The 142,577-nt window shown below is 46.8% G+C and overlaps 3 protein-coding genes across 4 annotated transcripts in view; all 3 read right to left on the reverse strand.

Moving 5' to 3' along the window:
- Nucleotides 1–7,574: 7,574 nt before the first annotated feature.
- Nucleotides 7,575–33,676, reverse strand: EEF2 (eukaryotic translation elongation factor 2). The gene is made up of 15 exons (XM_081941310.1): nt 33,523–33,676; nt 27,504–27,718; nt 25,393–25,574; nt 24,458–24,669; nt 23,385–23,563; nt 22,590–22,695; nt 20,669–20,782; nt 17,412–17,550; nt 17,130–17,325; nt 14,634–14,892; nt 13,266–13,373; nt 10,886–11,239; nt 10,046–10,228; nt 9,821–9,953; nt 7,575–8,448 (listed from the first exon to the last, which is right to left on the reverse strand). The coding sequence occupies exons 1-15, from the start codon at nt 33,523–33,525 to the stop codon at nt 8,255–8,257; spliced, it is 2,577 nt and encodes an 858-aa protein (XP_081797436.1). The 5' UTR covers nt 33,526–33,676; the 3' UTR covers nt 7,575–8,254.
- A 3,733-nt stretch (nt 33,677–37,409) lies between these two features.
- Nucleotides 37,410–86,447, reverse strand: PIAS4 (protein inhibitor of activated STAT 4). Of its 2 annotated transcripts, none has more exons than XM_081941431.1 (11): nt 86,372–86,447; nt 69,971–70,445; nt 59,249–59,333; nt 57,583–57,624; nt 52,756–52,846; nt 50,845–50,973; nt 48,778–48,883; nt 46,313–46,386; nt 44,093–44,253; nt 41,123–41,265; nt 37,410–38,650 (listed from the first exon to the last, which is right to left on the reverse strand). In XM_081941431.1, the coding sequence occupies exons 1-11, from the start codon at nt 86,396–86,398 to the stop codon at nt 38,451–38,453; spliced, it is 1,533 nt and encodes a 510-aa protein (XP_081797557.1). In that variant the 5' UTR covers nt 86,399–86,447; the 3' UTR covers nt 37,410–38,450. The 2 variants fall into 2 exon arrangements, with proteins under 2 accessions (XP_081797557.1, XP_081797558.1); XM_081941432.1 differs by having other exon boundaries at nt 86,368–86,432.
- Nucleotides 86,448–130,937: 44,490 nt separating this feature from the next.
- Nucleotides 130,938–142,577, reverse strand: part of ZBTB7A (zinc finger and BTB domain containing 7A) — a 61,886-nt gene continuing 50,246 nt past the window's right edge. Inside the window, exons 2-3 of the mRNA XM_081941418.1 lie at nt 140,127–141,328; nt 130,938–131,392 (exon numbers count right to left, since the gene is read on the reverse strand). Coding sequence (XP_081797544.1) covers nt 130,960–131,392; nt 140,127–141,313 — 1,620 coding nt within the window. The 5' untranslated portion in view covers nt 141,314–141,328 and the 3' untranslated portion in view covers nt 130,938–130,959. The remainder of the gene's footprint in view (nt 131,393–140,126; nt 141,329–142,577) is intronic.

The following is a 142,577-nucleotide window of genomic DNA, read 5'->3' on the forward strand; positions in this document are numbered from 1 at the left end:
GGCATGCCGGTTCTCGGACCAGGAGTTGGAGACCTTTTGGATTACTGGTCTCCTGGAGAAAATCTACCTGTGCGGTTGCTAAGAGTCCTCACCAACTTGGGTTAAAGATGTCATTAACTGTGACTTCAGAGGTGTTTGAAAAATCCTAGTTTATAAATAAAAATACTTCCGGATCCCAGTTAGGATAACTATTTTTCTGTTTCAAACCAGGGAGACACAGACCTTGATCCAAATCTGAACTAAGATTCCACCAGAGTGTTTGGTTCATTTTTTTTCAGCAGCACTGCTTCGGGCTGTGGAGGTTTCACTAACCACCGGTGGAAAAAAGGAGATGGAATTGGTTCTTCTTTCATGGTTGATGACAGAATTCACTCCCTTCTCAATTCTCACCTTGCGACAACACCCTGTCACTCACTATAAGCCACCGTCGGACAACCTCAGCTTCCCATGACGGGAAATCGGAGTTGAGCTACCTTTGATCGGGATTCTATTTAATTAACGTCGCTTTAATTATTTCCCTGCAGCCATTTCATTAACAAGCTTGCTGGATTAAGCGAGGCCAATTATTGCTTCGCTTCTCACGGTAAAAAAAAATGTGGAAGAAGGAAGCACCGGAGTTAATTAACTTTGACCTTGTTGTGAAGCAAAAAACTTGATATTAGACATTCAAGTAGAAGGTCATGTCAATCTTGGCGAGGTGAAGATGGATGGACTTCAACTCCCAGAATTCTCTAGCCAGACATTTCTGGCTAAGGAATTCTGGGAGTTGAGGTCCACGTATGTTCCGGGGGGGGGGGCAAAGTTGAGAAACACGGACTCAGAAAATTCTAGTATGCGTATTGAGTTGTCCCAAAGGAGCTTTTTCGGGAGGCAACTGGACTTTCTTGTTATTTTCTTTTGAAGACGTTTCGCTTCTCATCCAAGAAGCTTCTTCAACTCTGGCAGGATAGTAGGGAATGGAAGGATTTACATTCCTTGCAGGAATATATTATATAATGTATAATAATATATTATTCTAATCGTCTCTGCAGTCTTTCTGGAGTCTCAACGTCTTTTTTTATATTGTAGTGACCGAAACTGGATAATATATATAATAATATATTATTCTGATCATTTTTGTTGCTCTTCTCTGCAGTCTTTCTAGAGTCTCCACATCTTTTCTACATCGTGGCGACCAGAACTGAATGCAGTATTCCAAGGGTGGCCTTACCAAGGCATTACAAAGCAGTAGTATTACTTCTCGTGATCTTGATTCTATCCCTCTGTTAAAGCATCCTAGGATTGTATTGGCTTTTTGGGCAGCTGCTGCACACGGCTGGCTCCTATTTAAATGGTTGTCCACTAGGGCTCCAAGATCCTTCTCCCAATGACTACTATAGAGTCAGGACTATTGAGGGCAGAAGGTGTGGGATGCCTCCCCATAGCTTGTTCAACAAATCCCTGCTTGAATAAACCATGGTTTAACCTGATGGCTGAAATCTCTCTCTCTGTGTTGGAGAAACAAGAGTTTCCAGTTGGAAACTGTTTCCAGTTGGAGGCGTATTATTTCATTCCAGTGGCGACCAAAACTGGATGCAACATACCAAGTGTGGTCTTACCAAGAAATTATATAAAGTGTGGACTTAATGCGATACATGATCTTGATTCTATACCTGTTAATCCCAAAGGTGCTTTTTTTCAAAAAGCAACTGAACTTCCTGGTTTTTCTCTGAAGACGTTTTGCTTCTCATCCCAGAAGCTTCTTCAGCTCTGACTGGATAGTGGGGAATGCTGTCGACTCTGAAGCGAACCTGGCTGGAGCCATCTTGTACGGCCTCATAGTTGCCACAAACTCTGAGAGGGAGGGGGGTGGAATAGGTAGGCTTGCTAATATTCAAAACAAAAAAGCTTTATTGTGGGAACCAAGGTCACCCCAACAAGTTGAAGGAGGAGTGAGCAGGCACCCTGTTAGCTATTCAAATTTGGCAATCTGGCCGGTGACATCTGGGGTGGGAAATATTTTGCCCTTTTAACTAGGGAATGTGTAGAGTTGATTTTCACTAGCTGTGCCGATATGATGCGTCCAATAAACAGGTTCTTTGAGGAAACTTTTTGCCTCAGGGTTCTGATTTTAGTGAATGTGTTACTCGGAACCCTGACAAGATTAATTAATGCAGTTTAGGATTGTATTGGAATTTTTGGCAGACACAGCACATTGCTGGCTTATATTTAAGTGATTATCTACTAGGGCTCCATGATCCCTCTCGTAATAACTCCAAGAATAATCTGAAGAAGGCCGGTGAGGTTATCTGACCCAATAATATTCGTGATGAAACAGGGACTCCAATTTGGGACTCTCCACTCTGTCATTTGCCAAAACTATCTGATGAGTCAGGCCAAGAGACTGGACGGCCCCGAGTTAATCAAACAGCTTCTCCATCTGAGGGCAGGCCGAACGGTCTCCTCAGTCTAATATCCACAACGCTGGGAAAGATGGAAAATCGGAAATGAGGAGGCGATAAGCCATCTGGGAAAGCCAAGGGAATAGAACAACAGAGTTGGAAGGGACCTTGGAGGTCTTCTAGCCTAACCCCTGCTCAGGCAGGATGGCCTACATCATTTCAGACAAATGGCTGTCCAATGGCTGTCCAAATGGCACCCACAACCTCTAGTGGCAAGTCGTTCCACTGGTTCATTGTTCCGACTGTAAGGAAATTTCTCCTTTATTTCTAGCTTGCTTCTCTCCTTGGTTAGTTTCCATCCTGGCTTCAGGTGCTTTGGAGAACTGGTTGACCTCTCCTCTTTGTGGCAGCCCCTCAAACATTGGAATGCTGCCATCATGTTGTCCCCTAGTCCTTTGTAAGACTAACAGAATAACTGAATTGGGAGGGACCTTGGAGGTCTTCTAGTCCAACCCCCTGCTCAGGCAGGGCGGCCTACACCATTTCAGACAAATGGTTGTCCAATCTCTTCTTAAAAACCTCCAGTGATGGAGCACCCATACTTTCTGGTGGCAAGCTGTTCCATTGGTTAATTATCCTCACTGTTAGAATGTTCCTCCTTAGTTCTAAGTTGCTTCTCTCCTTGATTAGTTTCCACCCCTTGCTACTTGTTTTACCCCGGGGGTCGACAACCCGCGGCTCTGGAGCCACATGCAGCTCTTTGGGCTCTCCGCTGCGGCTCCCTGTCCCATCACTGACTGACCCCGCCCTTTGCCCTCCCCTCCCTCGCCTGGCCTGAGAAGGTAATGGCAATGACGGGGATGGAGAAGCAGCAGGGCTGCTCCTTCTTGTTGGAGCTTGAAATCATCAAAACCATAAAAAAAGTGAGTTAGAATATTTTGGGCATGCAATACGACATCCAGAAAAATGACGGCATAACTTCACTTCCTCCTCCAAGGAAAGATTGAAGGCCAATGAAGTTCAGGCAGAAGAACATTGGGGCTTCAAAATCTATGGGACCAGTTTGGACGAAAGTCCACAACGTTTTTTCATACAGCAGTTGATAAACATGGAATTGCCAACATGATCGCCAATGTCCAATGATGGATATGACACAAGAAGAAGAAGGGAAAGGTGGAAGGAAGGCAACAGGACCAGTGTCAGGCCTGCAGCCATCTTTTCCGCTGGATCTTTTGGCCTGCCGCACTTTCTATTCTTCTACTATGCATTTTCTATTGTGGGAAAGGGGGAGGGGGGATTGTGCGGAGTTAGATGCTCTTTAGCCATAACAACATTCTTTCTAGAAAGCCAAGGTCATCCTTTGTCTCTGCACCTCTGCACCTGACCGGAACTGGATGGGTGGAAGCTGCCAGCATAGCAGTGGAAGATTGGACCGTGTGATGGAGTTGTGGGTGTGGGGGAAAGATCTTGAACTTTCAATTGAGTGGGGAAAACCGGGAAGATTTCAGATTTGGGTTTTTGGCTGCTAAATGGAACCCTGACAACCAGTGGATGGGCTTGAATGGCAATGGATGGATCTGTTGTAGCCTGCCAGTGGCAAGCAGAGCTGGCAGCAGATTCGGACAGTGAGGAGGTTGGGGAGGAAGATGGGCCAGTCCTGGAGTCTGGGGAAGGCTCAGATGAGGACTCCGTGTCGGAGGCAGAGAGGGGCCAGGGGCGTCTGACAGTTATGAGCTGCCTTCGGAGTCAGACATCAGTGGGGCAGAAGAACAGCTGGAGCCTGTTCCCAGTGTGCGCATGCACAGAGTCGCCAGACGAAGGGAACAGCTAAAGAAGAGGGGTCGACTTGGGAGTAAGGCCACAGGTGGACGGTGAATGGCCCCTCCCAGAGGGAATAAAAGAGGAGCGAAAGGGGAGTGGAGTTTGCAGGAGACAATTAATTCATTCCTGCATTCTTCCAGTATTGCAGCGTCTGAAAGATTTTAGCCTGGTCACTCTCCAAGCCTGATCGAGGTCGGGAATTGTGAACTATCTTGAAAGACTGTGGGAGAGGAAAGACTTTGCTGGAGAGGAACTCACTGTAAATTGAATAAAAGGGGTTTATCGTGATGAAGGCTCAGCTTCGTGCTGCTGAGGAAGCCTAGGTCAGAAAAGGATCTTGGGAAATCTTGAAGGTTAGTAGAATCAACACCAACTAGATGGCACTTCAACATCTGTCACATAACCGAAGGATCAAAATGCCTTGGCTTCGTTCATCTCATTGCAAAATTGAGTTGATGTGCAATCCTGATGTTTTCTTGTTATTGTTATTGCAAAAGACACCAGTGCCTTAATGAACCAAACAGCGTCACAAGTTGTTTGGTATTTTTCGTACTGGAAATCAACAAGATTTGCTTCCTGCATTAGGGCAAGGCTTACCTAAGAGGAGATCTGTACATTAACCACGATTGGCCGCATTCATGTAAATTGTGCTTTTTAATGTTATGACAAGCCAAGAACAATCAAATCACATGATGTCTACATGTGACATGTGAATCCATTGCTTTTTACTATGATTCCTTCGCACAGCCCAGATAGAATTCTTGATGGAGAATTTATTGAATAAAAGTGGGAGGTGAATGCAATTGGAATAAGCGAAGACACTGAGCTTGTTGGTCAGAAAAGTCGGCCGTTTGGCGGTTCTAATCCCTAGTGCCGCGTAACGGAGTGAGCTCCCGTGACTTGTCCCAGCTTCTGCCAACCTAGCAGTTCAAAAGCACATTAAAAAAGGCAAGTAGAAAAATAGGAACCACCTTTGGTGGGAAGTGAACAGCATTCCGTGCGTTTTGTCATGTCGGCTACATGACCACGGAGACGTCTTCTTCAAACTGTGCTGGCTCTTCGGCTTTGAAACCGAGATGATCACTGCCCCCTAGAGTCAGGATCGACTAGCACATATGTGCAAGGAGAATCCTTACCTTTATGTGGATATTAAACTGTCCTCTCATAACAGCGCGAACAGGAAACTTAGAAACATGTCAAGTTCTGATATACATTTTTCTAATGGGTGTATGTTGTTAAATCGGAACAAAACATGACTTCAGTATTTGTGGCTTTTTGAACTGGTTACTTATAGAGGCCACAATTTTGTGGTGTTAAAGCAGTGCTGGCGGGAACTCCAATTACACAAATGTATTTTTGTATTCCCTTCACTAGCCAGTAGTTTTTTAACTTGCGCCTATGATGGAGGCTGCCAGTTATTCATAAAAAGGTCAAGGTTCTCCTCGCACATATGTGCTAGTCGTTCCCATCTCTGGGGGGCGCTGCTCATCTTCGTTTCAAAGCCGAAGAGCCAGCGCAGTCCGAAGAAGACGTCTCCGTGGTCATGTGGCCGGCATGACTCAACGCCAAAGGCGCACGGAACACTGTTCCCTTCCCACCAAAGGTGGTTCCTATTTTTCTACTCGCATTTTTACATCCTTTCGAACTGCTAGGTTGGCAGAAGCTGGGACAAGTAACGGGAGCTCACTCCATTACGCGGTGCTAGGGATTTGAGGTGCCAAACCGCCATCCTTTCTGATCGACAAGCTCAGCGTCTTAGCCACTGAGCCACCGCGTCCCTCTGACATGATTTAGTCAATTTAGACAATTGTAAAGCAGCCCATCACAAACTGACCCGATTTTACAAATTTGGTGGCAGTTAAGTGAATACGGTGGTTAAACCATGAACCCTTGTTTGTTTTGGGCCCAACTTTTTTGCCAAAAAGTGGAACTGAACATCTATTTGGGCAAAAATAGCAACAGCAGTTAAATCTTATTTACCGCTTCACTGTGCTTTTACAGCCCTCTCTTAAGCTACTTAAGAGTCAGCCTATTGCCAACAATCTGGGTCCTCATTTTACCGACCTCGGAAGGATGAAATAGAAATAGAGTTGGAAGGGACCTTGGAGGTCTTCTAGTCCAGCCCCCTGCTCAAGCAGGAGCAGAAGGCTCAAGTGGAAAGCAGAGTCAGCCTTGAGCCGGTCAAGATCGAACTCCTGGCAGTGGGCAGTCAGCCTGCAATAATGACGTCAACTCTGAAGCTGACCTGACTAAAGACATTTTGGAGCTTCAGTGTTGCCACACTGGAGCTGAGGGTTAGGAAGAGGGGAATAGAGATAGCTGGGGTTTTGTAGCCAAAACAAAATACTTTCTCTTGGGAACCAAGGACATTCTCACATCTGGTCAGAGGAAGGAGTGATGTCACCAGGCAACCAGACAGCCCCTTGATTGGACCATGTGACTGATGGTTGGGGCTTGAGGGAAAACTTTTAATTGGGTGAAAACCCTGGGAAACTTCAGTTGGTTTTCACCAGCTTGTGCCAACACGAGTGATGGCAAATCTACGGCACTTACGCTGGAAGTGGCACGCAGAGCCATTTCTCCAGGTACGCCAGCCATTTCTCTTCCAGGTTCCGGCGCACCGGCCAGTTGATCTTCACCTGCCAGAAACCAAGAGCAGCTTGTTTCCGGCGCTCCCCCCATTTCGGCACTTGGTTGTGAATGCCCCAACACCGGAAGTCTTTCAAGATGTTGGATAGCCATTTGTTTGAAGTGTAGGTTTCCTGCGTAAGCAGGGGGTTGGACTAGAAGACCTCCCAGGTTCCTTCCAACTCTGTTATTGTATTGTAGATAAGACATAGATATATGGTAGATGAGTGAGCAACTTTATAGACTGTTTCAGTTTTTTTACAGCCCCTCTTCTAAGCCGTTTACAAAGTCAGCCTATAGCCCCCCCCCCCCCCCAACAATCTGAATCCTTGTTTTATCAACCTTGGAAGGATGGAAGGCTGAGTCAACCTTGAGCCGGTCAGGATTGAACTCCTGGCAGCGGGCAGTCAGCCTGCAACGCTGTATTCGAACCACGGCTCATCACACCATGTCAATGCCTCTTCGAAAAAAATGTGAAAAATTGTATCATGATTACGGCAGGATGCTGTAAAACGGCAAAAATGCAGGCCAGTTGTCAAGGGCCCAGAATGGCGTCATGTGCCTGTAAGGTGGTACCAGCATTTGGATCACGGTCCTAAGTAACTTTTGGTGGGATCGATCGTAACTTCAAACGAATGCTAAGTGATGGGTCATAAGTCAAGGACTATCTGTATTCCCCCCCCCGCCCAACTTTATTCCTCCTAACGAGATCTCGAGACGTTTCAACATAAACAGGAAGCCCGATCAGACATTCTTATATTTATTATTCCAGTGGTTCTAAATACATTGATTTGCACAACGATTAACCTATCAGCGAAGAGGCTATCCGGCTAGAAAGCCTCCTTCCCTCAAAAATCCCCCGATAAAATGACTTTTGTTGATCATCCTTCCGCGTCTCGTCCAACCTTTCAAGAGAGCAAAACAGATTTCCCGTGTTTCCGCCCCTCCCCCAAAGCCCCCCTCTTCCCTTTTCTTCCTCCTTTCCAAAATTTCTCCAAGGAAGAAAAACCTGGCCAATTTTCTCTCCTCCCCCTCTTGCCTCCGTGATGTTCAGATAAATATGGAGATGAGCCGTGTCTCGGGGTGCGTTAAATGGAAGCGTTATCTTCTCAAGTTAACAACGGGGCCGAATGGGTTTTTATGGCGTGTGGTGTGAAAAGAAAACCCATCAAGGCTGAAAAAGGAGGCGTGGGAGAGACCCGCTTTTCTCGTGATTGAAAAGGGAGAGGGGGGGGAAGGAAAGGGGGAAAAAAAAAGTAACAGCTGCTGATCTCAGCCACAAGCACATCTAACCACCACGGTTTGGTTCTGATTTTTTTTTTTTTTAAACACTAGTTAAAAGTTCATTTCGAGTCCCACAAGAGGCATTTTTAAAATTTATTCTTTTTTCAAGATCTGGTGCGGTATTATTTCATTCGATCGGTTTACAATTTATCCAGGAAGTTGTCGAGCGCGGGGATGCCCTCCTTCAGCCCTTTGCGTTTCCGTGTCTCGCTGACCACTTGACAAGGACGGCTGGCGCTGTCAAAGGGATCCCCGGGGAGAATCTGCCAGTGGTCAAAGACGCACTGCGGGAAAGCTTGGCCTCCGGTGTTGGATCTCAAGTCGGCGGTGAAACCTAAAGGCAGACAAAAGGCATCACAGGTGTGGCGTGAAAGCAAGAAAGAAAAAAAGAGTTCACATTTTAGAAAGGCGGAGGGGCTTCCTTCCCCCTCCCCGGACGAGAGCCGTATTTGGTGTTTCCAACTCAAGTCCTCGACTTACGACCAACGTTGAGCCCAACATTTCCGTTGCTAAGTAAAGCAGTTGTTGAGTTGTGCCACATGGGAAAAGGCAAGTCACAAATACGTGCCAGTGGCCAAGTGCCCAAATTTTGATTATGTGGATCATGGGAATGCTGCAAGTGTTGTTGGGAAAAACCAGTCCTCCCTTTTTCTCTCTGCTGTTGTCTTTGGAATGGTCATTAAACAAATATGTAAGTCGAGAACTATATATTTGCCTCTAGTACCTTAGCTAAAGAGGAAGAGGAATGTCTCTCCTGTCATGGCTGCCGTTCTGCTAAGCTACGCATCGCAAGCTGTGTGTGTGTGTGTGTGTGTGTGGTGTGTGTGTGTGTTAGTGGACAACCAGTTAAATATGAGCCAGCCGTGTGCAGCGGCAGCCAAAAAAGCCAATGCAATCCGAAGAACAGAGGGGTACAATCAAGATCAAGGGAGGTATTAATAACACTCTACAAAGCCTTAGCAAGACCACACCTAGAGTCCTGCATCCAGTTTTGGTCACCACACTATAAAAAAAGATGTTGAGAGTGAAGAAAAGAACCACCAGGATGTTTAGGGGGCTGGAGGCTAAAACCTATGATGAACGGTTGCAGGAACTGTTTAGCTAGTTTAGAGAAAAGAAGAGAAGGACCAGGGGAGACAGGATAACAGTCTTCCAATATTTGAGGAGCTGCCACAGAGAGGAGGGGGTCAAGCTATTTTCCAAAGCACCCAAAAGCCAGACAGGGAATAGTGGATGGAAACTGATCAAGGAGATTCAACCTGGAAATGAGGAGAAATTTCCTGACAGAACAATGCACCAGTGGAACAGAAGTTGCAGGAGCTTCATCGCTGGAGTATTTCAATAAGAGACAGGGCAGCCACCTGTCAGAAATGGTGTAGGATCTCCTGCCTGAATAGGGGGTTGGACTAGATGACCTACAAGGTACCTTCCACACCAAACGAATGTGGAGCCCACGAGGACCGTTTCCAAAACAACACCTGATTGGACACGAGATAACTGGGAGGGGGGACTGTCCGGGACCAAGGTAAAGTTAATTGGAACTTTTGCGCCTGCAAATTTCAGATCTAGCTTTGCCTCTTCTGCGACCCCCCTTTGCTTTAGCAAGATATACATTTGGCTAATCCCGGGCCAGGAGTCTTTCTTTTCTAACTGACCAAGTTGGGACGGTTGACGTTTTGAGTCCAGGGGAAAAGAGCTATACTTACCAAAAGATTCGTTCACAGGCAGGTAGGCCTTGACCACGAACATGGGGGTTCCAGCCACCTGGGACTCTTCAAAGACGTGGCCTCGCTTCCTGTTCAGCACGCCATAAATGCCGCCCACTACTTGTTCAGGGCACTGGGAGAAAACAAGCGGGTCTCCGGTGAGATTGGGGGGAAAAAACCTCTAGGCAGTTCCTAACTCATCCAGCCCCCTCCCTCTGCACCCACCTGGATCTCCACCAGATAGATTGGCTCCATGAGGCGGGGCTGAGCGGTCAGCATGCAGGCATAGAGGCACCGCCGGGCCGTGGGGATGATCTGGCCGCCGCCGCGGTGGATGGCATCGGCGTGCAGGGTGACGTCGTGCACATCAAAGCGGACTCCTCGCAGGTTCTCCTCGCAGAGGGCTCCCTGAAGGGGGCAGAAGAGAGGTGTCGAGACTCACAATCAAGACCGAAAGATTCTTACACGTTTTGCGGCGAAGAAAATGGGAGCGCGGTGGGTTAGGGCGCTGGGCTGACAATCGGCAGCCCGTGTTCGAGACCCAAGCGTTGCTGTGTGAAGGGGTGAGCTCTCGTCCTTCACTCCAGCTCTTACACACCTAGCAGTGTCAAGTGTGCCAAAATAGAGCCTATAATAGACTTTGCTCATTTCTTGGCAAAGGACAAAAAAAGCAAATAAATAGATCTGTAATCTAGACAAACGTTTATGAATATTTTAGACTTCATATTTTGTATTTTTAATCTCTTGTGTTTTTATCAAAATACGTGTGCGCGCCATACGACAAATAATAAATGTCGAAGGAGCAACCTGGCTCAATGTCAGACGTGACTCAGCTTGAACCTCTATGTCAGGGGTGTCCAAACTTGGGAACTTTAAGACTTGTGGACTTCAACTCCCAGAATTCCCCAGCCAGCATGGCTGGCTGGGGAATTCTGGGAGTTGAAGTCCACAAGTCTTAAAGTTCCCAAGTTTGGACACCCCTGCTCTAAGTAAAAAGGATCCTTAACTCTATTTGTTGAGAAAGGTATAATTTACTAACGACTCAGCCACAAGGGCCAGACTGACCTCCTTTGTGGCCCACTGGAAGCCGGCCACCACGCTGTCCTTGATCTCGTTGAGGTACTGCACCCCCTTGGTGATGTCGGTCAGGATGTTGGGACCAGTGCCGTCTGGGCCGAAGCACCAGATCTTACGGGCTTCAGCCACGTCCCACTCGTATTTCTCGGCCAGGTATCTGGCCCGCTGCTTCAGCTCCTGGCGGGACGAGACATCCCCCTTGTCGATGTCCTCAGCCAAGCCATCTGGGAAGGGGCGGGCTTTCATGTACAGGCGGTTGTGTTTGTTGGGCGATTTGGAAAGGCACAACGTTCCCGATTCCTCGCTAACAGTCTCCCGGTAAGATACGACTGGATCGGATTTCTGCAAAGAACAATCAAAGCGTGAAAGGACGGACATCTCGTTCGCAACACCCAGCAAGCAACTCGGGGCTCTTTCCCCAGCAGTTTCTATCTGTCTCTCGATGTCCAACAGGTGTCAACTCTGAACCAAGCCTGGCTTAAGTCATCTTTGCCGCTTCATAGTTATGTTCATTCACAGCCCGTAATGAGTCACAAATAGTTTGTAAAGAGTCCGACAGAAGTCTGCCAAAGTCTTTTGGGATAAGTACCCACCTTTCTCTCCCTTGAAACGCTGCCAAAGATCTAATTGCCAATTAGCTTTGCAAGGCCAACAAGGAGCACAGAGTCAAAATGGAGCTTCAGAATTTAAACCAACCAGAACTAACAAAGTTGCTTCCTGCAAAGGCTCATCTGCCTTTGCTCCTCCTTTATGTCTCATGGGAGGAGCCAATCATCTCCAAGCCTTACTCCCAAGTTGTCTCTTTTGTCTTAACTGTTCTTACCTTCAGGCAGCCCTGCACATGCGTACACTGGGAACAGGCTCCCCCTGTTCTTCTGCCTCAAGGATGTCCGACTCCAGAAGCAACACATAATCCCCAGATGGTCCTCCCCCCTCTCTGAACCCTCGTCCGAGCCTTCCCCAGATTCCACGACTGGCCCATGTTTCCCCCCAACTTCCTCACTGTCCAACATTGCTGCCAGCTCCACAGGCAGACCACAACAGAAAAGGAGTGACCAAGGAGCCTGCCAGCTGCTTTAATTGGACAATGTGACCCGTGACACCTGGGGAGATAAAACTTTTATTCTCTTAATTATACAGAAACCATGGGGACTTTTTAGAGTTGAGTTTTCACTGGCTGTGCTGATATGATGTATCCAATGAACATATTCTAAGGCAGCTTCCTGCCTTGGAGTTTTGATTTCTTCAGATGCGTTAGTCAGAACGCTGACAATAGGAGAGACATGCTCTAGGTCCCATCGATTAAAGAGTGTCATCTTGTGGGACCTGGGAAATGTGTCTTGGGTTCCAGCACCTGCCCTCTGAAACACCACAACCTTAAGATGAGGTTGCTTTCAACCCTGCTGGCCTTTGGTCAAGTGCTAAAGATCTGGATTAGCCATGGTGGTAAGACTGCAGTACTGCAGGCTACTTCTGCTGACTACCTGCAATTTGGCAGTTCAAATCTCACTAGGCTCAGGGCTGACTCAGCCTTCCATCTTTCCAAGGTGGGTAAAATGAGGGGCCAGATTGTTGGGGGCAACAAGCTGACTCTGTAAACTGCTTAGAGAGGGCTGCAAAGCGGTATATGCCTAAGTGTGATTGCTATATGAGATGAGCCACTGAGAGATTTGTTATTTTTATTTTTTATTGTTTCCTAATATTAACAAAACACTCAAGAGTCGCGTCCACAAGATGGGTAGCTGTATAAACGAACGGCGTAAGAGACGTAAACATGAACCTACATATCATTCAACAGACACTCGAAAAAGCAAACAAGAAAAGCCCCAAACCACTTCTTCCCCAGCAATCTAATCCAGATGAGCAGAGTTTAACACCAAGATTAAGATTAGACCAACAATCAAGGTGCAAATGCCCCAATCAAGGAACCGCAAAACAAACAGTAAACAAGACCCTAATCAAGGAACACCTCCCCTCCCCCCCCCGACAAATACTCCCACCCACACTAAGAGGGCAATCTATTTGAATATAAATAGCATAATGAACCCTACTCCCTTCTAGCGCTGATCATATTACCTAGTGGGGTCATGAAATGTTTGGAAGAAAAATCACCCAAGTTCAGAGAGCACCAAAGGAGGCCACAGTTCAACCCTGAGCTATAAATATTCTCATCCTCTATTGCAGTGTTTTTCAACCTTGGCAACTTGAAGATGTCTGGACTTCAACTCCCAGAATTCCCCAGCCAGCATTCGCTGGCTGGGGAATTCTGGGAGTTGAAGTCCAGACATCTTCAAGTTGCCAAGGTTGAAAAACACTGCTCTATTGGTTATCAATTTCCTAATTAAAGAGACCGGATGCAAAATGTTACCTTGATGGGAATGCAGGCATGATCCTCCTCCAGATCCTTCAGGCAGATCTCCAGATGCAGCTCTCCGGCTCCGGCTATGATGTGCTCTCCGGATTCCTCAATGATACACTAACAATCGGGAAAAGGGGGTACAACATTGAGATGCATAAATACCCTCCCTAACAAAAATCCCCCCCCCCAACTTCCTGGTCACTTTACTAGGCTAGGAAGAGGGAACCTAGCTGATCTTTTACAGAGGTGAGATTGAGAGCATTTTAACAAACTGCATCACTGTTTGGTTTGGTGGCAAAAGTGCCTCGGATAGAAAGTCCCTACAGAGAATGGTGAGGACAACCGAGAATATAGGAAGCTTGCTTCCCGTTATTCAGGGTGCTGATTATAAGCGGCATCATTAGAGACCCCACATACCCACTTCATGGTCCGTTTCTGTTGCTCCCCTCTGGAAGGTGGTTTCCAAGTATTTCTAGCAGGACTACCAGATTCTGTAACAGCTTCCCTATGCCATTTACAATACAATACAATAGCAGAGTTGGAAGGGACCTTGGAGGTCTTCTAGTCCAACCCCCTGCTTAGGCAGGAAACCCTATACTGTTTTGTCTAGTAAACTTGCAAGATTTGTTTCTCTCGCCATGTTTCTGCGTCATACAATGTATGTGGATATATAATTTTGTGTTAATTTATTTAGTCGTGTTTATGTAGTGTATATTGGAGGTGGTGGCCCTTTGAGAGCTGTAGGCAACAAAATTTCATTTTAATCAAGCCAATTAGTGTACATTTAAAGTAATAGTTATTCTATTCTGTTCTAAGGTATATTCTAGTCTCTCTTCTCTCCTTATTCTGTTCTATTCTATTCCATTCTATAGTATATTCTATTCTCTCTCTTATTCTATTCTATAGTATATTCTATAGTATATTCCATTCTCTCTCTTATTCTATTCTATAGTACATTCTATTCTCTCTCTTATTCTATTCTATGGTACATTCTATTCTCTCTCTTATTCTATTCTATAGTATATTCTATTCTCTCTCTCATTCCATTCTATAGTAAATTCTATTCTCTCTCTTATTCTATTCTATGGTACATTCTATTCTCTCTCTTATTCTATTCTGTAGTATATTCTATTCTCTCTCTCATTCCATTCTATAGTAAATTCTATTCTCTCTCTTATTCTATTCTATGGTACATTCTATTCTCTCTCTTATTCTATTCTGTAGTATATTCTATTCTCTCTTTTTCTGTTCTGTTCTATTCCGTATTCTATTCTAGGTGTTAAGTCGAGGACTAATCGAGCAAACTCGCTTGGTTCAAAGAAGCCCATGCTAAGATGTTGCAAATCATCTCCAGGTAGATCCACCTCCCCACCTCACCTGCACCATGGGGTCAGACTTGGCCAATCTCTTCAAGCCCTCGACCAGTTTGGGCAGGTCAGCCGGGTTCTTGGCCTCCACAGCCACACGCACGACGGGGCTGACGCTGAACTTCATGACGCGCATGTTGTGGGCGTGTTCAAAGGTGGTGATGGTGCCCGTCTTCACCAGGAACTGGTCGACGCCAACCAGGCCTACGATGTTACCGCAAGGCACGTCTTCAATGGGCTCCACGTAACGGCCCATCATGAGAATGGTTCTGGAAGGAGGGAAGGAAGGGCAGAAGAGACAGGGTGAGCCACTGCCCAGGTCCTGGAGGATAAGAGCCCCCATTGAATGGTAGTATCCTGGCGTCCTCGGCCACCGCTGGGGAAAGCTAAGGACCAGCCATTTCTGAGATTTCCTACCTCTAAATGCTGACCAATTCCCTATTTACCATGTAAAATTGGTTTCTTTCTTTTCCCCCTCACAACCCTGCAAGGTGGGACAAGCCAGGAGTGACTGGCTCCCAGCTAGGGAGGAACTAGAACTCGCCATCTCCTGGGGATTGGCCCAAGGTCAACCAGCTGATTTTGATACCTTAAAGGACTAGAACTCACTGTCTCCAAGTGATTGGCCCAAAGTCAACCAGCTGATTTTGGTACCTTAAAGGACTAGAACTCACTGTCTCCTGGTCATTGGCCCAAAGTCAATCAGCTGATTTTGATACCTTAAAGGACTAGAACTCACTGTCTCCTGGCAATTGGCCCAAAGTCAATCAGCTGATTTTGATACCTTAAAGGACTAGAACTCACTGTCTCCTGGGGATTGGCCCAAGGTCAACCAGCTGATTTTGATACCTTAAAGGACTAGAACTCACTGTCTCCTGGGGATTGGCCCAAAGTCAACCAGCTGACTTTGATACCTTAAAGGACTAGAACTCAGTCTCCTGGTGATTGGTCTAGTCACCTGGCCAGCTTTCTTGGCTAAGGCACAGCTTGAACCTGTCTCCAGGTGATTGGCCCAGTCATCCAGCCGGCTTTCATGCCTAAAGTGGGACTAGAACTCACTGTCTCCTGGCGATTGGCCCCAAGTCAACCAGCTGATTTTGATACCTTAAAAAACTAGAACTCACTGTCTCCTGGCCATTGGCCCAAAGTCAACCAGCTGATTTTGATACCTTAAAGGACTAGAACTCACTGTCTCCTGGTGATTGGCCCAAAGTCAACCAGCTGATTTTGATACCTTAAAGGACTAGAACTCACTGTCTCCTGGGGATTGGCCCAAGGTCAACCAGCTGATTTTGATACCTTAAAGGACTAGAACTCACTGTCACCTGGTGATTGGCCCAAAGTCAACCAGCTGACTTTGATACCTTAAAGGACTAGAACTCAGTCTCCTGGTGATTGGCCCAAAGTCAACCAGCTGATTTTGATACCTTAAAGGACTAGAACTCACTGTCTCCTGGGGATTGGCCCAAAGTCAACCAGCTGATTTTGATACCTTAAAGGACTAGAACTCACTGTCTCCTGGGGATTGGCCCAAAGTCAATCAGCTGATTTTGATACCTTAAAGGACTAGAACTCACTGTCTCCTGGCAATTGGCCCAAAGTCAACCAGCTGATTTTGATACCTTAAAGGACTAGAACTCACTGTCTCCTGGGGATTGGCCCAAAGTCAACCAGCTGATTTTGATACCTTAAAGGACTAGAACTCACTGTCACCTTGTGACTGGCCCAAAGTCAACCAGCTGATTTTGATACCTTAAAGGACTAGAACTCACTGTCTCCTGGTGATTGGCCCAAAGTCAACCAGCTGATTTTGATACCTTAAAGGACTAGAACTCACTGTCTCCTGGTGATTGGCCCAAAGTCAACCAGCTGATTTTGATACCTTAAAGGACTAGAACTCACTGTCTCCTGGGGATTGGCCCAAAGTCAACCAGCTGATTTTGATACCTTAAAGGACTAGAACTCACTGTCACCTTGTGACTGGCCCAAAGTCAACCAGCTGATTTTGATACCTTAAAGGACTAGAACTCACTGTCTCCTGGTGATTGGCCCAAAGTCAACCAGCTGATTTTGATACCTTAAAGGACTAGAACTCACTGTCTCCTGGCGATTGGCCCAGTTAACCAGCTGATTTTGATGCCTTAAAGGACTAGAACTCACTGTCTCCTGGCGATTGGCCCAGTCAACCAGCTGATTTTGATACCTTAAAGGACTAGAACTCACTGTCACCTGGTGACTGGCCCAAAGTCAACCAGCTGATTTTGATACCTTGAAGGACTAGAACTCACTGTCTCCTGGTGACTGACCGAAATCACCCAGCCAGCTTTCATGCCTAAAATGGGACTAGAACTCACCATCTCCTAGCTTCTGTCCTACTGCCTTAACGCTAGGCCAAAAGCCTAACTCCCATGTATGCAGATTTCAGAGAAGCAAGGTAAGGAAGAAGAATAAGTCGTCCCGCCACTGCTGCCCCCCCCCCAAAGCCCTTCCCCACTCCAAGGCTGACCTCTGGATTGGCTTCAGGTAGAGATCCTCTTTCTTTCCTGGGGTGTAGTTTGGTCCCATGATTCTGCATTTGAGGCCAGTGGACACAATTCCTGAGAACACCCGACCAAAGGCGTAGAAGCGGCCCTTGTCTGTGGTGGGTACCATCTTGGAGATGTACATCATCAGGGGTCCTTTGGGATCACAATTCTTAATGCCTAGAGAAGGGGAGGGAGAGAGAAGATGTGGTTGATGCTCCTGTGGAGAACTTATCTTGGAGGGAGGGGGGAGAAGGACCACCTACCCATGGCAGCCTCATCATCGGGGGGGCCTTCATAGAGCAGCTCACAGCGGTATTTCTGAGCGGTGACCGGAGAAGGAAGGTGGATGGTGATCATTTGCAGCAAAGCTTCCCCTGCCGGGAGCCAGCGTCTCATCACAGCCTACCAGGAGGAAACCATGGAACCAAAAGTCAGGGGGGGGGGGAAGATACCAGGCCCATCCGCTGCCTACATCGGGAAGATTCAAGCCCCTCCCTGCAAGGGATCCTCAAACAAATCCAGACGGCCCTTTTTTGTTTTGCTCAGTTGCTACGTTTAACACAGGGGTGTCCAAATTTGGGAACTTTAAGCAGCAGAGCTGGCTGGGGAATTCTGGGAGTTGAAGTCCACAAGTCTTAAAGTTCCCAAGTTTGGACACTCCTGGTTTAACAGAATAACAAGAGTTGGAAGGGACCTTGGAGGCCATCTAGTCCAACCCCGCGCCCAAGCAGGAGACCCTACACCATTTCTGACAGATGGCAGTCCAGTCTCTCTTTTTGAAAGCTTCCAGGGGTGAAGCTCCCACAACGTCCGAAGGCAACTTCTGCTCCACGGGTTGATTGTTCTGTCAGAAGTTCCTCCTGATTTCCAGGTTGCTTCTCTCCTTGGTCAGTTTCCATCCATTATTGCAACTTATACAATAGCAGAGTTGGAAGGGACCTTGGAGGCCTTCTAGTCCAACCCCCTGCCTAGGCAGGAAACCCTATACCGTTTCAGACAGATGGCTATCCAACATCTTCTTAAAGACTTCCAGTGTTGGGGCATTCACAACTTCTGGAGGCAACTTCTGTTCCACTGATTGATTGTTCTAACTGTCAGGTAATTTCCCCTCAGTTCTAAGTTGCTTCTCTCCTTGATTAGTTTCCACCCATTGCTTCTTGTTCTGCCCTCAGGTGCCTTGGAGAATAGCTTGACTCCCTCTTCTTTGGGGCAACCCCTGAGATATTGGAAGACTCCTATCACGTCTCCCCTAGTCCTTCTTTCTCTTAAGCTAGACATACCCAGTTCCTGCAACCGTTCTTCAAATGTTTGAACCTCCAGTCCCCTAATCATCTTTGTTGCTCTTCTCTGCACTCTTTCTAGAGTCTCCACATCTGTTTTACATCGTGGCGACCAAAACTGAATGCAGTATTCCAAGTGTGCCCTTACCAAGGCCTTATAAAGTGGTATTAACACTTCACGCGATCTTGATTCTATCCCTCTGTTGATGCAGCCTAGAACTGGGTTGGCTTTTTTGGCAGCTGCTGCAGACGGCTGGCTCCTATTTAAATGGTTGTCCACTAGGACTCCAAGATCCCTTTCACAGTTACTACTGTTGAGCAAGGTACCACCTATACTGTACCTGTGCATTTCATTTTTCTTGCCTAAATGTAGAACCTTACTCTTTTCACCATTGAATTTCATTTCATTTCATTAGATAGTGCCCAATATTCCTTCGATCAATCTGAACAGAGCTGGAAGGCACCTTGGAGGTCTTCTAGTCCAACCCCTATACAATTTCAGACAGATCTCTTCTTAAAAACCTCCGGCAGTGAAGCACCCACAATTTCTGGTGGCTAGCTATTCCACTGGTTAATTGTTCTCACAATTAGAGAGTTTCTCCTTAATTCCAGGTTGAATCTCTCCTTGATCAATTTCCAACCATTGTTTCTTGTCCTGCCTTCTGGTGCTTTGGATAATAGCTGGACCCCCTTCCTCCTCTCTGTGGCAGCCCCTCAAATATTGGAAGACTGCTATCCTGTCTCCCCTCGTCCTTCTCTTCACTAGACTAGCCATGCCCAGTTCCTGTAACTGTCCTTCGTATGTTTTAGCCTCCAGTCCCCTCATTGTCCTGGTTGCTCTTCTCTGCACACTTTCCAGAGTCTCCACATCTTTTTTATAGTGCGGTGACCACAACTGGATGCAGGATTCTAGGTGTGGCCTTACTATTAGTTGTGTCTGACTATTCACGATCCCATGGACCACAGCACACCAAGCCCCCCGTGTTCAATATAGCATGGATGGCACTATCTATTCCATTTCATCTTCTGCTCTCCCTTTCTCCTTTTGCCTTCAGTCTTTTCCCAACACCAGGGTCTTCTCCAAGGAGACTTCTCTTCTCATTGGGTGGCCAAAGTATTTGAGCTTCAGCTTCAGGACTTGCCCTTCCAAAGGACGGTCGGGATTGGTTTTCTTTAGCATCGACTGATTGGATCTCCTTGCAGTCCAAGGGGCTCTCAAGTCTTCTCCAACAAAGGCAGCACAACCAGGGTGTGCTGACCAGTGAGTTTCAATCGGAATAGAGCTGAAAGGGACCTTGGAGGTCTTCTAGTCCAACCCCCTGCTCTAGCAGGAGACCCCCGTACCATTTCAGACAGGCCACTGTCCAGTCTCTTCTTCAAAACCTCCGGTGATGGAAGCATCCGCAACTTCTGGTGGGAAGCTGTTCCACTGGTTAATTGTCCTCAATGTTAGGTGGTTTATCCTTAATTCTAGGTTGCTTCTCTCCTTCATTAGTTTCCATCGTTTCTTGCCCTGCCCTCAGGTGCTTTGGAGAATAAATTGACTCCCTCTTCTTTGAGGCAGCCCCTCAAATATTGGAATACTGCCATCACATCCCCCCCCATGTCCTTCTTTTCTCTAGAGTAGCCAAACCCTGCAATCTGTTTCAGCCTCCAGTCCTTTAACCATATTTGTTGCTCTTTGCACTCAACATCATTTTTTTAGCATAGTGACCAAAACTGCAGGCAGTTATTCCAGGTGTGGTCTTACTAAGGCTTTATAAAACGGTACTAATACTTCACGTGATTTTGATTTTATGCCTCTTTATACAACCAAGGATTGTTATTAAGATTTTTTCCACTGAAGCAGTTCCTTAAGGTATGTCTTTTTTTCAGGCAGGGGGTGAGCTGCAGGGAGCGTGGAGGAAGCTTTCTTTCTAGAAGGGGAGGAGGAACAAAGGCTGGCACCCCCCACCCCCAAATCTTTTTCTGTTCAGGTTCTCCTGCTTGAGCAGGGGGGGGTGGAGTAAAAGACCTCCAAGGTCCCTTACAGCTTTATGCTATCCCCCCCCCAAAAAAAATTCTAAATATTAAATCACCTTGGGGTCCCCCTTCCTTTAAAACGTGACCCATTCTGATCAGAACTGGCGGATTTGATTTCAGACTCTAAAAAAGCTTGCTTCCTTTCACACAACTCCCTTTCCTACCTCTCTTCTCCCTCCCCCACCTCCCAACTACAAAAACCACACATTTTGCCTCACCTTCAGCAGAGGCTTGCCTTCCTTTCCTTTGTCCTCGCTGTCCAGCTTAATGTCCAGCTTCTCAATCAATTTGGCCGTTTCGTCCTTCTTGAAGTTCATGATTGCATCAAATACCTTCGAGAACAAGGGCAGAAAGGTGAAATCTCCTGCAGGGATGCCGAGGAAATGAGCTGGCAGTCCTGCTTCTTCTGACTCGGTTCCCAACCCCACCCTCGATCCTTGGCCCGTTACTGGGCCGTCGCCTGTTGGGAAGCTGTTCTGATCCACCTCCCCAAGCACGACAAACCCTCTGAAGTGAACTGAAAAGATTCCTTTATTAGGAGGGTCGGCAGCCCCAGCAAAAAGTTTCTCTCTCATTGCAGGCTAACAAATCTGTCCAGCAGGGAGATGTATAGTTGTCTGCCACATCTATTCATCTCCCAACCCCTGCCTTTTATCCCCAGAGCTAGGGTGGAGCTTCACTAACAGCGGTGGCTCTTCCGTCCCAAGGACCAGCCCATAGATTTCCACTGTTCTCCTCTCCTTTCTATACATCCACTGGACCCAGCTGTTCCTCCTCTTCCTCATCACCCACCTCCAGACCTGGGGGCTGTTGACTCTCATCTGAGGGCTGACGGATGGCCCAGGCTGCACCTCTGTCTCTCTCCCTCCGCTAGCTCTATTCCCTCTTCCCCCTCGGAGCTCCAAGGTTGCCTTAATGCTGGCCCTGACTCCAACACCTCCTCTGATTTGGCTATTGGAAGGCCCGATGGCCAATAGGCCACAACAGTGGCAGGCAAGTCCATAAAGCAAGTATGTATATACACAAAGATATTCCCACTGCCGGTCCACAAAGATTGGGGACCACTCATCAAATAAGATGCCACCTTTCCACCTCTGCCAGCTAACTCAAGTGGAGGCTCCTCTGGGAGAAGTAATGGGAGTTGTAGTCCACCATACTCAGATGCCAGCAGACTGGAGAAGGCCCAGCTAGCTCTACCGGTAGTCCTCAACTTATGACGGTGAGCTCAGAATTAAGGGGCAGTAACGCAACGGGTCACCAGGTGGCCACGCCTAATTTTATGACTTCCGGGTTAAATCATTAAGCCAGCCTATTTTCTTTAATGGGTGTTTTGGGGGCTGGAAAATGAAATGCAAACACCCAAAATTGTGGTCGCACAACAGCAGGACAATGCAAATGGTCTTACAAGGCGAGCAGGTTGCCAAGCAGCCAAATGCGATCGCATGACTACGTGTGGGGTGTGTGTGTGTGTGTGTAGCTGCTGCAACTCTGGAAGTGGGTCATAAATAGCTCTGGAAAGGACTTGTGTAACTTCAGATGTTAAGAGAAGACTACCTACAAACAAACAAACACACACAAACGACAGACAAGTCCTCTGGGACGTAGGAGAAAATTTTGGGGTCGAAGGCACTAGAGCAGGGGTGTCCAAACTTGGGAACTTTAAGACTTGTGGACTTCAACTCCCAGAATTCTGGGAATTGAAGTCCACAAGTCTTAAAGTTCCCAAGTTTGGACACCCCTGCACTAGAGCAACCAGCAACTGTTTGCAGCCAAGCAGTGCCCGAGTTGAATGAAATAAATTAACATTTTGCAGAGAGGCAGTGCCTCAGTGGAGTTAAATCAATCAAAAGTTTTAAAGAGGTGAAGGAACACTACCACCCCCCCTTGAGAGTCCAAAGGGCTCAATTCAGCCCAGAGAGAAAAATTCCCCTCTCCCCCAACCTGGGTAACTTTCTAGACTCGTTCTATTTTGTGTCAGATATTGCAAAATTTCTTCAAGCGTCAAAAAACGTCAGGTCAAAGTGAAGAAATTTTTGTCGTCATCATGCACAGGTAGTAGAGAGCCAGGCACCAGGAGCATCGTAGTGCGTCTAGTTTGGGGATGGCCAAGGAAACTAGTGGAGGGAGAGGGGGCGCTACCTTGAAGATGGGGTCTAGGATCAGCTGGCAGAAAGTCCTTGGCAGTTTCTTTCCATCGGGGTTGGTTGCAGACTTGCTGAACTTGCCAGTCGCCGGGTCAAAATACCTGTTGGGAAAGAGATATTAAAAAAAAGCTTTATGTTTTGTCATGACTCCCCCATTTTAAGTCACATCCTCAAGGAGGAAGAGTGGCAGAAGCTGGGGGCGACGTTAAAGATTTATTTAATATTGTCACTGCACCTCGCAACGAAACGAAATGCCATCTTCACCGTAGATCAGGGGTCCCCAAACTTGGCAACTTTTGAGACTTGTGGACTTCTACTCCCAGAATTCCCAGCTGGCTGGAGAATTCTGGGAATTGAAGTCCACAAGTCTTAAAGCTGCCAAGTTTGAGGACCTCTGCTGTAGATTATACTGTACATATAAAACACACACATTCTTCACGTTCAATACAATTGATTTGAAAACCCGATACTGCGTTAGGTAAAGGTGACCCTCGCGCATATGTGCTAGTTGTTCCCGACTCTAGGGGGGGGCAGTGCTCCCTTCCGTTTCAAAGCCGAAGAGCCAGCCCTGTCCGAAGACATCTCTGTGGTCATGTGACCGGCATGACTAAATGCCGAAGGCGCAAGGAATGCTGTTACCTTCCCACCAAAGGTGGTACCTATTTTTCTACTAGCATTTTTTAATGTGCTTTCGAACTGCTCGGTTGGCAGAAGCTGGGACAAGTAACAGCTCACTCCGTTACGCGGCCATGTTACATGGAGATCATTTGCACAATCCTAAATTACGTACCTGTCACCCCAGAGTTTCTTCATCATGTCGTCCACCTTTTTGGCACGGTCAGTGGGGTTCAGCTGCCCTTCGCCTTTGGCTGCAAACTTGGCCACGTACATCTCAGCAAACTGCTTCAGCGTAAAAGCCCAGCCATGCAGGCCGGAGCCAAACCCAACCGTGCCAAGGACTGGATCGATCTAGGAAAGGAAGAACAGGCAAGAGAATGTAATCTACCCAAGGCTCTGTGGTGTGTCCCTCAAAACAGCACAATTTGAAAGGTCCTTGGTGAGCTTCATTCTTTTCTTGCAGACATTGCATTACCCAACTAGGTAACATCATCAGTGGCAGGCTGAAGCTCATAGAGCACCAAGGACCCCCCACAATCTCTATGTTACAAATATTCGCCTTGATTTCATGATTTCCTTGCTGTTCCCTAAGAGGAAAGACTGTGTGAGTGAGTGCCCAAAATGGAGTTATGTGATTATAAAGAACATCAACTGCCAACTACCATTTCAGGGGGTCAGCTTGATTCTGAACAAGTTGCTAAGCAACCAGTCATAAGTTGAGGATTACCTGTAGGAGTTCCTTGCTAAATAAGTGGAGTAACCTCTGAACATGTACACCCTGATACCCTCAAGACAAGACTGGGCTAAAAGTTGCAAATGGTGTGCACAAAGCCACACATCTCTTCCACCAGCTAGTACAAATTACGTAAGCACTCTAAGTTAATTGAATCCATCTAGGGTAGGGCTAGGAAACACGATTTGTGGACTTCAATTCCCAGAATTCCTGAGCCAGGAACCATGTTGGCTGAGGAATTCTGGGAGTTGAAGTCCACAAGCCACAAAGGGGCCATAGTCCCTTACCTCTGATCTAGAGAAAGAAGAAAACCTACAGGTAATCCTCAACTTATGACTGGTTGCTTAGCAACTTGTTCAGAATCAAGCTGACCCCCTGAAATGGTAGTTGGCAGCCCAGTTCTAAAGTTTTGATGTTCTTTATAGTCACATAACTCCATTTTGGGCACTCACTCACACAGTCCATTCAGATTTTCTTCGGAACATGCACGGCCGCACGTTTGTAACCCTTACCATGATGTTGCCCATGGGGCCAGTCTCGCCTTCCCCGTAGGTGGAGATGATGACATTGACGTTCTCCACAATGCGCTGGAAGGTCTGGTACAGCTCCTCGGGCTGCAGTTGCAGCTCCAGCAGGGCCCTGTCCATCTTGTTCATCATCAGGACGGGCTTGATCCTCTCAGCGATAGCCTGGCGCAGGACGGTCTCGGTCTGGACGCACACCCCTGGAGGGGAGGAAGAGGAAGCTCAGCTTGTCTTCCACAAGTGTTGTCACTTCCGACAGTCATATAGACAATAGGAACCTACTACATTAGGGGGTCCACTCTTGACAACTTTTAAGACCTGTGGACTTCAACTCCCAGAATTCTTGGTGTTAGAAGTCCAGAAGTCTTAAAAGTCTTGTCGATTTGAAGTCCACAGGCCTTAAAGTGGGAATTTAGAATTCTGGGAGTTGAAGTCCAGAAGTCTTAAAAGGTTTTGTGGATGTGAAGTTCACAGGTCTTTAAAATCTTGTGGCGCTGAAGTCCACAGGTCTTAAAAGTGGGAATTTAGAATTCTGGGAGTTGGAAGTCCTCAAGTCTTAAACTTACTAAGGTTGAATATTCTCGCTCTATATCCTTCACACTGTCCACTGGGCACACCCACCAGTTGGAAGTCCCTAAGCCTTAAACGTTTTGTGCATTTGAAGTTCACAGGTCTTTAAAATCTTGTGGCGCTGAAGTCCCTAAGTCTTAAAAGTGGGAATTTAGAATTCTGGGAATTGAAGTCCACAAGTTAAAAGTCTTGTGCGGTTGAAGTTCACAAGCCTTAAAGTCCACAACGTGGGGATTTAGAATTATGGAAGTCCTGAAGTCTTAAACTTGCCAAGGTTGGCTACCCGTGCCCAATGGCCACACCCACCAGCAAAGCTCAGGGTCCCAAGGGGGATTGGGAAGCCAGTTTCTTACCGGAAACACAATCCACAACAACCAAGGCACCATCGGTGACCCGTAGGGCAGCTGTAACTTCTGAAGAAAAATCCACGTGGCCAGGGGAATCGATCAGGTTGATCAGGAACCCACAGCCATCTTTGCTTTGCTTGATGAAGGCCAAGTCGTTCTCTGAGAGCTCGTAGAAGAGGGAAATGGCCCTAGGAGAAGACGCAGGGAAAACAGTTTCAAGACATTCCAGATACTTAACAGTGAATATGAAGATAAAACCCAAAACTTTTCTTTTTGGGTTCAATGGAAAGACTTGGGGGGGGGGGGGAGAATTGGAACTTTGACGTTAGATAGGATGGATAGATAGATAGATAGATGATAGATAGATTAAACAGATAGATAAATAGATAAATTAAATAGATGATAGATAGATAGATAGATAGATAGATAGATTAAATAGAGATTAGATAGATAGATTAAATATAGATAGATAGATGATAGGTAGATATAGATAGATGATAGATATAGATTAAATATAGATAGATGATAGATAAAATAGATAGATAGATAGATATAGAGATAGATAGATGATAGATAGATAGATAGATAGATGATAGATAAGATAGATAGATAGATAGATAGATAGATAGATAGATAGATAGATAGATAAGAGTATTTTTCAGACTATTTACAGGAACAAGAAAAAAAAAGCTTTTTGGCCTCTGTGCATCACATTTTTGCCCTCCCCGGCTCCCAGAAGTGCACTGCAGTACTCCGCATATCCCATTTTTCAAACAAATGGCTCAGTTTTCGCCAAAAATATGCCCGTTTTTGGCTTGCAGAGTGCTTCTGGGGGCCAGCGAGAGAAAAAACGGGATGCGTGAGGGTTCAGGAGCCCCAAAACGGGGCATTTTTGGCCCCAAAAAAATATGGGTCCATTTTTGGTGAAAACAGGATGTGTGGAGAACTGTAGTGTGATTCTGGGGGCCGGGAAGGGTGAAAACACGATGCGCGAAGGGCTCAGCAGCTCGAAAATGTGCCCATTTTCCCCCAAAATGGGACATGCAGGCACTGCAGAATGCTTCTGGGGGCCAGGGAGGGCAGAAATATGATGCAAGGAGGGTTCCGGAAGCCCCCCCAAAAAAGGGCCGTATTCAGTCTATAAGAGACAATGAAATTTTCATCCATTTTCACCCATTTGTAGGAGGGGGGGGAGTGGGTCTTATACTCAGAAAACTACGGTATATGGGAAGACTACTTTAAGCACAAAACAAGGAGGGGGGACACTTTGATCCCCATAAAGCACGAATGGCTGCAAAAGTTGAGTTGGCAGAGATGGCTAAATTGACTGCTTTGATCAAAGAAAGAGAAAACATAAGTACTTTTGTTTCTACTTGGAAACCGTTTCTGGACTTTGTGCTTGAGGTGGGGGGGAAAATGAAGCTTTTTGATTTTGGGTTTCAGCGATTAGATTTGTTGATATCGGAATGGCTAGTTTACACTCTGTAAAAGTAAAAAGTTGAGGTCTGATGTTACTATCTTTTACTGCACCAAAGGGAGTCGGGAGACAATGCCTTCTCTTTCTTTTTCCCTTCTTCTTTTCTGTCCTCTTCCCTTCCCCTCCTCTATTTTTCCTACTATTTGTTTTTGTATAATAAACATTTTTTTTAAAAAAAGAAAAACATTCCCTCCTTCATCTGCCCACAGCAAGAAGTAGAAAAGGGGTTCCAGTTTACAACCGTAATTGAGCCCAATTTTTTTTTTGTTAAGTGAGACACTTGTTAAGCGAGTTTTGCCCCATTTTACGACTTTTCTTGCTACCATTAAGTGAAACGCTGCAGTTGATAAGCTAGTAACCTGGTTGTTAAGGGAATCTGGCATCCCCCTTGACTTTGTCAGGTCGTAAAAAGGGATCACGTGACCTTGGGGCACAGTAACTGTCATAAATACGAACCAATTGTCAAGCCAATTTTGATCATGTGACCCTAGAGATGTTGCAAAGATTGTTCATCTGTGAAAAGCGAGCAGGTGGGCCCTTTTTTCTCAGTGTCCTTGTTAGCGTTGAGCAAGGCAACCAACTTGGCTCCTTCTCTCTCATCCCACCCACCTGCCCCAAAAGAGTCACCACAGGGACCTACGTCGACTTGATGGTGATGCATCTCTCTTGCTCGTCTTTTCTCGTGTCGGTGAAACGGGTCTCCCCAGCACGGGCCGAGGCGATGATCCCAGCTTTGCATACCAGCGAGTCGGTCAGGGTGGATTTCCCATGATCCACGTGGGCAATCACTGACATGTTCCGGATGTTGGCCTTTTTATCCATGATGGCCCGGATCTGGTCTACTGTGAAGTTCACCTGGAGAACGGGAGAAAGAAGATGAACGTGTTGGACCAACGAGCCGCCGGCTTCCTTCTCAAAGGAGATGGAAACTCCACCAGGACAGAATAACAAGAGTTGGGAGCTTGGAGGTCTTCTAGTCCAACCCCGTTAGGTAGGTCCTATACCAGGAATAGCTAACGTTTTTTGTCATGTGCCAAAAGCATGCGTGCGCACAACAGTGCACGTTCCCACACCCTTAACACAATGTGCGTGCCTGCGCCCTACCACATGCACTCCCCCCAAGCGCATGTATGCGCGACCCCTCCCCCCGTGCCCCGTTTTGGGCCTAGCTGGCCTCTTTGAAGCCTCCTGGGACCAAAGACGGGGCATTGCAGCCCCCACGCGTATGTCTACGCTGTTACAGGTGTTACGTCTGCCTGCCCGCCTTGTATGCCGCTTTATTCCTCTCTAGCATTCATCTCCACTGTTCAGTGATGCATTTCCTGCGTCTCTAGGATTTACCCTCTATCTCCTCCTGGGAGGCAGATAGAGTCCCTTTGGGGAGAGGGGGCGGTATAAAAGTCTAAATAAAAGTAAAGTAAAGTAAAGAGGCACTTCCTGTTCCTGTTGGGATGTATATAGTTCTATTCTCGATGGCTTGCATAGTGTTTTCACTGCATTTTGATTAAACAACACGCGCTGCAGAGACCCGGAAATCAGCTGGTGGCGCGCGTGCCTGCGCGGTGAAGCTCAGCTGGGGCGATGGCTCGCCTGCTGGCAGAGAGGCCTCGGCGTGCCACCAGTGGCACACTTGCCATACGTTCACCATCACGGTCCTATAGCGTTTCAGAACAATGTTTGTCCAGTCTCTTCTTAAAAACTTCCACCCACAACTTCTGGATGAAAGCCATATCCACTGATTAATTGTCCTGCCAGGAAATGAATCCTTAATTGTAGATTGGATCTCTATTTGATATGTTTTCAATTCTTACTCCTTTGTCCTGCCTTCAGGTGCCTTGGGAGAATAGCCTGACTCCCTCTTCTTTGGGGCAGCCCCTCAAATATTGGAAGACTGCTATCCTGTCACCCCCTGGTCCTTCTTTTCACTGCACCAGACATGATAACATTCCTGCAACCGTTATTCGTATGTTTTAGCCTCCAGCTCCCTCATCTTCTTGGTTGCTTTTTCTCTGCACTGTCTCTAGAATCCCATTTTCACTTCCAATTATTATATTTAAAATTAAATAATTTTAAATATAATACGCCTGCCTCCCAGGGACCCAGGCCCTTTCCACTGACTATTCACAGAGCCTAAAATGCTACGGTAAGAACGACATTCAGAAGGCAAGGAAGCAAAAAAGCACCGTCAGCAACAGCAGACTACAAAATCCCGAGCTGGCCAGTTAGTCCCCATCTTATGACGAGAACTGAGACCAAAGTTTCTTGTCAAGTGAAACATTTATTTCGGTTTGCCCCGTTTTATGCACTTTCCTGCCACAGTTAAGTGAATCACTGCAGTCGTTAAGTCAAACTGTTGTTAAGTGAATCCGACTTCCCCAATGACTTTGCTCATCGCAAAAGGGGACAATGCAACCGTCATAAATATGAGTCAACTGCCAAGTCTGAATTTTGATCATACGACCGTGGGGATGCTGCAACCATTGTGTGAAAACCAGTCCTAAGCCGTTGTAACTTGGAATGGTCACTAAACAGACTGTTGTTAAATCGAGGACTACCTATACAAGTTTATCGGGAAAGTCGATTTGTTAGGTGTTTTTTTTTAAAAACCAGGGATTTTATGTTATACTGAATTACAAATTATCAGATCGGTCAATTTATGGGATTTTTAAGCAGGGGGTCTGGGAGTTGAAAACCAGTCCTTTTCTCTCAGCCCTATCCCCCTCTCACAAGGTTGTTGTTGTTGTGGGAAAATCAGGAGGAAGGAAGGAACATTAGGTATGCTCACCCGCTTGAGTTAAACTTATGAACAATAAATAAAAGCATGGATTAAAAAGCAAAAAAATAAATAAGTTATAATAATTCCATGGCTTGGTACAATCTTATTTTAATTTTACAAGATAAAATAAAAGAATGTCCCACAGGTGCTTTTTTTTTTCCAGGAGGCAACTGGACTTTCTTGTTTTTCTTTGAAGACATTTCGCTTCTCCTCCAAGAAGCTTCTTCGGTTCTGACTGGAAGGTGGGGAACGGAAGGATTTATATTCCTTGCAGAGGGCTGGTTATTAGCAATAGGCGGCAATATAAATTCAATAAATGAATGAATAAATAAAATAAATAAATAAAAATCCTTCCTTTGCTCACCATCCAGTCAGAGCTTCTGGGATGAGAACGTCTTCAAAAGAAAATCCAGAAAGCCCAGTTTTGACTCTTAAAAATAAAACCACCTTGGGGACAATTGTGACCTGGGATGATGGAGAGTCTCCTTAAAGCCAACCATATGGTAGAATAATGTGGCCCTTGGACAGCCAAAACGCCCTCTGGAAGGGTTGGCTGGGCCTCTTGGCAAAGGTGGCAGGGAAAGCATTAGGCATCTCAAGGAGGATGCCATCCTAAGCAGCTGATGTTGTCCCCCCAAAATCAGGAAGGACCGTTTCCCCCCTCCCTTTTCCTTCCTCAGTCTTCCTCATCTGTGGATTTTGGGGGAAAGGGAGGAAGGATAGACGGATGGATGAGAAGGAAAGAAGTCGGGAGGGAGGGACAGATGGAGAAGGAAGGAAGGAATAGATGAGGAAGAAAGGAAGGGCAGGGAGGGAGGGAGGGACAGATGGAGAAGGAAGGAAGGAAGGAAGGGATAGATGAGGAAGAAAGGAAGGGCAGAGAGGGATAGATGGAGAAGAAAGGAAGGATGGGTGGTAGAAAGGAGGAAGGGAGGGCAGGAAGGAAATTGGGAGGAGGGAAGGGATAGATGGAGGGAGGGATAAATGGAGAAGGAAGGAAAAAAGGGAGGGATATATGGAGTAGAAGGAAGGAAGGAAGTTTGGAGAGGGATAGATGGAGAAGGAAGGAAGGAAGAAGGGAGGGATAGATGGAGTAGGAGGGAGGGAGGGAGGGAGGGAGGGGGAAGTTGGGAGAGAGGGATAGATGGAGACGGAAGGGATAGAGAAGGAAGGAAGGAAGAAGGGAGGGATAGATGGAGTAGAAGGAAGGAAGGGGAGGAAGGAAGTTTGGAGAGGGATAGATGGAGAAGGAAGGAAGGAGGGAGGGATAGATGGAGTAGGAGGGAGGGAAGGAGGAAGGAAATTGGGAGAGAGGGATAGATGGAGAAGGGATAGATAGAGAAGGAAGAAAGAAGGGAGGGATAGATGGCGTAGAAGGGGAGGGAGGGAGGAAGTTGGGAGAGAGGGATAGATGGAGCCGGAAGGGATAGATAGAAAAGGAAGGACGGAAGGAAGAAGGGAGGGATAGATGGAGTAGAAGGGAGGGAGGGAGGCAAAAGTTGGGAGAGAGGGATAGATGGAGACGGAAGGGATAGAGAAGGAAGGAAGGAAGGAAGAAGGGAGGGATAGATGGAGTAGAAGGAAGGGAGGGGAGGAAGGAAGTTTGGAGAGGGATAGATGGAGAAGGAAGGGAGAGCAGGAAGGAAGTTGGGAGGGAGGGCAGGGATAAATGAAGAAGGAAGGGCAGGGAGGAAGGAAGGAAAGAGGGATGGAGCGGGAAGGAAGGAAGGAAGGAAGGGCAAGCAGAAGTGAAATAAACCACAACAGCCGGTCAGATCCAGAAGATGCAGACAAGCAGGAAAACACATCCCAGGTTAACGTCAGCACTTTTTAACGGCACCAGCGCAGGTCCCGCAATACAGGTGACACCCTCCCTGCCATGTTACATCACCACCACCCAAGTCCCTTCTCGCCAAACACGGCACGTTTTAAGGGATTGGGGGGGGGAGCACAACCTTCCTCCCGGGAAGCCACCCCTCCCTTTGGCAAGCAGAGACCGGCTGGAGCTGGCCCAAATCCTTTCCTGGCCACCAGTGTTGTTGTTTTGCCACATCACGTCCCACTCCTCCCTCCCGCAGACATCTTGAATGGTTATTTCAGCCCTTTGGCAAGGAGGTGAGCAACTATCAAAAGCCCTCTCCCCTCCAAAAAGAGGGGAGGCTGGGAAACAAGGCTTCCTGCGGAAGATGCATTAAAGCTGAATAAATTTAATTTTTTAAAAAAAATCAAGAGGAATCGAATGGGCAAACCAGCTCAAAAGGGTTTTTATCCAAAGAAAAAAAAGTGGTTTATCAAGCAGACAAAATGCCCCCCACCTAATAATCTTCAGGAAGCTGGCAAGGAGTGTTACATCACCCACTTTATTTTCTCCTGCCTTGAATCGGCGGAGGAGGTGACCCAAAAATCTGAGTCATCCCACAATGAGGTCAGGATTCCCCCCCCCCCCATTATTATTATTATAACCAGGCCCTGCGCAGGAATAAAAGAACAGGAGGAGGCCCGAGTATTTAAGAGGTTCTAAGAAATTAATAAGATGGGTAGTCCCTGAGGTTGTGATGTCTGTCTCTTCATCTATCTATCTAATCAATCTCTCTCATATCTATCCACACACACACATATGGTTCGTTTAGTGGCCGTTCAAAGGGACAACGGCCCTGGGAACAGCGATTGATGACCGTTTTAGCATGTGGTGACGGGATCAGAATTCGGATGCTTGACTCGTATTTATGACGGTCGCAGTGCCCTGGGGGGGAGGGGAGTGTGGGTGTCACACGATCCCCTTTTGCGACCTTCTGACATGAATCCAGATTCATTTAACATGTTTCGCTTAGCAACATATATTTGGGGCTCAATTGGAGTTATAACTCAAGGGCTATCTATACTCAGGGAGAGGAATAAGCATTAAGCCATCTTTCCCCCCCCAAAAAAAAATTAAAGGGAAATAAAAATTTTATTCATTGCCCATTAAGGTTTCTTCCTGCTTCGAAAATAAAGGATTAAAAAAAATAGAGATCTCTATTAAGTCAATAAAGATATAGGTATTTCTGCTGGGAAGGAGAAGGAGAAAGCCTCACTTGTTAAATTTCTGCCTTTTATATTATACACACACACACACATATACCTATAAATATATACGTATATACATATATATATATATAGCAAACTATCCTAAAAATATTAATTCCAGGTGTAGCTTTAAAAGAAGCTCCTGAGGTTGTGATGTCTGTCTCTTCATCTATCTATCTAATCAATCTCTCTCATATCTATCCACACACACACATATATTTTATATATTTATATATTGTTTCTCAGGATACTTTAACAGCACCCACAGTAGGCATTTTTGATTGGCAGAGCTCCAGAGGCGCTGGACTACAACTCCCGTCCTTCTCAGCATGGCTGAAAGGGCGTTTTTTTAATCTATTCTATTAGGTCTCAAGGTGCTTTAATAGCATCCACTCTAGGCGTTTTTTTTTTAATTGGAGGCTTTCCAGAGGCATTGGACTACAACTCCCAGCATCCTCAGCCCGGCCTTGAGAAGCCCCCCCCTAAGGTGGGGAGCGGGGGGAAAGAGCCATCCAGACGACCCTCCATGGGATCTATAGCCTAACGCTGGGTCCACGTAACTCCAGTGTCGCCACGTTCACAAATTACCCCCGTTCCTTCTCGCATGTTGTCTTTCATTGCTCACCCCCTCCCCTCCGGTGCTCTTCCAGACGGCGGGCTGTTCCAGGCCGCGGCCTTTCTTAACTCCCCCCCGCCCCCGCAGGCCTCCGACCCGGGGCCTATCCCCTTCGTTGCGAACCAGGCCCTATCCAACGCCTCCGTAGGCCTCGGGTCCCCGAGGTTCCCCCCAAGTCTCTCCCGGTTTCGGATGGCTCACCATGTTGGCGGATGGCTTCGGATTCTCCGCAGGAGCGGGGGGAGGAAGAAGGGGGAAAAAAAAGACCGGCAACAATGGCGGTAGCTCAGGCAGCCCTGTCTCGTTGGCAGGGGCCGAGCGGGCGGAAGAGGACGCTGACGTCAATCAGCCGCCTTTTATATGAGAGAGGTCGGAGTGGGCGGGGAGAGCCAGAGGGAGGAGGCGGGGCCGAGCGAGGAAACCCGGAGCGCACGCGCCTCGTCCGAAAAGGCCCCTCTCTATGGTCCGAAGACGGGAAAGAAAGGAAGAAAGGGGAGGGGAAAGGCTCCTCACTTGACGCCTGCGCAGTTTCTTCTTTCCCCTTTTTTATTAAAACGTTCGATCAACCCGGAAGCGCCTGCTGGTGATTCAACCACGTGGCTGACGGCCGAATGGGCAGCAGTGAATTTGAAATGGAGTGGAAAAATAATCCTTGCGTGTAATACGCCTATTTGGTATCACTCCAAATATATTATTTAAAGACGGGTATTTTTTAAAACTTGCGAATCCATCCCATTGGAGCCTTCCCAGAAAATTCAATCTAAACTCAGTAAAATTCAATGTATTCGCTTCAAATCGGTATTTTTTCAGGCCTCTTAAAAGATAAATGGACCTCAACTCCCAGAATTGCCCAGCCAGCATAGCAACAGGATCTAATAGGGCTTGGATGCACCCTAAGAAATGTGTAGGATTTCACTGAATGTAGGAAGTTAGCACCCACCCCTCTCCTAGGAGAATGAAAATCCTGGGAAATATTGAAAAGGCAGAACACATTTCCCTGGATCCAAAATGGAGAAACATGTTTTAGGTAGGAAACAGGCTCACTCTTAATAGCCCCCACTTTCCTTAATGGGCCATTTCAGACATGTCCAGTCTCCTCTTACAAACCTTCAACGATGAAGCATCCACAACTTCTGGTGGCCAGCTGTTCCACTGGTTAATTGTCCTGGTTTCTCAATTCCAGGTTGCTTCTCTCCTTGATTAGTTTCCACCCATTGCTTCTCCCAGGTGCTTTGGAGAATAAGTTGACTCCCTCCTCTTTGGGGCAGCCACTCAAATACTGGAAGACTGCTATCATATCCACCCAGTCCTCCTTTTCTCTAAACTAGCCAAACCCAAATCCTCCAATCATTTTTCATATGTTTTGGTCTCCAGGCCTTTCATCATCTTAGTTGCTCTTCTTTGCATTTTTTCCCAAAGTCTCAACATCTTTTTTGTGAAGTGACGACCAAAACTGGATGTTGTATTTCAGGTGTGCCCTTACTAAGGCTTTACAAAGCGGGTACCATGACTTTCTGGGGACCACCCCCAGGATCTCCTGAGCCACTTGGCTGTCCCCTCCAGAAACCGGGACCCCCCAATGGTGCTCGAATCTCACCAAACCCCAAACCAGCTCTTGCATTTTGCACACCAGGGAAAACGAGAAGCTAAATTGAAATATTTCCTTTTATTTATTTAACAAACACTATCGTCTTGAGTTCTGAAGAATGTGTGAGAAAGAAAGAAAGAAGAAAGAGAAAATTTTTTGCTTTACAAATGGAAAAAAAAAACCAGGAGAGAGGGAAGAACGAGAAGAAGCTAAAGGAAGAAAAGAAGTTTTTTTTAAAATTAAAACAAACAACATATGTACAGACTGACGAAACTTTTGCTGAGCTAAGGAGGGAGAGAAAGAGAGAGAGAGAGAGAAATAAAACAGAAAAAGGAAGAAAAAATGTCTCAGCAGGGACGGGCTGGGAAGGAGAAATCAAACGGAAGAAGTTTTAATGCGCAATTAAATTAAAAATACAAACACCGAGAGAAGAAAAGTCCTATGTTCTACTTGGTGGCTGTAGAAGCAATCTATACAAGAAAAATTCAGTTCGGGCCCCTTTTCCCTGGGCCAGAAAGACAGTGTTGTGATGTGTTTTAAAACAGAGCAAACATATTGCTTAACTTTTGAGATGTTTTGACTGTAAAAATATTAGTTGGCGGGAGCCGGGGATGGGAGGACGACAATGGAGCAATGGAAAGGGACAGGAAAGTCCGAGGAAGGACTTTTTTCTTCTTCTTTCCTTTCCTTCGTCAGTCTTTCCTCATCTGGACTTTGGGAAGGAAGGAAGGAAGGAAGGAAGGAAGGAAGGAAGGAAGGAAGGAAGGAAGGAAGGAAAAAAGAAACAATGAAAAGGAAGAGGGAAGGAGAAGAATGGAAGGAGGGAAGAAAGGGAAGAAGAAAGAAGTGGGAAGGAGGGAAGAAAGGAAAAAGTAAGAAATAAAGAAAAGAAAGGAGAAGAAGAATGGAAGGAGACAGAAGTGGAAAGGAAAGAAGACAGAAGTGGGAAGGAAAAAGAAACAATGAAAAGCAAGAGGGAAGGAGAAGAATGGAAGGAAACAGAAGTGGGAAGGAAGGAAGGAAGGGAAGAAGACAGAAGTGGGAAGGAGGGAAAGAAGGAAAAAAAAAGAAACAGAAAAGAAAGAAGGAAGGAGACAGAAGTGGAAAGAAAGGAAGGAAAGAAGGAAGGAAGGGTCTTTAGGGGTGGTGCTGCATATCCCATCGGCTCTTTAAAAGTTAGTAAGCTCAATTATATTGAGGGTGGTGGTGGTGAGAGATAGCCCAAGGCAAGGGGGGAAATTCACCACAAACCAGTGGGCCTTGTAAGACGTCCCTTCTCCATCTCCCCCCTCCCCTCTAGAGCATGCTTTTTTAAAAAAACACCAATGCATTTCTCCTACCAAAATGCATCTCAAGGGTGGATTAAAACCAAGGGAGACAATATACTTTTCCCTCCGGGGGTGGGGGTGGGGGGGGAGGAGAGGAGGCAGCCCCATCAAAACAAAGGAAACGGAGAGATGACTGAACACCGAATAAAAACAAAGGCCCAGTCCAAAACCTATTGCACCTGGACAGGAGGAGACAGAGACAAGGTGTGGCATCCTCTAAAAAACCAGACCATTAAAAAAAAGAAAAAAGAAAAAGAAATTTAAAAAAAAAACTGCAGAAAAGAGGGGCCAAACCAAAATCGCTGCCCGGTTCAGTTTGGCAGAGGGAGCAAGATCGGCCATCGCCCTGCGTTCCTCTCTTTGGCCTCTTACCACCCTGGGGAGGGGGAGACCCAGCCCCTTGCTAGAGGAACAAAAGGGGGATACCATTTGTTGGAGGAGGAGGAGGAGGGAGGGAGCGGTTCAACACGGGAGGCTCCCCTCCCTCACCACTCTTACGATCCGAAGGAAGCTGGGGCGTTTCAACGGGCCAGGGGGAGAAGAAGGGACATCTCCAAAGACGCACAAACACACAAAAGGGAGACTCACAAGCAGGATGAGACACACAAGTATCAAAACAGCTGGATGTCCAGAGGCAATTTTTTTAAAAAAATCAAAGACTGGCATGCCGTGTCTCTCCCCCCACCCCGGCTCCGCACCGTGTGGTGTTTTTTAAAATTTTGTCCATGACTGACCTACACCTGAATTTTTTTTTTATTTCTATTTTTCTTTTTTTAAAACCGAGGTAGTTGGCTAGAAACCAAAACAAAAAAACAAAGAGAGAGAGAGAGAGAAAGAGAGTGAGAGAGTTCCTCCACCTGGCATTTTTGTCCAGGAGGCCCACCTCGCTCGTCCGTCCTCACCCCGAGAGGGCAACGAGACCCCCTCCCCGTGCCTGGCCGACGGGAGGACGGGCCCGTCCTATTTTTTTCCGTCTTCCAAAACACACCGAGTTATTGCACTTCGAAAAAAGAAGGAAAAGAAAATACCAAAGGGGGAAAAAAAGACGATGACGACAGATCCGTGGTTTGAGCCCTTCCCCCCTCGTTCGGTGACACCCGTGTTCCCCCACCCCTCCCCGCAACCTGGTTTCCAACTCTCCTCTTCTGCGTTTTCCACCCCACCCGCCCACCCGAAATGGCTTCTGTTCAACTTAAAAAATAATAATAATAATAAACAGCTGCTCGTCGCTATGCTAGAATTCTACGATAATTTTCATAAGAGGCTTAAAAAAAAAAGAAAACACGATTTCCCATCGTTGTTTTTTTTTCTTTTTCTTTACATGAGGTTCTCTCTGGGAAAACGGAGACCAGCTAAGAACGATTCGGTGGGGAAACGTCCGTGGCGGTTTTGTCTCCCTTTCCCATCCTTCCGTCTCCCTTCCGGTTCCCACCAACCCCGTTACCTTCCATCCCGACGGGTATCAGAAAAACCTGCATCTCTCTTGCTGGGTTTTATAAACCTTTCTAGGTCACTTAAGGATGTGAAGAAGCAACGCCCCACCACCCGATCCGGTGGGATGGGGGTTTTTTTTGGGGGGGGGGAGTATGGGGGGAGGGAGAAAGAGAGCAAAAAGAGAGAGAAAGAGAGTCAGGAATGGTTGTCGAACAAGGCCGATGGAACACAAAGAAGAAGAAAAAGAAGAAAAAAGACAAACGTGACTTTGGACACCCGTGAAAAGTCCTGGCAACTGGCCAGTAGCGGAATCAGTTCTCACCGGCCGGGTTTAACCAGAAAGCAAGGGGCGTTGGGGAAGAGGACGACAACGGACGCTCGGGAAGTAGAGAGTGTGTGTGTTGGTGGCCATTCCCAAAGGGCTGCGTGCAGGACAGGCGTTCCCCCCCACCCCAAACCCTCCCGATCACATCCAAAGGCGGTTCCAAAGCTGAGCCGAAGGCGGAGAGACGAAGAGGCGTTAGGTTGCGAGGTGATGGTGGTTGGAAAGGGGTCGCCATGCATCAGCGCTCATCCAGACGGGTCTGTTTGTTTCCGATAAAAACAAAGTCGTTTTGTTTTTTAACTTGGAATAATCGGGAAGTCCAAGGATGCTTTGGAGGAGGGAAAGGTGAAAGGTTGGTTGGGGGGTTAAGATACCCCGCCCCATCCTGTTTATCTGAGTAAGCACCGAGGAATTCAAGCTTTCCCACGTGGAGGTGACCCGGGGCCGCCGGCGGTCAGCAGGCGGAGGCGAGGCCGTTCTTATACAGGCGGGGGACTTTCCTCTTGGGTCCACCATTGTCGTCTTCCTCCTCCTCCTCTTCCTCTTCTTCCGAGGATGAGCTGTCCAGTGTCAAATCAACCACGTCGGCTGGGATCTTACCGTTCTCCACGCTGGGGGCGGGAGGGGGAGCCCCGTTGACGTCCGATGTGCCCCCTGAAAATGTGCAAGGAAAAAATTAAAGATTTAATAGCTAGACTTAACAACCGTACGCTTAGTGACTGTTCAAAGTGACGACGGCACTGTCAAAAGTAACTCAGGACCTTTTTTATTTTATTTTTACGTTTAAGGCCGCAGCGACATATCCGTGGTCCCATGATCAAAATTCAGACCTTTGGCAACTGATTCATATTTATGACGCTCGCAGTGTCCCAGAGAAGCCTGATTCACTTAAACACTGGATTACTAACTTAATTACTGCGGTGACTCACTTATCAACTGGGGCGAGCAAGATCGTAAAATGGGGCAAAATTCACTTAACAAATGTCTCACTTAGTGTCAGATATCTTGGGCTTGTAAATCAAGGACCACCTGTGCCAATGTTTCTCAACCTTGGCTATTTTAAGAAAGGTGAGCTTCAACTCTCAGAATGCTATGGCTGGCTGGGGAATTCTGGGAGTTGAAGTCCATCCATCGGAAAACCAAGACTGCATGGGGAATTCTGGGAGTTGAAGTCCATCCATCAGGAAACCATAGCTCGCTGGGGAATTGTGGGAGTTGAAGTCCATCCATCTTAAAGTGCCAAAGGATGGTTGAGAAACATTGGCTTACACACAAGTGTAAAAAGCGATTGGTCCACTTCACACATTATTCAACAACACACTAGCCCTACATTATAACTGACAAAACCCAGAGGGATGATACAACACACAACTTACTGCCTCGCTTAGCATGATGTCTGAGGACAGCCAACCCCATATCCTCAAATGTTTAAATCTGATTTAAATCATTGCTCAGGCTTTTCCCCCCGATAAAAATACAGGATAACCCTGTTGCTCTTTGTCTGTTGCTTCGACACTTCGGTAAAGGGTCCATCCCTGTTTCTCCCAAAAAAGTTAGAGAAGCAACCTGGAACTAGGGAGAAATTTCTGGACAGTTAGAACAATGAATCAGTGAAACAACTTGCCTTCAGAGGTTGTGAATGCTCCAACACTGGAAGTTTTTAAGAAGATGTTAGATAACCATTTGTCTGAAGTGGTGTATGGTTTCCTCCCTAAGCAGGGGGTTGGACTAGAAGACCTCCAAGGTCCCTTCCAACTCTCCTTTCCTCTTCCTCTCCTCATTCTATTCTATATTCTATTCTATTCTTTTCTCTATTCTCTATAGTCTATTATCTTCTCTTCTCTGCATTCTATTCTATATTCTATTCTCTCATTCTATTCTATAGTCTATTCTATTCTTTATTCCTTATTCTATTCCATTTTATTCTCTATATTCTATTCTCTATATTCTATTCTCTATATTCTATTCTATAGTCTGTTCTATTCTCTTTATTCTACTCTATTCTATATATATATTCTATTCTATTCTCTTTATTCTATTCTCTTTTCTATTCTATTCTCTTTTCTATTCTCTTCTATTCTCTTTATTCTATTCTGTTCTATGTTCTATTCTATTCTCTTTATTCTATTCTATATTCTATTCTATTCTTCGCGAGAAGACTGACAGCATAACTAGCAAACCAGAACCTAGAAGATGACTCTTTAGTGGCCCTTCCTGATTCATGGGCTTCTCTACCTGTTACAATTTGAGCTTGGTGTTATTATTTCACTTTACTAAGGTGTCCCCCTCGCTTTTAGTGACCTCCAAAGATCTAATGGGAAATGGGAAAAAGTAGCAAGAATTCCAAGAGCTTTTCTTAAGTCAAGTAGGGGCTTCATGAGGGACATTGGAGAAACTCTCTGGGATGGAAGTAACAATGGGACACAGCTCCCAACTTTAGCTGCTTGGGGGAACATCTTTAAATGACCACTATTCGTGGCTTAAGGAACCACGAACCAGTAACACCAAAGGTGAAGCTCTTGGCCCATCACAATCTTAAGCCATGTTTCTGTGAAGTTCTCCCAACCAGAAACACAATCAAGAACTCTTAAACCTCTTCCCCATCTCAGCTTCAACTACAATGGAAGTCATCCATCCATCCATCCATCCATCCAGTCTTCCTTCCTATCAGTCAATCATCCATCCATCCTTCCTTCCTTCCTTCTTTCCTTCCTTCCTCATCCACCCATCCATCCATCTACCCATCCATCCATCCCTTTCTCCTTTCCAGTCATCCATCCATCCATCCATCCTCCACGTCTTGGTAGTTGGTAGGGACCTTTGAGGTCTTCTAATCCAGCCTCCTGCTCAAGGAGACCCCACACCATTTCAGACAAACGGCTGTCCTGTCTCTTCTTGAAAACCTCCAGTGATGGAGCATTCAGAACTTCTGAAGGGAAGCTGTCCTACTGATTCATTGTTCATTAATTGTTAGAAGGAAGGAGCAAATGTCCACGGTATCAAGGAGGACATCGTTTTGGACAATACCACACAAATTGGAATCAACTAGGGGGAGATGACTTTGGTGGTCCTTTGGCCTTCCTGGTTTGTGTAGAGTCCACAACCACCATGACTTCTCAGACCCACCTGTGGATCCGCCCACAACGAGTATCGGACACTGAGGGCTGTAGCTCCTCTCCTTCTCTGCTTTGATCGGGCGCCAGGAGCCATCCACCAAGTACTCTATCTCGTCTGCATCTTCACATTCCTTTAAGATCTTCGATAGGAGCCTACAGGAAGATGGAGAACCCAGCTAGTGATTACAGACTCCGGAAGCTTCAGGGCTGTCATGCCCCCGTCGGAGTCTGAATCTGCGGGGAAAGATGAACTGGAACAGGAGCGACAGGGATCGAGAGGGCGGCTCTGTTGGCTTTGGAGGGAGTTGGGGAAGGGCAGAGTCAGTCCGGGGAGGGCTTTTTAGGATTAGAAAGGCTTGCAGACAGGGAGGAGGAAGAGAGGCAGGGCTCAAGCGAAGAGCAAGGACCACTCCCTCCTGATCCTAGAGCACGGAGAGAAGAGAGAAGGCGAGAACAACGCAGACTGAGCCGGCTATGAGGGAGGAGAGTACCCCGCCCCCTTCACAAGGCACACCTGGGGACTGAGATATAAGGAGGTGCAGGTGGGAAGGACATTTGTCAAGAACACACAATGAATATGTGGAGCCTTGTGTGGCGTTGCTGACGTTTGGAGATTACTATGCCCCATCTTGTGGGCCTTTCCCGGTTTCTAGCTGAAATTCTTGCTGTGGTTACCTGGCTTACTGGACTAACCTGGCTTACTGGACTGCTGGCCCTGATTACTCTTAGGCTAACTTTGCTCACTGGGCTACTCGCAGCCAGAGGCTGTTGAAGGTGCGTCTGAGAGCTTTGCTCCAGGACTTGTAGTAAACGTGGGGACGTTTGGGGGCAAAGTTGGAGCAATAAAGGGGAGTTAGACCTGTTCTCTGGCAGCCATCTTTACTTTTCGATCTTCGGCCTGCTACACTTCCTATTATTCTACTATGCATTTTCTGTTGTGAGGAAATGGGAGGGGGGATTGTATGGAGTTAGATGCTATGTAGCCATAACAACATTCTTTCTAGAAAACCAAGGTCATCCTTTGTCTTTCCACCTCTGCATCTGACTGGAACTGGATGGGTGGAACTGCCAGCGTGGCAGTGGGAGATTGGACCATGGGATGGACTTGTGGGTGTGGGGAAAAGATCTTGAACTTTCAACTCGATAGGGAAAACCGGGAAGCTTTCAGATTCGGGTTTTCCCAGATGCGCCAACATGACTCTCTTAATAAATTGGAACTTTGAGCAATACTTTGCCTCGGACTCTGATTTACTCTTGGATGCTCTTTGGAACCCTGACACTATTGCTTTCCTGCCATGCCCCAGGTCATCACAAGGGCCATGTTCTACCTCCCAAAAAATGGCTTCCATCTCAGAGGGGTTTCAGAAAATGGTTTTGAGCTGGGAGATCGCCAACCCAAGGCTCACCAGATACCAGAGCATCTGCCTGCCGCTGCAACGAAAACCAGGAGCCAGGAACTTCAATTTTAACCAACCATTACAATTTTAAATTCTTGCAGAAGAATGTTAAAAGATCTTGGAAAACACCAAGGACAGTTCATCAAAAGTTGTGTGAGATGTGTCGATTCTCTAGGGCAGAGGGTCCCAAACCTTTTGGGATCCCGGGATCAGTTTCGGAAGAAAAATACTCTTCCATGGATGGGAAGAAGGGGAAATGATATGGCGCGCGCTGTCTACTCTGAAGCTGACCTGACCGAGGCCATCTTTGAGGCCCCCGTGTTGCCACAATAGTGCTGAGGGATAAGGGTGGGGAGGACAGAGATAGCGAGGGTTTCGTAGCCAAAACAAAATAGATTCCCCTGAGAACCAAGGACGCTCCCACAGGTGGCTGAGGAGGAGTTAAGTGTCCAAGCAACTGGACAGCACTTAGATTGGACAATGAAATTGCTTAGGGAAGGGGGAATAACTTTTACTTTTAATCAGGTGAAAACCGTGAGAACCTTTAGAGGCGGTTTTCACCGGTCTGTGCCAATATATTTCCAATAAACCTCCAAAAAAGGCACCAGGTCTTATTTTCGGGGGGAAGATCTGCAATCAGACCTGCAAATTACATTAAGCCTGAACACATTAGGGGTGTTACTGGGAACCCCGACAGTCCTCTGACTCTCCTCACTTGCGCAAGTCACACCCCCCAGCCTCTTTTACGCGGAGGCCTTCGGGAACTTCTTCTTCTGCAGCCGGCAAGGCTTTCCCGGAGGCCTCTGCACCCGGTAACAGAGCTATGGATCGATCCGGTGCTCCGTTATTGGCTACGGAGGCCCTCAAGAAAACCTTCCTGGCTGCCGCGAAAGAAATGGGCCGAGGTGTGTGAGACCCTCCTGCAACTACCTGAAGGTGTAGTAGGGCAGCTCCAAACTCAGCCACCCCCATCCTATCTTAATTTTTACCTGTGCACCAGTGGTGGGTTCTGGAGCCTGTTGCAACCAGTATGCTGCAACGGGGCCGGACGTCCACCTTGGACACGCGCGCTGCGACACCCCAGCTGCTCAGCGAGGTCGCCCAGGCGCCGTACACCGTGCAGACACGCACAATTGGCCCGTTTCCCTCAAAAAGAGGTAAGGAATGCGGGCGGGCCCAAAGAAATACGGTTCCGGTACAGTGGCCGCTGCTCCCAGCAGTGCTTTGCACCCCGGAGTGGGTGGTGTCAATTAGGGCTTATATTGGGCGCATATGTAAAAAATCAAGCTAGGACTTACTTTCTGAGCAGGTCATATTTTGGGGGAAACACGGTAGCTCCTGCCCATGTGGAGATGGACCTTCATTCGCCCCAGGGGTGGGTTCCGGCGGCTGCTGCTGCCGGTTCACTCAGGGACGTGTTTAGCATGCATGCATGCTTGATGCACGCTATGCGCGCATGCTCAGATTTTTTTTTTTTTTAAAAAATGCTTCCGCACACGAGCACCCCCAAGTTTCTTGGCCCTCCTGGGACTCCTGTAACGAGGTCCCCTGCTTTAGGTAGGCAAGTAACTGACTCAACTAACCCATCGATCATCAGCTGATCATACGTGGCTGGTTTGTCACACACCGGACACATCCACGTGGGCTTCTTCTCGTTCATCTGCAGGTAAAAAACCGCGTCGAAGCACTGCAGGTGGGCACAGGTCTCTGCCCGACACGGTACCGACAGGCGCATCTTCACCAGCTTCGGAAGAGGGGGGAAAAAAACCCACATGAGACCCACAGGCAAAAACATGACTCTAGTATAGATCCTGGTCAAATACAGAATAGCAGAGTTGGACATTGGAGGTCTTCTAGTCCAACCCCCTGCTCAAGCAAGAGACCCTAGGTCGTTCCACACAAACGGCTGTCCAGTGAGGAAACATCCAGAACTTCTGGAGGCAAGCCATTCCGTTGGTTGGTGGGTAGGTGGGTAAGTTGGAGGGAGGGAGAGTTAATTGGCTGGAGGGAGGGAGGGTTGGATGGATGGAGAGGTGGTTGGTTGGTTGGATGGATGGATGGATGGTTAATTAGATGGATGGATGATTGGATGGATGGATGTTTGATTGATTGGAGGATGGATGGATGGATGATTGATTGATTGATTGGATGAATGAATGATTGATTGGATGGATGATTGATTGATTGGATGAATGATTGATTGGATGGATGGATGGATGGATGGATGGATGGTTGAATGGATGGATGGATGGATGGATGGATGATTGATTGGATGGATGGTTGAATGGATGGATGGATGGATGGTGGATGGATGATTGGATGGATGGATGTTTGATTGGATGAATGGATGGATGGATGATTGATTGGATGAATGGATGATTGGATGCATGGATGGATGGTTGGATGGATGATTGATTGGATGGATGATTGATTGATTGGAGATGATGGATGGATGATGATGATTGGATGGATGGGATAGATGATAGATTGGATGCATGGATGGATGGTTGGATGGATGATTGATTGGATGGATGATTGATTGATTGGATGAATGGATGGATTGGATGGATTGGATGGATGGATGATTGATTGGATGGATGGATGATTAATTGGATGAATGGATGGATGGATAATTGACTGGATGATAGATTGGATGCATGGATGGATGGTTGATTGGATGGATGATTGAATGGATGGATGGATGGATGATTGATTGGATGGATGGATGGATGGATGGATGAATGATTGGATGGATGATAGATTGGATGCATGGTTGAATGGATGGATGGATGGTTGAATGGATGGATGGATGATTGATTGGATGAATGGATGGATGGATGGATGAATGATTGGATGGATGATAGATTGGATGCATGGATGGATGGTTGATTGGATGGATGGATGGTTGAATGGATGGATGGATGGATGATTGATTGGATGGATGATTGATTGAATGAATGGATGGATGGATGGATGAATGATTGGATGGATGATAGATTGGATGCATGGATGGATGATTGAATGGATGGATGGATGGATGATTGATTGGATGGATGGATGGATGGATGGATGAATGATTGGATGGATGATAGATTGGATGCATGGTTGAATGGATGGATGGATGGATGATTGATTGGATGGATGATTGATTGAATGAATGGATGGATTGGATAGATGGATGATTAATTGGATGAATGGATGGATGGATGAATGATTGAATGGATTGAATGGATGGATGGATGGAGAGTCAGTTGGTTAGAGGGAGGGATGGTGAGTTGGTTGGTCAGATGGATGGAGAGTTGGTGGGAGGGAGGGAGTGGAGGAGGGAGGGAGAGAGGGATGGACGGCTGGTTGGTGGGAGAATTGGTGGGAGGGAGGGAGGGGGGGTTGGATGGGGGGTTGGTTGGATGGGTGGGTGGGTGGGTGGGTGGGTGGAGAGTTGGTTGATTTGTTAGTTTATTGGATGGATAACTGGATGGAAGGTTGGATGGATGGAGAGTTGATTGATGGGAGGGAGGGATAGTTAGTTGGTTGGTTGGTTGGTTGGATGAATGTGCTTTCACAAGGAGGCAAAAGAAGTACTTGGTCCTCCACCCAGTAAGTTGGGGCAAACGTTTAAAAAGTGGTTAAGAAACTCAGAGACTGGATTCAGAGGCTCAAAATTTCACGGGTGCATTTGACACCCAGCAAACGAGGTTCTCACCGCCCAGCCACTTATGACTGTTGGCTAGCAGATGTGCCATTTAGCACCTCTGTTCAGAAGTGCCTTTTGCTGAAGTCCTGCCTTGCAGCACAATGCTTACCGGGCATATTAAAGATACTCGGACGCCAGTGGTGGCAATCTCGCTCTCTGGGTCCAGCCGCAACTTCTCTTTGACTGCAGGGGTGGGGAAGGGGGTCAAAGGGTGGGGAAGAGAAGACAGAATGAGAACCAAGAAGCAATTGTGAGTGTTGAGGTTTGGTTGCCCCAATTCCCTCGAGGACCAGAGATGAGACGAGTTCCCTTCTTCAAGGTCACCTCTGGACTGTCCCAATTTTAGGCCACTTGCAAAACTAATCTGATTGGGGGGGGGGGTATTTGAGGCAGAGAAGGTAGAGCCCATCCCTTCAGTCAGCTAGTCCTTGACTTACAACGATCCATTTAGTGACCATTTGAAGTTACAACAGCACTGATAAAAGCAACTTTAGGTTTTAATGTGTGGCAGTGTATTCGCAGAAAAAAGTGACAATAAAGTTTATCTTCTCTTCTTTCCTCCTCTTCTTTGCCTACTGTTTTCCTTTCTTCCTTCTTTCCTTCTCTCCCTTCCTTTTCCATCCTTGTTGCGCCTCTCCTCCCTTCCTCCCATCTGATTTTCTTTCTTTCTCTTTTTCTGTTTTCTTCCTTCCTTCTTTCCTTTCTTCTGCTTCCTTCCTTTTCCATCCATTGTCACGCCTTTCCTCCCTTCCTCCCATCTGATTCTCTTTCCTTTTTTCTTTTTTTCTTCCTTCCTTCTTTTCTTTCTCTTCCTTCCTTTCCTTCCTTGTCGCTCCTCTCCTCCCTTCCTCCCATCTGATTTTCTTTCTTTTCTTTCTTCCTTCCTTCTTTCCTTTCTTCCTCTTCCTTCCTTCTCCTTTTCCATCCCTTGTCACGCCTTTCCTCCCTTCCTCCCATCTGATTTTCTTTTTCTTTTCCTTCCTTTTTTTCTTCCTTTTCCTTCCTTGTCGCTCCTTTCCTCCCGTCCTCCCATCTGATTTTCTTTCTTTTTCTTTTCTCTTTTTTCTTCCTTCCTTTCTTTTCCTTTTCCTTTTCCATCCTTGTCACTTCTCTCCTCCCTTCCTCCCATCTGATTCTTTCTTTCTTTCTTTCTTTCTTTCTTTCTTTCTTTCTTTCTTTCTCTCTTTCTTTCTTTCTTTCTTTCTTTCTTCTTTCTTTCTTTCTCTTTTCTTGTGTTTATACACCCACACATTTTATTTCTAATGTTGGCCTGTGACCGTTAATACAAATTACTACAGGTAGCCCCTCCACTTACAACCACAATTGAACCCAGAATTTCTGTTGCGAAGGGAGCAATTTGTGAAGTGAGTGTTGTCCCGTTTTACCATTTTTTCCCTTGCCACAGTTGTTAAACGAATCACAGCAGTTGTTAAGTGAGCCAACCCGGTTGCTCAGTGAACCTGGCTTCCCCGTTGACTTTGCTTGTCGGAAGTTCGCAAAAGGGGATTAATAGCGTGACCTTGGGATAAAAGCAGCGGTCATAAATATGAACCAGTTGCCAAGCGGCTGACTTTTGAACAGGTGACCCCCGGGGGATGCTGCAAAGGTCGTAAGCAATCGTTAAGTCACTTTTTTCAGTGTCGTCGTAACTTTGGACAGTCACTAAACAAAACCTTGTAAGTCCAGGGCTGCTTGCATTACATTTCCTTGATTCCTAATTCAGCAATTTAAACTCCTTAGATCAGGGGACACCAAGTGGTGTTCTGTGGACCACTGGTGGTCCGCGAGAACATGTTGATGGTTTGCAGAAAAATTATTTGCGTTTTTTATATTGCACTAAATCAAAGGTCCTCAAACTTCAGCCCCTGGGTCGAATACGTGCAATGAACGCTTGTGTTGCTGCAGAAAGTCTCTGCCTTTGGGGTCTTTTTGTGTGGGTCGGAGGGGGACAGGAATTCCGACTTGGGGTCTGCTTCAGCCTCCTGGTGGGGGGCTTTGGGCAAAGGCTGGAGGGAAGCGCCGCTGGTGGCAAAGAGCCGGAGGGCCTCGTTCCAGGGGGACTGCATCATGGCCTGGAACTGGCTGACCATCTCAGCCCGCTGAGCCTCCAGGCGCCGGTAGCTGGCCTTGCACTCCCGCAGGTCTTCCCTCTGCTCGGAAAGCCCATGCTCCTAGTCCTCAGTGAGGAGCTTCTGCTGAGCCTCGTTCTCGGTCAGATCCAATTTGAACTGAGCTGTTTTGCCAACTCTTTCTCGTGGTGGATGCTTTCTGTTGGGGCTCAAAGGAGCAGGGTGGGCAGGCGAGGAGTGGCGAGTAGACGCTGGCAAGGCACCCCTCGATGTGAGTGACATCAAGTTGGCCACGCCCACCCAGTCACATGGCCACCTAGCCACGTCCACCCAACCAGTCATTAGGCAGATCATATTAGTGGCCTGCGGGATTTAAAATTATGAGGTCCAAAAGGCTAGGGACCCCTTGCCTTACATAATCCTCCAGGTTAAGCCAAAGATTCAGTTACAGAGAAAAGGGGGCAGAGAGAGAGAGAGAGACAGTAGGAGAGTTGAACCAACTCACCGAGGGCCTTGCACAGTTCTGGGTGTTTAATGCCGATGTTTTTTAATCGCTGCAATAATTCTGACGATGTTGTCTGTCGCACCAGGAAGAGGCCCACAGAGTAACTCTGGAAAGAAGAGGGAGTACAAAAAAAGCGCGTAAGAGTTTGGGGGTTTCCTTACAGGTGTTTCCTTACCCAACAAGGTAACATTATCAGGGCTAGGAGGCGATGGGACAGGAGAAGGAGAAGCAGGAGGAGGAGGAGTGGTGGAGAACGAGTAACAGAATAATAGAGTTGGAAGGGACCTTGTAGGTCATCTAGTCCAACAACCCCCCACCCCCCAAGCCAAGCAGGAGATCCTACACCATTTCCCACAGATGGCAATCCAGTCTCTTCTTGAAAGCCTCCAGGGATGAAGCTCCTACAACTTCTGAAGGCAACTTCTCTTCCATGGGTTGATCGTTCTCACTGTCAGAAAATTTCTCCTTATTTCTAGGTTGAATCTCTCTCCTTGTTCAATTTTCATTGTTCCTTGTCCGGCTTTCGGGTGCTTTGGAAAACAGCTTGTTCCTCTCCTCTCTGGGACAGCCCCTCAAATATTGGAAGACTGCTATCATGTCTCCCCTGGTCCTTCTCTTCACTAGACTAGCTGTGCCCAGTTCCTGCAACCATTAAGTCTCAACATCTTTTTAATAGTGTGGTGACCAAAACTGAAGGAGGAGGAGGAGGAGAGGGAAGAGGAGAGGGAGGAGGAAGAGGAGGAGGAGGAGGAGATGAGGGAGGAGGAGGAGGAGACGGAGGAGGATTGGGAGGAGGAAGAGAAGAGTCAGGAGGAGGAGGAGAGGCAGGAGCATTGGGAGCAGGAGGGGGGTGAGGCAGGAGGAGGAAGAGAGGCAGGAGGAGGAGGAGGAGAGGCAGGAAGAGGAGGGGGAGGAGGAAGAGGAGGGGGAGGAGGAAGAGGAGGATTGGGGAGGGGGAGAGGCAGGAGGAGGAGGAGGAGAGGGAGGATGATTGGGGGGGAGGAGAGGCAGGAGGAGGAGGAGGGAGAGGAGAAGGAAGAGGAGGAGGAGAGGGAAGAAAAGGAGGAGAGGGAGGATGATTGGGGGGGAGGAGAGGCAGGAGGAGGAGGAGGGAGAGGAGAAGGAAGAGGAGGAGGAGAAGGAAGAGAAGGAGGAGAGGGAGGAGAATGGGGGGGAGAGGCAGGAGGAGGAGAAGAAGGAAGGGGAGGAGGAGAGGGAAGAAAAGGAGGAGAGGGAGGAGGATTGGGGGGTAGGAGAGGCAGGAGGAGGAGGAGGGAGAGGAGAAGGAAGAGGAGGAGGAGAGGGAAGAAAAGGAGGAGAGGGAGGATGATTGGGGGGAGGAGAGGCAGGAGGAGGAGGAGAGAGAGGAGGAGGAGGAGAGAGAGGAGGAGGAGGAGAAGGAGGAGAGGGAGGAGAATTGGGGGGGAGAGGCAGGAGGAGGAGGAGAAGGAAGAGGAGGAGGAGAGGGAGTAAAGGGAGGAGAGGCAGGAGGATTGGGGGGGAGGAGAGGCAGGAGGAGGGAGAGGAGGAGGACAGGGAGGAGGAGAGGCAGGAGGAGGAGGAGAGAGAGGAGGAGAAGGAAGAGAAGGAGGAGAATGGGGGGGAGAGGCAGGAGGAAAAGGAAGAGGAGGAGGAGAGGGAGGAGGATTGGGGGGAGGAGGAGAGGCAGGAGGAAGAGGAAGAGACTGTGGGGTCCTTGCTGGTCTCTGAACCCAGGGGTTCTCTTGCAGACGTTTCATAACCCAACTAGGTCACATCATCAGGGCTAGTGTTGTTTTTACGACTCAAAACGCCGCTTAGAAGTCCCCAAGTGCCATGGCTGGGCCGCCCAGCAGCAAATCATCGTGGGTGACAGAAAACCCGGAAGCTTTGGCCTCTCCCAGGCCAGATGCAGAGTCAAACACACCTGGAAAAACGAATCCACCCCCACCCCCCACCCCTGGGCCGGCAGCTCCGACCCCTGAAATGCCGGCGAGGGCTGCTGGTGCAGGAGAGCAGGGTAGAATCAGAGAGAAGGCGGCGGCTGCTCTCTTCCCACCCACCCCCGCCAGCCGACGCAAGACTCACCTTCCCGTAATTTCCCCAGATGATGGTGATTCGGTTGGTGGCGGAAGACAGGTACATGAGATGAGTAAGGTTGATGGGACGACAAGGCCTCTTGGGCTCCACCCCGGGCTTGTTGGAAGGGTAGTAGCCCTGGAAAAAGAGAGGGAGAGGGAGAGAAAGGGGTTGCCTGACGGTGAACAGAAAGAGCATTGGAGAATCTGCCCTCCGTAGGTAGGGAATGAGGAAGACACATCTCGATGATGTGAAGACGGACATCAGACGCCATAAGGCAGGCGTGTCAAACTCCGTGCTTAAGATCTGGCCTGCAGGGCCAGCCTGGAAACAGCAAAGTTCCTCTGCTAGCAAAAATGGAGCTCCCCCCCAAAAAAAAGAGGGGGGGCTGCACACAAACACCACACTCCATTTTCAGCCGCGACAGCCTCCTGCAGCCCTCTGCCAGAAAAGTTCCGTTTCCACTGGCAGGGGGCTGCAGGAGGCCATCAGGCAGATAACAAGGTGCGGGCATGCCACACACGTCCCCCCACCCCCCCGGGAGCTCCGTATTCACTGGCAGAAGGCTGCAGGAGGCTGTCCAGACAGAAAAGAGGGTGTGGGCATGCCACACCCCTGAGCTCCATTTTCGCTGGCAGAGGGCTGCAGGAGGCCATCCAGGCAGAAAATGGAGTGTGGGGAGGCAGGGTGTGGCGCCCTGAGCTCCATTTTCGCTAGCAGAGGGCTGCAGGAGGCCATCCAGGCAGAAAATGGAGTGTGGGGAGGCAGGGTGCGGCGCCCTGAGCTCCATTTTCGCTGGCAGAGGGCTGCAGGAGGCCATCCAGGCAGAAAATGGAGTGTGGGGAGGCAGGGTGTGGCGCCCTGAGCTCCATTTTCGCTAGCAGAGGGCTGCAGGGGGCTGTCCAGGCAGAAAATGGAGTGTGGGGAGGCAGGGTGCGGCGCCCTGAGCTCCATTTTCACTGGCAGAGGGCTGCAGGAGGCCATCCAGGCAGAAAATGGAGTGTGGGGAGGCAGGGTGCGGCGCCCTGAGCTCCATTTTCACTGGCAGAGGGCTGCAGGAGGCCATCCAGGCAGAAAATGGAGTGTGGGGAGGCAGGGTGTGGCGCCCTGAGCTCCATTTTTGCTGGCAGAGGGCTGCAGGAGGCCATCCAGACTGAAAACAGTGTGCGGGGAGATCACGCACAGGCCCCTGGGCTCCATTTTCGCTGGCAGAAGGCTGCAGGAGGCCGTCCAGGCAGAAAACAGGGCATGGCATGCCACACGCACCCCTCTGAGCTCCATTTTCGCTGGCAGAGGGCTGCAGGAGGCCGTCCAGGCTGAAAACGGAGTGCTGGGAGGCCACACACAGGGCCCTGAGCTCCATTTTCACAGGCAGAGGGCTATCCAAACAAACTAAAGGCAAAACAAAAGGAGAAACGTTTCCCCTTTTGCATTTTGAGCATGCAAGAAGGGACAGGAAAGGGGAAAGGGAAAGAAGACAGACAAAGAAAAAGAAGGGAAGGTGGGAAGAGATCAAGCAAGGAAAAAGAAGAAAAGAGGGGAAGGAAGAAGAGAGTAGAATGAAGAGGGAAGGAAAAAGAAATAAAAGGTAGGTAGGTAGGTAGGTAGGTAGGTAGGTAGGTAGGAAGGAAGGAAGGAAGGAAGGAAGGAAGGAAGGAAGGAAGGAAGGAAGGAAAGATTCTGAAAGTGAGTGAGGATCTCACCTGCCTTAGCACTTGGCCACCACAGGTAACCCCGACACGAGTCCCGTGTCATACCCACTATGGCCATGCCCCCTGCCCGAGCCACACCCACCCTGGGGCCCATGCAAGGAACAGGTTGTGCAAATGGAAATGGGTCTGGCTAACCCGGAGAAACTAAGCCCAGTTCAAACAGATGCGGCCCAATGATTCTTCCGGAAAAAGTCCCAAAATGACTTACCGGAACCGAACAATAACTGTGGTTGACTTTGACGGCGATATTGGGGGGATATTGATCTTCCTGAGCGCAGCTGGTATCTGTGTAGCAGATTCTGAGAAAGGAAACACAGGTCAGAGAGATGGGAGAGAGACCGTAAGCATTATGTATAGAGTGCAGAGAAGAGCAACAAAGAGGATTAGGGGACTGGAGACTAAAACATATGAAGAACGGTTGCAGGAACTGGGTATGTTTAGCTTAAGAGAAAGAAGGACCAGGGGAGACATGATAGCATTGTTCCAATATCTCAGGGGTTGCCACAAAGAAGAAGGAGTCAAACTATTCTCCAAGGCACCTGAGGGTAGAACAAGAAGCAATGGGTGGAAACTAATCAAGGAGAGAAGCAACTTAGAACTGAGGAGAAACTTCCTGACAGGGGGGAGAGTTAATCAGTGGAACTATCTGCCTCCAGAAGTTGTGAATTCTCCAAGTTTTTAAGAAGGGTGTTGGACTAGAAGACCTCCAAGGTCCCTTCCGATTCTGTTATTCTATTCTATAACATAATAATACATGTGGCTGTGCGGGGACCTTGTTTCCCTGAAAATAGGACTTCCCCAGATAATAAGCCCAATTAGGCTTTTGAGCGCATGCACTAAAGTAAGCCCTCCCCAAAAATATTACAACACAACAGCTGCCATGATTTGACCACGCTCGCCGCCTCCTGCACCTTAAAAATAATAAGACTCCTCAAAAATAAGGCTAAGCGTTTATTTGGGGGGGGGGGTTGTCAAAAGAAAGTAAGACCCTGTCTTATTTTGGAGGAAACATGGTATATGTCTATGATGTGTAGATGGTGTAGGTGTATGCATATATTGCAGGCTAATTCTGCCAACTGCCAGCAGTTCGATCCTGACTGGCTCAAAGTTGACTCCGCCTTCCATCCTTCCGAGGTCAGTGAAATGAGGACCCAGATTGTTTGGGGCAAGACTCTGCAAACCGCGTAGAGAGGGCTGTGAAGCATTAAAAATCTCCAGTGTTGGAGCATTCACAACTTCTGGAGGCCAGGCATTCTCCACTGGTTACCGTATTTTTCAGAGTATAAAACGCACCAAGGTTTTGAAAAAGTTTTTGCACTCTGCAGACGTTGTGAAAACGGGCCCGTTTTTATTTTTCAAAAAGGGGCCATGAATAGGTTTTAGGAGGCTTGTAGAGTGCTCCTGGGGGGTGGAGTCCCCCCAAAATGAGCAAAAAAACAGCCCATTTTTTGCTCATTTCTGCCCTCCCCAGCCTCCAGGAGCACTCTGGAAGCCTCCTAAAGGCTCTGCACGGCCATTTTGGTGAAGGGGGCGGAGTTTCAGGAGGCAAAAAATGCTGCATTCAGTGTATAAGACACACCCACATTTTCAGCCTTTTTTTTTTTTGTTAAGGGAAATGGGGGCGTCTTATACTCTGAAAAATACGGTAACTGTTCTCACTGTCAGGACATTTCTTTTCAGTGGTAGGTTGGTTCTCTCCTTCTTAAGTTTCCATCCATGACTTCTTGTCCTGCCCTCCGGTGCTTTGGGAGAATCGGTTGCCCCCCTCTTCTTTGTGGCAACCCCTCAAGTATTGGAAGACTGCTATCATGTCATGATAACAGACTTAAGCACCAGAAGGCAAGACAAGAAGCAACGGACGGAAACTAATGGAGGCGAGAAGCAACCTGGAATTAAGGAGAAGCTTTCGAACAGTGAGGACAATAAGCCAGTGGAACGGAATGCCTTCGGAAGTTGTGGGTGCTTCATCGCTGGAGGTTTTGAAGAAAAGTCTGGACAGTCATGTCTGAAACCGTAGACAGACTCCTGCTTGATTAGGGGGTTGGACTAGAAGACCACACAAGGTCCTTTCCAGCTCTAATTTGATGGATTCATTCATTGAAGTCCTTGTCTTCATTAGACTAGTCACACCCAGTTCCTGCAATCATTCAAGGTGGTCCCTTGCTCAACAGTAGCAACTGTGAAAGGGATCTTGGAGTCCTAGTGGGCAACCATTTAAATAGGAGCCAGCCGTGTGCAGCAGCTGCCAAAAAAGCCAACACAGTTCTAGGCTGCATCAACAGAGGGATAGAATCAAGATCACGTGAAGTCTTAATACCACTTTATAATGCCTTGGTAAGGCCACACTTTGAATATGACATTCAGTTTTGGTCGCCACAATATAGAAAAGATGTGGAGACTCTGGAAAGAGTGCAGAGAAGAGCAACAAAGAGGATTAGGGGATTGGATGCTAAAACATAGGAAGAACGGTTGCAGGAACTGGGTATGTCTAGCTTAAGAGAAAGAAGGACTAGGGGAGACATGATAGCAGTCTTCCAATATCTCAGGGGTTGCCACAAAGAAGAGGGAGTCAAGCTATTCTCCAAGGCACCCGAGGGCAGAACAAGAAGCAATGGGTGGAAACTAATCAAGGAGAGAAGCAACCTAGAACTGAGGAGAAATTTCCTGACAGTGAGAACAATTAATCAGTGGAACAGAAGTTGTGAATGCCCCAACACTGGAAGTCTTTAAGAAGATGTTGGATAGCCATTTGTCTGAAACGGTATAAGGTTTCCTGCCTAGGCAGGGGGTTGGACTAGAAGACCTCCAAGGTCCCTTCGAACTCTGCTATTGTATTGTATTGTATTGGATTATTCATCATGTGTTTTAGCCTACAGACCCTTTATCATCTTCGTTGCTCTTCTCGGCACTCTTTCTAGAGTCTCTACATCTTTTGTCTTTCATGGTGACCAGGATTGGATGCAGTATTCCCAATGTGGCCTCGCCATCTCACCCATCCATGCCAATCGAGCCTCAAGTGATTTTGATGGGACACAGCCTTGAGCCAAAAACCCAGGCCTAGCCTTCTGCTGTCATCCCTGGTTTGACTTTACGGTTCTTCGAAATTGACTTAAGGCTCCTCTTCCTCCTCTCTCTCTCTCTTCCTACTCTTCCTCATCCCTCTCTCTTCTCCTCCATCTCCTCCTCCATCTCCCACTTCTCCTCCGCTCAGACAAGGAAGGACAAAGGAAATTTAATGAAAAACAAAACTCGCATTCCTTTTCTGGGCGTGTTGGTGAGCGCCTGGTGGCAGGGTGATCAAACCTGATTTTTATATCAAGAGTTCCTACAGAACAATCTGTAGCAGTTCTCCATCATCCAGGTCAGGGTTGTCCCAAAGGTGCTTTTTTTTTAGGAGGCAACTGGACTTTCTGGTTTTTCTCTTTGAAGAGGTTTTGCTTCTCATCGGCTCTATGGATTTTTTACTTCTTGGTCATTTGCATCCATTGAGAGAGTCCTTGAGGCCACTTGGAGAACCCTTAACAGAGAGGGAGGGATATGACATCATCTACCTCCAGTCTACAACACGGTCCTTTCAGCAGTTCCAAGAAGGCTGCCCACCCATTTGAATCACTCAGGTGACCCTGAGGACACAGACAAACCTCCCAGTGGCCTCAACGACTCTCTCAAAGGATGCAAATGACCAGCTGTCTGCAAGGAGGATCTATCCTTCCGTTCCCCACCATCCAGTCAGAGCCGAATAAGCTTCTTGGATGAGAAGCGAAACGTCTTCAAAAAGAAATACAAGGAAGTCCAGTTGCCTTCTGAAAAAGCACCTTTTGGGACATACAGAACAAGCAAATCTACACTCAATTCAGCTCTGTTTTCTCCAAAAATTTAAGAGTTTTGACTCCTGCCTGGGGAAGGGAGCTGGACTTGAAGACCTCTGAGGTCCCTTCCAGCCCCTGGATTCTATGATTCAATTTCAGGTCAAGACTGCCCCCCTGGGGGCCAGAAGGGTGTCAGGAATGCTCCCAATTCCATGGCTGGGGAATTCTGGGAGTTGAAGTCCACAAGTCTTAAAGTTCCCAAGTTTGGACACCCCTGGTCTATGGAGATTCTCAGTCCTCCAGGTCATGGTTGTCCCAAAGATGGTTTTTTTTCAAGAGGCAACTGGACTTTCTGTTTTTTCTTTGAAGACATTTCGCTTCTCATCCAAGAAGCTTCTTCAGCTCTGACTGGATGGTGGGGAACAGAAGGATTTATGCTCCTTGCAGACAGATGGTTGTTTGCATCCTTTTAGAAGGTCATTGAGGCCACTTGGAGGTTTCTCTGTGTTCGGGGTCACCTGAGTGGTGCAAATGGGTGGGGAGCCTTCTTGGACCTGCTGAAAGGACTGTGTTGTAAACTGGAATTAGATGACGTCGTATCCCTCCCCCACTGTTGAGAGGGGGCTGTTCAATGTTGACATAGATGGCCCCTTTGACCCCCCTTTCAAACCAGCCTTCCTCTCTGGCCAAAATGTGGACTCTGCTGCCTTCCAAAGAGCGGCCTTTGTCTTTGAAATGCAGATGGACCTCTGAATCTTCTCCTGATGGGTTTGTTCTCCTATGTTGTGCCATGAAGTTTGCGAAGTGCCTGTTTTGTTTCCCCAATGTACAGATCTGCCCATGGCTCACTGCCATTGTACTGCGTATTCCACGTATGACCAGCTGTCTGCAAGAAGTATAAATCCTTCCATTTCCCCACCATCCAGCCAGAGCTTGAGAATCTTCTTGGAACGAGAAGCGACGCGTCTTCAAAGAAAAGCCAGAAAGTCCAGTCACCTGTTGGGGGTGGGGAGGGGGGGAAGCACCTTTGGGACGTCCAAATCCATTCCGTTCCAAAGACAGAACTAGTTGACCAACAAGACGCACTGATGAAGCGTACCTTGTGCCAAGCTTTGGAGCCTGTTTGCAGGGAATCTCATCTCGCACCCCTGCCTTGTTTAAATCCCTTCCCCTCCACCCCCATCCCTGTTTCTAAGGGAGAGGGTTAATTAGCACCTTAAGCTTACCTGAGGACAACCTGGACTGATCTCACTCCGGGCTGCAACTCCCTGTCAAATGACAAGAGCACACAGATCAAGGCCAGAAAAACCACAAGGGATTTAGGCAGACGGAAGGGGGGGAAAAAGAAAAAGAAAGAAAGAAAGAAAGAAAGAAAGAAAGAAAGAAAGAAAGAAAGAAAGAAAGAAAGAAAGAAAGAAAGAAAGAAAGAAAGAAAGACAGACCCAAGTAAGCGAAGAAGCAGGTCTGACTTGGGTTTTCCTGAGCTGGCAACTCTTCAGTCATGCCCTAAAATCCCAGATTAGAGCTTCCCTCCCCCCCCAAACACACAACACACAACACACCAAGAGTGATGACCCATTGCCTCAAACCCTGTAATTTGGAGGATGTGCAATTTAACAGGTTTGGACAAAGAACCGAGCCGCAGGGAAAGCCCGAAGGAGATTCTTAAACCCTTCGATCAGGAGAGAGGGCAGGTGTGCTAAACTGTTTCCGGTGTGGTGACTAGGACTCCAAGGTCCATCAGCCACAGCCCGCTGACGAACAGCGGGAGGATGAGAGAGGAGAGTTCAAGTCACACGTTCAGGGGAGACATATATTTCATGGATGGGTAGTCCTCAACTTAACGGCCAACTTAATTGAGCCTGTAAATCGTACCAGCTGCTAAGCAAGCTATCACATGATCACGCCTGATTTTATGTCCCTCTCCTCTGGCTGTCATTAAGTGGACGTGGCTGGAAACCATCTTGAATCGTGGTCATGTGACCATGGAGGAGCCACAAAGATCACATGATTTTCCTTCCTTTTCTCTCTCTCTCACTTCCTTTCCCTTTCTTTCTTCCTTCTTTTTCACACTTCCTCTTTTCTTTCTTTCCTCTTTTTCTTCCTTTCTCTTTCTCACTTTTCTTTTCCTTCCTCTCTTTCTCACTCTTTTCCTTTCTTTTTTTCTCTCACTTTCTTTTCTTTCTCACACGTTTCTTTTCCTTTTTCTCTCTCTTTTCTTTCTCTCCCTTTTTCCCTTTCTTTCTTCTTTCTTTCCACTTTTTCTTTCTTTCCTTTTTTCCTTTTTCTTTCTCTCTTTCCCTTTTCTTTCTCTTTCCTTTTTTACCTTTCTTTCTTTCTTTTTCTTTCTCCTTCCATCTCTCTCTCCCCCCCTTCAAAACTTCCTTTCCTTTTTTCCTTTTTCTTTCTCTCTTTCCCTTTTCTTTCTCTTTCCTTTTTTCCCATTCTTTCTTTCTTTCTTTTTCTTTCTCCTTCCATTTCTCTCTCTCTCCCCCCCCCCTTCAAAACTTCAAAATCCTGGCCATTTGGGAGGGTCCATTGTGACTTCAAATGGTCGCTATGCAACTGGTCGTAAGTCGAGGACTACCCATTTGATTGCCAAGGGATATCGATGCAACAGTTTGAAGTGGGTCCCTTAGGAACAAACCCCAATTAGAGAGAAACCATCCATGTTCCCATTTTCCTGGAGCAATACTGAGGTTGATGGAGATCATCTACGGCAAAGACGATATTTTTAAAACAAAATGGGATTTTGCGCTCCTGGATGAGCTACTCTGCCACTTAAGACACTCAAAAGATCTCCCTGAGGTTTTTTTTTAAGTTAATTTTATTTTACCGTTCATCACTCGGAGAAGCCTTCGATTTTGCACGGCACTTCGCGAGGAAATTTACCTGGAATTCCTGATCAGCTCGACCTGCCGTGGCGTCAGAGCAAACACGCAGGGACTCTCTTGAAGTTTCTCGTTGTTCTGCGGGACTGGACAGGGGAGGCAAAAAGATGGTCAGGGGAGAAATCCGAGGGAGATCGATAAATCTCATCCAAAAGTCACCTCCGTTGACGGCACGAAACCAAGGAGGTCTGGCTGAAAATCCCGACGGAGGGGTTTGAGGAAGGGAAACCCATGATGGGTCCCTGTGCAGGATTCTATAGGAACACCTGCCCTTCGGAGGGACTTCCCAAACCAAGAAAATTATCATCAATTGAAAAGAGTAGTTGGGGTTCGTGGTCGACCCTCGGTGCTCTCTGAGCTTGGCGGTTTTCTTGCAGACGTTTCACGACCCAACTAAGTAACTTAATCAGTGCTGGAAAGGGATGGGGTTTGTGGAGAGGAAGAGGAGGAGAACAACGAATGTAGGGTCCTTGGCTCTCTCTGAACTTGGTGGGTTTTTTTGCGGACGTTTCATGATCAAACTGGGTAACACCTTCAGTGCGAGAAGGAGGAGGGGTTTGTGGAGAGGAGGAGGAGGAAGAGAAAGCAGAGGAGGATTGTGGGGTCCTTGGTGCTCTCTGAGCTTGGTGGTTTTCTTGCAGACATTTCATGGCCCAACTAGGTAACGTAATCAGTGCTCCCTTCTTGCAACTGATGATGTTCCCTAGTTGGGTCATGAAACGTCTGCTAGAAGACAAGCTCAGAGAGCACCAAGGACACTTCAAAATTATCATCAATGCTGAGACCAAACTTACCTCCTAGACAGACTGATGACCTTGAGCGGAGACACGGTTTAACACAACCGCCCATCCTTCTCAAGGCAAAGAAGAAGAAAAAAAAAGATTTTAAATCCAGGAGATTTTGGAGGGCACGGAAAAAAGTCTACGCCTTTTTTTTTTTTTTTTGCCAGGGAAGATCACAAGAACGCAATCATCCTGCCTGCTTTCTCCACTTATAGCTGTCCTGCCGTTTGCTATATTTAATTATGTTAATTATGAGGTGTTAATTCACAGCAGGGGCTTCGTGCCAAGGTTTCTGTAGCTGGAGATGTTCATCTCAGCAGTTCTCGGAGGAGGAGGAGGAGGAGGAGGAGGAGGAGGAGGAGGAGGAGGAGGAGGAGGAGGAGATTATCCTCTGAGCTTGCTAAGAGTGCCCGGGGGCAGTGGGAATATTTCCCAGAGTAGGATTCGATTTGTTTCAAATAAGGGTAGTCCTCGAGGATGAATATACCCGAAATTTATGTCACAGAGTGAGATGTTAGATAAGTGCATGTTTTGCCCCTTTTTGCGACCTTTCTTGCCACCGTTGTTAAGTGAATCACTGTGATCGTTAGCTGTGGGTACTTTATCCCTGGAGGTTTTTAAGAATAGATTGGAAATAATTTATGTGATGTGATATAGGTTTTCCTGCCTGAGCAGTGAGTTGGACTAGAAGACCTCCAAGGTCCCTTCCAATTATTCTGTTCTGTTCTATTCTAATTCTATTCTACTCAACTCTATTATAATTTTCTATTCTATTCTAATTCTATTCTACTCAACTCTAGTCTAATTTTCTATTCTATTCTAATTCTATTCTACTCAACTCTATTCTAATTTTTTATTCTATTCCATTCTAATTCTATTCTAATCTACTTAATTTTCTATTCTATTCTATTCTTCTATTCTACTCTAATTTTTTATTCTATTCTAATTCTATTCTACTCAACTCTATTCTAATTTTCTATTCTATTCTATTCTAATTCTATTCAACTCAACTCTATTCTAATTTTCTATTCTATTCTAATTCTATTCTACTCTACTCAATTTTTTTATTCTATTCTATTCTAATTCTATTCTAATCTACTTAATTTTCTATTCTATTCTAATTCTATTCTACTCAACTTTATTCTAATTTTCTATTCTATTCTATTCTAATTCTATTCTACTCTACTCTAATTTTTTATTCTATTCTATTCTACTCAACTCTATTCTAATTTTCTATTCTATTCTATTCTATTCTATTCTAATTCTATTCTACTCATCTCTAGCCTAATTTTCTATTCTATTCTAATTCTATTCTACTCTACTCTAATTTTTTATTCTATTCTAATTCTATTCTACTCAACTTTATTCTAATTTTCTATTCTATTCTAATTCTATTCTACTCAACTCTATTCTATTCTAATTCTATTCTACTCAACTTTATTCTAATTTTCTATTCTATTCTAATCTACTCTAATTTTCTATTCTATTCTAATTCTAATTTTCTATTCTATTCTATTCTATTCTATTCTATTCTATTCTAATTTTCCATTCTATTCCATTCATTCCCATTCTCCTGTCCTGTCCTATCCTAGACACGGTTGTTGAGTGAATCTGGCTCCCCCATTGACTTGGTTTGTCAGAAGGTCACAAAAGGAGGTCACACTGCAACCGTCATAAATATGAGTCAGTTGCCAAGCACCGTGAATTTTGATCCCGAGGATGATGCAAAGGTCGTAAGTGTGAAAAATGGCCCTGTAACTTTTTTCAGTGCATATCGTAACTTTGAACAGTCACTAAGCCGACTGTTGTAAGTCGAGGACTACCTGTAAGGATTGATATATTTACTTAAAGAGTTGTTGTTTTCCACACATTGTGACTCTGAGCAACATATATCGACTTTGGTACAATTCGGACACCTTGCTGGGTATCTTGGTGCTGAGTTTGCAGACATCTCATTACCAGTCTAGGGAACATCACCAGTGCATGGGGGAGTTCATTGAAAAATATCCTTTCGTCTGGCATGAAATATCTGGGATGGTACAAGGACTCCTGCCTTGAGCAGGGGGTTGGACTAGAAGACCTCCACGGTCCCTTCCAGCCCTATGATTCTATGACAGGAAACATTCCTCCAAAAATTTGGAGGAGAATTCAAATTCCAGTGAGAAATTTGTTAAGTGAGCTTTGCCCCATTTTATGACTTTTCTTGCCACGTTTGTTAAGTGAATCACTGCCGCTGTTAAATTAGTAACACGGTTGTTAAGTGAATCTGGCTTCCTCATTGACTTGGCTTGTCAGAAGGGGATCGTGTGACTCTGGGACACTACGACCATCATAAAGGTGAGTCAGTTGCCAATCACGGGATCACGGGGATGCTGCAACAATCCTAAGTGTCAAAATTGATCGTAAGTCATCTTTTCTTTGGCGCCGTTGTTACTTCGAAAGGGTCGCTAAACGAACGGATGTAAATCAAGGACTCCCTGTAATTGTGCATTTTTGCATTTTATATTATAAACTAACAGATAAACAACTGGAGACAAACTTTCGGCTGCTGCCCAACGGCGAAGCTGTCAAACGACAGCTCAGAAACGGATTAGGATTGTCCGCCTCGTATCCTTCGCCACCCCTCGTTCGCCCCTAGGGTTTCACCCCCAGCTATTAACCTCTTACCATTTGTCCTCCGCCGATACGACCCTAACTGTTCGCCCTGGCTAACAGGCCCCAGCCTCTTCAGTCCCAGACCCTTCGTCACGACCCATTCGGTGAAATACTGCTCACCCGGAGCTTTTGGGCGCACGAGTTGGCCGCCAGTCAATCGGAGGAAGGGAAGGGGAGAAAGAAAGATGGAGGGAGGGAGGAAGTGTTCCGTGTCGAGTTTCCTCTCCGGGGTTTGTGTTTTGCTTGCTACGCTTGCTTGCTATCGGCTGCCATAGGAACCGGGTGGGGTGGGGTGCATAGTATTAGGGAAGGGAATTATATTGTACTGGAGGAGTCTTGTTCTCACCATCTTCTGCGCATGCTGGTGGCTGATGTTTGGACTTGGTCAAGGCCAACCGTCTCGCATGCCAACCTGATGAGGCTGTTTGAAGATGCACCCCACATGACACCATAGGGAGTTGCAGATTGGACACTGGGTTGGGGAATTGGGGAGAGGGTGCTGAATAAGCGTTTGATATGTACTTGTTCGCGCCTTTTTGGCTCAGATCTTGCTTTCCTTTTCGCTGCTTTCAATTCGTATCTGGTAAAAGTACTTTATCTCTATTCAAACGGAGTTGAGGTTTTCCTTTCTTGGATATTGAAGGGGGCATGCTTGACAGTTTGTTTCTCCGCCCAGTTGCCTCGGGTCCCCTGGGACCAAAGAAGCTGGGGCCCATTAGCCAGGGCGAACAGCTAGGTTCAGAGGACAAATGGTAAGAGGTTAATGGCTGGGGGCGAAACCCTGGGGGCGAACAAGGGGAGGCGAAGCGTACGAGGCGAACAGTCCTAGACCCCCTCGGAAACCATCACGGCTGAGTTTGCACAGGGCAGGAAGCCAAAACAAACCACAGATTGGCTAAACGTGACATGCAAACCAAGCCAGAGAATCTTGGGAGCGGCAAGCCAGTTTACGAGGCCAGCATCGACCTGGGTGCTAAAAAACAATGCAAGCTTATAGGGGAGTCATTTATAAGGGAAAAGGAAGGAGTTTAAAAATGGAACAAATGAATAAAATGTAAGTACAGGTAGCTGTCGACTTACAACAGTTTGTTCAGTGACGGTTCGGAGTTACGACGGCACTGAAAAAAAAAGACTGTTTTTCACACTTGCCACCGTCGCAGTATCCCCGCGGTCACGTGATCAAAGTTCAGACCCTTGACGCATATTTACGACGGTTGCAGTGCCCCGGGGTCAGGCGATCACTTTTTGCAGCCGCCTGACGAGCAAGGTCAACGGGGAAGCTGGATTCACTTAACAACCGTGTGAGTAACAACTGCAGGGAGTCACTTAAACCCGGGGTGGCAAGGAAGGCCGTAAAATGGGGCAGAAGTGACTTAACAAACGTCTCGCTTGGCCACGGAACTTTCGGGGGCAACTGTGGCTGTAGGTCGAGGACGTCCTCTAGAACGACCCAATGGTACATTTCAAGCTAGGCGAAGTCGAAAGCTTTGAAAAGTTTCTGTGACTGAGGGGCAGAGACGAGAGGTTTTCTCCAGTTGGGGTAACACAAGGATACAATGGAAAATTGTGGGTTGCTTATTTTTGTACAACTCAGAAATAAGCTGTGCATTCAATGCCACCCTGGGAAGTGGACTATGAAAGCGACTGGACAGATTCACAGAAGGTATCTTGACAGTACCCACCAGTGGAGGGATTCAGCCGGTTTGCTCCGGTTCAGGCGAACCGTTAGCGGTGGCTGCGGGAAGCTCCACCCACCCGCCCGTCATGTGCGAGCACTGCGCATGTGCAGAAGGCGGTGCGCATGCGCAGACGAGGAGTATCCGAGCGCTCGCATTTGCGCACCGGTAAGGAAGGTAAGCGAATCCCACCCCTGGTACCCACCCTTGGAGACTTCATCCTTAGAGATCCTAGATTGGCTGGTCTTCGAGAAGGGCCTGAAAGGATGGCTGACTCACTATGGCAGCGATGGCGAACCTTTTTTGGCTCACGTGCCACAAGTGGGGGGGAGCACAGGGGGGGGTTGTGTGCGGGTGTGCTGCACCCATAATGCAATGCGCGACAACCCCCCCCCCCCGTGTGCATGCACGCACAATAGGCGCGACCCCCCCCATTTTTACATGCTTTTTTCGCCCTCCCCAGGCTCCAGAGGCTTTATAGGAGCCTGGGGAGGGCGAAAAGAGCCTCCCTCGCCCCCCCCGGAGGCCCTCCGGAGGCTTCAGGGATCGTTGGGAGGCTTCCCTGAAGCCTTCGGAGTGCTCAAAACGACTCTCCGAGCAAACCAGAAGTGACTTCCAGTTTGCTCGGAGGGTCGTTTTAAGTGCTCAGAAAGCTTCAGGGAAGCCTCCCGACGATCTCTGAAGCCTCCGGAGGGCCTCCGGGGGGGGGGGGGGCTCTTTTCGCCCTCCCCAGGCTCCTATAAAGCCTCTGGAGCCTGGGGAGGGCGAAAAATGGCTTTTAAAAAATGGTGAACTCAGCTGGCCAGCGCGCACATGCACGCTGGCCAGCTGACAGAGCAGCGCCTCGCGTGCCCTGACAAATGGCTCCATGGTTCGCCATCACTGCACTATGGTATTTAATGAGAATAGAGCTGGAAGGGACCTTGGGGGTCTTCTACTCCAGCCTCCTGCTCAAGCAGGAGACCTTATACCCGTGATGGCAAATTTGTGACATGGAGTCAGATTTGCCGACACAGCAAGTTTCCGAACTTCTTCAAGACCTCCAGTGATGGAAGCACCCACAACCTCTGGAGGCAACTTCTGTTCCACTGCTTAATTGTTTTCACTGTTAGGGAGCTTCTCCTTAATTCTAAGTTGCTTCTGTCCTTGATTCGTTTCCACCCGTTGTTTCCTGTCCTGCCTTCAGGTGCTATGCAGAAGAAATTGACACCCCCCCCCCTTCTTTGTGGCAGCCCAACTCTGTTATTCTATTCATCAGTGGAACAACTTGCTTCCAGAAATTGTGGGGGCTTCATCACGAGCAGTTTTTAAGGAAAGACTGGACGGCCGTTTGCCTGACTGGACAGCGATGGATAAACTTTTTGTCCTCTCGTGCTGAAAGCCCACGCGCCTATGCAATGCAGACGCAACATCCCCTTGGCGCGTCCCCCTGCACAAGCGCACACTACCCCAATGCTCTCCCTGCTCCCTCGTGCACGTGCATGCAACCCGTCATGCCCCATTTTTGGACCTAACAGGCCTCCCTGAAGCCTCCTGGGACCAAAAAAGGGGTGCGGGGGGCGCACTGCCCCCTCGCGCTCCCCCTTCCCCGTGACTCCCGCCCCCCCATGCATGCATGTCTCCCACCTACACGGCAGACCGCAAAGTCAGCTGGCCAGCGGGAAGCACACATGCATGCGCGGTGGAGCTGAGCCAGGGCAATAGCTTGTGTGCCCACAGGGAGAGCTCCGTATGCCACTTGTGGCACAGGTGTCATACGTTCGCCATCATGGGTATAGGGTCTCCTGCTTGAGGAGGGGGCTGGACTAGATCACCTCTCAGGTCCCTCCCAGTTCTATTCTGATTCTGAAATTCTGGATTTGAGAATAGTCAACCGTCCAGTGAGTGGACTGAGTCGATAACTGGGTAGTGACCAGTGGGCGTGCCCAAAGAGCTTATCTGACTCAGTCCAATCAATGAGAGGACAACCCAGTCTGGATACTCCTCCCCCTCACTATGGAGAAGACCACCCTCTCCTGTCCCACCGCTGTTTTCTCTTTTAATTGATCTCGTGATCCTCCCCACCTTGTTCTGAAGCTTTGGTACTGAGTCATGGATCTGGCACCCTGGGGGAGGTTTGACTAACATGCCATAAAATATTCAATATCTGGTATCCTGGAAGCATTTTCCCCCCTCCCAGGCTGAGTGGGTTGATAAATCCCATGTCAGAGCTCCTAGGCTCCTATAAAAGTTCTACGCCAAGTACCCTAATAAGCCTTGATCATCTTTGAAATGTACATATCTTATGTTGTCTTTTCTACTGTTTTATTTTCTTGCAGGGATGACTTCTCTTCCTGAAGGAGGGCCGGATGTCAGCCTCTGCTTCGCTATTTGCTTTCGGCTGCCATTGAAACGGGAAGGGTGGGGCCTGGTATTTGGGAGAGGAAATTTTAGTACAGGAGAGATTGTGAAAAGGGAGTTTTGGTCTCACCGTCTACTGCGCATGCTAGAGATTAGTGCTTGGTATCGGTCAAGGCCAACAGTCCTGCATACCAACCTGATGATGGTCCTTGAAGATGGAACTCACATGACACCTAAGGGATTTGCAGATTGGACACTGGGATGAGGGTTACCAGGGGGAGGGGGTTTGGTCACATATTGATATGTATGATTTCGCGCGCTTTTGCCTCAGATCTTGCTTTGCTTAGCTGCTATCTTTCCATAACCAGTAAAAGTACTCTTAATCCTGCAAAATGGAGCTAAGTGGTTTCTTTCTTGGTTGCTGAGGGAGGCCGGCTTGACAATGCCTCTTCACTGCTCTTTCTCACGACTCAAAAACACAACCCGCCGTTCTATTAATACCACTGTAAAGAAAGAGCGGGACATTTATCCATAGCAGCCACCTGTGAAAATGCACACCCAAACGAGACAACGCTCTCTCCGTTCTCTCGTTCGGCTCGCTGCTCGTACACAACACCGCAACATCAGCTCATAAAACGCCTGCATCTCCACCCTGGTTTACAACAACCCGCAGCAACGTAGAAACACAGGGAGAATCAAGAGCGACGAGGAATTTTCTCAAAGGACACCGGAAGCCTCTTAGAACAGATCTTGCAATCAAAACACAGAGATTGCCTCAGCTGGGTTTTGCCGAAGAAGGTTCTCCCCGCGCGATGCGCAAACAACAGATCGCCTTCCGGGATGCCCCTTGGGAACGTAAGGAGAAGCCAAGGCAAATTCAAGAGTCCCTGGTCCAAATGTCACCGGTCGCTTCGTCCCAAGCTTGTTTACTCAAAGGGAACCCGGAAGGCCAGCGACACAATTATCGGAATGGGGCAATTCGTCACGGCCAACTCGTCACAGCACACCTTGCTTGCACAGTGGGACAACTCACCGCGGGGGGCAAATCAACAATTCGATTTTAATTAGTTAAAAATGGTTTTGATTTTTCTCACCGCATGCTTTATTCGGTGCCTCCTTTGGCTTCCTTTCTTTAACCATTCGATTACCGCGTTTCCCCGAAAATAAGACAGGGACTTGTTTTCTTTTGACCCCCCCTCCCCAAAATAAGCGCTTGGCCTTATTTTTGGGGAGGGCTTATTATTTTTGAGGTGCAGAAGGCGGGGAACGTGGTTACCTCATGGCTGCTGCTGCGTTGCAATATTTTCAGGGAGGGCTTATTTTGGCGGATGCGTTCAAAAGCCCAATTTTCAGAGGAGGGCTTATTCTCTGGGAGGTCTAATTTTCTGGGAAATAAGGTAGATATTAGTCTGTGAAGATTCTCAGTCATTCCCAGGTCACGGTTGTCCCCAAAAGGTGCTTTTCCTTCCAAGAAGCAACTAGACTTTCTGGTTTTGCTTTGACGACGTGTCGGTTTCGGCCAACACAACATAGGTGCCCCCTTCAAACCCAAGAATACAGCAAGGCAGAAGCTTGTCCACCCCAAGGATAAAACACCCAGACACATACTGAGCAATGTAGTATATGCAGTACAATGGGGTGAGCCCTGAGCCCTGTGTAGAACTACATTGGGGAAACAAAACAGCCACTTCACCAATGCATGACACAACACAGAAGGACAAACCCATCAGGACAAGGTTCAGCGGTCCATCGGCATTTGAAAGACAAAGGCCGCTCTTTTGAACATAGCAGAGTCCATGTCTTGGACAAAGAGAACCGCTGGTTTGAAAGAAGGGTCAAAGAGGCCATCTGCGTCAAAATTGAATACCCCTCTCTCAACAGAGGGGGAGGGATACCCGTCATGATCTACCTCCAGTCTACAACCCACTTCTTTCAACAATTCCAAGAAGGCTCCACACTCATTTGCACTACCTGAGGACACCGATAAACCTCCAAGTGGCCTCAATGGCTCTCTCAAAGGATGCAAATGACCAGCTGTCTCCAAGGAGTATAAATCCTTCCATTCAGTCAGAGCTGAGGAAGCTTCTTGGATGAGAAGCGAAATGTCTTCAAAGAAAAAACCAGAAAGTCCAGTTGCCTCTTGAAAAAAAGTACCTTTTGGGGCATATTAGCGTAACTCTTGTCCTGCGGTGAGTTGTCTCACGGCGAATTAGCCGCGGTGAGTTGTCTTGTGGCGAGATGGCCATGCCGAGTTGTCATAGACCTGCACAATTATAAATAGGCCTAGAGATAGCAGGACTACAAGGACCCCCCCCAGGATCCCAAGTTAGTAAAAAACAACAACGGTAGCTTTCTTTGAACTCTCCCAAAACGGACTGCATCTGCTAAAGAACTGGCCAATTTTAAGCAGCACCTGTTCTGACTTACGCTTCCCAAGAGTATGAAACAAATTCCTTGTCCCGACAAAAAACCCATTTTATTAACTGACTGTGAATTCTGCTCATTCACATCCAGAAAAGTCTTTCAAAGGAAGATTTACAGTCACAGACCTTATCTGGCTTGGAGAGCTGCCAGGCCGAGATCTGCAGAGCTTGGCCAGGAGTCTCGGAGAGTCACGAACCAATGAAGGGAACTAATTGTCTCCTGCAAACTCCACTCCCTTTTCGCTCCTCTTTTATTTCCTCTGGGAGAGGCCATTCAACATCCACTTGTGGCTTTAGTCCCAAAGTCCCCTGTTCTTTAGCTGTTCCCTTCTCCTGGCAACTCTGCGCATGCGCACACTGGGAACAGGCTTCAGTTGTTCTTCTGCCCCACTGATCTCTGACTCTGAAGGCAGCTGATAACTTTCAGACGGTCCTGGCCCCCTCTCTGCCTCTGACACAGAGTCCTCATCGGAGCCTTCCCCAGACTCCAGGACTGGCCCAGGTTCCTCTCCAACCTCCTCCCTGTCCGAATCCGCTGCCAGCTCTGCTGCCGCTGACGGGCCACAGCAGCACCCAAAGCTTTGAATCCTTTCAGCCCATAACTCTATTTCCTGGCCCACCATTGTTCCAAGCCACCCCCGGAACCAGCCACACCCACCCACCTGCCCATCCCACAAGAGACCCACCCACCCACCCAACTTCTAAGAGAAGAAAGGGAAAGAGCAAAGGAGGCCTGGTAGACGGGTCTTCTCCTCCAGGCCCCATCCGTGGTCCGTTCCCACCTCCGTCCGCGAACCTGGAAGGCCAGGCCTCCAGGGCCGCCGGCGATCGTCCGGGCCCAACTCACCGAGTTCTGTGGGCTTCAACAGTTCATCCAAGATAGTGTAGAAGGGAAGCTTCACCAACCGGACTTCAGGCTTCACTGGTTTGACCGGCAACCGTCCGAGTCCGTTTAAATACTTTCCGTAGAGCGAGGGATAGTCTATGTTGGGGGTAGTAGAAAGACCAGTCCTGGTTACCGCGCTGTTGCGGTCGTAAGACGAATGGATGGAAAGGGTTTCGGAAGGAGGTCGGTGCTGTGGGGGTGGCGGGAGCGGCTGCTGCTGCGGCTGCTGCTGCTGGGGGGGTTGTCCCGGTTCGGAGATCTTGGCGTATCGAGTCTCATAGATCTCTTTTATCTTCTTGAAGAGTTCCGGGCTACAGTCAAACTGGACCAGTTGCAAAGCCCGCGTGACCAGTTCGTGTTTGAGTCCGCTTTTGCTCCGGCCCACAAATCCCAGCAACATCTGCAAGTCGGAAACCCGGAAGCTCATCACCATGTTCTGCGAACGAGATGGGAGGACAGACAAGACAGAACAAGCCTTGATATCAACAAAAATAGTCCATCAGAGAAGGTTCGTTCTAACCCAGGTTCTCTATGACCATTCAACAAATTCCTTACCCCCAGCTGCGAAATTTTAGATAGAGAGAGGGGGGAGGGAGGAGGGAGAATGAAAGAGAGAGAGAGAGAGAGAGAGAGAGAGAGAGAAGGATAGAGGGAGGGAGGGGGAGCGATAGAAAAAGGGAGAGAGAGAGAGAGACAGAGAGACAGAGATGGATAGAGAGAGAGGGAGGGAGAGAAAGAGGGATAGATAAAGATGGAGACAGATGGAGAAAAAGATGGAGAGAGAAAGAAAGAGAGAGGGGAGAGGGAGGGGGGACAGAGAAAGATGGATAGAGAGAGGGGAGAGAAAGAGAGGGAGGAAGAAATAGATGGATAGATAGGGAGGGAGGGAAATAGAAAGAGGGATAGAGATGGATAGAGAGGGAGGGAGGGAGAGAAAGAGGGATAAAGAGAAGGAGGGAGAGAGGAAGAAAGACAAAAAGAGAGAGATGGATAGACAAAGAGGGAGAGAGAAATGGATAGAGAGAGGGGAGGGAGGGAGAGGGGGGAGGGAGAGAGGGGGAGAGAAAGAGAGTGGGAAGGATAGAAGGATAGATAGGTAGGTAGGTAGGTAGAATCTGCATGAACACGTCATCCTAATTGAGACACTTGACAAATGACTCATATTTATGACCTTTGAAGGGTCTCGGGGTCAGGTGACCGACTGCCTTTTGCGACCTTCTGACAAGCAAAGTCAACGGGGAAGCCAGATTCATTGAATAACCGTGTTACTAACTGGGCTGCAACGAATCACTTCATAAACTGTGGCAAGCAAGGCCGTAAAAAGGGGCAAGGCTCCCTTAACGACTCTCTCACTTAGCAACAGAAATGTTGGGCTCGTTCCGGTCACAAGTCAGGGCCTACCCGTATTTACGACGGTCGCAGTGTCCCAGGGTCACGTGATTCCCCAGGTCAATGGGGAAGACACCTTCACTTCACAACCCTGGGACTAACTGAAGAACTGCAGGGATTCACTCAACTGCAGTGGCAAGGAAGTTCATACAAGGAGGCAAAGCTCACTTAACGAATGTTTCACGTAAATTTTGGGGATCAATTGTGTTCGTAAGTCGAGGACCCCCCGTGTTCTGGATAGAGCTCAGAAAAATGTCCTAATCGGAAGAGAAAAGCTCTGGAGATATTTAAGCAGAGACTGAAAATACTCTATAACTGTGATGGTGAACTTGCGTGGCACAGGTGGCACGTAAAGCCCTCTCTGTGGGCGCATGAGCTGGCACCCCGCCTCAGCTCCACCACGCATGTGTGCGTGCCTCCCGCCAGCCAACTGATTTTTTGGGATCGCGCGTATATGATCAGGGGCGGAGAGGTCAAGCGCGTATGCAGGGGATGGGAGGAGCCCATGTTTGGTCCCAGGGGGCTGTAGGGAGCTCTACTACACCCAAAATGGAGCGCAGGGAGTTGTGCGCAAATGCACAGAGAAGGGCAGAGCGTGGAGGTTGTCGCGCGCGCATGTGTAGGAGTCAAGGGGCGGGGTGGTTGCGCACGCTTTGCATTATGGGTCTACGTGCGTAATTTCGACCTGCGATGACAAAAAGGTTAGCCATCCGTGCTCTATAAGTGGGTTTTATTTTTTCCTGCGATGACACACCTGCCTTCCAGCTGCCACAAAAGATGCACGGTTGTAGTCCACAAGCACAACTGAGCCCAAAATTTGTGTTAAGAATTGTGCCAAGCGAGTTTCGCCCCATTTCACGACTTTTCTTGCCCCGTTGCTGTTCAGCGAATCACCGCGGCTGGTAAATGAGTCACCTGGTTGTTAAGCGGATCAGGCTTTCCCACGGACTTGGTTTCGTCGGGAGGTCGCAAGAAGGGATCACGTGACCCCTCCGGGACACTGCCCCCCGTCATAAACGTGAGTCAGTTGTCAGGCATCCCAATGTAAACCACGATGGAGATGCTACAACCGTCAGAAGTGTGAAAAACGTTTGTGGCTCATTTTTTTTGCAGTGCCGTTATAACTTTGATCAGTCACTAAATGAACTGTTGTTAAGGAGAGGACTTCCTGTGTTTGGTTTAAGACAGGGGTGGGCGACCTTAAGCACTCAAAGAGCCACAAAGGTCCTAACCGGAAGTGCCACGTTCAATTCTGGAGCCGACTAGAAGTCCGGTTCCCCTACCATAGAGTCTCCTCCTAGCGCGGTGTCCTTTTTCCTCTACCTGTCCTAACCGAAAGCCCTATCAATTGTGGAGCTGGCTGGAAAACCCGCCCCTTGCCATAGAGTCTCCTCCTAGCGCGCCCTGCTTCTCCCCGACCTCCCCTCCCCCAAAACCCGGAAACTCCTCTCAAAATTGTGGTGCCGATTGGTGACAGGGAGCCGTAGCAGAGGGATGAAAGAGCCACATGCAGCTCCGGAGCCGCAAGTTGCGGCCCCCTGGTTTAAGAAGTGGCAGCCAAGGGCCGGGTTTACGTCCCTCAACGCACTGAAAGATCTTTCCGGCATTGAATCCAAACTGCTGCACAGCTCTGATATATAATTCATGAGCAACCGTCGTTGCTTTCATCTGGAAGCGTTTTTCAATTCATGGGGAATGTTCTTGTGGTTTCCTCTAGATCAGTGACGGCGAATCTTTTTTGGCCGCTGTGCCAAAAGCGGGTGAGCACGGGGGGGGAGGGGTTCTCATACACTGGCATGCCACACTCATAATGCTATGCGTGCGACCCCCCTGCGTTTAGGCGTGCAACCTCCCCCTGCGTGCATGTGTGCGACACACCTCCCCCAGCTTTTGCCGTGGTTTTTTCGCCCTCCCCAGGCTCTAGAGGCTTTCTAGGAGCCTGAGGAGGGCGAAAACCTGCCCCCACCCCGGATGTCCTCTGGAGGCCTCAGGAGCTTCCCTGAAGCCTCCGGAGGGTGAAAAACGGACCTAAGGGGAACCCGGAAGTTTGGGAATGGTGACTTCCAGTTTGTCCATAGGGCTGATTTTCGACCTCCATAGCCTTCAGGGAAGCCTCCTGAAGGCCCCTGAAGGCGAAAAACGGACCTACGGGGAACCCGGAAGTTCGGGAACGGTGACTTCCGGTTTGTCCCGTAGGCCCGTTTTTCGCCCTCCGAAGACTTCAGTGAAGCGTCCAGAAGGCTACAGAGGTCGAAAATCGCCCCTACGGACAAACCGGAAGTCAGCATTCCCGAACATCTGGGTTCCCCATAGGTCCATTTTTCACCCTCCGGAGGCTTCAGGAGGCTTCCTGAGGGCTGCGGAGGGCAAAAACCGGCCCTATGAGCAAACCGGAAGTCTGTTGTCAAGCTTCCGGTTTGCCCGTAGGGCCGGTTTTTCGCTCTCCGGAGGCTTCCCTGAAGGGTGAAAAACGGCCTCGAAAGAAGGCCAAAGTCAGCTGGCCATCACGCGCCTCGCATGCCCTGACAAATGGCTCCGCGTGGCACCCGTGGCACCCGTGCCATAGTTCGCCATCCCGGCTCTAGATCTTCACATGACTTTAGAAATGGGAAAGCAGATTCCGGATCAGGATAAGCTGAAATCTTGATTCCAGCACTGCTTTTCTCTTTAAAAGAAGGACCAGGGCGGGACACAATGGCAGTGTTCCAATATTTGAGGGGTTGCCCCAAAAAAGGGGAGGGGGAATCAGGAGGAGAAGAATAAGGGGTGGAAACTAATCAAGGAGAGTAGCAACCTAGAAGTAAGGAGGCATTTCCTGACAATGAGGACAATTAACCAGTGGAACAGCTTGCCACCAGAAGTTGTGAATGCCCCAACACTGGAAGTCTTTAAGAAGATGTTGGATAGCCATTTGTCTGGGGTCGAAGGACTCCTGCCTTGGGCAAGGGGTTGGACTAGAAGACCCCCGGGGTACCTTCCAGCCCTATGATTCTATGACAGCCTCTCAAATATTGGAAGACTGCTATCAGGTTTCCCCCTCCTCCCAAGCTTTCTCTCCGTGAGGCTAAATGTTTATAATGTACTGTATTCATTAAATCTGTTGGCTGCCCATCTCGCCACAAGGGTTCTCTAAGGGAAACGCAGGGAGTCCTCGACATACGACCCCACCTGAGCCCCAAATTTCGGTTGCCGAACTTTGTTCCGTGGGTTTTGCTTCATTTATATGACCTGTTTTGCCATGGAATGCCTGATTTAGTGACACGGATGTTAAATGAATCTGGCTCCCTCATTGACTTTGCTTTTCCAGAAGGTCGCAAAAGGAGAACACAGGACGCCGGGATGCTGGAACCGTCGTAAGTAGGAACCATGGACTAACTGTCCAAATATGGATTGCGTGACCACAGGGATGTTGCAGTGGACGCTAAGAGTGAGAAACGGGCGTAAGTCTCTTTTCTCAGCACTGCAACTTTGAACCGTCACTGTACAGGGCATCCTCAACTTACAACAGTTCGCTTAGTGGCCAAACTTACAACAGCACCCCAAAAAGCGACTTATGATCGTTTTTCACATTTACGACCATCGCAGCTTCCCCGTGGTCACATGAAACCCCTCCCTCCCAAATTCAGATGCTGGCCAATGGACTCGTATTTATGACGGTCGCAGTGTCCCGGGGTCACGCGATTCCCCCCTTTGCGACCTCCTGAGAAGCAAAGCGAAGGGAGAAACCGGTTTCACTTAACAACCGGGGTACTAATTCGCCAGCGGCAGGGATTCGCTTTAATGATTCACTCGCAGTGGCGAGAGAAGTCGTAAACAGGGGGCAGAACTCACGGAAGACTCGTTTCCGCTTAGCCACGGGAATTTGGGGCTCGATTGTGGTCGTAGGTCGAGGGTTACGTGTAATCTCACTCCCTTTAGACCAGTGTTTCTCAACCTTGGCAACTTTAAGTCTTGTGGACTTCAACTCCCAGAATTCCCCACCCAACACTGCTTTAGACGTTTCTTGTACATTTATCATCTCTGTTGCTCTTCTCTGCAGTCTGTTTAGGGCCTTGGAATCTTTTTTTTGTTTTGTTTTTTTTGTATCCTAAGACAGCGCTGCAGAATGGGAAGATCGGGGTTGGCCAAAGTCAACACTTGGCTCTACCCGTTATACCAGTTTCCTGGGCAACTCTTAGCTTTTTAAAATAAAAAATAACAGCTCTGCAAGCCAACATCTTTTTGGCTCCTTTCCCCCCTCCTTGCTTTTGCAAAATATCTCCAAAGCCAGCTAAGGCCTAAATAAATAAATCCATTTATTTGAGCAATGGGTTCTTGCTCCAGAATTTGCCCCCTTCCGCCCATCAAAACCATTGTCGCTTTGGATGGATGGATGGATGGATGGATGGATGGATGGATGGAGGGTGGGTGGGTGGGTGGGTGGATGGATGGATGGATAGATAGATAGACAGATATAGATAAGGGAGAGAAGGGAAAGAAAAAAAGAAAGGAAGGAAGGAAGGAAGGAAGGGAGAGAGAGAGAAAGGAAGAAAGAAAGAAAGAAAGAAAGAAAGAAAGAAAGGAAGGAAGGAAGGAAGGAAGGAAGGAAGGAAAGAAGGAAGGAAAGAGGATGGGTGGGAGGAAGAAGAAAGAGAAATACAGAAGGAAAAAGGAAGGAAGGAGGGAGAAAATAAATACAGAAGGAAAAAAGTGGAAGGAAGGAAGGGCAGGAAGGAGGGAGGGAGAAGAAAGAAAGAAAGTGGAAGGAAAGGCAGGAGGGAGGGAGAGGAAAGAAAGAAGGAAGGAAAGAAAGAGAAGGAAGGAAGGAATGGAAGAAGAAAGAAATAGAGAGAGGCAGGAAAGAAAGGAGGAGGGAAGGAAGGAAGAAAAGAGAAAGAGGAAGGAAGGAAAAGAAGGAAGGAGGAAGGGTGGGAAGGAGATGAAAGAAAGAAAGAAATAGAGAGGGGAAGGGAGGAAAGAAGGGAGAAAGAAAAGAGAGTGAAAGAGGAAGGAAGGAAAAGAAAGGAAGGAAGGTTGGGAAGGAGATGAAAGAAAAATAGAGAGAGGAAGGAAGGAAGGAAGGAAGGAAGGAAGGAAGGAAGGAAGGAAGGAAGGAAGGAAGGAAGGAAGGATTTGAGTTGCTGAGTCACAACCTGGATACGGTTGCCATAAACCGAGTGGTAGAACTGGAGAGAGCCCAGAAACCGAGATCGTCCAGGAACAAAACAATCCAGCATCAACCACCCGCAGTCCCTAAAATAGCCGGTGAGAAAAACCATCAAAACCTTTCTGCCTTCCTCTGGGGAAGGTGCAGGATCTAAACACTCCATGCTCATTTCTAAAAAAACAACAACAACGTGGAAACATTGCTAACTTGAAACGCAAAGCCCACAATAGGCAAGCGAGAGAAATCAACCATTTTGGCCGAGAACATTCGGACGACCGGCATAATATGGAAAAGCCCCCATTTAAACCTTCATCTGGAAAAAAAAGGATGCAGAGCAGTCAAAATTTCCAAAATTTGTCCCCAAACTGTCCATGCTTTCTAAAAGCGATAAAGAAAGGTGGCGATTGGTCCTTCTAGGTAGAAAATCAAACGACAGACTTACAAGAGTTCATTTAGCGACTACTCAAAGTTACAACGGCACATGGGGAAAAGAGAGAGTTGCGGCCATTTTTTCGACAGATCCCCGCCGTCGTGCGAACAAAATTCAGAAGCCTGGCCACTGTTTGTATTTATGACAGTTAGCGTCCCAGGGTCATGTTATTCCCCCTTTTGCGACTTTCCGCTGAGCAAAGTCCGTGAGGGAGCCAGGTTCGCTTAACAACTGTGTCATTAACGTAATGTAGAACGTTAGCACCAACTCCTCTCCTAGAAGCATGAAATATTTGGGGAAATATTAAAAAGGCAGAGCATTTCCCCTAGAAGAGAAATGGGGATCTTAAGGGAGATGGAAACTCAGAGCTTCAGGAGATATTTGGGGCTTCAGGAGATATTTGGAGATATTTGAGCAGGACTGGGCCAGCCTATCTACAAGACAATTAGACCTTCAGCTCCAGGGGGATGGGATTGAGACAGGACCCTACAGGACATACCGGATTTTTCAGATTATAAAACGCACCTGACTATAAGACGCACCTAAATTTAGAAGAGGAAAACAGCAAAAAAAAAAAAAGGCGCCGTATTTTCAGCCCTTTTGAGGGGCCTTTTTTTGGCCCTTTTCCGGCTTTTTTCCTAGCCATTTTCGAGGCTTTTTCGGCCCATTTTTGAGGCTTTTTTCAGTCCATTTATTATGCTTATTTCAGGCCGTTTTTGAGACTTTTTTCGGCCTGTTTTTGAGGCTTTTGGGGGCTGTTTTTGAAGCTTTTGGGGGGCCATTTCCCCCCCCCTGAAAAAGAGGCTGAAAAAAGCCTAAAAATGGGCTGAAAAAAGGCCCCAAAATGAGCGATAAAAATCCTCGAAAATGGACCCCCCCAAAAAGTCCCGAAAACAGGCCAAAAAAAGGTCCTGAAAACAGGCCAAAAAAAGCCTCAAAAACGGGCCCAAAAAAGGGGCATGTGGGTGGGCAGAGCTTAAGCCGGGGTGTCCAAACTTGGGAACTTTAAGACTTGTGGACTTCAACTCCCAGAATTCCCCAGCCAGCTGGCTGGGGAATTCTGGGAGTTGACGTCCACAAGTCTTAAAGTTCCCAAGTTTGGACACCCCTGGCTTAAGCAATATTCAGTCTATAAGATGTACAGACATTTTCACTCCCTTTGGGGAGACAAAAAGGTGCGCCTTATAGTCCGATAAGTACGGTAATAGGATTACCCCTCTACCCTTCTAGCAGCAGGGCTCACTTCCTTTCAAAATTTCCTAAGGACATGGCGTCACCCAGCAAGGTTCAACCAAACCTATCTTAGACAACCTCAGCTATGACCCCTGCATAGCCCCATGGGAACCTGACAGCAGCCAATAGAATGCATATCCTTGCACAGGAACAGGAAGCTCCAGTTCGAAGCCCAAGAGAGGGTACAAAAACCCCACCCAACTCCATTTGGTCGGCTGCCCAGAGTGACACGTGGTTCTGCTTCCTCATTAAACCATCTTTCCAATCAGTCTCCATGCTTCCAATGTCCCCCCCCCAAAAAAAATGTTTCGCTTAGCAGCAGAGATTTGGGGCTCTGTCGTGGTTGTAAGTCAAGGACCAGCTCTATGCAGCTAGTCCTCGATTTCTGAGCATAATTAATCCAGGAATTGCAGCCATAAATCATTTGGTGTGTGTGTGTGTGTGTGTGTGTATGTATATGGAGAGAGAGAGAGAGATATATTTTGTGTGTGTGTGTGAGTGTGAGTGTGTGTGTGTGTTTGCGCCTTCTTTGGCATAAGTATATACATGCTTTGCAGATCACAATAGTAGGTTTCTTTTTCTTGGAGTGGGTTTTTAAAAAATTGAAAACGAAAGTGCAGAAGCTTTTACCACAGGCTTTTAAAGGGGTAAAGGTCCAGTTCATTTCAAATTTCAATTTTTTTGTTTTTGGGGGGGTTGGGGAGTCTAGCTAAAACTTTAAAGTTCAGGCAGATAAAAAATGTCTTGCTTAAGGATTTAAATACTAAGAACTACATTTCTGGGGGGTTTTTTCCCTGCAGTGGTTGTTAAGCAAGCATTAAGCAAATGCAACGGTCTTTATGCGAATCTGTTCTTTTGAATGGCCGTTTTTGGGGCTGAAAGCCAGCATTAAAAAAAAAAACACTTGCGAATTGCAGTCGTGCATGGCTGCAGAGCATATGATGGGTCTTAAAGTTGACCTGTTCCTGGCATGCGGTCGCATGACGGCTGGGTGAGCAGAGTGAGGGTTTATGATGTCTAGGGAGAGTTTCATGGCCCATAAAGCTGTTCCGGTGGACCTTTGTAACGTCATTGCTCGTAGGACAGGTTGTTAAGCGAGGATTTCCTGCTTTCCTCTTTAGACATCTCTTCAAATCTTTGCTCCGAGCGGCAAGGTTTTCGTGCAAGGATCACAATCTCCAGCAACACCTTAAGACAGTGTTTCTCAAACTTGGCGACTTTAAGTCCTGTGGACTTCAACTCCCAGAATTCTCCAGCCAGCTATGCTGGCTGGGGGATTCTGGGAGTTGAAGTCCACAGGACTTAAAGTCGCCAAGTTTGAGAAACACTGCCTTAAGATGTACAACTATTTATATACCTCCGCATGACTAGGCCAAAGGCGAAATTTGTGGAGGAAAAAACAACAAAGTCGCCAGCAAGCTTACAACATAGGCTAGTCCTCGACTTACGACCACAATGGGGCCTAAAATTTCTGTCGCTGAGTTAGACATTTGCTCAATGAGTTCCGTCCCATTTTACGATTTTTTTTCCTGCCATATGTCTACGGAAATTCTCAGTCATCCAAGTCAGGGTTATCCCAAAGGTGATTTTTTAATTTTTATTTTGCAAGAGGCAACTAGATTTTCTGGTTTTTCTTTGAAGATGTTTTGCTTCTCATTTGAGAAACTTATTTTGCTCTGATTGGATCCTTCTGTCAAGAGTTCGTTGCAGAAAAATCAAATCCAGAAAGCACACGCAGATAACTGATTCAGCTGGATTCATTCACTTCTTTAAATACGTAACAGATGAATAAATGTACAATACCAATATAGGTTTTTTCCAACGTGGTAGTAGTTACAAGCAAACACAGCAGAGAGGAGGTTTCAGTTCAGAGTTCTGAGCAGACAGTTTAGTTTCAGTTCCGATTCTCAGCACGGACTCAGATCTGTTTAAGCTCCCATTGGCTGATTTAGTTGCTATGCCTATTTATAGGCTGACCTTGTTACCATGTCTCTCCCAGTCATGAATATTCTAACAAATTTCCCTACCTACTCAGAGCGGAAGCAGCTTCTCGGACGAGAAGCAAAATGTCTTCAAAGAAAAACCAGAAAATCCAGCTGCCTGTTGAAAAACAAAACACCTTTGGGTTTTCCTACCATGGTTGTTCAGGGAATCACTGCAGTTGTTAAAATTAGCAACGCGGTCATTAAGTGAATCTGGCTTCCCCGTTGAAATTGCTGGCCGGAAGGTCGTAAAAGGGGATCACATGACACACACCCGCGGGGACACTGCAACTGCCACAAATACGAGACAGTGGCCAAACATCTGAGTTTTGATCAGGTGTCCACGGAGATGCTGCAACGGTCATAAGTGTGGAAAACAAGCATAAGTTTTTCAGTGCTGTTGTCACTTTGAACAGTCACTAAATGAACTGTTGTAAGTCGAGGACTATCTGTACAGAATCTAACTGTGGTAAGAGCCACTGCCTATTTTTGCTCAGCTAATCTTTCTTCTGTTAATGGGATGGAAAATTTTTAGGTTCCACTGAAGAAAGCTGTATTTTTTTTTAACTTCAAAAGAATTCAAGGAGTCCTAGACTTACGACCACAATGGAGCCCAAAATTCCCATCGCTAAGCGAGGCAATTTTACAATCAATCTCGCCCCCATTTTACCACCTTTCTTAACCACCAGCGTTAAGCAAATTAGTACAGTTGTTAAATTACTAACACGCTTAAGTGAATCCGGCTTCCTCATTGCTCCTCGGAAGGTCACAAAAGGGGATTGCGTGGCCCCGGATCACATTGCGACCGTCACAAATACGAGTCAGTTGTTGTCAAGCGTCTGAATTCACATCATGTGACCATGGGGATGGTGCGGTGGTCGTTAAGTGTGAAAAATGGTCCTAAATCATACTTTTTTCAGCGTGGTTCTAACTCTGAACAGTCACTAAACAAAGGGTCGTAAGTCGAAGGTTACCTGACCGATCTATCATAGCCCTGAGTTTACACATTCCCTTTCCAAATATTTTCTTTAACGTCACATCACATCACAAAACAAAAACAGAACCCCAAAATCCAGAAAGCAGCTTTGTTCCTTTATGTCAGGGGTGTCCAAACCTGGGAACTTTAAGACTTGTGGACTTCAACTCCCAGATTTCCCCAGCCAGCTGGCTGGGGAATTCTGGGAGTTGAAGTCCACAAGTCTTAAAGTTCCCAAGTTTGGACACCCCTGCTTTATGTGGACAATCAAAACAGTGGCTTCCTTCATGAAAGAAAAAAGAGATTAGCAATTGCTGTTATGCGAAGCTTTTTCATCTTTTGAAGATAAAGAGATCAATTCTTGGGATGCTTTTTTAAAACAAAAAACAAAAAAACAGAGATAGAGGTTATTAAATAGCTTCCCTGAAAACCTCGCTTGAGTAGGAGAATCACAGAGTCACAGAACAGAGAAAATGCTGTGAAAATTCAACAGTTTCACGCAAAAGGCAAGACAAAAAAGTGAGGCCACAATAGCACCATGCAAAAATAGACAGAAGAAACCAGACGGAAGTTAAACGGATTATTTTCCTTTGGAAAGAATTATAGCTACGGGTACTGATATTTCCATAGGTGAACAGGTAGTCCTCAACTTACGACCCTCAGTTGGGCCCTAAATTTCCGTTGCTAAGCAAAACAGTTGTTCAATAGCAATAGCACTTAAGACTTATATACCGCTTCACAGTGCCCTCTCAAAGAGGTTTACAGAGTCGGCTTCTTGCCCCCAACATTCTGGTTCCTTTTCTTGCCACGGTCGTTAAATGAATCATTGCAGTTGTTAAATTAATAACACGGTTGTTAAGGGAATCTGGATTCCCCCTTGATTTTGCTGGCCAGAAGGTCGCAAAAGGGGGCGCTGCAACCGTCATAAATACATGTCGGTTGGCAAGTGTCTGAATGCTGCACCGGTTGTTAAGTGTGAAAAGTGGACGTAAGTCCATTTTTTCCCGTGTTGCGGTAACTCCGAATGGTCACTAAACAAATTGTTCTAAGTCGTGGCGTATATGCCCTATGAAACTCACTCTGCTTAACAAATGTGTAACACGCAACTTTCAAGTTTTCACAAAAAAAACTCTTCATTGTGAGTTTTCAGCCATTTTCTGAACGGATTCAAGTTCAAATCCCAACTATTCTCCAAAGCACCTGAGGGCAGGACAAGAAGCAATGGGTAGAAACTAATCAAGGAGAGAAGCAACTTAGAACTAAAGAAAAATTTCCTGACAATTAGAACAATTCATCAGTGGAACAGAATTTGCCTCCAGAAGTTGTGAATGCCCCAACACTGGAAGTCTTTAAGAAGATGTTGGATAGCCATTGTCTGAAATGGTATAGGGTTTCCTGCTTAGGCAGGGGGTTGGACTAGAAGACCTCCAGGGTCCCTTCCAACTCTTGTTATTCTATTCTAATTTCAAACCAGTTAACTGATATTAAAACCACTAAGCTGCTTTTTTCCTAAATAATCTACCTTTCATATTTTTAAAACCTTGTTTACAATCTACATTACCGATGACAATGATCAATGGCTGGATCCTTTAACTTTAATCTAACTCTAGTTAAAACTGTTTCACCTCTAGATATCTTGGAGCATATCTTGACTGATATACTTTTTAACTACGGACGCTTTGAATAGCAACTTATTGAGTCAGCTTCGTAAGACCAAGTATATACTGTAAAGTTTCAAATCACTCATATATTTTATTATAATTTAGCCTGCCTTAATTAGGACCAACGAAGTCCATGGAAATAAACACCGAACAAAAAGGGGGGGGGGAGGAGAGAAAGCCAACTAATTAAAACAGGCATTTAAAAAAATCCCTCTCGAAAGCACTGTGAATAATGAAGCATTGTTCTCACCTCCAGTTCTCCATGGAAGATTTAGCCTTCAGTATACGGATAGGAAGCTGAGCCTCTATACTTTGATTTATATAATTAATATATTTTACTTTACAGAATACACACGATTACTCTAACCAGATATACAGCCTGATGACAGAAAAAAATCTGATATATACAATAATTTAGAAAAGATGCGAGCTAAAGTTTTTAAGTTAATGCAGGCCATCCTCAACTTACAACCATTCGTTTAGTGACGGTTCAAAGTTACAACGGCACTGAAAAAAGTGACTTAGGACAGTTTTTCACACTTATGACCATCGCAGCGTCATTTCCCACGATCACATGATCAAAATTTGGCCACTTGGTAACTGGCATGTATTTATGACGGCTGCAGTGTCCCATTGTCACGTGATCCTGCTTTGAGATCTTCTGAAAGGAACGTCAATGGGGAAGTCAGATTCACTTAACAACCCTGTTACTAACTTAACGGCAGTGATTCACTTAACAACTGTGGCAAGAAAGGTCGTAAAATGGGACAAAGCTCACTTAGCAACTGTCTGGCTTATCAACAGAAATTTTGGACTCAATTGTGATCATGTACTAATTTAGTAACTGCCATGTTTCACTTAGCAAGTGTGGCATGAAAGGTCGTAAAATGGGACAAAGCTCACTTAACAACTCCCTTGCTTAGTGATGGACATTTTGGGCTCAATTGTGGTCATTAAGTCGAGGACTAGCCATGAGGGCAAAGGCATGTTTACCCTCACAGTTAGCATAGGTAAAGGTAAAGGTTCCCCTCGCACATATGTGCTAGTCGTTCCCGACTCTAGGGGGCGGTGCTCATCTCTGTTTCAAAGCCGAAGAGCCAGCGCTGTCCAAAGATGTCTCTGTGGTCATGTGACCGCCATGACTAAATGCCGAAGGTTGTTACCTTCCCACCAAAGGTGGTCCCTATTTTTCTACTTGCATTTTTACGTGCTTTCCAACTGCTAGGTTGGCAGAAGCTGGGACAACTAACAGGAGCTCACTCCGTTACGTAGCACTAGGGATTCGAACCGCCAAACTGCTGACCTTTCTTATTGACAAGTTCAGCACCTTAGCCACTGAGGCACAAGCTAGCATAGGAACCCCACAAAACAGATTGTTTTGGGGCACACCACCTAGGAAAAACTGGCACACATTTGCTTTCAGGAGGCAACACAAAGCCACTCCAATGGCTTTTGTCGTTCTTAAATTATGGGTAAAAGCAGCAGTCAAAAGCAGCCTATAAGTACAAAGGCCCAAGGATACTTTTTCCAAAACTGTGAAAGAGATCTTGGAGTCCTAGTGGACAACCATTTAAATGGGAGCCAGCCGTGTGCAGCAGCTGCCAAAAAAGCCAACACAGCTCTAGGCTGCATAAATAGAGGGATAGAATCAAGATCACGTGAAGTGTTAATACCACTAGATACCGCTAGAAGACCTCCAAGGTCCCTTCCAATTCTGTTATTCTATTTCTTCAGTTCTAACTTCTATTATGGTAGAACTGAAGGAGCTGCTTGGGTAAGAAGGAAAGGGGTTTCCAAGGGGAAAAAAACCCCAAGAAAGTCCAGTTGCCTTTGGAAAAAGCATCTTTGAGACCACCATGACTTGGATGGTTGAGAATCTCCGTAGATATTAGAAATACGAGGGGTTGAATTTGGCAGGTGCTTTCGACTCCAGATATACTTTTTAAATATATATTATTAAAGCTGTCCATTTGTCGTTGTCATCCCAAAATATGGGTAAGGAAGTGAAAGCCTGAAGGCTGATTTATCTCTTCTATCTTTGTGAGGAATACACATGCGATTCCACAGGAACATATAAACATAGATACATACATACAAACATATATAATTATTGACTGATGACCACAATTGAGCCCAGAACTGTTTCTTGTTAAGCGAGATATATGTGAAGTGCATTTTGCCCCAGTTTATGACCTATCTTGCCACCGTTGTTAAGGAAACCGCTGCAGTTGTGAAAACATACTGATAAATGAATCCAGCTTCTTCATTGGCTTTGCTTGTCAGAAGGTCGCAAAAAGGGATCACGTGACCCCAGGACACTGTGACCATTATAAATATGAATCGCTTGCCAAGCGTCTGAAATTTGATCACATGACCCTGGGGATGCCGCAATGGTGATAAGTGCGAAACAAAGGTCCTGAGTCACTTTTTTCAGTGCTGCTGGAACTTCGGTCACTAAACGAACTTTTTAAAGTCAAAGATTAGGTAGCTAGGTAAGGTACATAGATAGATAGACAGATGATTGACAGATAGATATAGATTACAGATAGTAGACAGAAAGATGAGAGAGAGATAAATAGATAGATACGAAGGTAGGTAGGAAGATAAGACATACAGATGACAGATAGAGTTGATAGACAGATGATAGAGATAGATAGATAGATAGATAGATAGATAGATGACAGAGAGTTGATAGACAGATGATAGGGATAGATAGATAGATAGATAGATAGATAGATAGATAGATAGATAGATAGATGATAGATAGATAGACGAGAGAGAGAGAGAGAAAGAGATGATAGACAGACAGGTGAAAACACGAGGCCTTCATCCTGCAGTAGACAGACAATGGCTAAAATGAGGGTGATATATACACACACGCACATATATACATATGCACACATGTGTGTGTATGTATGTGTGTATATACACACACACACACACACACAACTGCAGATACAACACCAGAGCATAGCTGAGGCATCTCCTGAGGGTCCCCCTCCTGGGACCTTCTGCTCCATCCTCATAGGGCTGGGCAGCCCTCTCCCTCCCCTGACAACCCAGGCTTTGTCCCCTTGAGGTGGACCAGGACCCCCCCCTCCTTCGATCCTCGGACTTGCCCAGAGACCCTCCCCCACTTGACTCCCAGGTTTCCTGGGACCCCCTGAGCGCCCTCGGAGGGGAGGAGGGAGGGCAGCATTGGGTGAACCCCCCTCCCCTTTGGAAAAGTGGGGAGGGTCCTGCCAGGGGTCCGTGAGCGGAGGAGCAGGATGCCGGGGGAGGGGGGAGTGGAGGTCGGGGAGGGAGTAAGGGGTCAGCGGAGGCTCCCTCGGGGTCAGAGGGCGGAGCCTGCGGCGCCCGGGAGGAGTTCCCTTCCCCTTTGGCCACGCCCCCGACCCTCCCCTGTGGGGGGGCTCTGACAGAAAGACGCAGCGGGTTTTTCCCCCTCCCTCACAACGTCCCCCGGGGGCGAGGGGAAGGCGCCCTTTCTTCGGCCCGCTCCCCGCTTCCTTCCCGGTCCCTTCCGCCTCTCTTCACTCACTCACTTTCGCCTCCACCAGCTCCGCCGCCATCTTGGCTTCCAGCGTCCAACGCGCCGGGGACAGGTGGAGGGAGGGGAGGGCGGGGGGGTGCAGAGAAAGGGGGAAGAGCCGCCGCCGTCACGTGACGAGGCCGCCGCCAGCCAATCCCGAGGCTCGCCGGCCCGCGGCGCCTGCGCAGAAAAGGCAGCCGGCGCAGCCGGCGCTTAGCACCGCCAGCAAGCGCTCGGGGGCGCATGCGCATGGCCGCCGCGGCGCTTTTTCCCCGTCTGGACTTTGCCCGCTTCCCTCCCCACCATCTGCCCCAGAAGTGCGCATGCGCCTAGGGAAAGCGGGGGAGGAGGTTGTCCCAGCCGGCCGTCTTCCCCTGAAAGAGAGGGGGGGCAAATAAAAAAAAAACAGACGCATGCGCAAGGAAAGGTTGCCGAGAAAATGCGACGCATGCGCATAGAGGTTGACATCAACCCACCAGGGTCCGTCTCTATCTCTCTCCGGATTCGTTCGGCCCCCTTGGCCACGCCCCTCCCTTCAAGCTCTTAAAGGGACATGTCTCCTTAATCTGGAAAGTGGGAAAGGGGAGGGTTTGGAATGGGGAGGGGGCTTGTTTATAAGTCATTTGTATCACCTGAAACGCTTGCGTTTGCTTCAGCTTGGTGGGGAGCTTATGGAAACAAATCCCCCCATTCTTGGGCGAAGTAAAATTTCCTGGGTGCAAAACCAGGAAGGAATAGATAGGGGGCGACAAAACGAGGGAAAAATGGAAGTCTGTGCTGCCACCTAGAAGCCATTCTGGGGGTTGCAGCCAAGATCTTGACAGTCACAGCCAAGAGCTTGCCAGCTACAATTCAGGCTATTGACCCTTAGAGTTGGAAAGGGGTCTCTTGAGGCCATCTAGTCAGCTCTCTGCTCAGGGCAAGACCTAAATAAGGTTGTGCCCTGAGCAGAGAACTGGACTAGATGGCCTCAGATGGTCTCCGCTCAAGGCAAGACCATCTCCTTGAAGATCTCCAGGGAAGGAGATAGGTCCACAGTCCGTGCCTGTTGCAGCCTCCTCTGTAGCTGGCAGCTTCTCCTCCTTCCTTGAAGTTTTACCCTATTGCTTCTTTTTAATCATTATTTGTTAAATGACAGATTAACAATCTGGTAATGGTTATCAACATATAGTATGAATTTATCAAGAAAAGATCTGGCCAGGCTATTTTTTTTTTAAAAAATGAGATAACTTGTTTAGTAGACTCTGGGAATGCTGGAGACGTAATATATTTTGAGTTTGGAAGAGCAAAATTTGTTTGGCAAATTAATCAAGTATAAAGGTTCCCCTCGCACATCTGTGCTAGTCATGCCCAACTCTAGGGGGTGGTGCTCATCTCCCTTTCAAAGCCGAAGAGCCAGCGCTGTCCGAAGACGTCTCTGTGGTCATGTGGCCGGCATGACTAAATGCCGAAGGTGCATGGAACACTGTTCCTTCCCACCAAAGGAGGTTCCTATTTTTCTACTTGCATTTTTTACGTGCTTTCGAACTGCTAGATTGGCAGAAGCTGGGACAAATAACGGGAGCTCACTCCATTACGCAGCGCTAGGGATTCGAACCGCTGAACTACCGATTTTTTTGATCGACAAGCTCAGCGTCTTAGCCACTGAGCCACCGCGTCCCTTAATAATAATCAAGTATAAGTTGAGACAAATAGCTGATATGCAGAAAATCTTCAACTTACAACCACCATTGAGCCTAACATTTCTGTGGCTGAGTGAGACATTTCATAAGTGAGTTTTGCCCCGTTTTACGACCTTTTCACACCGCAGTTATTAAGTGAATCACTGCAGTTGTTAAGCTAGTTACAGGGTTGTTAAGTGAATCTGGCTTCCTCCTTGACTTTGCTTGTCAGAAGGTCGCAAAAGGGGATCACATGGCCCTGGGACACTGCAACCGTCATAAATATGAGTCGGTTGCCAAGCAGCTGAATTTTGATCATGGGAATGATTCATGGGAATGCTGCAACAATCAAGTGTGAAAAACGATCATGTCACTTTTTTCAATATCATTACTTTGGTCACTAAACGAATTGTTGTAAGTTGAGGACCACCTGTATCATTGGCTTTTTAAAATGTTTATTAACAGTTCCCTGTTGAACTCGCATGCAGCTTTGAATGAGCTCTCCAAAGGGTTCAACTGTTCATTTCCTCATGTTTCCATGGATCATGAGATGCTGGCTGACAAATGTTGCCAAATTAAATTGTAATACTTAGGACAAAAGTGCAGTGCAGATCATTGTGACAGGGTAGGAAATTGGAAATAATGCAAAAGGAAGTTTAAAATAGACAAATATAGCGTTCTTTCTCTAGGAAACCAACTGCTGTCAGTTGCAGAATCAGGAACATCTAACAGTTTTTCTAAAAAATAATAATAATAAGAATGCCGTGGGGTTAGACAAACATGGAAGAGAAGTAGCATTTCTTCAAACCGCCAGAAGTAATATTTCTGCATTATTTTGCTTTTTGCACTCTCTTTGAGGTGCCTTTCTGGGCAAAAAAAACTGCAAGAAGAAAAGTTTTCCAAGAACGCAGAGACCTGACCAATAGATTTATTGTGAGAATGTTAATTAAGATAAAAAGAAAGGAAGGAAAGGCAATTTGGTTAAAGGCAGCAGGGTGAAAATTGGGGAGACCATGAATTTTGGGGCTGCCTTGGACCCAAAACAAGCTGGGTTTTTGTGGCCTGCCAGCGGACAGTGAAGAGGTTGGGGAGGAGCATGGGCCAGTCCTGGAGGCTGGGGAAGGCTCCGATGAGGGCTCTGCATTGGAGGCAGAGACGGGGCCGAGGCCATCTGGCAGTTCTCAGCTGCCTTTGGGGGTAGACAGCAGTGAGGCAGAGGAACAGCTGGAGCCTGTTCCCAGTGTGCGCATGTACAGAAGAAAAGAACAGCTAAGAAATCAGGGTCGACTTGGGAGTAAGGCCACAGGTGGACGGTGAATGGCCCCTCCCACAGGAAATAAAAGAGGAGCTAAAGGGGAGGGGGCTTTTGCAGGAAACAATTTGTTCGTTCGTTCCAGGAGTGTGAAGATCTGTCTGTGAATCTCAGAGACTCTGTGCCAAGTCTTTCCTTGCACTGCACCGCCTGTGGGAAATATTTACATGGCAGCTTTCCAAGCTAGATAAGGTCTGTGGTCATAACTTCACCTTTGAAAGACTGTTTGCCAGGCCTTGGCTGAATGTGAACGAGGGGGATCCACATTCGTTTAATAAAAGGGGTTTTGTCGGGACCAGGACTCTGCTTCGTGCTTTTTGGGGAAGCGTAGGGGGCAACACTGGGTGATTTTGGCCCAGTCCCTCCCACTTAGGCCCAGGATGGAGAAGGTCAGGGCAAGCCACTTCCAAAAAATGTTTCCAAGAAAACAGCAGGAAATGACGCAGGAAGTCAAAAGAGGTGGAGAAGAACAAGAACAAGAGAAGGAGAGAAAGACGAGGCGGCATAATTTCACAGGAAGAGTAGTGGAAGCACGGAATCAATTTTTATCAGGCGTAATGTGTCAATCGTCAGGAACGCAGTTGAAACGTGCTTGGGATAAATGCCTGTCCATCTTGCAGTAACTTTTTTATTAATAACAAAATGAAAATAAATACAACAATAATAATAACGTAAACAATAAATAAAAATTAGCATGTTTGCAAATTAATTAATAATTAAAAAAATAAAAAGGGGAAAAGAAACCTCCCAAAAACTCAGAGGACCCACTGGGTCCTTCTCTAACATCCATTTTCTATGTTTCTGTACCTGTAAGGAGAAGAAAGAGAGAAGAGAGGAGGGAGGAGAAAGATAGAGAAAATAAAATAAAAGATAATAGAATAGGATAGAATAGAATAGAATTACAGAATAGAATAGAATAGAATAGAATTATGGAATAGAATAGAACAGAACAGAATATTGGAATGAAAAATAGAACAGAATTTAGAACAGAACACAACAGAACAGAATATTGGAATGAAGAACAGAACAGAAATTAGATTAGAATAGAATAGAATAGAATAGAATAGAATAGAACAGAATAGAATAGAATAGAATAGAATAGAATCTGGAAGAGACCTTGGAGGTCTTCTAGTCCAACCCCCTGTTAGCCAGGAAACCCTTACCATTTCAGACAGTTGTCCAATCTCTTCTGAAAAACTTCCAGTGTTGGAGCATTCACAACTACTGAAGGCAAATGGTTCCACGGATTATTTGTTCTAACTGTCAGGAAATTTGTCCTTCATTCCAGGTTGCTTCTCTCCTTGATTAGTTTCCATCTGTAGCTTCTTGTCCTTCTGCTGCTTTGCAGAATAGGTTGACTCCCCCCCCTCCTCCCTGTGGCGGCCCCTCAAATACTGGAAGACTGCTATCCTGTCACCCCTATTCCTTCTTTTCATTAACCTAGACATGCCCAATTCCAGCAATTGCTCTTTATATGTGTTAGCCTCTAGTCCCCTAATCCTCTTTGTTGCTCTTCTCTGCACTCTTTCTCGATGAGAAGATGTGGCGAGAGCTGTCTCCCATAAAATCATCAAAAGTTGGACTCCTGTTGGGGAAACCTCAGTTGTGTAGACACAACCATTATCTTGGCTTATTTTGACCCATGGCCTTGGCTGTTCCTGTCCGTGGGCAAGGAAAACCTATGGTGCTCTCCAGGTTGGTCAACTACAATACCCAGCATCCCTGTTGTTGTCCCTGCTGACTGGGGCCATTTTAGTTTGGCTACATCCGAAGGCTTCCTATATAGTGTTATAATAGTTATTATCTGGGTAATTACCAAGTTATGGCCAAACAGGCAATCATCACCACACCCGACCCGATCGTTTTCCCACTCAAACGCTCGGCCTTATCAAGTGGCCCTGCTGAGTTTTTATTTAAACAAGGCATTAAAAAAACAAAAACAAATGTCACGTGCAATTAAAAGCAAATAAAGCAAATAGCTTTTAAAAAGATCTAACTGAAAACAATCATTTGGGCAAAAGCATTCGGCAATCACAATAAGCAATTTAATTGGCGGTAAGCAAGCCATTTTCATTGCTCGGGGGTTAAATGAGACAATCTGTTAATTGCAAGTTGAATGCTCGTTAATCACTGGACAGTTATTAAATCAGTTTTAACATTAGCGTTCCAGCTGCATAATCAAATGAAAAAGAGAGCGATTGGTCATTTCGTATTGGAGTAAAAATACGACACCGATACACCTCAAAGAGACTGCATACTTTTTTTGGAAAAAGCCCTCCTTTTACTTAATTATGATTTGCTTATTTTGGGTTCTTGGTGCTCTCTGAGCTTGGTTGTTTCCTTGACGACGTTTCATTACCCAACTAGGTAACATCATCAGTGCTAGTGTAGAAATATTCTCCTTTATTGGTATAATTTGCTTATTGTGGGCAAAGGTACTCCCAGTGCTATAGACGTAAAATAAGTTCAAGATTTGACAAACAGTGTGAACAAAAATATTTACATGCCTAAGAAGAACTGGTTGCTAATTTTTTAAAAATTTTAATTCCAGGCCCAAATTTCTAAAAAAGTAGAACTAGACTCCAGTCTCTGGGAGGTGTATCGGTGTAGTATTTTTGCTCCAATACGAAATAACCCAATTGCTCTTTTTTTTATTTGACTGTCAGGAGGCCAGCCAGGCCGTCATGTCTTCCCCCCATCCAGCCGGCCTGTGGAGGACAACTGCAATGCTAATCCAGCCCTCAAAGAAATCCAGTTTGACACTCCTGCCCTATATCATTTCAGACAGATGGTTCTCCAATCTCTTCTTAAAATCCTCCAGCGTTGGAGAGCCCACAACCTCTGGAGCAGCGAGGGCGAACCTTTTTTGGCTCACGTGCCATAAGCGGGGGGGGGGGCTCATGCGCGGGCGTGCCGCGTCCAGAATGCAATGCGCGACTCCCCCCCCCCGGCGCTTTTTCACCCTCCCCAGGCTCCAGAGGCTTTATAGAAGCCTGGGGAAGATGAAAACAGCCTCCCCCGCACCTCCCGGAGCACGAAAAACGACCCTATGAGAAAACCGGAGCAAACTTCCGGTTTGCTCGTAGGGCCGTTCTTAGTCCTCTGGAGCCTTCAGGGACCTTCAGGAGGCCTCCCTAAAGGCTCCAGAGGACTAAAAACATCCCTACGAGCAAACCGGAAGTGACGTCCGGTTTGCTCATAGGGTCGTTTTTCGTCCTCCGGAGCCTTCAGGGAAGCCTCCGGAAGGCCCCTGAAGGCTCCGGAGGGCTTAAACTGGCCCTATGAAGAAACTGGAAGTCCGTTCCTGAACTTCCAGTTTGTCCGTAGGGCCAGTTTTTGCACTCCGGAAGTTTCCTTTTTAAGTTGTGCATGTGGATATTTCGCCCTCTTGATCACTGCAGGGGCAAAAAAAAAAAGTACAGGAGATGCATTTCAGATCATTCAGAGTTGGGAGAGGGATCTTGTAGGTCATCTAGTCCAACCCTCCCACCCAAGCAGACCCAACACCATTTCAGACAAGTGGCAGTCCAGTCTCTTCTTGAAAGCCTCCAGGGATGAAGCTCCCACAACTTCCGAAGGCAACTTCTGTTCCATTGGTTGATTGTTCTCACTGTGAGGAAATTTCTCCTTATTTCTAGGTCGAATCTCTCTCCTTGCTCAGTTTCCATCCATTCTTCCTTGTCTGGCCTTCGGGTGCTTTGGAAAATGCTTTCACTTCCAGTGTCCCAGTTTCGTACCTTGTTTTTAGAAAACAGAACAGAATAAGAGTTGGAAAAGTGGTTTTACAGAGTCAGCATCTTGCCTCCAACGGTCCTCTAGATGTAGGTCATCTAGTCCAACCGCCACCCACCCACCCAAGCAGGAGACCCTACACCATTTCTGACAGATGGCAGTCCAGTCTCTTCTTGAAAGCCTCCAGGGATGAAGCTCCCACAACTTCTGAAGGCAACTTCTGTTCCATGGGTTAATTGTTCTCACTGTCAGGAAATTCCTCCTTATTTCTACTTGATTCTCTCTCCTTGTTTAGTTTCCATCCATTATTCCTTGTCTGCCCATCAGGTGCTTTGGAAAAAAAGCTTGACCCTCTCTGTGGCAGCCCCTCAAATATTGGAAGACTGCTATCCTGTCTCCCCTGGTCCTTTGTTACGTCCTCACTTTTTACGTCCTCACCAGCTCCATGCTTTCCACCCCCCAACTGCCACCAGCTGCCACCAACCTGCCATCTCACTCCCGCTCCGAGGCCCCCACCCCAAGGGGATTCATTAATATATATGTGGCTTAAGTGCCAAATCCTGCTAAAACCTGAGACGTTGGCGGGATAAGCGGGCAGCTTTGCAAAGCCAGCCCGCGTGTGAGAAGGCAATTAAGGATCTGCCAATCTTGGATGCACAAGCTGGCTTCTTAATTTGTCCTGGGCGGTGGGCGCTCCTGGTGGACTCACCCCAAGATGAGCTAAGATCAGGAGACTCCCCAACAGCAGGCACCATGGAAGGAGTGAAGGCTGAAAACCCGGGGAGGCCCGGAGCCTCCTTCACCATCGACCGCCTTCTCTTCAATCAAGGTAAGCCGTCTTCTCAAGATCCAGACCTGGGGGATTTCCAGAAGGACGCCAAAGAGAAGACCGAGAACCCAACCGCAGCGCCATCCGAAGCTCCGAGCTCCGTAGATCTTTCAGACAAACCCAACCAATCTTACATTGCTCTGATTTCCACCGCCATCCTCTCGTCCCCCAGAAAGAAGTTGCTGCTTTCCGACATCTACCAGTGGATTATGGACCACTACCCATACTTCAAAAACAAGGTGAGCCCCACAAAGATAGAATAGAATTACAGAGTGGGAAGGGACCTTGGAGGTCTTCTAGACCAACCCCCTGCCTAGGCAGGAAACCCTATACCATTTCAGACAAATGGCTATCCAACAACTTCTTAAAAACTTCCAGTGTTGGGGCATTCACAACTTCTGGAGGCAACTTCTGTTCCACTGATTAATTGTTCTCACTGTCAGGAAGTCTCTCCTCAGTTCTAAGTTGCTTCTCTCCTTGATTAGTTTCCACCCATTGCTTCTTGTTCTACCCTCAGGTGCCTTGGAGAATAGTTTGACTCCCTCTTCTTTGTGGCAACACCTGAGATATTGGAAGACTGCTATCATGTCTCCCCTAGTCCTTCTTTCTATTAAACTAGACATACCCAGATCCTGCAACCGTTCTTCATATGTTTTAGCCCCCAGTCCCCTAATCCTCTTTGTTGCTCTTCTCTGCACTCTTTCTAGAGTCTCCACATCTTTTCTACATCAGGGCGACTATTCTGTTCTGTTCTGTTCTATTCAGAAAATTTCTCCTCAGTTCTAAGTTTCTTCTCTCCTTGATTAGTTTCCACCCATTGCTTCTTGTTCTGCTCTCAGGTGCTTTGGAGAATAGCTTGACTCCCTCTTCTTTCTGGCAGCCCCTGAGGTATCGGAAGGCTGCTATCATGTCTCCCCTAGTCCTTCTTTTCATTAAATTAAAGGTGTTGAGATATTGGTCCACGTTCTGCTTCTTAGAGAATAACTCTATTGTCACTTTGAATGTACGCTAATCGGCATGCGTGAAAATGAAAATTCGTTGCCTACAGCTCTCAAAGGGTCACCAGCTCCAATATACATGACGTAAACATGTCAAAAATATAAATAAATAAATTATGCCGAGACCCATACATATGACACAGAGAAACAACACAGTTTAATTTTGGATGTATACATGTAAAGGTTCCCCTTGCATATATATGCTAGTCGTTTCCGCCTCTAGGGGGCGGTGCTCATCTTTGTTTCAAAGCCGAAGAGGCTTTCCGTGGGGAGGGCAAAAAATGGGCCTCCCAGAGGGGACAGCCTTCGGGAGGGCGAAAATGGGCTCCCCTGGGCTCCGGAGGCAGGAAACAAGACCATATCTGGACTTCTGGAACTTCCGGGAGGCCAACTTTTCACCCTCCCGGAGCCTCTGCCCGGGCCCTGAACTTACCTGGTATCCAAAATGGGTCACGTGGAGACTCCTGGGAGGGCTGGGCGGGGCCAGCCAGTCCTTGCAACTACCGGTTCGGCAAACCAGATGTAAAATTTGCATCCGGATCGCCCGAACCGATCCGAACCGGCTGAGTCCCACCTGTGGCTGTGCGGCCCAGATTCTTTCTTACAGTTCTTCCAGCACCTGAAATTGGCAGTACAGGTGACTTACGATCCACAATGCAGCCCAACCTTCCCGTTGTTAAGCGAGACATTTGTTAAGTGAGTGTTGCTCCATTTTTCTTGCCACAGTTGTTGAGGGAATCGCTGCAGCGGTTAAGATAGTAACTCGGTTGTTAAGGGAATCTTGGCTTCTCCATTGACTTTGCTGATCAGAGGGTCATAAAATGGGATCATATGACCCCAGGACCCCGTGACAGTCATAAATATGAATCAGCTGACAAGCGTCTGAATTTTGATCACGCGATCCTGGAGGGGCCAATACAGTTGTGTGAAAACAGTCGTAAGTCTTTAGCGCCATTATAACTTTGAACGGTCACTAAACAAACCATTGTAAGTCGAGGACTAGCTGTATTCCAGTCTGCATTTGGTCTTCGTTTATTGATTGCGACTTTGGGATTTTTTTATTGTCATGTGTTGCTTTTTGGACATTTCATGTTTATCGTTCAGCAGCCAAAGTCCAATAGACTCTAAGATAATTGAATTCTGCAGCTGGAAGGGAATCCTAAAATCCAGATGTCTGTACTAATAAAGGAGAATATTTGTATTTTAGGATTGACCTGCGGGTGCCTGGATGCCCTCTGAGCTTGCTTGTTTTCTTGCGGATGTTTCATGACCAAACTGGGTAACACCTTCAGTGCTAGAGGGAGGAGGGGGGTTTGTGGAGAGGAAAAGGAGGAGGTTGTTTTCTTGCAGACATTTCATGACCCAACTAGGTAATGTAATCCATGCTAGAAGGAAATGGAGTTTGTAGAGAGGAGGAGGAGGAGGATCTTGGTGTTCTCTGAGCTTGCTTGTTTCCTTGCAGACGTCTCATTACCCAACTAAGTAACATCATCAGTGCTAGAAGGGAGTGCAGCTCTGTTATTCTGTTCTATTGTTTCATGCCTGACAATCAGTGTGCTTTGCTTTCCACGCAGGAGAAAAGTTGGCGCAACAGCGTGAGACACAACCTCTCCCTGAACGAGTGTTTCGTCAAGGCAGGTCACAGCAACAACGGGAAAGGGCATTTCTGGGCCATTCACCCGGACAACCAGGAGGATTTCTCCAAGGGCATCTATCACCGTCGGGCAGCTCGGAGAGGGATCCGGAGGTGAGAAGTGAGGTTGGCTGCTCTCACCTTCTGAGTGGCCCCCGTGGGAAGAGGGAGAAAGGGCAGGAGGGTGAGCTGGGTGTGGCCTTGGGATGCAAGCCCCGATTTTGACCCTTTTTTTGGCCCACGTCCCCCTCCGTTGTCCCTGGTGCTTTGATCCATCAAAATGTAGGTAGCATAAAGAGTCTTAACAGATGTGCAGGTAATACAATAGTAGAGTTGGAAGGGACCTTGGAGGCCTTCTAGTCCAACCCCCTGCCTAGGCAGGAATCCCTATACCGTTTCAGGCAAATGAAACGGTATTCAGGTATTTTATTTTATTTTTAAATTATTATAATGTTAGTTAATTTAATTATTTCTTGATTTAATTATTTTTTATTTTTTTATTTCAATTCTTTTTATTATTTTATTGTTCTGTTTATAATTATATTATTTTTATATTATTATTATTATATTTTTTATTTATTTTTATTTTATTATTTTATTATTTTATTGTTAAATTATTTTATTTTTATTTTGTTATTCCAATGTTTTTTATTTTATTATAAATTAATTTAATGTTTATTGATTTGATTATTTTTTATTTTGATTCTTTATCATTTTATTTTTTAATTATTATAGTTTTATATTTTATTAAAATGTTCAATGTATTTTTTTGTTTCGTTTTTTATTTTATGTTATTATTTTAATTCATTTTATTATTGTTATTTTATTATTTTATTTTATTATTTCATTTTTATTTTATGTTATTCCAATGTTATTTTATTTTATTATTAAATTATTTTAATGTTACGCCATTATTTTATTGATTTGATTTGATTATTTTTTTATTTTAATTCTTTATCATTTTATTTTTTAATTATTTTAGTTTTATATTTTATTGAAATGTTGTTTAATTTAATTTTTTTTTAATGTTACTATTTTAAATCCTTTTAAAATTGTTATTTTATTATTTTATTGCAATGTCCCGGGGTTACATGATCCCCTTTTGCAACCAAAGCAAAGTCGGGAGGGGGGAGCCAGGTTCACTTAACTACCGTGGGGCTAAACCACTGCAGCGATTCACTTAACACTCAGTGGCAAGGAAGGTCGTGAAATGGGGCAAAACTCACTTAAGAACTGTCTCACTTAGCCACAAAAACGTTGGGTTCAATTGTGGTTGTAAGCCGAGGACTACTTCTAGCTAACCTTCAGATATTTCCCTAGTCTTTAAAACATGGATCCTTCTCTGATTTCAAAAATGATTCTAGGCAGCCCTCGACCTACAAAAGTTTATTTAGTGACTGTGCAAAGTTACAACGGCCCCCCCAAAAAGCAACTTAGGACCGTTTTTCCACACGTATGACCATTGCAGCATCTCTGCAATCAGGTGATCAAAACTCAGATGCTTAGCAACTGGCATGTACTTACGACAGTTGCAGGGTCCTGTTCTGACCCGGGCTTCCTTAAAAAGCAAGAAGCAGAGTCTTGATCCCGGCAAAACCCCTTTTATTTACACGCCTGTGAATTCCTTTCATTCTTAACAAACAGGCTTAACAAACAGGCTTTCCGAGGAATATTTATCAACACGAACCTTATCTCCTTTGGCAAGCTGTCAAACTACCGTATTTTTCGGAGTATAAGACGCACCTTTTTCCCCTCAAAAAAGAGGCTGAAAATCTGGGTGTGTCTTATACACTGAATATAGCATTTTTTGCCTCCCGAAACCCCGTCCCTTCACCAAAATGGCCGTGCAGAGCCTTTAGGAGGCTTCCAGATTGCTCCTGGGGGCTGGGGAGGGCAGAAATGAGTGAAAAACGTTTTTTGCTCAACTTCCCCTCTCCTCACTCCCAGGAGCACTCTATAAGCCTCCTAAAGGCTATGCATGGCGTTTTTTGACAAAAAATGGGTCCATTTTCGAGAAATTCACAATTTCTTCAGTGGGGTGTCAAAAAAAAAGTCAAGCAGCCCCTCCCTTTTCTTGTGTATCAACCTGCATTAAAGAGGGAGGGTCTTCAACGCTAACCTTTCCATCTTGACTTTTCTTGACCTCCCTCCATGGATACCTTTACCGTTTGGCCAGGAATGGGCAATCTCTTGTTGTCTGGATAATGCAGCTGAGCTGTGGCTCCCAGCATCCCTTGCCAGATGTTGGTTCCAGATGTTGGCCCCGGCAACCAGTGTCGTGTTGTGCTTCCTTCTTCAGCCCTAGAAATAACATTTCCCTCCCATCTGTCTCTGATCTTTGGACAGCAACGCTCCGACACATTTGCAAGATGTTGCATCAGCGCGGTCAAAGAACAAGAAGATCTAAAGTGTGTGTGTGTGTGACTGTGTGTGTGTGTGTACCAGAGGCTGCATGCAGGTTTAGAAATACTGTAAGCAGTAAACAGTAACAAAGTTGGAAGGGACCTTGGAGGTCATCTAGTCCAACCTAAGAGACCTGTTCTAGGGATTCGAACCGCCGAACTGCCGGCCGCTTCTGATCAACAAGCTCAGTGACTTAGCCACTGAGCCATCTAGTCAGGTTAAACATGACTATAGACATGGGTGTGTGTGTGTGTGTGTGTGTGTGTGTGTGTGTGAGTGTGCAAATCTTTCTCTCCCAGGCATCTCCTCCAGCTGGAGACCTGGGTGAGAAGGGGAAATCTTCTTTCTGGCACATGGGGAGGGGGGTTCAGGTTTGATGGAGTTTAAGGTCTTGTGTCTTACATGAAGTCTGGAATATTGACTGATGACCCTCAAGCCTTGTTTCCATGCTTATTTTTCCAAACTCTCCCCATAATTTGAGCATGTCTCCCCCACGTTCACTTAAACTATGAGCCAGCAGTGTGTTGCAGCCACACACAAAAAGCTAATGCAATCCTAAATTGCATTAACAGAGGGATACAATCAGGATCACACTTTATAAGGCCTTGGGAAGGCCACACTTGGAATATTTGCATTCAGTTTTGGTCACCTCGATGTAGAAAAGATGTGGAGACTCTAGAAAGAGAGCAGAGAAGAGCAACAAAGAGGATTAGGGGACTGGAGGCTAAAACATATGAAGAACGGTTGCTGGAATCTTCTAGCCATGTTAACAGTGAGCTGAGAAGATTCCTACACATAGACATTAACAGATTAACAGAGTTGGAAGGGACCTTGTAGGTCATCTAGTCCAACCCCCTGCCCAAGCAGGACAGCCTACATCATTTCTGACAGATGGCAGTGCAGTCTCTTCTCGAAAGCCTCCAGTGATGAAGCTCCCACAACCTCTGAAGGCAACTTCTGTTCCATGGGTTGATTGTTCTCACTGTCAACAAATTTATCCTTATTTCTAGGTTGAACCTCTCCTGGATCAGTTTGCATCCATTCTTCCTTCAGGTGCCTTGGAGGATAGTTTGACTCACTCTTCTTTGTGGCAGCTCCTCAGATATTGGAAGACTCTTATCATGTCTCCCTTGGTCCTTCTCTTCACTAGACTAGCCATGCCCTGCTCCCAGTTTAACATGAATACAAAATATCATTGTGGACATTCATGTGTAGACTTGATCTTTGGTAAGACCATACTTGGAATATTGCATCCAGGTTTGGTTGCCACAATATAAAAATGATGTGGAGACTCTACAAAGAAGTGCAGAAAAGAGCAACAGAGATGAATAGGGATTGGCTGGAGACTAAAACACACGAAGAACGGTTGCAGAAATTGGTCTGTGTAGTCTAGTGAAGAGAAGGACTGGGGTGACATTATAGCAGTCTCCCAATATTTGAGGGGCTGCCCCAAAGAAGAGGGGGTCAAGCTATTGTCCAAAGCACCTGAAGGCAGGACAAGAAGCAACGGATGGAAACTAATCAAGGAGAAATTCAATGTAGAAATAAGGGGACATTTTCTGACCGTGAGAACAATTAACCCATGGAACAGAAGTTGCCTTCAGAAGTTGTGGGAGCTTCATCCCTGGAGGCTTTCAAGAAGAGACTGGACTGCCATCTGTTAGAAATGGTGTAGGGTCTCCTGCTTGAGTAGGGGGCTGGACTAGATAACCTCCAAGGTCCCCTCCAACTCTGTTATTCTATTATTCTGTTATTCTCCACTCCTGTATCCCCCATTGGGTGCAAGCAGGCTTTCAAAATTGCCTGCCAAATTTGCAGGCATAGAAGTTGGTGGAGGATTCTCCGCAGTTCTTCATGAGGTTGGAAAAAGAGTGGCAGAACTTGGGGATGGAGTTAAAAGAGGGATTAGCCTGGAATCCCTACATAGTCACAGGTGAACTAAGTCCAATTTCCCTGAATTCTGTTGTCCCTTATCTAAATCGTATCAGGTACTACCCGTGAGTTGAGAAAATTCCTGTGTATAGGTTGTTCAGCAATAAATCAGTTTGATTGGACCTTCACCTGGTCTTTCTTATCTGACAAGATGGGAACAACAGGAAGGAGATGGGAATGAGAGAGGAAGGAAGGAAGGAAGGAAGGAAGGAAGGAAGGAAGGAAGGAAGGAAGGAAGGGAGACAGAAGTGAAAAGGAAGGGAGGGAGGGAGGGAGGGAAGGAGACAGAAGTGAAAAGGAAGGAAGGAATGGAGGGAGGGAAGGAGACAGAAGTGAAAAGGAAGGAAGGAAGGAAGGAGACAGAAGTGAAAAGGAAGGAAGGAAGGAAGGAAGGAATGGAAGGAGACAAGTGAAAAGAAAGGAAGGAATGGAGGGAGGGAAGAAGTGATAAGGAAGGAAGGAGGGAAGGAGACAGAAGTGAAAAGGAAGGAAGGAAGGAGGGATGGAGATAGAAGTGAAAAGGAAGGAAGGAATGGAAGGAGACAAGTGAAAAGAAAGGAAGGAATGGAGGGAGGGAGGGAAGGAGACAGAAGTGAAACAGAAGGAAGGAAGGAAAGAAGGAAGGAAGGAAGGAAAAGAGATGGGGAATGAGATTAAGGAGATCTTTAGGAGAAAGAGTGGCAGAAGCTGTGGGCGGAGTTAAAAGAGGGATCAGCTTAGAATCCCTACATAGTCACAAGCAAACTAAGTCCAACTGAGTTCCGCTGACCTTTATCTAAATCTTAGCAGGTCCTAACTGTGAGTTGAGAAGATTCTCTGTACGCAGAGGGTTTTTTTTTTGCAATAAATCAGCTAAATGGGGTTTTCACGGGTGGACCTGATCTTTCACACACCCGACAAACGGAAGGCGAATCTCTCCAGCCACTTCAGTCCATCCTTTTAATCCACCATATCTTGGAGGTCCTGGGCTCAGGGTTAGGATTCAGTGGGTTCAGACCAGTTCAGCTGAACTGGATGCTAATTTTACATCTGGTTCGACGAAATGGTAGTTGCAAGGACTGGCTGGCCCCGCCCACCCCACCCCACCCCTCCCAGGAGTCTCCACGCGGCCCGTTTTGGATGCCAGGTATAAGTGCAGGGCCTGTGTAGAGGCTCTGGGAGGGTGAAAAAATAGGCCTCCTGGAAGTTCCAGACGTCCAGAAATGGGCTCGTTTCCAGCCTCTGGAGCAGAGGTGGGTTCCTACCAACACGGATCGGTTCAGCCGAACCGGTAGTAACTTGGTGGCCTGGGTCGCTGGAACCGGCAGGGACCCATGCCTGCCACGCCTCCAAACCGGTTCTCCTACCGGGCCGCCATCTTGTTTTTCAGTTCTGCGCATCCGCAGGACAATTTTCAGCGGATTTGTTTTCATTTTTTTAAGGTTTTGCCCATGCGCAGACCTTTTTATTTGCAAATGTGCGCACACGTGTAGCAAAATATGTGAGGCACCGAAGTGGCAACCCACCTCCTGCTCCGGAGCTCAGGGGAGGCTGTTTTCGCCCTTCCAGAGGCTCAAAGAAAGCCTCCGGAGCCTGGGGTGGGCAAAATCACCCCCCCCCGGGTGTATACTTTTCTTTTTTCTTTCAAAAAGGAAGGAGGAGGATATATGTTAAAATTAAATAGGTATACTGAAAAAGAATGATAAATACCATCAACATAAAACGGAGCTTGCTCAGAAGCTGAAATACACCGGGTAAATGAGAGGAAGAGTGGGAAGTAGAGGAGAAAGGGAAGGGAAGAAGAGAGAGATAGGAGAGGGGGGGAAGAGGAGGAGAGAAAGGTGGAGTGGAAAGGGGAGGGAGGAGAAGGCGAGAGGAAGGGGAAGTAGAGAAGAGAAGGACGACAGAGGGAAGAAAGGAAGTAGGGAGGGGGAGGAGAGAAGGAGAAGAAAGTGATGGATAATGTACAAATTATCCATCACTAATTGGTAGTTGCAAGGACTGGCTGGCCCCGCCCACCCCACTCCACCCTTCCCAGGAGTCTCCATGCCGAGGCAGAAGAAGCAGAGAGCAGAAGAGACAATAATTGTTTTTGAGGGGTGATAGTAAGACGAATAGATGTAAACATTTAACAATATGTCGGTTATGTAACGTTATACATGCGGTTATTTGTTACGAAAATGAAAAAAATAAAAACTTTTTAAACCCACCCACCCAGCCCCGGCCGTGGTACAGGAAGCAGAATAGGCCACGCCCACCAAGGCCACGCCCACCCATCAGAGAATCGGTTGCTAAAACATTTCAATCCCAGCCCTGAGCTCCAAAACCCTAAGACCCTTTTTTTAAAATATATTTTTATTATTTTTACATTTAAAACAATGCAATACCGCGGAGTCGGAGTGACCATACATTCACATTATATACAGCTAGTTTCAACCATTAACAATTAATCTACTTAATACATTGTCTGTCCTTCTGTCCAATCACAATATATACATTTGTTCCAGTCTTGTCATCTTGTCTTATACCAATCATAAAATCTGTTCCATACCTCAAAATATTCTGATTCCCCTTTATTTTTAAGTTCAAGAGTGAGCCTATCTGCTTCCGCACAGGCCAACACTTTTCTGATTATATCTAGCTTTGATGGTGTATTTTCTTTTTTCCCAATACTGTGCATAGGTTATGCGCACTGCAGTTAGTATATGTATAATTAAATAAAGTGTATCTTTCTTAAACCCCTCCGGTATTATGCCTAGGAGAAAAGTTTCTGGTTTAAACATAATTTGTTCTCCCACCATTTGTTCTAACCATGATTGAATCATTTTCCAATATTTTTTTGCCTCATTGCACGTCCACCACATATGATAGAAAGTGCCTGGTGTTTTTTTTAAGACCCCTTTGATGTTTCTTTTCCTCAGTTTGAATTCAGATGGATCTGTTAAAATGGACTTTTTCAGACGAACCTGTTTTGATTCAATCCTGACTTTTGCCAACCTGAAAATACCTCCTGGTTTTTGAACTCTCGTCGATTAAAACTCCTCGCCGGCTGTTTTCTTGCTTGTCTTTTCCCAGGATGCCCATGAATTTGAGTTCCCACCATCCGTACAGGCACGGACTCGCTTGCAACCTTCTGGGCCGGTGGTGTCTTACCAGCTCTTCGTTCCCCAACTCGGCGCATCTCAACCTGCCCGAATCTCAGCGGCCTCTTTTTCTGTGGCCGTCTTCGGTCTCTTGGCTTCACCCTTTCCTCGCTTGTGGAGGAAGTGGAGAGAAAGCCCAAACCGACAAGAAGTACAGTGGCTGGGGCGGTTCCTGTCCACAAATCGCCACTTCGCCTTGGACCGTCCAAGGTCATCAAGCATCTATCCTCGGACTTCTTCCTCACTAGAAGCCCTCAACTTTAGTACCGTGCTTCCCCGAAAATAAGACCTATCCTGAAAATAAGGCCTAGCTTGATTTTTTTATGCACATGCGGCCAGTATAAACCCTACCCACAAAATAAGCCCTAGTTAATGGTTGTATCATCTTTTCTTGAAAACCTCCAGTGATGGAGAACCCACAACTTCTGGTGGCAAGCAGTTCCACTGGTTAATTGTCCCCACTGTTAGGAAGTTTCTCCTGAATTCCAGGTTGCTTCTCTCTTTGATTAGTTCCCATCCTTTGCTTCTTCTCCTGCCTTCAGGTGCCCTGGAGAATTGGCCACCACAGTGTGGAAGTTGACCTGAAGAAGATTTCTCCTTGCCTCTCTGAATAGTCCTCGGCTTACGACCGGTTGCTTCATGACAATTCAAAATTCACTTCTGGTTGTAGTAAAATATGTCCCGCCCTTCAACTCCTGCGGTCACATGACCCCATTTTGGGTGCTTGGCAATCGGCTTGTGTTTACAACCAATTGTAGCCTCCTGTGGTCACATGATCACAATTTCCAAGGTGGGGTTTGTTTGTTTTTTGTCCATTCCCAACATCTTTTGCAAATTCTGGCAGAAACTGGCCGTTTGGAAGAATGGGTTCACACCATAGGTGGGTTGTTCCCAGTTCGGTCCGGATCAGGCGAACCAGTAGTAGCGGCGGGGGGAGGCTCCGCCCATCCTCCCGGATGCTTCTGTCCATGCGCAGAAGTGTTGCGAGTGCACGAGCGAACCAGGAGTAAAAAAAAAATAATGGAAATCCACCACTGGTTCACACATTCAGCTGCAGTGTTTGCTTAGCCACAGTGGTTGCAGTGCCAGTGCTGCAGGCTACTTCTGCTGCCTGCCGGCTGCCTGCAATTTGGCAATTTGGATCTCACCAGGCTGAAGGTTGACTCAGCCTTCCGTCCTTCCGAGGTGGGTAAAATGAGGAGCCAGATTTGTTGAGGGCAACATGCTTACTCTGTAAACTGCTTAGAGAGGGCTGTAAAAGCACTATGAAGCACTATGAAGTGGTATACAAGTCTATTGCTAAGAAGGAAGGAAGGAAGGAAGGAAGGAAGGAAGGAAGGAAGGAAGGAAGGAAGGAAGGAAGGAAGGAAGGAAGAAAGGCGGGCTGTGGTGGCGCAGTGGTTGGAATACAGTATTGCAGGCTGACTCTGCCCACTGCCAGGGGTTTGATCCTGACTGGTTCAAGGTTGACTCAGCCTTCCATCCTTCCGCGGTGGGTAAAATGAGGACCCAGATTGTTGGGGGCAAGAGGCTGACTTTGTAAACTGCTTAGAGAGGACTGCAAAGCACTATGAAGTCTAAGTGCTATTGCTAAGTGGGAAGGAAGGGAGGGAGGGAGGGAGGAAGGGAGGGAGGAAGGAAGGAAGGAAGGAAGGAAGGAAGGAAGGAGGGCTGTGGTGGCGCAGTGGTTGGAATACAGTATTGCAGGCTGACTTTGCCAACTGCCAGGAGTTCGATCCTGACTCAGCCATCCATCCTTCCGCGGTGGGTAAAATGAGGACCCAGATTGTCGGGGGCAAGAGGCTGACTCTGGAAACTGCTTAGAGAGGGCTGCAAAGCACTATGAAGTCTAAGTGCTATTGTTAAGTGGGAAGGAAGGAGGGAGGGAGAGAGGGAGGGAGGGAGGAAGGAAGGAAGGAAGGAAGGAAGGAAGGAAGGAAGGAAGGAAGGAAGGAAGGCGGGCTGTGGTGGCACAGTGGTTGGAATACAGTATTGCAGGCTGACTCTGCCAACTGCCAGGAGTTCGATCCTGACTCAGCCATCCATCCTTCCGAGGTGGGTAAAATGAGGACCCAGATTGTTGGGGGCAAGAGGCTGACTTTGTAAACTGCTTAGAGAGGGCTGCAAAGTACTGTGAAGCAGTATATAAGTCTTAAGTGCTATTGCTTTTAGCGACTGCCACAAAAATGTTGTAAAATTGGGTTGGGTCACTCAGCTGCCTTAACCTATGACCCTAATAACCCCATGACTGGATATTTGCTTTGAATGGCAGTTGTAAGTTTTTCCAAAAATGGTGACAGGGCTGTAAAGGGGCTTATAACAGGCAGTCCTTGACTTATCTGGTCAAAGGCATGCCAGACCCCCCGCCTCCAAAAAAAAGCTACTTACGACTCAGTTTTGTGATTATAATGGCCAATCCTCCCCTCCCCCAAAGTCCCGTGGTTTCCATTTTAAACTTTTATTTGTCAGTTTCTGATATTTTCTCCCACTTTCTGGCCAAAATTGAGTCAAACGGGTTCATTTAGCAATTGCAATATTTGTTTAGCAACTGTGGCATTTACTTAATGACCACTGCAAAATGTCTCATAAAATCGGGTCTGGTTACCTTGTGACTTGTTTAATGACCTTAATGACTTAGGGCCATAATTCCAGGTCGCAAGCTGAGGACTTCCTGCATTAATATTGATCTCTTGCGTATGTCTGAGGGGAGGGAGATAAGATCTGCCTTCCTCGTCATTTAACGACCGTCCAAAGTTAAAACAGCTCTGGGAAAAGGGATTTATGACCGTTTTTCACACTTACAACGGTTGCAGCATCCCCGCAGTGACATGATCAGAATTCAGGCGCTTGGCAACCAACTCCTATTTATGACAGCCACAGTGTCTCCGGGGCTCACAGCTTTTGTGACCTTCTCACAAGCAAAGCCAATGGGGAATTTGGATTAACTTAATGACCGCGTGACTAAGTTAACGAGCGCAGGGATTCACTTCACAACTGGGGCGAGAAAGGTCATAAAATGGAACAAAACTCACTTGGCAACTGTCTCGTTTAACGATGGAAATTTGGACCTCGATCGCGGTCGTTAGCTTGAGGACTTTCCGTGTATGGTTTTGCGATGAACTTTAAAGTGATCCTTAATGAAATTAGATGGGGATGGGGTGGCTCAGTGGCTAAGGCATTGAACTTGTCGATCAGAAAGGTCGGCAGTTCGGCGGTTCGAGTCCCTAGTGCCACGTAACGGAGTGAGCTCCCGTGACTTGTCCCAGCTTCTGCCAACCTAGCAGTTCGAAAGCAGGTAAAAAATGCAAGTAGAAAAATAGGAACCACCTTTGGTGGGAAGGTAACAACGTTCCATGCGCCTTCGGTGTTTAGTCATGCCGGCCACATGACCACGGAGACATCTTCGGACAGCGCTGGCTCTTCAGCTTTGAAATGGAGATGAGCGCCGCCCCCTAGAGTCGGGAATGACGGGCACATATATGCGAGGGGAACCTTTACCTTAAGGAAATTAAACCCATAACACAGACAGGTAAGCAGAGCTGCAGAATTTAATAGAATTGAACTGCATCCAGATTCCCAGTTTTTATAGTGACATCGAAACTCTGAACGTCCAAATTCCTTCTGGGCAAAGGCGATTTAGGGACATAACTTAAGGAAGAGGCATATGCGGCCTTCTCTCTCCGGAGAGTCAGAATTCAGCCTGACACCGAAAGCAGGTGTTGGGGCTTAGCGCTAATGAGCTTTATCTCAAATAAAGCCCTTCTTAATTCCTGTTAATTATATTATTCCAGGGGGAGATTACCTTAAGGCACTTCGCTGAGACCTTCTTTGGCACCCGACTGGAAAGCAAGAAAAAGACAGAGAGAGAAAGAGAGAGAGAGAGAGAGAGAGAGAGAGAGAGAGAGAGAGAGAGAGAGAGAAAGAAGGAAAGGAAGAAAGAAAGAGGGAAGGAAGGAAGGAAAGTGAGGAAAGAAAGAAATAAGTTGAGGAAGGAATGAAAGACGGAAGGAAGGGAGGAAGGAAGGAAGGACAAATGGAGGGAGGGAAGAAAGGAAGGAAGGAAATTGAGGGAGCGAGGATGGAAGGAAGGAAATTGAAGGAAGGAAAGACAATCGGAGGGAGGGAGGGAGGGAAGAAGGGAAGGAAATTGAGGGAGCGAGGAAGGAAGGAGAAATGGAGGCAGAAAAGGAATGAAGGGAGAGAGGGAGGGAGAAAAGGAAGGGAGAGGGGGGGGGAAATGGTAGGAAGAGGTAGGGAAGGAAGGAAGGAAATACATTGAGGAAGTGAGGAAGGAAAGAAGAAAGGAAGAACAAACAGAGCAAAGAACAAAGGACAGAAAGGAAGGAAGGAAATTGAGGGAGCAAGGAAAAAAGGAAGGAAGGACAAATGGAGGGAAGGAGGGAGGAAAAGAAGATAGGAAATTGAAGGAAGGAAGGACAAATGGAGGGAAGGAGGGAGGGAAGGAAGATAGGAAATTGAGGGTGCGAGGAAGGAAGGAAGGAAGAATAAATGGAGGGAAGGAGAGAGGAAAGGAAGGAAATTGAATGAGGGAGGAAGGAAGGAGAAATGGAGGGAGAAAAGGAAGGGAACAAAAAAGAAAAGGAAGGAAGAAAAGTCCATTTAGTTAAAAATAAGTAGAGTAAAGCTTCCAGAGTCCTTTTTTTAAAAAAAATCCTGCACCTTTCTATGAATTCCAGAGGCCTCCAGGACACGATCTTATTTGCAGCTTTGTCTGTTGTTTGGAATCGGAGCAAATAGTTATCTGAATGCCTGGATATTCCGTCCAACCCACAGTGGGGGTCCCCCTGGTGCCATCATGTGTGTAACATCACTTGCCTATTTCCCCCACCCCCGACGTCTGGAGCAAGTCAACCCAAAATGGGTCACATTCTGCCCCAAGACCGTCCTGGACTGTGACAACTTTTGGTGGTGGGGCGGGGGAGTGAGTTGTCTGTTGGAAATGCCTCCCCTGGAGCTTGCAAAGAGAAATGAAGAGCAGAAATAAATTTTCTCCTAACCGTTTCCAATTTTTCTCTTGTTACATCATTGTGACTGCATTGCGAGATGAGCGACATATAAATTTGTTAGAGAGAGAGAGAGAGTGACAGAGACATAGACAGAGACATAGACAGAACTAGACAGACAGACAGACAGACAGACAGACAGACAGACATGGATGGAGACAGGATAGATAAGACAGAGATGATGATAGATGATAGATAGATAGATAGATAGATAGATAGATAGATAGATAGATAGATAGATAGATAGATAGATAGATAGATAAAGATAGATAGGTAGATAGGTAGATAGGTAGATAGGTAGATATAGATAAAGATAGATAGATATAGATAAAGATGATAGATAGATAGATAGATAGATAGATAGATAGATAGATAGATAGATATAGATAAAGATAGAGATAAAGATAGATAAAGATAGATAGATAGATGATAGATAGATGATAGATAGATAGATAGATAGATAGATAGATAGATAGATAGATAGATAGATGAGAAAGAGGGAGGTAAGGAGAGAGAGAGGGTGAGAGAGAGTGTGAGAGAGAGTGAGAGAGAGAAAGGAGAGATGAAGGGAAGGAGAGAGAAAGAGGGAGGGAGGAAGAGAGAGAGGGAGAGGGGGGAGAGAGAATGAGAAAGGGGGAGAGAAAGAGGGAGAGAGACAGAGAGAAAGAGGAGAGGGAGAGAGGGAGGGAGGGAAGGAGAGAGAAAGAGAGGGAGGGAGGAAGAGAGAGAGGGGGAGAAAGAGGGAGAGAGACAGAGAGAAAGAGAAAAGAGGGCGAGAGAGAGGGAGGGAAGGAGAGAGAAAGAGGGGAGGGAGAGGGAGAGAAAAGGGCGAGAGGAAGAGAGGAAGAGAGGCACAGAGAGAAAGAGAAGAGAGAAAGAGAAGAAAGGAGAGAGAGAGGGTGAGAGAGAAACAAAAGTAATAGATAGATAGTTGAGAAAGAGGAAGGGAAGGAGAGAGAGAGGAAGGGAAAGAGAGGAAGGGAGGAAGAGAGAGAGGGAGAGGGGGAGAGAGAATGAGAAAGGGGGAGAGAAAGAGGGAGAGAGACAGAGAGAAAGAGAGGGTGAGAGAGAGGGAGGGAAGGAGAGAGAAAGAGAGGGAGGGAGAGAAAGAAAGTGGCGAGAGAAAGAGAGGGAGAGAGGCACAGAGAGAGAGAAGAAAGGAGAGAGAGAGGTGAGAGAGAAACAAAAGTAATAGATAGATAGTTGAGAAGGGAAGGAGAGAGAGAGGAAGAGAAAGAGAGAGGGAGGGAGGAGGAGAGAGAGGAAGAGAGAGGGGGAAGAGAATGAGAAAGGTGGGAGAGGAAAAGGGAGAGAGGGAGAGAGAAAGAGGAGAGGGAGAGAGAGAGGGAGGGAGAGAAAGAGAAAGAGGGGCGAGAGAAAGAGAGGGAGGAGACAGAGAGAGAAAGAGAAGAGAGAAAGAGAGGGAAGGAGAGAGAGAGAGAGAGAGAGAGAGAGAGAAACAAAAGTAATTCTTTTCGAAAGCAGAAGGTTGAAATGCCCATGGATCCAGGAGATTTGAGACCTGGGCGAAGGGTTCTGTTTTTCCGGTCATCCAGAAGGCCCCCATAGGGCGGGAAAGATGCTGCTCAGAAACCTTTGGACAAATGGACACACGGAGGGACCCCCCCCTCCCCTGACCCTCATCCCTTGCAAAAGCTGGGCTTCTTTCTGGAGGGGGGGAGGGGCTCACCGTTCCTTAAGGCCCTTAATGAAAAACAGGGATTGCCGCCCTAAGTGGCCTTAAGGTCCCTTAATTCCCCAGGGATCAGCCCCTTTATCTCTTCCAGGAGCTTGGGAAAAAGGCTTATAACACAAGCTCCTTTTTGTTGTTGTTTTTTTAACAATATGGTTTGCTTTTTCCGTCTGAGGAAAGGTGTGAAGATTCTGCCAATGGGCTTGAAAGGGGGGGGGAGAAGCTGTGGGGAGCCTCCCGAGGGGTGTCTACGGGTGTCAGGGAATTTTGGGGTGCCTTCAACTGCCCCGGGAGATGAGGGCTTTGGTTTTGTGCCAAACTTGAAAAGCTAAACAGGGGATACGGCTGCTGACAGGAGGTCCTCGACTTCCGACCGGTTGCTTAGCAACCGTTCAAAGTTCTGACGGGCCTAGCGCTTGCCACCTGGATTCAAAGTCCCAACGGTGGCTTCCCCCCTTCTCTCCACCCCCCCCCCCCATGGTCACAGGACTCCATTTTGGGTGCTCAGTGGGCAGGCCCCATTACTGAGGGCCTTTTGCAGCATTCCCACAGTCGGCGGGGTGGTGGTGGCATGTTTTATGACGGTTTTGGCAAAAGTCGGCATTGACGTCCGGTGTTTGGGAGTAAACGGAACCCACCATGAACCTGTTAGTTTGCTTCATGGCCGTCGGCACCAAGAAAAAGGCGGTAAAAGGATTTACGACTGTTGTGACTTACGGCCTCCATTGCCAGGCTCGGTTAGGGTCGCAAGTTGAGCTCTCCGTGGTTCTGAAGTTTGAATTGGCCTCCAGGTTTCCATTTGAGGGAGAGAGAAAGGAAGGAAGGAGAAAGAGAGAAAACAGAGAAAAGGAATGGAGGGAGGGAGGGAGGGAGGAAGGAAGGGGAAAGAGAAAAGCGGTGGGATGGAAAGAAGAAAAGAAAGGAGGGAGTTTAGTTTACTTTATTGTCATTGCACATCGAGGGAAGGACGGAGGGAGGATAGGAGGGAAGGACAGGGAGGAAAGAAAACAGGTAGAGAGTATAGAAGGAAAGACCAAGAGAGTGGGAGAGGAAGAGGGATGGAGGGAGGAAGCGAAGAGAAAGGAAGGAAAGACAAAGAATAAAGAGTGGGAGAGGAGGGAGGGAGGGAGGGAGAAAGGAAGGCAGGAAGACAGGCAGGCAGGCAGGCAGGCAGGCAAGCAGGAAGGAAGGAAGGAAGGAAGGAGGGAGGGAGGGAGGGAGGGAGGGAGGGAGGGCTGTGGTGGCACAGTGGTCAGAATGCGATATTGCAGGCTGACTCTACCCACTACCAGCAGTTCGATCCTGTCCAACCAGTGGTGGGTTTCAAATTTTTTTAGAACCTCTTCTGTAGGTGTGGCCTGCTTTGTGGGAGTGGCTTGCCATCCATGTGACCGGGTTGGAGTGGCTTGCCAGCCATGTGACTTGGTGGGAGTGGCTTGGCAGTCATGTGACTGGGTGGGCGTGGCCAACTTGTAAAATGTGGTGAAACTCACTTAACAACGCTCTTGCTTAGCAATCAAAATGTTGGCTCAGGAACTCTGGCATTGAAGTGTGCAAGTCTTAAAGCCGTCAAGTTACAAGACCCTTGCACCCCTAACCCTTTAGAAAAAAAACCCCAAGGGGTGTTCAAACTTGACAGCTTTAAGACTTGTGGACTTCAACTCCCAGAATTCCTCCTCTCGCTCTTCATCTTGATGATGTGCAGACGGGCGGGGAGAGGAAGCTGGAACTGGTTCTAAACGGCACTGTAGATTTGTGGAACCTTTTCTATAGAAGAGGTTAGAACTGGCAGGAACCCACCCCTGTGTCCAACTTAGGGTTGACTCGTCCTTCCGTCCTTCCGTCCTTCCGAGGTGGGTAAAATGAGGACCCAGACTGTTGGGGGCAAGAGGCTGACTCTGTAAACCCGCTTAGAGAGGGCTTTAAAGCACCGTGAAGCGGTATAGAAGTGAAAGTTTGCTATTGCTATCCAGGTCTGTCCGAACATTTGCTCCTAGGTCTGGACAGTCAAGAAATGGCTGGGCTGAACTTCCATTCCTTTCCTTCCTAGAGAGAGTGGTAGCTTTCAATAATGAGCTAATAACCATGACCAGTTAAATGAGAGATTTCCCTTTACTCTCTTAAACCATTCAATAAGAAGTAAGTTTCTACAGATTTTCCGAAGGGAGACTCACCTTGAAAAACAGAGTTGGAAGGGACCATGGAGGTCTTCTAGTCCAACCCCTTGCTCAGGCAGGAGACCCTATACCATGCTGGATAAAATGGCTGTCCGGTCTCTTCTTCAAGACCTCCAGTGATGGAGAAGCCATAACTTCTGGAGGCAAGCTGTTCCCCTGGTTAATTGTTGTCACTGTTAGGAAGTTTCTCCTTAATTCCAGGTTGCTTCTCTCCTTGATTAGTTTCCATCCGTTGTTTCTTGTCCTGCCCTCTGGTGCTTTGGAGAATAGGTTGACCCCCTCTTCTTTGGGGCAGCCCCTCAAATATTGGAAGACTGCTATCATGTCCCCCCTGGTCCTTCTTTTCTCCAGACTGGCCATAATCAAACCCCTGCGAACGTTCTTCATATGTTTTAGTCTCCAGGCCTTGAATCATCTTAGATGCTCTTCTCCGCACTTCTTCCTCAAAGACTCAACATTCCCCCCCCCCCCCGTAATGTGGTGACTAAAACTGGATGCAGTTTTAACCTCTAACCCTCTGATCACTTGTGTTGCATCTTCTCTGAAGACATTGGGTGAAGACAGGACCCCGAAAGGATTAATGAATGACTCCAGTTAGTTTGAAGCATTGAATGAATGGCCACTGGGTCTTGTGTTGCCCAATGCATCAAGGACCACTCAGATGTGGGAGTTGAGAATCCCCCCATCTAGTTTATTATTAATTTCAAAAAAAAGAATGTACGGCCACCCAGTTCACTCAATGTGATTCCAGGAGACGCCCAGAAGCAGAATAATATTCCACCCCCACTGATGATGATAATCAAGCCAACCACCTGATGGGCTCCATATCCCCATGGAGCTGACAAACCCATGTCTTCACGGCCTTTCAGAAGAGTGTCAAGGTGGGGGCCAATCTTATCTCTGCAGGGTTGATGTTCCATAGGAAAAGGCCCTCCTCCTTGGTCCCACCAGGTGAACCTCCTTAAGAGGGGAGACACGTAACATCTAATTTCCAATCTCTGCAGGAATGATGTTCCACAGGGAGGGAGCCACCATAGAGAAGGCCCTTCTTCTTGGTCCCACCAGGTGGACCACCTTAAGAGAGGGGACCTGTCAGCCTCTATTTGCTTTTGGCTGCCATTGAAACGGGGAGGGTGGAGCCTGATATTTGGGAGGGGAAGTTTTAAGTACAGGAGAGATAATAAAAAGGGAGTTTTGGTCTCACCGTCTACTGCACATCCTGGAGATTAGTGCTTGGTGTCAGTCAAGGCCAACCGTCCTGCATACCAACCTGATGATGCTCCTTGAAGATGGAACTCACATGACACCTAAGGGATTTGCAGTTTGGACACTGGAATGAGGGTTACCAGGGGGAGGGGGTTTGGTCACATATTGATATGTATGATTTCGCGCGCTTTTGCCTCAGATCTTGCTTTGCTTAGCTGCTATCTTTCCATAACCAGTAAAAGTACTCTTAATTCTGCAAAATGGAGTTAAGTGGTTTCTTTCTTGGTTGCTGAGAGAGGCCGGCTTGACATAACTTCTAATTTCCAATCTCTGCAGGAATGATGTCCCACAGAGAGGGAGCCACCACAGAGAAGGCCCTTCAGGGGGGATCTCAAGAGAGGGCACCCATAACTTCCTCTGCCTCCCCGCTCTGGTGGGTTGGTAGATGTAACTGGGAAAAGAGTTTTCTTCAGATCACTTGGTCTCAAACCATGGAGGACTTTGAAGGGGAACAAGCAGAATCTTGAATTGGACCCAGGAGGAAATCAGCAACCAATGCAGCTCGCGCAAAACAGACGAGACAAAATTTGATTTGTAAAAAAAAAAAAAACATTTTGAAGCAATTGAAGCTTCTGGATATGTCAAGGGCAGTCCCATGTACAGCACATGGGAGTAGTCAAATCTGCAGATGTCCCAAAGCTAGAAGGGAGATCGAATATTTTAGAGGTGAATTTTGTTGTTGTATCGAGCCACCCAAAGTTGTGTTTAAGATGGGCGGTCCAACAAATATTTTGAATAAGTAAATTATGGTATTCGTGGATATTTTTAACCTGTGTTTGAGTAGACGTAGGGGCATGAGAAGTAAAAAGTTCAGATTGCAATCATTCGTGGTCTCCTTATCGTTGGACGCTGGTGGTGGACAATCAGGATGAAGTCTTGAGTTGGACAAAACATGTATTTTGTTTGAAAATGGTGCTGGGTCAAAATTGCCCTTTGGGGTCAAACTCAGCTCCTTCACACATTCTCTGTTGCTCAGGTTTTTGACACTGAACATCTGTTCTTGCAGATGTTGTAGAAATGGCCTCTGATATGAACAGAAGGAAAAACCTTTGTCCGTGGAGATTCTCAGTCATTCAAGTCATGTGTTTTTTTCAAGAGGCAACTGGACTTTTGTTTTTCCTTGAAGAGGTTTCGCTTCTCAGCCAAGAAGCTTCTTCAGTTCTGACTGAATGGTGGGGAATGGAAGGATTTATATTCCTTGCAGTCCTCTGGTCATTAGCGCTCTCCCTGAGAGTCCTTGAGGCCACTTGATGCCCCAAGATAGATTAACCTCCAAGTGGCCTCAGTGACACTCAGAAGGAATGCAAAGGACCAGCTGTCTGCAAGGAATATAAATCTTTCCATTTTTCACCTTTCAATCAGAACTGAAAAAGCTTCTTGGATGAGAAGTGAAACATCTTCAAGGAAAAACAAAAAGAAAGTCCAGTTTTGCCTCTTGAAAAAGCACCTTTGGGGACTTGAAGTGTTTGAGAAACATAGCCCCGTTTATCTCATATTATTATTAAAAGTCTGTAGAGATTCTCAGTCATCCAGGTCACCGTTGACCCAAAGGTGCTTTTTTTCAGAAGGCAACTGGACTTCCTTGTTTTTTTTTCTTTTGAAGACGTTTCACTTCTCATCCGAGAAGCTTCTTCAGCTCTGACTGGATGGCGGGGAATGGAAGGAATTACCGTATTTTTCAGAGTATAAGAAGCACCTTTTTCCCTCAAAAAAAGAGGCTGAAAATATGGGTGCGTCTTATACACTGAATACAGTATTTTTTTGCCTCCCGAAACCTCGCCCACTTCACCAAAATGGCCGTGCAGAGCCTGTAGGAGGCTTTCAGAGTGCTCCTGGGGGCTGGGGAGGGCAAACATGAGTGAAAAACAGGCCGTTTTTTGCTCAATTCTGCCCCCCCTGCCCCCAGGAGCACTCTATAAGCCTCCTAAAGGCTATGCATGCAATCTTTTTGACAAAAAACGGGCCCGCTTTTGCAAAAAACAGGCCATTTTTTGCTTGTTTCCCCCCCCCCCCCCAGGAGCACTATGCAAGCCCCCTAAAGGCTATTCGTGCCTTTTTTTTGAAAAAAAAAATGGGCCCGTCTTTGGGAGGTTTACAGAGTGCAAAAACTTTTTTTAAAAAAATTGCCTCTTCAAAACCTTGGTGTGTCTTATACTCCGGTGCGTCTTATACTCCGAAAAATACGGTATATTCCTTGCAGACCGCTGGACGTCTGCATCCTTTTCACACTTTTAGCTAGGCAATTTGGGATGAACCCCCTTCGAATGGGGTGGGAGTAGGAATGGATTTCCAGAGATAAAATCCAGATTTACAGACTACTCAGGTGACTCTGAGGACACAGAGAAAGCGCCAAGTGGCCTCAATGACTCTCTGAAGCCGTGATGGCAAAAAGGATGCAAATGTCCAGCTGCCTGCAAGGAATATACCGTATTTTTGGCTTTCAGGTTGGTGCAGGAGGACTTCCAAGCCCAAAATGGGACGGGTGTGCGGCAGAGACCCGGAAAACAGCTGGTTTTCGGGTCTCTGCCGCGCATGCGTGTGGGGGATGGGGCGCATGCAGGGGAAATGGGTGCGCATGTGCAGGGATGCCCACAATGCATTTTGGGGTTGCATATGCGCACATGTGCACTCCCGCGTCCCATTTTGGGCTTGGAAGTCCTACTGCACCAACCTGAAAGCCAAAAATGGGCGAGGGGGGAGCGGGATGCATACACGGGGGGGAGGGGCGCATGCAGGGGCCAGGGCGCATGTGCAGGAGGTGCTTGCATTGTATTTTGGGGTTGCGCACAGCACCAAAAGGGTTAGCCATCACTGCTCTAAAGAGATGCAAATGGCCAGCCCTCTGCAAGGAATATAAATCCTTCCATTCCCCACCATTCAGTCAGAACTGAAGAAGCTTCTTGGAGGAGAAGCGAAACGCCTTCATGGAAAAACAAAGGATATCCTGTTGCCTCCTGAAAAAGCAGCTTTGAGACCGGGAATGTTTGGAAAATATGGCCCAATATATCTTCTTCTAATATTACGATGGTTCAGCCAGTGGTTCTAACCGAATTTGACATTTTTGCCGGCAATACAAAAAGAAGTAAATGAAGACACAGACAAGATTCGAGAGAAAGGAAATCTATTAGTGCAAAAAAATTAACAGTTTTCTAGTACAGTACAATATATGGAGGGAAAAAAAAGAGGAACATACAATTGATTCGATTTTAGTCAACAACCAATTCTGGAGCAAGAAGAGAAAATCGACGCAATTTTGCTTTTATTTTTATTTTTAAATTCCTGCACGAAGTCTAGCTTTTGCATTTTCTTTTTCTTTTCTTTTTTTAGAAAACAAACACAAAATAGAGCCAGGGTGAGAAAAAATTAACCTTCTCTCACCCCCGAATGTGAAGTTAGTGTTGGGTACCCCAGCCTGGGTGTCCATAAAAATAATCTGAATTTTTTTTTTCTCTTTTAAATATCTCTATATATGAAACAGTTCCCAAAGCTTCCCAACAAACCTCAGGCATTTCCTGAATTCGCGAATCTCAAAATTTTAAAACGACGGCGGGCGAACCTTCGGCGAGAAAGTTTCGTTGCTGATTTAGGAAGGAAAGAAGAAGAAGAAGAAAAGAGAAGTTAAAAGAATCCGTGAAGAGATGCAGTTCATTTCCCCCGTTCGGGTGAGAAGGAAGGTGAAGAGAAAGGAAGAAAATTGTCTGGCCCAGTCCTGAACGCATTGGATTCGTTGCTACTTTGGGAAAAGACGATGAGGAAAGATAGAAAGATAGAAAGTAAGAAAAAAAGAAAGAAAGAAAGGAAGAAAGAAAGAAAGAAAGAAAGAAAGAAAGAAAGAAAGAAAGAAAGAAAGAAGGAGCTTTGCAAAGAAATGATTTTAGGAAAAAGATCTGAAGAATTAACGCGGAATTAAGTTAGAAAAGCAAGATCACAAAAATGAAACAGCTGGATAGAGGGTCTATTTTCTCTGATTGGCCAGTTTTCTTTTTACTTTTTTCCAGGATTTCTCAACAAACAGTTCACCTCCCCATCCCAACAGGTTGCCAAAATAATAAAATAAAAGTTTTTTTAAAATAATAATAATAATAATAAGAAGAAGCGTGGGATATTTGCTATATAACGGACAAGGTGCTGGATACTACAGACAGAACTAAGGCGTAAATTTACACTCCAAAGCATCGGTGCTGGAGAACTCTCTCCAAGAACATTTGGATGGCATGTCTACACCGCTACACCGGTTTCGAGAAAGTCACGCAGTCGCACGCGTACACACACACACACACACACACACACACACACTGAAACCCCTGAGACTAATCGATCTGCGGAAAGAAGAATCTGCATATCCAAACTGCACTTCCTGGGAAATTCTAGCCAAGACCCTGGACAGCTAAGCCAAGGTTACGTTTGGAGGAGGAGATGGGCTCTCGGCCGTGGGACTACAATTCCTATGAATCCTTGAGAGGAGGAGGAGAATAAAGCCAGGAGGGCTAAAACTCTCTGTGCAAATTAAGATTTCCAAAATTAATTTTCCAAAAAAACATCGAGCAAAAAGCGCTCTGAACGGGGGGAGGGGGGGGAGTGAGCAAAAGGCTCATTTCACTCAAATTTTGATTGGCTTAGACTTCTCATTTATTACTGGCATTTAATTCCGGTCTCTTCGATGATTTCTAAAATCAAAGCTTTGGAGGAATGGGACAATTAATTTGTAAATCAGCCAGAATCTTTGTCTACCGATGCCACATCTCCAGAACTATGGAGAGGTTCTTCAAAACTTCGTCTTGGCCTTTTACGACAAAAGAGTACAACGGTTGTTGCGATGGGACCTATGGCCTGTCTTCCTCGCTCAAGGATTCATTTTTGGCCGAATACCTGAAAGTAGGAAGGCTCACCATCTCAAGATGTCCCTGATTCCAAATCAGGAGAAAAGGAACTCGTCAGATAGCACCACCGTGGAGATAGTCCAACTCTGATTCCCGAGTAATTTATCTTGGTAAGGGCAAGATTGGAGTAGATAAGAGGCACCATGGAAACTGGGCAAAACATGGCTTCCTTCTTCCTTGTCGCTCCAAGGAGCGTATCTGGAAGAACCTAATGGCTTGGTTAGATTTTGGAAAGGATCTTTCCAAGTTAAAGAAGGTTGGGTCCTTTGTCCCCAGGTTGAGGAAACCGGTAATAAAAACTGGTCAGTAGCTTCAGGTCAACTTATGATCCCTTGAGCAATCAAACACACAACTGAGAAAACTCTTGGTGGCCTCAGAGGCCCAACCTAAGGGGACAATCCAACTAGACACCTCGGTCTTTCCTGATGCTCTGCTACACTTTTAACATCCTTCAAATTCACTCGGTCCAAAGTTGGCCACTGCTCGATGAGCTGAAGGTTCTCCCTTTCCCTTTATGGTCAAACCAGTGGTGGGTTCCAGGTGGTACGGCCCGGTACGAGTGTACCAGTTGTATCTGGAAGCAGTGGCCACCGTACCGGAATGGTGACTCATTTGGCCCACCCGTCTGCCCGCATTCCTTACCTCTTTTTGATGCAAATGGGCCAATTGCGGGCACAGTGCCTCCGCAACCTCCACCGAGCAGCTGAGTGTCGCTGGGCGGTGGTGTATGCAGCATTCGTGCCCGACGAGGATGCCTGGCCCCCGTCGCAACATACCAGTTGCGACGGGATCCGGAACTCACCACTGGGTCTAACGTTAACACAACAAATCTCATACCGAGGGAATGGCATCTCACATGACTAGAAGAGGGACGACGTATCTTGTGGGAAGACATCAACCCTACCGTCCTTCAAAAAACAAAAGGGCACGGGAAGAAACTGGCGAGGGACGGCTTTACCAGACCGCCGAAGAGGAAGAAAAATGGAAGCCACTCCCCTACCCGACCCATGGAAGACTAGCTGATGCACATGGGTTGCGTGGTTAGGATGATCAAGCTCCTGCACTGCCTTCCTGGATCCTGAAGGCCAACCCTGTTGGCCACCTGGACTTTGAACGGATCCCTCACAGACAGATGTTGTGTCTAAAGCTTTCACGGGATGGGTTGTGATAGACCTTGTGGGAAATAAGTAACACACTAAACACAGAACACAAAGTTAAGGCCATGGTGTGCTAAATATCACTGAGTTCAGGGGGGGGGAGGGAAGGTGCTCTTTAAGCTATTTCTGGTTTTCCTCATCTTTAAAAACCGGTTCAAGTCGAGCCGGGCACCCCAAATCATGTATTCCGAGGATTTTTTCTCGAAATCTACACAAACCCCTTTTCAGTCTAATCTCAGAACAAAACTCAGTGGTTTCTTAATGGGAGATGCGTGCCTGACCATAGACAACAAGGACAGACAGGTTCATCGGAGACCAATGTTCCCACCCCGCAATCTTGGCCATGCAAAGATAGGCGGACTTCAACTCCCAGGATTCCTGCCGGCTGAGGAATTCTGAGAATCGAAGTCCGACCATTTTTTTTTAAAGGTTGGGGGAAAAAAAAACACAACCATTTGGAGCTTTTCGACTTCAAAACCACCTGGATAAGCCCCGAGTGGCAAAACTCTAAGGGATGGTTCTAATTTTGTGGAGCTCGACAAAACGTTTTGAGTTTGGGCTATTTTATTCCAAGCTGAAAAAGACTTTCCCCCCCCTCCCATCGTTTTGTCTCATCTCATCTCGTGGGACGGCTTCAAATATTTTAATCTCACCCTGCACGTTTCTATCCTAACTCAAGAGTTTCCCCCAAGTTTTAGTTTTCACAAAGCCCGGAAAGGGGGGGGGGGTGTTGTTTCCAAATGAAAATTCGTGGCGTTGGGTTAAAAGGGGGGGTTGTTAAATTCCCTCCCTTTTAAACTCTCCCCAAAATATATGAGCCAACCAATGGTATTATCTGCCACTGGATAATTCCCTCTCCTCACAAACTGCCCACCTGTACCCAATATATTGTTTAATTTTTCTTTTTTCTTTTAAAAAAGGGATGCAATAGGACATTTTTTTTTCCAATAGCCTAGACCAGTGTTTCTCAAACTTGGCGACTTTAAGTCCTGTGGACTTCAACTCCCAGAATCCCCCAGCCGGCTGGGGGATTCTGGGAGTTGAAGTCCACAGGACTTAAAGTCGCCAAGTTTGAGAAACACTGGCCTAGACTGTCCAAAAAGGCATCTATGGATGCAACAACCCTGCCTGATGGCTTTCGGAAATTTTTGAATTTAAGAAGAAAAAGATTTGGAGAAGCGGCCGTTCGAGGGGGCAGATGGGAACCTGCAAGTCTAAATTCGGGGCTTGGAAATGACATTTAAAAAAAAAAAACGGCAGCCGTCCCTAAACAATCATTGTTGGCGTCACCCCGCTGAAGGGCATTTGCGAATCCGCAATCACGGCAAACAATATACCTACCAAATGAGCCACCTATTTGGATTCGCGGGGAGGGGAGGGGGGATTATAATATCCGAGAGCAAAAAAAAAAAAACCACTTTGCCTGGTTATGATAGGAAAGCAAATTTATAAATTTATAAAGGATCCAAACTGGCTTCTGTGAAGGAACCTGGTTTGTTCATAGCACGGGTGTCAAATTCAAGGCCGGCGGGCCAGGATCCGGCCCGCGGGCCATCCTGGAAACAGTGAAGGGCCGGCCCGCGGTGCCTCTGCCCGTAAAAATGGAGCTTGTGAGGGCCGTGAGCTCTGTTTTCACGGGCAGATGCTTGCAGGAGGCCGTCGCAGATGAAAACAGAGCTTAGGAGCCCATTTTCGCTGGCAGAGTGCTCGGGCCACCACAGGCGCCCGCCCCCCTCCAACATGAGTGATGTCATGCGGGCCAAGCACACCCCGGCTTCCCGAGGTCAAACTCAACCCTGATGCGTCCCTCAATGAAATCGAGTTTGACGCCCCTGGTTTACCGAATACTTGGAAAGTGCCACAGCTATTTTAAAATCCGACGGTGATCTAGACACATAACTAATGAGAATGTCGTCCCCCTAGGTTGGCCCTTCGAGCAAGCAACTAACTTGTATCATCCTTCATCTGTCCCCCCACCCTTCTCTCTCTCTCTCTCTCTCTCTCTCTTCATATTTTCAACCACGAAGATCAACATTTTAGAGCTCTTTATTTAAAAAAAAAGATATCAAAAAATAGGCAATTAAAATTAGCATTTATTACATTAGCTTTTTTTCAAGGGGGTAATTTTATATACAAGAACAAAAGAGCAACTGCATTTTAAATTTATATATATATATATCTATATATTTTAAGCCCCCTCCCTCTGCAAAAAGTGCATTTCATGTTTTTATATATGCATTTATCTCCCCCAAAAGTTATTTTTTTTTCTAAGAAAAAGAACCCTATCCAACAAACACGGAATGTCTTTTCTGTGCTTTTGCTCACTCAACAACAGTAAATTAGTCGTTCGAAGTTGTTTTATTTTTATTTTTTTTACAAGAAAACTAACATTTAGAGTGCTCTGAATAATAACAACAGTAATGATAGGATTTAAGAAAATTGGCTTTTAGCTGATGGAATCGTCACTTTAACAACATTTATTTATTTTATTTTTAAATTTTTGGTAAAGGGAAAAAAAAAGAGAGTTTTACGACCCGCTCTCAGAATAAAATTCAAACTCTCCCTTTTGTGTATGGGTATATATATATATTTCATATATATTTCATATATCATAATATATATTATTAGAACACATAGCTTTAATAAAGCATTTTATTAACGTTCTCCATAGGCTAAAAAAAAAGGGATACTTTAAATGGACACCCATCTAGGAAACTAATCTCACATGGACAGTAAGAAGAAAATATTTTTTAAAAAAAAATTGGGGGGAACAAAACAAAACAAACCCAATAGTTTACATTGAAAAAAGTTCCTTTCAACTTAAATAAAACTTTCGGTGTAAGCAGAAATTATAAATAGATGTGTAGCTTTGTTTTATAGGACAACTTTGGGCGGCTGGACCTAAAGAAAAAGCAGAAGAAAAAGAAGAAAAGGAGGAGGAGGAGGAGGAGGAGGAGGAGGAGGAGGAGAAGGAGAAGGAGAAGAAGAAGAAGAAGAAGAAGAAGAAGAAGAAGAAGAAGAAGAAGAAGAAGAAGAAGAAGAAGAAGAAGAAGAAGAAGAAGAAGAATTTGATCATGATTATGGATGGCCAAGAGATTAAAAAAGAAAGAAGTCACGATGAAAGAACTGGACATAAATCGACATTGAACAAGATACTATCTAAGCATTTGGAGAAGAACCTGATTTAGCCTGTGCCTTGTTGAAGAACCTCAACGAGACACAATGGAAGAGGGGAACACCCTCCCCCCAGCAGAAGTGGAAGTTGTCCAAAGGGTGGGCTTCTCCTTTTAAATTGGGGCGGTGATGAGGATGGGAAGAGGGGAGAGAAGGAAGCATGAAGGACATCAGATTTCAAAGAGAAAGAAGTAATCCATTTGACCGGGGAGGTGGGGGAGATTTCTACCTCTACGTCAACTTGCAACCGGAAGTGTCCCCAAGTCTTTGCTTCATGTTTTTCACTGCCTAGTCCAGAGCAGAGTTTCTAAACCCGGGCAATTTTTAAGAGCTGGGGACTTTAATTCCCAGAATCCCCCAGCCAGCCATGCTGGCTGGGGAATTCTGGGAGTTGAAGTCCACCCATCTTCAAGTGGTCCAGGTTGAGAACTCATGCCCTTGAGCACATCCTGAAAAGCGCTATATTTTGTGTGTGTGTGTGTGTGTGATTTTATTTTGTTCGAAAAGTGCAACAGAATCGGCCCACTGAATCCAATGGGTCGACATTAGTGCAAAGAAGAAAAAGTCCTTGACAATGTAAAGGTGCCATGTTCTTTTTATTCTAATCTACCGTGCTTAAGGCTTTGAGTAGGTGAAGTTGGGTTGAGCTGGAGGAGGAGTGACTCACACAGCCTCCTCTCATCGAGACCTGATGGGAAAAGAACTGGGGGGAAATAATTGACCTGTTGCTACTGGAAGGTGGGCTGTCCCCTATCCCACCATCTTCCCAGTGTCACAAGATCCTTTTCCACTTCTCGCTGCTGCCCCACCCCCCGCTACAACTGGCTTTCATGGAAACAAGCCCCGTTTGCCTACAAAACCAAGAGTCTTGGTAGAGACATCAACTCAACCAACGTTGGGCGAAGAGGGGGAGACGATGTGAGAAGCGGTAGAACATTGAATGAGTTGGAGTCCTCGCAACACTGGCTTTAATGGAGACAAGTCACATTTGCCTACAAAATCAAGAGACTTGGTAGAGACGTCAACTCAACGAACATTGAGTTGGTTGGTCTACTCAACCAACGTTGAGCGAAGAGGGGGAGAAGATGTAATAAGTGGTAGAACGTTGAACGGGTTGGGGTCCTCGTTTCAAAGGTGCCTACAAAATCAAGAGTCTTGGAGGAGACGTCAACTCAACCAGTGTTGGGCGAAGAGGAGGAGAAGACGTAAGCAGTGGTAGAACGTTGAACGAGTTGGGGTCCTCGCTACAACTGGCTTTAATGGAGACAAGTCATGTTTCAAAGGTGCTTACAAATCAAGAGTCTTGGAAGAGGCATCAACCCAATTGACTTTGCGTCAAGAAGAGGAGAAGATGTAGGATGTGGTGGAACGTTGAATGAGTTGAGTTTTCTCATTAAAAAAAAATCCTGGATGCTACAAATTATGCTGGTTCAACCCCTGACAAATAAGTTCCCTTCTCACCACAAGAGAACGTTCAACCCCATAGGCCAATTTAGATCTGATCATCTTGATGGGCCAACCTTCTTGGGTTTTCCTCAGTCTTGGAAAGTCACTTTCCTTCCAAGCTCAGGGGATCATCTCTCCCAATTTACATTCACACACAACGGAGACGTCACCTGAGAACAGCTTGAAGGGTGTCAACACGAGTGTGTGTATGTGTGTGTGTGTCTGTCCTTCTCGGTTGGGTAGAAGAGAAGAAACTTTGGGGTTCTCTCCTATTGGTTGCTATGTTTCTTCAGATCAAAACCTTACAACCATTTTAAGCACAATAGCATTTGTTTTGGGGGGAGGATGCCAAGAGACAAGATTCCTGCTTATTTTTCAACGGAATCAATCCCCACAATTTCAAGCTCCACAATACCCTCCTCCTAATAAATCATTCCTGATTTTTGGAAACCAACCAATGGCTGTCAATCCTTTGAGTCCACAGTGCTTCTCCCCACCCCAAATGTACAAAATCAAACAACGAGAAAGACACACACGCTTGGGCCAAGCACCTTGTTGAAATTCACAAATAAACCTACCCTGGGAAAACACATTCTATTACCAATCACCCTGCGAAGCAAGAACAGCTTCTTTCCTGAAATGTGGTTTTAAAAAAGATCCACAAGTATCTTTGGCAACACTTTACCACAACTTTAAAAACTATATATTTCTTTTTTAAAAAAAAAACAACAACCAATCCAATGCCGTATATACAGTATGGGATTGAAAGAGGAGAACCCTGCATGCAGTCAGTTATTTTTTTAAATCATCGCTCGTACAAAGAGGATTTGAGATGAGTTTAAGGCAGAACGGACGCGAGAGGCGAGCGCAGGACTGAATGCGAGACAGAAATGCAATATATATTTTTAGTGCAAACGCATCAAAGCTTGTGTTAAAGTGTTGCCGTCACTCACGCACAGCTCACTCCTGATTCCGTGTCCTCCGATTTGGGATTCCGTTCCTGTCCCGCCGCCGTTTGATGGGGAAAAATGCGGAGTCAGTACAATATCTTTGATGAAAACTTTGCGACCACGAAGGGACACCAAGGACAGAGCTAAAACTCTGCTCTGGACTGGTTTTGAACCAGGGTTATCTTCCCCTCCAAGTAGTGCTGGAGTTACGACTGGCGAGGACAGGGAGGGTGGGACGGGACAGTAGGCATTTTTATTTTGCTTTTTTTTTTTTTTTTGGCAAATTCCTCGTTATAAAACTAGACACAGTTCCTCGGACGGCCTCTAGGGAGCAGGGACGATAACCCAGATTAAAACTGGATCTAGCACCCCTGGTTGGCCAACTAATCCCGCCGAGAATGAAACAGAAAATGGGGGCGCTTAGGAAGTGGCGGGCAGCGGCTGTGCTTGGGGTTGGGTAACGGGCTCAAGCTGTACCCCAAAATCACACTTTGGTTTGCCGTGTTGCGGAGAATTTGGGAAGAGACTGCAGGCGTCCCTTGGCAAGGGGAGAAAGAGGGCACCCACTTGAACGACAGCGACCGAGAGTTTAAAAAATATATAGATATACCTACAAAATGCTATAATTGTGCTCATACCCAAGCGACATCCTGCCAGTCTTCTGTTGTTTCTTAGCCAAAGAGGACTTCGCGTCTAGCTGAAAGTAGAAGCTGGATTTAAGAGAAGAAGGCATCAAATAGGCAAAAGGAAAATAAAGGTGGCGGTAGTGGGGAATTCATCAATTGTGAGGGGGCTTTGGACAGGGGAAAACAGAGAGAGAGAGAGAGAGAAAGAAGGACACACAACTGGGAAAACAGTCATGGAGACAGGGGTGTAAAAACAACTTGGGCGAGAAGAAACCACAACTTTTGGTTACTATAAGGTATCTCATGTATCTACCTATTTACAAAGTCCACGCTAATTTTTGCATATGCAATCATTGAAAATCAGTGCGAAGCCGAGGATCTCTGTGGAAGAGAAGGTGGAGGACGGGGTGGAGGGAGAGGGGAACCCGGCCGTCTAGGTCCCCCCCCCTGCCCCGGGACCATCATCGGTTCCCCCTCCCTTCAAATGGATTACAAAGGTGCAGGAGAAAAAAAACAACGACAACAACAACAAAAAAACAGAGAGGACAAAATGGACCCTGGGAACTTGGATGTGTCCAAAAACTTAAAAACGGATCGCCCACTCCCGTTCACCCTTCATCTTTTTTTTCTTTTTAAAAAAAAAAATCTAAGCCAGAGATGTCTTCAAACTTGACTACTTTTAAGACTCGTGGACCACAAACTCCCAGAATCTCCCCCAGCTGAGGAATTCTGGGAGTTGAAGTCCACAAGTCTTTAAAGGGACCATGTTTAAAGCGACCCCTGGGCCTAGGTGGGCCGATAAAGACAGGTCAGCTCGGCTGGCCGCCACCGAAGGTAGCTTTGGGATTTGTGCTCGGGGTGAATTTTCAGGGTGAATCAGCCGTCGCGGCGAAAAATACATCAATTTGGAGGGGATGTTTTTTTGAGTGGGGACAGGAGGTTTTTCTCCTGTGGCCCTGGGGTCCTTTATACATACACATTTGATGGAGAAAGGAAGAGACCCTCAATTCTCCGGGTTGCCAATGTTTTCTGAGCCAGAAAGGAAAATCGGCGGGTTGTCAATGCAGCTGAAGATTATGCCGAGATGGGAAACCCCTCCCAACATTTTACAAGGCCTGGACTCTTAATCCTGGCCTTACTTCACTCTGCAGCGGCCAGATTGACATCAGTTGGTCAGCCCTGCCACCGAGACGCTCCCAAGACCCACATCGCAGTTGCGAAACGCACAATCCCAGCACCGCAATGAGACATGTATACAAAACCAGAACGACGACAAAAAGAAAGGGGGGAAAAATAAAAATAAACATACACAACCCCCCCCCCCAAATGATTCCTGCTTAAAAATTCAAGCTTCCATTTTTTATATATATATATATATATTGTTTTCTGAAGTGCAAACCACATTCGAGGCTTGCTTTATATATATCTGCCTAAATTTTGTGGCGTGTCACAGAATCTAATTAAATCCAATCCTCCCCCTGTTTTTGCTTCTGTTTCCCTATCAGGCCAATAAACCAAAATGGAAAAAAAAATCCATTTGAGTCTTTTTTTTTTCTTTCTTTCTCTCTCTCTCTCTTCGCAAATATATAGATATAGATATATATACATATTTGTTTTTCTCTTACAAAAATAAATTCAATTTTAGGAATTATTTTAATAAAAACAATAAACAACAATAAATTTCTCTCCGTAGAAGATGGTTTCAAACGTGTAAACATATTTCTTTCTTTCTTTTTTATAGATATATAGATATATAATTTTTTTTCTTTTAAATTAAGATAAAGTGATTTTAAAGTACCCGTTCCATGTCAAAGTGCTAAGACTTCTTTGTTTCGAATCTTTTTTTGTGTGTGTTTTTTTTATTGCTTTTTCTTTTTTGTATTAAATAAAACATCCATCTTTTTCCACCCAAGTCTGCTTTTTATATATATATATATAAATCCTCTCCATACACACGCTCCCCTATTTAATTACATTCAGCCAAACAGTTCACCTTTTTTGTAATATACATTTATATTAAAAAGGAAATGTAAAAAGTGCTTGCCAAAAAAAACAAGAACAAAAAGAAAAAGAAAATAAGACTTAAAATTCATATATATATATATATATATATATATATATATATATATATATATATATATATATATATATATATATATATATATATATATATATATATATATATATAATTTTTAATCTGTGCATTTTTAAAAAACTCGGAAATGGATAAAAGGTGCCCTCAGTTTATTTACTTATTTATTTTTAGCTTAAAGGGAGCGGTGTCTTTAATAAATCTTTCTTCTCCTTTTTTGATACAGCTACTGCTTTATCTACACAACTGCTTCTACCGACATTAGAGGATAATAGGAAGAAATTTGGTAAATCACCCCAAAGTCAACTTTGGACCCCCAAACCTTACTGCTATCCAAATGGACACCCTTAAGTGCGAATCTGGCTACCTAAGGCTTCCAGAACCAGGGAGCATATAAAAAAAGGAAGAGACATAATTGGAGGAAGAAGGGGTGGGGGGGGGGGGAATGAGCTACTTTTCCTTCCCTGAATTAACTAGGGTTTAATTTATGCCAGGAGCACATCATTTTTCTTACAAAGCCATCAAAAGAACAAATATTTCCCCATTTGGCTCATTTCGGGGTAAAATGGGATAGAGAGAAGGTGTTTAGCAAAAGCTGAAGGCAGAGAAGATGAAGGGGAGAATTTGAGGTACAAAAGCCCATCTTTCGGCCTGGCCTAGAAAAAATCAAGGGACACCCCCCCGTATCTGCGTGACAACTTTGGGGGGCAGCCCAGGCCTCTCCCCACCTGAAGTGTCCACTGACGTCTAACTCTGTGTCCAACCCATGAGATTTTTTTGGGGGGGGGTTCCCGCCAAACAGTACCGCTCTTCCTTCGCAAGGCGCGGGCCGAAGGCAAGGCGGGCCTGCCTAAACGGGCACTAATCACCGCCCAGACAGATTTGGTATGTCTGAAGGATTTGTTCGAACCTCTGAAGTTGGGAGGGTCTCGAACCGGCTCCCCCTTCTCCGAGGTCTGGGATGCTGACTGATTCAAGGATCGCCTTCCAACGTACAACAAGATTGGAATATTTGTACCAGACCCCGTGGGAGTGTGCATCAGAGTGGGGAGGAATATCGGACGAGCTCGACGCGTGGCTCATGCAATCGAGCCAAGCTGCGAGAGCTCTTCCGCAGATCTTGGCGGGCAACAAAAACGATGCTCTTTGGAGACGGGAAAAAGAAACCTCGTACTGCAACTTTCAGTACAACATATACACGGCTTCATTTGCTCAACCCGGGGAGGAGGGGAACAAAGAACGAGGTTTTAATGAGCAATTTTTAAATCCTCACTTCGGAAGCATTGAGCAAAGCACCAAAGATCTTGAGAGACTTAACTAGTTTGGGGGGTCGGTGGGGGAAGGCAGGAAAAGAGATTCAAACTTGAAACGGATAGAAATCGTCCCAGAAGGAAAACTCAATCAACTATCTGGAATTGGTAAGTCAAGATGTAGCCTTATTTTCACGCCACAATCTTGGGACTGGGAATCGATCTTGGGAATCGTGGCTCGTTACAACTGTTGAGGGCATGATGGTTGGTTTGATCTCAAATAATCCAAAAGGCAAGCCCTTGTAAATCCTTTGGCCCACCTAACACTACGTGGGACTCCGGATTGTAAGAAACTCGGGGACACCAACTTGGGTTTTCCTAATTCGACAGGCCAACATCCTCCTGTCCCAGAACCTGATGTTGGAGAGTCGTGCCCGATAAATGTTGAAACCCCTTTTTCTACGAAACACAGAAAGCTTGAAGAAAAGAATTTAGGCGTTTGGTGCCCTTCACCAAACTTTGAAAAACGGGTCCAAAATTCTCTGCCGACAACCTTAAGAGCTGTGATTTGACGTAAGATGAAAAATTCTTCAAGAAGCTTTGTAGAAAAAATGAGGATTTTAGAAGAGGGGAGGAGGGGAAGGGGGAGGGGTGATTGGGAAGAAACGGAGATATAATTTTTTTCTTAGTAAAGCTTCCTCCTTTTTTCTTTTTTAAGTCAGCCAATTTACTGACCCCTTTGGAACAGCGGCTTCTAAAATACCTAAAAATAAGGCCATTATAATATATATCTATGTATATATATATATATATAGTTTTAAAACTTAAAAACTAAGACAAATTCTGGAAGCTTCGTTTCACGGTTTTGCAGACCTCTACTCGCTCTACCCCCTTAAGCCCTCCCTCCCTCCCGACCCCCCCCTCCCGGCTCAAAACCTTGATCGCTGGGTGGTCTCCTTTTCAAGACAGGGACCGGGTTTTAAAATTCATCCGCGGCTAACAAGAGTTCATAACTGAGTGGGAAGATCACAAACAGAGATACATTGTACACCTATAAGGCTATTCTGACTTTAGTTTTTGTTTCATTTTTGTCCAAAAAAAATAATAATGAAGAAACCATATATATATTTTTTCTCTTTCTCAAGAGGAACCGGAGGAAAGTTATAACTAGATTTTGTGACACTTTTTTTTTCTTTCTTTTTGGTTTAGGAAAGTCCTCGTGTTTTGTTTTTTTTAAATCCCCCTCAGACAATCTCCCCAGCTACATTCAAACTTCCCGACGCCGCGTGGGCGTTCGAATTATCTTCAAAGTGCTGTTCTAACTCGTCCTGGGGCGCGGCAGGCCCCTGCGTCTCCTCGGCCTCCTCGCCCCCCGCCAGGCTGCTGTCGTCGGGATTCAAACTCGGGACCGGGGCGACGGCCGCTTCTCTCACCCGGGGCTTGCGCCCCCGGCGGGAAGGGATGCCGTTGCAGCCATCTTTTTTAAGGTGCCGATGCAAATGGTCGGATCGGACAAAAGTCTTGAAGCAGCTCTCGCACTGGTAAGGGCGGAGACCCGTGTGGACGCGCATGTGATTTTTCAGGTCGTAGTTGTGGGCGAAGGCGGCCCCGCATTGCTGGCACAAGTAGGGCTTCTCCCCGGTGTGTTTTCTCATGTGGACCTTCAGCTTGTCTTGCCTGCGGAGAAAAAAAAAAGGTAAAAGGAAAGTCAGGGCGAATTGGCTCGCTGACCGAGCTCGCTCTTTTTCTCGTCTTGGTCAAGCTAGGTATCTGCAGAGATCCAAGCCGTGTTTTTTTCAAACTCGGCCACCTGAAGGTGGGTGTCAGGGTGGCAAGTAATGCTCCCATGATATATAGGACTCCGAGGGAGGAAGATTCAAGTTTACTGGAAATATCGTATTGGCAGTGACGTGCAGTGAGGTTTATGGCTGGTGAGGCACTGACCCAGTGGTGGGTTTCAAATTTTTTTTAGACTTGTGGACTTCAACTCCCATAATTCCACAGCCAGGCATGCTCAGTTCCGATTTAAAGCGACACTTGTTTTTCTCCTTTGCGAAAGAAGATTCCTTCTTTCTTTTTCTTTTTCTTCTCCCTTCCCCTCCTTCCTCCCTCTCTCCCTCCCTCCCCCCTCTCTCAAACACACATACACACACACAGAAGTTGGATTGGACTACACACACTTTCCCCCAGCCCCGGAAGGATCCAGCCCAGCTTCACTGATTACAGGTTTGAAAAGGCAACGTGGCTCTGCCTGCAATCAAACTACACTTTGAAGTTTGAAGTTTGAATTCCTCCCCCTCCCTCCGACCCACACATACCTTTTCCAGCTGTTTCAGAGAGGATTTCAACTCTGCTCTTGCCTCGGGTCCTCTGAAGAAGCCCCGCCCAAACAAGCACCCTCTACTATGAGGCAGGAGAACTGCATGCCTCACCTACGTCAGGAATTTGTAGGCTTTTAACCCTTACTTAACTCTGCTCAGTGATCATAAAACACCTAAAGTCAGACTAGATGAGGCATGCAGTTCTCCTGCCTCATAGTAGAGGGTGCTTTTTAGAGGCTTTTTAAAACAGTTAAGCAGAGTCATCCACGGTGAGGCAGCAACTAGCTCAGCCTGACCTCAGCTCTCGCCTTTTTCCTTTTACATTTTTTTTTCTTTTCATGATGACAGTAGTGAGGCTGTGCCTCCCCTGCCTCCCCTGCCTGCACATCACTGCATATTGGCGAAAACCGACTGTGAATATTCCTGCAGTTTTCACCAAGTTAAAACAAAAAGTTTTTCCCCTTCCCCAAACAGTCAGTCACATGGTCCAATCATACTGTCATCCGGTTGCCTGCTAAGGGCACTCCGCCTCTCTCTGACCACCTGAGGGAATGTCCTTGGTTCCCAAGAGAAAGTGTTTCGTTTTGGCTACAACCCCTTCCTTCTCTACTCCACCCTCCGTAACCCTCAGCTCCAGTGTGGCAACGCTGAAGCTAGAAAATAGCCTCGCTTAGGCGAACTTTAGAGTTGACAGTGGGTAGACTTCAACTCCCAGAATTCCCCCAGCCAGCTATTCCCCAGGCAGCGATTAATTTCTTTCTTTGCTTCATAATTTCCTTTGAATTTTTTTTTTTTTAAAAACTAGAATTCAGCTGAATTCTCAGGAATGGTCATGCTGCCTTGGGAATTCTGGGAGTTGAAGTCCACATACACAGAGAGCAACTTTCAACTCCCAGAATTCTCAGAAATGGCCATTTTTGCTGAGGAATTCTGGGAGTTGAAGTCTACCTACTAGAAAGAGACATTCAACTCCCAGAATTCCCACGCTGGCTGGGGAATTCTGGGGCTTGAAAATTGCTCCCTGGATATAACCACATGATGCAAGTTGAATCCCTTTCAACTTCCATGCTAACTGGGGGATTCTGGGAGTTGAAGTCCACATACCCAGAGAGCAGCTTTCAACTCCCAGAATTGCTAGGAACGGTCACGCTGGCTGGGGAATTCTGGGAATTGACAATTGCTCCCTGGCTATATCGATATATTGCGAGAGCCCCTTTCAACTTCCATACTAGCTGGGGAATTCTGGGAGTTGTAGTCCATGCTTGAAAAAGGCATCCATATTGAAAAGGCACTAAATTCTTCCTCTCCCAGACCCTAAAACAAAGCTAAAGATGTTTTTCTTAGGGCCAAGATCTGCTCGGTTACCTAAATATGTCGCAACTCCTATTCCTTTTAATGACTAGCACCTTGTAATATTAAACCGAGCTGCTGAGTGCCAGCCTGGTTGCAGCCAAAACAGGACACTGGAATGGCCCTTAAGTGGACAAAAATTAACTAAGCATTATAAAAATATAACTTTATGGGGAAAAACAGTTGAATCGGAATCAGACGCCATTCGCACAGAAGCAGGGAAAACAAAACAAAACCCAGATTGTCTTGCGGCTTCCTCCAACCACAGGCAGTCCTCTACTTACGATGCTTCATTTAGTGACCACCCAAAGTCACAACGGCACTGGAAAAAAGTCAGTGACGACCAGGGGTGGGATTTAGTCAGTTCGCACCGAGTCGGGCGAATCAGATGTTCATTTTGCCTCCGGTACACTGAACCGGTTGTTGCAAGGACCGGCTGGCCTCGCCCACCTCACCCCTCCCAGGAGTCTCCACGTTGCCCGTTCGTCATGCCAGGCAAGTGCAGGGCCCGCGTGGAGGCTCTGGGAGGGCAAAAAATGGGCCTCCCGAGAGTCCGGAAACCCTGAGCCCAGGGGAGGCCATTTTCGTCCTCCGGGAGGCTCAGAAACAACCTCCAGAGCCTGGGGAGGGCAAAAAACAGGCCTACCGGAAGTACCGGAAGTCTGAAAACGGTCTCGTTTCTGGCCGGCCTCTGGAGCCCAGGAGAGGCCGTTTTCACCCTCCCGGAGGCTCGAACAAAGGCTCCGGAGCCCGGGGAGGGTGAAAACGCCCCCCCCCCCACCATGTAGTAGGAGGCCAAATAGGCCACACCCACCATCGTCACTCCCACCCAGAAACTGGGCAGAGAACTCAATCCCACCCCTGCTTGCGACTCTTTTTCACACTTATGACCGTTGCGGCATCTCCGCGATCACGTGATCAAATTTAAAACACCGGGCCACCGGTTCATATTAGGACAGTTGCAGTGTCCCGGGGTCACGTGATCCCCTTTTCCCGAGAAGCAAAATCCACGAGGGATTCACTGAACTAGCGTGGGACTCACTTCAATGACTGCAGTGATTCACTTAACAACAGAGGCAAGAAAGATGGGTCAAAAAAAGGTGGACTTATCTCGCCTAGCGACTGAAATTTGGAGTGCCATTGCGGTCGTACGTCGAGGACTACCTGTCGGTCAGGACTGCCGTTTGAAACCCTTTTCTGGCTGGCACAGCCCCCAAGATGGGCAATGAATGTCCAGCAATGCAATACGGGGTATTTTTATGGAGACAGCCAGGCCGTCAGGCTGCTCTGCAGTTCCGCGAGAGAGGAAGCTAATCCAATGTTCCTGTTTAGTACCGTCTTATGTCATTCCAGGCATCGAAAAATCTTTTTAATGGACTCTGGATGGCTTACAGTATTCCCCTGACTGAACAGACTAAAAGCATCATAAACCAAAGCCAGGAGGAAGAGTGGAAATTACCATATTTTTTGGTGTATAAGACGCACTACCCCCCCCCCCCATTGCCAAAAGTGGGTGGAAATGTCTGTGTGTCTTATACAGTGAATGTTGCCGGAGACCCGCCCACCTGCCGGCCCCCACCCTTCGGCCTCTGCCTCCCAGCAATTTGCCTCCTTGCAGTAAACATCCTGGTGAGCTTCAGCACAGCCTGATTTAGCACGAGCAGCTGATTGGCGGTTGAATCTGCCTCCCAGAATACCGCCTATCAGCTGTTCCAGGCTGCGGGGATCGCTGCCACCCATTGCCACCGCTGCCGCCTACTGCCGCCTCCGCGTGCCCCATTTTCGGCGCATTCCAAGTGGCGGAAATCACCACCACCGCTGCCGCCTATACCTGCCTGGAATGGGCTGAAAATGGGGCACATGGAGGCCAAAAACAAAGTGCACGGAGGCACCCTCTACCGCCGGCTATCCCCACCACCTGGAATGGGCTGAAAATGAGGCACACGGAGGTCAAAAATGTGGCCCATGGAGGCTGAAAATGGGGCCCATGGAGGCCAAAAATGAGACACACGGAAGCCGAAAGTGGGGTGCGCAGCGGCAGCAATAAGTGGCAGCGGCAATAAGCGGTGACGGTGGCGATGGGCGGTGGCAATCCCCGTAGCCTGAAACAGCTGATCGTCGGTATTCCGGGAGGCAGATCCAACCTCCAATCAGCTGCTGGTGTTAAATCAGGCTGTGCTGAAGCTGACCAGGCTGTTTGCTGTAAGGAGGCAAATTGCTGGGAGGAAGAAGCAGATTTTTTTCCCCTTGTTTTCCTCCCCAAAAGCTAGGTGCGAAAAATACGGAACTTCTCTATGTGAGTGGATTGAGTCTGTTGGTTGCACTGCGTCTCGGTGCAAGTCTGCAGGGGAGCTAGAAACACAGCTTTGGGGGTGGGACAGCGGGATGGTGTACCAGGATAAGCGTCTCCCATCCTCCTCCTCATCCCCTCCCCCAAAAAACAGGAGGTCTTTTGCCAAAGGAAGAGAATTCAGCTAATCCTTAATTTTAGCTGTGCAATTTGGGATGAACATCCTTTGAATGGCATGAGAGTAGGAATGGATTTCCAGAGGAAAAAATTGCAGACTGCAGGAACCAATTGCACCACTCAGGTGACCCTGAGGACAGAGATAAACCTCTAAGTGGCTTCAACAACCCTCTAAAACAGGGGTGTCAAACTCAAGGTCTGCGGGATGGATGCGGTCCATGGGGTGCTTAGATTTGGGCCATCCTGGACCGGCCCATGGTGCCTCTGCCAGCAAAAACAGAGCTTAAGAGGGCTGGTGCAGCCCTTTCAGGGTCCGTTTTCAGCCGCGATGGCCTCCTGCAGCCCTCTACCAGCAAAAATGGAGCTCCCTTTTTTATTGGCAGAGGGCTGCAGGATGCCGTCGTAGACCAAAACTGGGCCTGGGAGGTTAATTGTCCTCACTATTAGGAAGTTTCTCCTTAGTTCTAAGTTGCTTCTCTCCTTGATTAGTTTCCACCCATTGCTTCTTGTTCTACCCTCAGGTGCCTTGGAGAATAAATTGACTCCCTCTTCTTTGTGGCAACCCCTGAGTACTGCTATCATGTCTCCCCTGGTCCTTCTTTTCGTCAAACTAGACATACCCAATTACAGCAATCATTCTTTATATGTTTGAAGAAGAGATTGCCCTGCCGTTTGTCAGAAAAGGAAGAATGGATGGAAACTGATCCAGGAGAGGTTCAATCTAGAAATAAGGGGACATTTTCTGACCGTGAGAACAATCAACCCATGGAACAGAAGTTGCCTTCAGAGGTTGTGGGAGCTTCATCACTGGAGGCTTTCAAGAAGAGACTGGACTGCCATCTGTCAGAAATGATGTAGGCTGTCCTGCTTGGGCAGGGGGTTGGACTAGATGACCTACAAGGTCCCTTCCAACTTTGTTAATCTGTAGTCCATCAAACCATAAGGTGTCAGCCTCCAGTCCCCTAATCATCTTCGTTGCTCTTCTCCACACTCTTTCTAGAGTCTCCACATCTTTTTTACATCGTGGCGACCAAAACTGGATGCAAGATATTCCAAGGGTGGCCTTACCAAGGCATTGTAAAGTGGTATTAACCCTTCACGTGATCTTGACTCTACCCCTCTGTGTGTGCAGAATTTGATTTGGCAACCGGGAGAGCAATGCAACCTTCTGCACCGCCTTCAGCCTGCTTGGAAGCTCAATTTTCATAATGCACGACGGGGCTTGGAAGAACAATTTTAATGGCAAAGGGAGCGCCCCACCCCTTGCTCCCAGGAGAGAGAGAACGGCTTTAAGAACATTAAAGGGGGGTGAGGGGTGGGGATGGGAGAATAATTTGCATCCTCTGCTTCAAGGTCACGAGGAACCGGCTGGCCTCCTGCCCAGAAGATCCTTCTGGAAACCACAAAAAAAAAAAAAAAGCCCTCCATGGAGAAACAAAACAGCCTCCCTTCTCGGCCATAGTACCTCTTTCTCCATCACTCACTCCGAGACTCCTCCACAGGCAGCCATGGAGACCTGAGTGAATTCGGTTCCTGGATTTGCACAAGGAGGGACTCACCGAGCAAGCCGGGTTGGCCCAACTTGCTCGGCCACTCAAAAAAAAAAAAAAAAGAGCCCAACCCTCCCCAGGAGTGAAAACTGGTCCAACTTGTGTTGTGTGTCGAGACGCTAGAGATTTAACCGATGGGTTGAATGGGTCTTCAACTCAATCTATCTATCCAGAGTCTCTTTATCAAAACTTGGCAACTTTGGAGAGACCTGGACTTCAGCTCCCAGAATTCTAGCTGGCTGGGGAATTCTGGGAGTTGAAGTCCAGGGGACTTGAAGTTGAGAAACACTACCGTAGAGACTTTGGATTCTCGGGTGAGAATAGTGATTACTATTAAAGAAAAAAGCAGAACGACTTTCATTTCTACTTGGAAACCGCTTCTGGACTTTATGCTCAAGTTGGGGAAAAGCTGGCTAGGGAATTCTGGGAGTTGAAGTCCAGGAGACTTAAAGTTGAGAAACACTGCTGTAGAGACTTTGGATTCTCAGTTGAGAATAGTGATTATACTATTAAAGAAAAAAACAGAATGGACTTTTGCTTCTACTTGGAGACCACTTCTGGACTTTGTGCTCGGGGTGGGGGGGAAAAAAACACAATGACTTTTGTTTCTACTTGGAAACCGCTTCTGGACTTTGTGCTCGAGGTGGGGGAAAAATATGAAACTTTGATTTGGGGGTTTACCGATGAGATAGGTTTGTTGTTGGCTAGTTTATACCATTATGTAAAAGTAAAAAAGTTGAGGTTTGATGCTATTATCTTATTCTACTGAACCAAAGGGAGTCAAAAATCAATGGCTTTTCTTTCTTTTTCTCCTTTTTCCTACAATTTTCCTTTCCCTTTTCCTATTTTCTTTTGTATTTTATATCATAAACTAATTTTAAAAAGAGAGGTTGCAGTCTCTCCAGAAGGAGGCAGCCTGGACCCACAGATATATTTGGGGCTATATCTGCCATCAATTTCAGCAGGCACAAACCGTCCGTAAAAAGATTGTGAAATTTGGAGGTGCAAATATCTGGAGAACACGGTCTCGGGGTCTGTTGGGGGTTGCTAGAGATCATCTATCCTGTTCAATTGTGGGCTTCTACAAACACCCATGGTTGTCTTCTGCCCAGCCTGTGATCCACCACGCTTGTTTATAGAGAGTCCTCGTCTTACGACCATTTGTTGAACGACAGATCGAAGTCACAAACCAGCTCAGGAAAAGTGACTTAGGACCGGTCCTCAAAACTACAACCACTGCAGTTATACAATCACAATTTGGGTGCCCTTGTATTTATGACAATAGTGGCATCTTAACGGTCCCGTGATCACAAGCTTCCAACCCGCAAAGTCAATTGGTGAAGCGAGATTCACTTAAGGACCACATGATCTTGACGGTGGGAACCATTAACCGGTGGAACAACTTGCCTCCAGAAGTTATGGGTGCTTCATCACTGGAGGTTTTTAAGAAGAGACTGGACAGCCATCTGTCTGAAATGGGATAGAATTTCCTGCCTGAGCAGGGGGCTGGACTAGAAGACCTCTGCGGTCCCTTCCAATTCGGTTATTTTGTTATGCTTTGATTTGCTTAACAACTGCAATAAAAATGGTTGTAAAATAGGATCCGGTCAGATGAGGACTCACTGAGTGACAGAAATCCCAATCCTAATGGCATTGTAAGTTGAGGACTACCTGTAGACCACTAGGCCTCTCTTGGTTGTGTAGCACATAAAAATATGCACACTCTGATCTTGATAAAGTGGCCCAGTCAAATTTGGAAACATCTTCAGCAACCTCCTTCCTCAAAGCGTAGGAAGACCAAATTAAACAACCCTCTTCAAAATCAGACATTCTCCATTTGGAGGATAAATGAGTAAGGTATGAGTAAGTAAAGCTAAAGGATTCCCTGTCAGTCATGTCCGACTTCAGGGAGCGATGCTCATCTCCGTTTTTTGGGCTGAGAGAAGTGACGTTATCTGAAGACCATTTCGGTGGCCAGCTAACCGCACACAGAACGCTGTTACTTTCCCACCAAAATGGTACCTATTTATCTACTCGCCTGTGCATGTTTTTGAGATGCTAGCTTTGGCAGGAGCTGGACCAAGGAACAGAAGCTCATCCAGTCACGTGACGCTAGGGTTTCGAACCCGGGATGTCACCTCTTCAGCTGACAAGCTCAGTGTCTTTACCCGCTGAGCCACCGCGCATCGAGCAAATGAGTATGGTCTTAATAATGAGGGTATAATCGAAAAGTTAAAAAGAAAGAAAAAGGGAGACGTAGAGCCAATCTCAGTTCAATTCTGAGGATTTTAGCTATGTTGCCTCTGGGACTGGTTTAAATACAGGTAGTCCTCGATTTAACTGCTCATTTAGTGACCGTTCAAAGTTGCAACGGCACAGAAAAAAGAGACTTACGACCGTTTTTCACATAACCGTTGCAGCATACCCGTGATCACATGATCAAAATTCAGACACCTGGCAACTGGCATGTACTTATGACGGTTGCAGTATCCCGGGGTCATGTGATTCCCCTTTTCTGACCTTCCTACAAAGCCAGATTCACTTAAGAACTAGCGATTCATTTAACAACTGTGCAATAATTGGCTGCGGCTGTCTTGATTAGCAACAGAAATTTTGGGTCCCTCTGTGGTTGCAAAGTTGCGGACTCCCTGTTTTGGAATTGCTCTACAAAGAAACACCCTCCCCCCGCCCCGCTTCTTTCCCCTGTGCGCTTTCCCGCTTACCTTGTAAACCGAACTTTGCAAATGTTACACTCATATGGCTTCTCGCCGGTGTGGGTTCGAATATGGCGTGGGAGCTTGCCGGCTCCTTGGATCACTTTCTCGCAGATGGGACATTTCTGGAATGCTTTTGCGCGGATTTTCTTCTCCACCTTCTGAGACCAGGACGGATATTCGCCGCCCTCCTGGGAAGTGCTAAAATAATTCAAGTAATAATCCATGACTCCGTCGTCGTCCTTGCGGTCCTCGTCGGCCAGCTGTTGCCGTCCCACCGAATTGATCATCTGCTGCAGGAGCGCACTGGCGGCCAAGCCGTCTACTTCTCGGGGGTCGTCGTCTCGCTCGGGTCCTCCAGAAGCAAATGCCGGAGAATCTCCCACCTCCTGCTGGTCCAACTGAATGCCTGCTGGTACGTCATCCTCCCCCAAGGACACCGGCAGGCCACGCCCGCCGAATTGTCCATTTTGAGAGGCGGGGAACAAGGGTCCCTGACCCGTCACCTCGTCGTCGTCCCACATGCCGTGCTTGGCCTCGGGATCACAGTCGTTTGCCTTTGGTCTGTCACTGAGGGCGGCCTGCGAGTAGAAGTCCATGCCGTTGCAATCCGGCTCTTCGTCCTCCTCTCGGCCACGGAAGGTGAGCCTCTGAAGGTCTCTCAAGTCTTGATTGGTCCATGAAGCGTTGCCCTGTTGGCCGTTGATGGGATTACTCTGGAAAAACTCCAGGTATTCTTTTGCTCGGAGATGGTTCCTTTGATCAATTTGATCTACTGTATCCATCTGGTCCGTTTTGGCCAGAATCTTCCGGTCCAGGAGATCCGTGCAGACGTCCCTCACCGCCTCGATCTCTAGCAGCTTGGCGGCGTTGAGAATCTCGCCGACGTTCGAAGTGCTGACGGTCAAAGTGGCGGTGTAGGCGAATTCCAGCAAGGCAGAGAGGGCGTCGGCATCCACAAAGTCTATCTCGTACACGTTCTGTTGGTCGACCACCAACCCTGAGGTGAAGAGCTTCTTGAAGTATTGGCTGCAGGCTGCCAAGACTGAGCGATGGGTGGGGAACTCCTGCCCGTCCACCAGGATCACCACGTCGCAAAGCAGCCCATTGTTCCTCTGCTCGTTCAGGCTGCTCAAGATGTCGCTGCTGTGGTCGGGAAAGGGGATCCCAATGGGGCCATCCACACCGCCCTCCATGCTGGCACCAGAGGGCTGTGAAGACAGAGGCAAGACGCACAGGGTCAGTCAAGACACAGGGGGTCAGCAAGTTTCCCTAACTCTCATTTTTGTACAGCCACAAACAATTATTCCCCCCATATATGAGAGTCACAGTTAGCGTCCCCAAAGTTGGCCACTTTAAGACTTGTGGGACTTCAACTCCCAGAATTCCTCAGCCAGTCAGTGTTGGCTAGAGGACTTTAGGACTTGTGGACTTCAACTCCCAGAATTCCTCAGTCAGTCAGTGCTGGCTAGAGGACTTTGGGACTTGTGGACTTCAACTCCCAGAACTCCTCAGTCAGTCAGTGTTGGCTAGAGGACTTTAGGACTTGTGGACTTCAACTCCCAGAATTCCTTAGCCAGTCAGTGCTGGTTAGAGGATTTGTGGACTTCAACTCCCAGAATTCCTCAGCCAGCTCTACTGGCTAGGGTATTCTGGGAGTTGAAGTCCACAAGTCTTAAAGTGGCCAAGTTTGGAGACCCCCCGGACTAAAGAAATAACCAGATCTTTCAATCTTTAATAGGCGATGGGGAAATGCTGCTTGGGGGCTTCTGCAAAATGGCTGCCGTGGTCTTTGTGGGCAAAGTATGTGGTATTGCTGAGAAAACCGTTTTCTTTGTATTTTAGCTTAACTGGTAGAAGAGAATGTTTATACAATAATACAATAGCAGAGTTGGAAGGGACCTTGGAGGTCTTCTAGTCCAATCCCCTGCCTAGGCAGGAAACCCTATACCGTTCCAGACAAATGGCTATTTGAAGGTCAGGGTTGAATTGTGGTGTTCTCTGAGCTTGGTGGCTTTCTTGTAGACGTTTCATTACCCAACTAGGTAACGTCATCAGTGCCAGAAGGCAATGAGGTTTGTTATACTGTTTATATATTAGCCATTTAATGGCCTAATCAAGGAACCATCAAGAATACTCCCACCAACACTGACAGGACCAGCCAATGGTATATAAAATGAGAGTAAACCCCACTCCCTTCTAGCACTGATGATGTTACCTAGTTGGGTCATGAAATACCTGCAAGAAAACAACCCAGTTTAGAGAGCACTAAGTATTCTTCCTCCTTTTTCTCTTCTCCATAAATCCCATCCCCTCTATTCCTGATGATGTTACCTAGTTGGGTAACATTTTTTGAAACAACCGGGCTCAGAGATCACCAAGACTCCACTTCCCTCCGTCCTCCTCCTCCTCCTCCTATCAACCAATCCCATCCCTTCTACCACTGATGAAGTTACCTAG

The sequence above is a fragment of the Natrix helvetica genome (assembly GCF_964273705.1).
Source record: "Natrix helvetica genome assembly, chromosome: 1".
Classification (NCBI taxonomy): Eukaryota; Metazoa; Chordata; class Lepidosauria; order Squamata; family Natricidae; genus Natrix; species Natrix helvetica.

Bases quoted from the DNA above. Each gene is read 5' to 3' on its own strand.
- EEF2 (XM_081941310.1), bottom strand. The intron at 13,374-14,633 runs GTGAGGTGGGGA...CCCGATTGTTAG, and splicing joins AGTCTGACCCCATGGTGCAG to TGTATCATTGAGGAATCCGG. The intron at 11,240-13,265 runs GTAACATTTTGC...TGTTCTTTGCAG, and splicing joins ATGCCTGCATTCCCATCAAG to AAATCCGATCCAGTCGTATC.
- PIAS4 (XM_081941431.1), bottom strand. From the start codon at position 86,398: ATGGCGGCGGAGCTGGTGGAGGCGAAA. The intron at 59,334-69,970 runs GTGAGTTGGGCC...TCCCCTGTCCAG, and splicing joins GTTGAAGCCCACAGAACTCG to TCCCGCAGAACAACGAGAAA. The intron at 38,651-41,122 runs GTGGGTCTGAGA...GCACATTTTCAG, and splicing joins CGTTGTGGGCGGATCCACAG to GGGGCACATCGGACGTCAAC.